The following is a 143,974-nucleotide window of genomic DNA, read 5'->3' as shown; positions in this document are numbered from 1 at the left end:
AGCGCTGAGGAGGAGTTACCAACACGTGTGTGTGTGTGTGTGTCAGGCACTCGTCTGATAAGGTGTCGAAGCTGGAGGCGCAGGTGGAGGTGTATAAGAAGAAGCTGGAGGATCTGGGCGATCTGAGGCGGCAGGTGAAGCTGCTGGAGGAGAAGAACACCAGCTACATGCAGAACACGGTGACGCTGGAGGAGGACCTGCGCAAGGCCAACGCCGCTCGAGGACAGCTGGAGACCTACAAGAGACAGGTCTGATCACCAATCACTCAGACAGAGACCTCGTTAGCCACCGACTGAGACTATATCAGCAGCGCTGACCATAAAAGACTAAAATCTAGTTTACGTAATAGAAACTCTCTATATCTAGAAGCTCTCTGAATCAACAAAAAGAGGAGAAAAGGTCTAGACCTGCACAAGTGTTGCTGCGGTTGCCAGATGTCAAGCGTTCAATCCCCCGGTCAGAGCTTGCCTCTTAAAGGGACGCATTTTCTGCCGTGTTTAATTATATATTACTTATAATTTTGAGCAAAATAATTGTGATTATTAGTTTAACCATTAAGCAGCTTGACCTAAATGTTAAGAGAAGTTTTAATGGACGAAAACTAGACTAAAATTCACAGCTAAAACAATGACAGGACAGGCTGACTAAATATGAAACTAAAAAGGGCATTGGATGCAGGACTAAGACTAAATGAACACCAGCTCGGGATCGACTCCTCAGGTAGCACACAGATATTAATCTCATAACACGGTGATCGGTCATGTGATCAGTCTGACCCGGCGTCTGTGTGTTCAGGTGGTGGAGCTTCAGAACAAGCTCTCGGAGGAGTCCAAGAAAGCAGACAAGATGGAGTTCGAGTATAAACGGGTCAAGGAGAAAGTGGACTCTCTTCAGAAGGAGAAAGATGTAAGAAAGCGTCTGGTGTAATCCTGGATGTCTGTAGTGCTTTTACAATAACACATGCTTCTCAGATAAACAGTGAAATAACGGTGGCAATGTTATACAGTTCAGTTATGAGGTCAGAGAATATTAATGCTGAATATTAATTGTCTTTTAAATGAAGCATGTGAATGTTAAAGACAAGCTGCCAAATTAGATGTTGAGTCGACAAACTAATTAAGTCTGAGTCTTTTACACACAATTAACACTTTAGCCTAATTTGACATCAACACTGTTTCTGTGTGATTTGTGTGAAGTGAAGCACACACACACACACACACACACACACACAACAGCCTTTTTATCAGTAAATGACGGAACAGAAGCAGGTGTTGATTACTCAAGTTTTGAATTTACTTCATTAGCAGAGTGTATAATTGACTCGTGAAGCCAAAGCATGTACATCTGAGCTGCATGCAGAGAATACCGTATGTGAGGATGAAACTGATGACGTGTGTGTGTGTGTGTGTGTGTGTGTGTGTGTGTGTGTGTGTAGCGCTTGAGGACGGAGCGAGACTCTCTGAAGGAGACGATTGAGGAGCTGAGGTGTGTGAAAGCTCAGGAGTCTCAGCTGACGTCAGGTGACTGCTTTAAACTCCACACAGTGACTCATTTTTATGCAGGATATGTTTGTTTTTAACTAATTGTTTATGTATATTATGGGGTGGTTTGTGCTGATCATCAGGTTTGGTGCCGCTTGGCAGTAACGAGCCGTCTGATTCGCTGGCTGCAGAGATCGTCACACCAGAGATTCGGTAGGAGATATACAGTGACACACACACACACACTAGGGATGCGCAGTATACCGGTACTGGAAAAATACTGGTATGCATTATATTTCAAACAGTACGATATCATAATTTTGCTGGATTTGGTACTTCATACGCTGCTGTTGCGAGGTGCACCTGTAGGTGGCAGTGCTTCCCAAATAGCTGCGCAGCCGGTAAATGTGACAACAGAACAACGCAATCGATCAAACACATGAAACTCCATCAACGAACCCGAAATGAGTAAATAAAGAGAACAGTAGAAGTGAAATATGGCAGTACTCTGCATACAAGTGAAGGAACTGAGCTCACGGCACCTGTACGCAAGCGCTGCTGTAAATCATGTTGCTCATGCTGATCTTCTCAGAGAATTAAGAGATCGACAGGTGAGCGCATCATTCATTAATTCAGATTTAATTTGAGCTTTTATTAAGAACTGATCAGTGCACGTGTGATACAGTGAGCGCAAACGTGTGTGACACGCTAGAACCAGTGAAGTTTTGATCACGTAATGTACGCACTTGCACTTGCATACAAGCATATTAATTGAATTTGAATCCAGCAAGAGTTTTGCTATATTAATTTCAGTATCAATAATATGAAGGGAATGTTTCTGCCGCTGATATGAAGCAGGCGAGAGAGAAATAATAACTTACTTTGACTGTCAGAATAACACTTTACAATGAAGCAACAGTTGTTGCATTAATTGCGTTACTTCAGTTGTATTTGTTGTTTCTTCAAACTCAGTCACAATGTAACTAACGTATGTTCCCGGTAGGATTTTTGTTACAGTTTGATACAAAGGTATTAAGATATGAATCTGTTTTTATTATTATTATTATTTTAATACAATTGTTTTCAATTCACTTATCTTTTGAGGCTGGCTTTTTGTCACCTATGGTATCGATTTAGTATCAACACCTCGGTATTACATTCTGGTATCGTACCGAAGCCAAAATGATGGTATCGAGCCATCCCTAACTGTGCGTTCACACCGCCGCCGGCGAGAGCGTCAAGATTCACTCTGGCCACGCTGCCAGCGACGCTGTAGAAAGATCCGTTGACGCGCTGACGATCGAACGCTTGGTCTTGTATTTAAAGGAGCCGAAAGGAAACAAGCATGTTGATCTTGTGCAGACTGACCACACGTAGGGTTTAAATTAACCTCATGAATATTTTAATTGTGAAAGTAAGAAATTGATCGATGGAAATAACTTATAGTTACATGTTTGCTAAAGAAATAAACCAACGCGTCATTGCTCATTACCATAAAGTTGACCTGACTTCAACTCTCTTCGACGCCCTGAACGCACGCGCACACACACACACACACACACACACACACACACACACTCTCTCTCGCACACACACTCTCACACACACACACACACACACACACACACACACACACACACATACATAAATACATGCTCACTCGCTCACACACACACACACACACACACACACACACACACACACACGCACACACACACACACACATAAATACATGCTCACTCGCTCATACACTCACACACACACACACACACACACACACACACACACACATACATGCTCACTCGCTCACACACACACACACACACACACACACACACACACACATCTATGTCCTGACTTTTCACACACACACACACACACACACACGTTCATTTTTGTGAAAAGTGGGGACTCTCCATAGGCGTAATGGTTTTTATAGTGTACTTACTGTATGTGCTACACCAACCCTACACCTAAACCTACCCCTTACAGGAGACTGTGCATTTCAACTTTCCCCAAAAAAACCTCATTCTGAGTGATTTATAAGCGTTTTGAAAAGTGGGGACATGGGTCAGTGTCCTGAGATGCCACCTTCAGCTTGTAATACCTGACATACCCTCGTCATTATACACATCTATGTCCTGACTTTTCACAAAAACACACACACTCTCTCTCGCACACACACACACACACACACACACACACACACACACACTCTCTCTCGCACACACACACTCTCGGATCTCTGAGACTCCAGCGGCTCTGATCGGATCTGTACTCTGTTTTGTAACTCTGGTTCACGCTGCCTAACAAACAGCAGCATTATAAATCAGTTCAGGGATCCAGAACCCGTTTGAGTTTCTTCTGATGATGGAACTAACTTCTGTTGATGTCTGACTGCAGAGGTTATCGTGGTCTGGTGAGCTCCTGGTCTTGTCCTGAGTGTGGTCTGATCATGTTGTCTTCTCAGGGAGCGTCTGATTCGCCTGCAGCACGAGAACAAGATGCTGAAGCTGGCTCAGGAGGGATCTGATAACGAACAGATCGCTCTGCTGCAGAGTTTACTGGAGGACGCCAACAGCAGGAAGAACGAGCTGGAGACGGAGAACAGGTCTCACACACACACACACACACACACACACAGAAACTTACAGAAGCTTTTGTAGATGTCTCCGTGTCTCTGACAGTCATGCGGCACATCATTGTGTGAGTTCAGTGATCTGATACAGTCTAGAGCGTGGAGGTACACATGTGAATGACCTGAACTCTGTGTGTGTGTGTGTGTGTGTGTGTGTTAGGCTGGTCAATCAGAGGCTGCTGGAGGGTCAGTCTCAGGTGGAGGAGCTGCAGAAGTCTCTTCAGGAACACGGATCCAAAGCAGATGATGTGAGTCCAGCGTTTCATCACACTGTTGATCTGAATGTGATCGAGATCACAGCTCATCACCGCAGTTCAGACACACACACACACACACACACACACACACACCATCTGACCAGAGGTAGACAGATATTCACAAACCTGAGCTGCTCATATCAGGGGTGCGTCTCTGAATGACTTCATGATGTGGAAGGAATGTAGACACAGTCAGTTATGTCTCAAAGACAGGACAAAACTTCACAAACAGTCGTTTTATTTATTTGTAATTGTTTTAAAAAGTACATACAATTATTTAGGCAATTCAACAAAAATACATTAATAAAAAACATTCAAAGTCAGTAAACTCATGAATTATTACGACTTTGTAGATCAAGAATAGTTTTGGAATTGGGTTGTGATTCCAGAGTTGGATCGGATCGTAAGATGCCAGTAGATTCGCCCTCCAGTCCAAATACAGACGTGCGATTAAACTCTTGGCGAATCATTTAGATTGAAACGTTAACGAGCCATCAAATATAGCTGTGCATCCTGTACAGAAGCATCCAGCAGCGGCTCAGAGAGAGCAGAAAGACCATCAGCAGATCCTCTGAACATCCGCTTGTTTGTCCACGTGATCTTCAGGATTCACGCAGCGCTTGAGCGTGATCATAGCATCAGCCCCGGGTCTCTGACACACACACATTGGTCTTTAATGTCCCGTCTGATGGGCAGAAGCGCAGTCGCTGGTAGTTCCTTCTCTCTGCATGTCTTGCTCCAGCATGATGGACGGTGTTTATCATGATGTTTGCTCTCCGGTGACACGGCACATTTAAAGGGGACATGACATGGATTTTTTATTATTTTAACATGTTCCTTGAGGTTTACTTATAATGTTAATAAAGTTTTTTGCACACAAAAAAAACCTAAAATAAATATATGGAAAAATGATTATTTTCAACCCTCATTCTGAACCTCTCTCTAAAACAGCCTGTTTTAAGGGGCGTGTCCTTTAAGGCTCGTCAGTAATCGGCCAGTGTTATGATTGGTAGGAAACAGTATCAACGCCCCTCACTATTGTGTGTGTTTTGACGCCAGTAAAAATAAACTATCTACTGATTCCTTACGCTGGGATCCTTCTGATATCTGTACCTTACAAAAACCAGCTGCTTTACCCTAAAACATAATCAACAAGAAGTCATTTCATGTCACTTTTTATATCATCTGGACTTGAGTAAAACATTCAAAGGAATTTTTGTGATATTTGATATATTTTGGATTTTATGAGTAGTACCTCCCAGGATACGATGCCTTATTTAGGGTGTAAAAAACAGCCGACGTCATTAATAATTCTATGATTTGTTTGATGCAAACAGATATAATAATAAAAACATGCTGCATGTACAACATCTCTAAGTGTCCTAAATTTGAGACACAGACATTTCTTGTGTTTTTACATTTTCTGAACAGTCTCATCTTCATCCTCAGAGGTCCACCGTCCCTAAACAATCATATAATGTCATTTATGGAACAACATGTCACTTTTTATGTAATCCTGAAGACTTTTAATTTATTAATTACTCATTAATTTATGAAAGAGAACCGCATCTGTAGACTGTATCCAGTGTCATTTCTATTTGCATTCAGCGTGAGTGAACGCTGGTGGGCGGGGCCTATGATGAGAAGAAGACTATTCGTCGATGTCTTGCTCTGGAGGCGTGTTTATGCAAATGTGTGTGCCCCCGTGACGTCACCTTGTGCCTCGGATCCAAGCGAGCCGTTTTCTGAGCTCGGTTAAATGAATGCTGTGTGTATAATGAGGAGGGCGTTTAAGCTAGGACACGTGCAGGATGTTTTAATGCTACAAAGACCTCAAAAGATCAAAGCCTGTTTGATTTCTCATGTCATGACCCCTTTAGATCTGACTAACCCTGACGCTCGTCCCTGTGGCGTGACCGTGTCTTTACTAACCTGTTTCTGTGATGTCGCTCATGATGTAGCATGATCCAGGCCGGCTGCGTGCGGAGGGTGATGCCTTCATCATCATCATCATCATCAGAAGTGTGTGTCCGTTACTTTAGTCTGACCGTCATCCGTCTGTGTGTCGTTGGTAACAGGCTCTGCTCTCTTCTGTCTGTGCATCAAATCTCTCTCGGTCTGCTGTAAGTACAGTCAGGCATCATGCAGCTCTGTGATTGGATCGCATGCAGCACACACACACACACACAGTTCCTCCTGCAGCTGATGATCATGATCCGTCTGCTGATTACTGGACTGTTTCTGCTGGGTTTATTGTTGAGTGAGATGGGAGTTTGGTGAATGCTGATTGAAGATGATGTTGATCTGATGTGCTGCTCGCTCCATCACGCTGCAGTTTGATTGACAATCAATGAATATCTTGTTTGAATGGGCGTGTTTTTTATATTCACATTTAGTTTTGCTCATTAGAAGCAGAACATTAATGCATAAAAATAAATGATAGAGTCAGATTTGACTATATTTCTGCCTAATTTTTGCATTCTGTCTAAAACTCTCAGATAACATTTTCAAAAATACCAATATAATCCAATATACATTTTAAAGAGTAAAGTTATATTGACCATGTTGTCCTCTAAGAGGCATGCGTGTTTATTGCTGAAAACAGTCCTCATAAAGTTACACATAACTGGAACAGTTCACACAAAAACTGCATAAATTCACTGTTCAGTCGCTGGGTTACTACAGTTAACTAAAACTGAAACCATTTAAAAATATTTTGTTACTTGAAATAAAAGAAATGTTATCTGAAATCTTTTTATTTTTTTATTTTATTATTTTCAATAGTTTCCAAGCAATATTTGTTTTAATTTAGTTTAACTTGTGCTACTAAAATAAATAAAACTAAAACTGAAATAAAAATGAACAAACTATATCGACTATTAAAAATGACAGAAACACACCTCAAAATTACTAAAATTGTAACAAAAATCAAAATGAAAATAAAAAATAAAAACTGATTCAAAATATTAATAAAACTATTAGTATCTCAGTTATACTAATATAAGACCGGTCAGTTGTTGCTAGCGGACTCATCTGCAGCAGTGTTTTATCAGGCTGATATCTATATTCCTGTAGTGTTCATGTGAATCTGTAGGCGGTGGTGATTGTTGATTTGCTGATGGTGTTTTGTGGTGGTGTGTGATTGTGGACGAGCTCCTTGGCGTCCTCTGCTGGACACTGACACACTAACGCATCGTGAGCAGTGCCCCAAACACCTCTCCAGCACCCTCAGAAGTGCACGCTGTGTAGGGCGGTGTGTGGTTGTGTTCCGCTGGTGTCCAGCAGGAGGTGCTGCAGTGCTTCACAAGAGCATTAATGCATCGTGTGTGTGTGTGTGTGTGTGTGTGTGTGTGTGTGTGTGTGTGTGTGTGTGTGTGTGTGTGTGTGTGTGTGTGTGTGTGTGTGTGTGTGTGTGTGTGTGTGTGTGTGTGTGTGTGTGTGTGTGTGTGTGTGTGTGCGCTGGATGAACTCTAACATCTCTGCTTCTTCTCCTGCTCCAGACGGTCCTGATGAAGAGGAAGTGTCAGGAACATCTGTGAGTATCAGCAGAAAATCACTGAGACTCACGAATGACATGAATGACAGAGAATATGTGACCCTGGACCACAAAACTGACTGGACCGTCATAAGGGTCAATTTTTTTTAAAATTGAGATTCATACAATATCTGAAAGCTGAATAAATAATCTTTCCATTGATGTATGGTTTGTTGGACAATATTGGTCTGAGATACAACTATTTGAAAATCTGGAATCTGAGGGAGCAAAAAAATCTAAATATTGAGAAAATCACCTTTAAAGTTGTTCAAATGAAGTTCTTAGCAATGCATATTACTAATCAAAAATTTAGTTCTGATATATTTACAGTAGGAAATGTACAAAATATATTCATGGAACATGATCTTTACTTAATATCCTAACAAATTTTTGGCATAACAGAAAAATTGATAATTTTGAGCTATACAATGTATTGTTGGTTATTGCTACAAAAATACTTGTGCTATTATGACTACTTTTGTGCTGCAGGATCACATATAACTGTTCTCGTCTGCAGGGACAAATTAAGGGACGCCACTAACGAGCTTCAGAAGAAGAGCGCAGCAATTGAAGAGCTGGAGAACAATCACACTACCAGCGGTGAGACTCACTGAGCCTCATACATGGAAACGTGTGTGTGTGTGCGTGTGTGTGCGTGTGTGTGCGTATTTTTGTGACATATGAGGACACAAATGTGTATAATGACATGGGTATGACAGGTATTACAAGGAGAAGGTGATTTATGAAGACATTTCCCCATGTCCCCATATTTCAAAACGCTTGTAAATCATACAGAATGAGTTTTTTTGAGAAAGTAAAAATGCCTGTAGTCTCCTGTAAGGGGTAGGTTTAGGTGTAGGGTTGGTGTAGGGTGATAGAAAATACAGTAAGTACAGTATAAAAACCATTACGCCTATGGGATGTCCCCACTTTTCACAAAAACAAAGTGTGTGTTTTGTGCGCGCGTGTGTGTGCGTGTGTGCAGATTGTGGTTAAACGAGAGCTTGTTGATTGGTTTCAGTTCAGAGGATTGAAGAGCTGGAGGACGCACTGAAGAGGAAGGATGAAGATATGAAACAGATGGAGGAGAGATACAAGAAATACCTGGAGAAAGCCAAGAGCGTACGTCTGACACACTCCTCTGCGTGTGTGTGTGTGTGTGTGTGTGATGTTTCTGTTGATGTTGATTATGTCTGTGTTTCTGCTTGCAGGTCATTCGTACGCTGGACCCCAAACAGAATCAGGGTTCTGCTCCTGAAGTTCAGGCTCTGAAGAACCAGCTGCATGAGCGAGAGAGGATGATTCACTCACTCGAGGTCACACACACACACACATCTGAACACCAGAAGCACACACACACACACACACCTCTGTACAGCTATCTTTGTGAGGACATTCATTGACACAATACAATCTCTAGCTCCTTACCCTAAACTTACCCATCACAACTAAGTGTCTCACCCAAACCCTGACCCTAAACCTACCCTTTACCCGATTATAACCTGATCCCTAAAACCATGTCTTTAAAGGGCTCTTAAAAAGTGAGGACCGGCCAAAATGTCTCCACTTTACAAATTTGTCCTCGCTTCAATGGTCTAAAACTCAAACCGGCCCTCACAGAGATAGCTGTACAAGTGCAGATACACACACAGTCACACTCATAGACACACACACACTCGGTCATGTGACTGTACTGTGTTCTGTGTGCAGAGGGAGTACGACAAGACGAAGTCTCAGAGAGACCAGGAAGAGAAACTCATCGTATCTGCCTGGTACAACATGGTGCGTATCAGCAGTGTCACGAGAACATGACCTTACACTGCGCTTGAGCCCTGCCTCTCCTCTAGCTGTCCGGATAAACCCTTCTGATGTTAGCTTATAGTTAGGGTTAGTGCTGTCACCATATGATAATCTCAGGCTTTTACTTTGGTAAAAACTGCAGGAAGATCTTTACGTTTTTGTCACAGCAGGTTTACAGACGCATCTCAAGCACGTTAAACTCGCAGCACATGCAGAGGTCGAGTTCACAGAGTCACGTGCTGCTTGTGTAGTAATGATCAAGCAGTGCGACAGACTGCATGCTGATTTATTCCTGTGTGCGGGTGTGACTATGGCAAAAGCTCGATCACCCCTGGATTTTAATTTGGACTTTGGAACAGTTAACAAACTCTGGTTGGCAGACCTAATTGTTCTCACCAGATGATATTCATGCAACAAGTCAGAAAGGTAAGAGGGAGCAAGGCTATTTAAACAAGCAGAAGCACTTTAAAATCAATTCTAAAGCGGGCCCGGGAGCCAATGTAAAGACATTAAAAAGACATTAAAAAGACATTCGTGCAGCCACATTTTGGACCATTTGTAATGTGGATAATGAAGAATTGTTTATTCCCAGATACACAGGGTATTACAATAATCAATTCTAGAAGAAATAAAAGCATGCATTGCAGTTTTAAAGTACTCTAAAGAAAAGAAAGTCTTCACTTTAGCCAGTGCTCTTAGTTGGTAAAAACTTGATATGACAACTACAGTATCTCACAAAAATGAGTACACCCCTCACATTTCAGCAACCATTTACTGCATTTTGTTGTCGAAATAGAACAAAAACAAGTCAAGCCAAGTCACCATTATTTATACATTTTTTTTTTGCTTTTTACAATGCAGATTGTGTCAAAGCAGCTTTACAGTATTAAACAGGAAAATAGTGTGTCGAAATACTGTGTCATTCTCCTCTGGCCAGACGAGATCAGCAGTTTAATTCTAGGCTGCAGCAGAGTCAGTTTGTGCAGAGGACTCATCTGGTTCCTGTGGTCTTATCCTGATGGCCGTCTGGGTGACGAGGTCTTCACTGGGGTCTGTCTCTGGGGCTCATCTAGTTGACATGGTTGACATTCAGGGCTATAGAGGTCATCTCTAGGTGCTGATCCACCATCTGATCTGGATACGGACTGGATCGGGAGGCTACGGTGATCTCGGAATAAGAAAGAAACAAACTAATATTAGCGTAGATGCCATTATTCTTGCGATGTAACGAGTACATCGTGTGTTATGGGAAGTGTTCCCGGTTCTGGTTGACCTAATTAATGCAGCCTAACAATCTTTAACGGATTTGAATTATAGAGATGTTTTAGTGTGTTATGTGTAAGCCAGGCTAAAGAGATGGGTCTTTAATCTAGATTTAAACTGACAGAGTGTGTCTGCCTCCCGAACAGTGTTAGGTAGATTGTTCCAGAGTTTGGGTGCTAAATAGGAAAACGATCTGAGCTTGTTTAAATACTGAGATGCTAAACCATTCGAGGCTTTATAGGTAATAAGCTAGATTTTAAAATGTATACAATGTTTAGGGAGCCAGTGCAGTGTTGACAGAACCGGGCTAATGTGGTCATATTCTTGGTTCTAGTAAGGACTCTAGCTGCTGCATTTTGGACCAACTGTAGTTTGTTGATCAAGCGTGCAGAACAACCACCCAATAAAGCATTGCAATAATCTAACCTTGAGGTCATAAACGCATGAATTATCATTTCTACATTTGCCATTGAGAGCATTGGTCGTAATTTAGATGTTTTTGAGATGGAAAAATGCATTTTTACAAATTCTAGAAAAGATTGCTATCAAACAGCACACCTGGGTTCCTAACTGATGACGCAGAATTAACAGAGCAGCCATCAAGTGTTAGACAGTGTTCTAGCTTATTACATGGAGGTTTTTGGTCCTATAATTAACAATTAATTTTTTCAGAATTTAACAGCAAGAAATTACTAGTCATCCAGTTTTTTTATATTAACTATGCATTCTGTTAGTTTTGTAAATTGGTATGTTTCGTCGGGCCACGAATATAGAGCTGAGTATCATCAGCATAACAGTGAAAGCTAACACCATGTTTCCTGATAATATCTCCCAAGGGTAACATGTAAAGCGTGAAAAGTAACGGCCCTAGTACTGAGCCTTGAGGTACTCCATACTGCACTTGTGATCGATATGATACCTCTTCGTTCACTGCTACAAATTGATGGCAGTCAGATAAGTATGATTTCAACCATGCAAGTGCACTTCCACTAATGCCAACATAACCCTAAAACATAATCAGCAAAAAGTCATTTCATGTCACTTTTTATATCATCTGGACTTAAGTAAAACATTCAAAGGAATTTTTGTAATATTTGATATATTTTGGATTTTATGAGTAGTACCTCCCAGGATACGATGCCTTATTTAGGGTGTAAAAAACAGCCGACGTCATTAATAATTCTATGATTTGTTTGATGCAAACAGATATATAATAATCAAAATATACTGCATATACAACATCCTACAAAGTGTCCTAAATTTGAGACACAGACATTTCTTGTGTTTTTACATTTTCTGAATGTGCAGCCCTATGGGGCGGACGTGTTGGCTTTAGGTCAAACTGACTTAACAAGCACACTCAATTTGAACCAAGTCATGTGACCCCCATGCTCCAAACAACCTCAACTATGATAATCAACAGTATATACATTTTCTACCCCCATATGTGATCATTCTTGATGCATTTTAACAGACTGAATCATGTAGTGAAAGAACTAGTCTAACCTACTAGACTTCATCATGTAATGTAAGCATGCACTGTGTAGGTGTGTTTTGTATGGTTTTTGCGATATACTCGATAATGTCAAATTGCACATCGTTAAAACAACAATTACGATATTATCGCAGACGATATATATCGCACACCCCTATAGACAACTCTAGTACAGGTGTAGTGTGCACTAGGTGGTGTAGTTTCACTAAGCACAGTAATAGAGAGCGCTGCAGTTCTGTTCTAGTGTGTCTGTGATGGATACGAAGGGTTAAATCATGATCTCTGTGTGTGTGTGTGTGTGTGTTCAGGGGATGGCGCTGCAGAAGAAGGCAGCCGAGGACCGGCTGGCCAACACGGGTTCGGGTCAGTCTTTCTTGGCACGGCAGAGACAGGCCACCAGCACCCGCCGGGCGTTTCCGGGCCATGTGCAGCCCACCACAGCCAGGTAGAGCGTCGCCACGGCAACCCTCACCACAGCCAATCAGGACGCCCGACTCCACCCACCCGCCCACCAACCCACCCCATCCTCGCTGTCTTAATATGCTTGTCCTCTCCACTGATCTGACCAATCGGGGTATCCGGACTCGCCCACTTTAACCTTTCAGCATTAATGAATGAACACACTCCAGACGCCCGTTCCTGTCGGACGCTTTTTAAAGGAGGTTTTGCAGTATTTTAAGGGTTGTTACTGACGCACAGCGTTTTATTTGCTCTTAGACTGGTCTAAGCTGCTGTTCCCTCTTCATTCTTGAATCTGTCCTCTTTATTCTCCATTAATATCTATGCATTGAAAGAGAGAACATTGCACCAAACACAATGTTTATTTAAACGCGCGCCGCTCCGTCGATTCTTCCAGCGATTGGGTGCTTCTTGTTGCTTGTTTTGTTGATTCCTTCCCAATGCCTTAATACAGACTCACCGCTGCTGTCAATCACTGACTGACACCTGTCAATCTCTCTCTTTCACAGTGACGTTAAAGCATGAGTGGCAGGGGGCGGGGCTGCATGCCATCGGGGGCGGGACTGCTGACGTCAAGGGGCGGGGCTGCATGGCTGAGTGTGATTTGAGCTCATGCTGCTGAGTTTAACCCATCGCTGCACACTAACTAACCCAGATTGCTAACCGCTGTCCTCCCGATCAGAAGTGGGCGGGGCCGGCGCCTGTCAATCATGCTGTCGGCGAGAGCTCAGTCGCTGGACGCGCGGCTGTGACTGTTACGCTTTAAAGACGGATGAACTCCGATATGTTTTCATTTTAGTCGCATCATTGTGGAGTGATTCAGTATTTTCTGTAGTCTATGAACAAACGAGCCTCATCATACCTGCTTCATCAGCCGTTGTATCGATTGTTTCTTCAGCGTCTGGATGCTGGACGTGTTTCAGTAGAATCAGTGTGAGAATGACAGTGTTGCTTCCGCTCCTTCTGTTTGTTTTATACTAAATCAGTAAGTGCTTTGATGATTCTGACACAATGTTACAAACCACAGCAGCACATATTCTGACATTTAAACCTGCTCTGCTGCTTTTCTTCATCAGCTGTTACTAAATATTCATGTAATAACGCACAGCGATTGCCGGACGAGACGTGTCTGCGTGACGATTGGTATATATTTTATTACTCCAGCAGTGTTCTTGTGTGGTTTTTAACAGGCGATTGAATGCGTTTCTCATGAGTTCAGAGGTTAAACACAACCGTCCATGAGCAGAGAAACGCCGGATCAGTACTTCAGTCGCGATCTGTGCGATTGAACATTCGTCTGAAGTAGCAAATATTCGTTCCATTTGCCAAGTTTTATATTGCTTGTATACAATATGTACATACTGTATGTGTGTGCGGCTGGAGGAACCGGTTAGATGCGTTTCATAATGTGTCTCCATTCACACTCTGTTGATGAATCTGTGCTTCCAACGCTGCAAAACTGTACAGTTGTTATTCAAGTTGTAAATAAAGCTTGTATAAAACATTCATGTTTCAGAATCACAGCTGATCTTTGTTTGATTTGCCGTTGCCGATGATCTGTAAAAGCAGCCGCGGACACCTGCGGTCACACATGCAAATGAACGAGATGGACGTAACGAGACAGCGCTGCTCTTTGCTTCTAATTCCCTCTCCGCTAATCTGCGTTAGAAGTGATTTCCAGATGACGGTGCTCTGTAGTTGATTTCTACAGCTTTTTTGCTCTTGATGTTCGTCATCTCTTCACTGTAACACCATGTTAAGCCCAAACGAATCGTGACCTCTGACCCCTGTGAGAGCGGCTTGACCTTTGACCTTTCGACTGAAGGCTCTGACCGAACACTGTTGACTTAGAAAGTCAGAATTTCCAACTTTCTGCTCAAAAGTGCAGCAGAACAGACTCTCCAAACTCAGATTTCATCACAAATGTGGATAAGGATTGATATTCACATCTAACATTTGCAGAGAAAATCAGTGTAAAACACGTAAATACACAATCGTTCTTCCTGTTATCATCATCCGGAGGCTTATTTTCAACAACTGAGGCCTGTTTCATAAAGAGCACTAAGAAAAGAAGGGATTAAAGTCCAATACCTGACTTGAAACAACCTAACCAATCAATCGGGGCTAAAGCGGTACCGTAAAGGACGATTTAAGTTCACACAACTAACACAACTAATTTGATCGAGGTTTAGTGAGTCAAAATCATTTGATGTGCATGTTTATTCTTAAGCAGCCCTTAATGTCGATCATGGATCAAATCGATCCACCATGACAAACGAATGTATTTGTGCTGTTTGCACTTGAGACGTTGTTTTCTTCGGTGCGTAACTGACATGTCACGGGTATATTCTACATCTGTAAATGTCAGAAAGTCACACAAATATATCCATTTTGCTGTCAGGAGTGAGTGAACAGACGGAGCTGTTTTATCAAACAGGCCACATGAATCACATGCATTATATTCCAAACCTTCTGAAATCATGTAATTCTGTGTGTGAGGAGCAGAAACAGGTACATAATAGCGCATAAGGCATATGCACTCTTAATAAATATTTAAATAATTAAAAAAATATTTTTAACTAATGAAGTAAATCCATATGTTAATTACCACATTGGGTCGAAGCCATGCCTTTAAACTTCCAGTTGTGTGCTTTAATTAATCATTAGCTAATGATTTGCATGGGTATCATTATGTTATGACTTTACTTGTTGAGGCACAGGTCTATTAACTAACTGTTAAGTAAAATGTCATTGTGGTTATAGATTTTGAATTAGTTAGTCGAGTGCCTCAAAAAAGACAAGTTGCTGTCTAATATAACACCCAGATTTTTGACTGTAGAGGAAGTAACAGTACATCTGTCTAGATACAAATTGTAATCCAAGAAATTCTGTGTACTGTTTTTTTTTTTTTTTTTTTGGTCCAATAAGTAATATCTCTGTCTTATTTAATAGGGGAATATGATTGGTCATCCAATCTTTTACATTTTTAACACACTCTGTTAGCATAGATAATTCTTGTTGAGATATATAGTTGAGTATCATCAGCATAACAATGGAAACTAATCCCGTATTTTCTAATAATATTACCAAGAGGCAACATGTATACTGAAAATAGCAGTGGACCTAGGACAGATCCTTGTGGTACTCCATACTTTACTGGTGATAATTGAGATGACTCCACATTTAAATAAAGTTTAACCTCTAAGATCTGAAGAAACTTTGTTTCACAAAAGGTTTTTTGTAGCGAAAGAAGGAGAAAGAGATGGTTCTTTGTGTAACCAAAAATGGTTCTTCTATGGCATTGCCGTGAAGAACCTTTTAAGCACCTGTATTTTTAAGTGTGTGGACTGTTTTCATCATTCATTTATTGTGTCTATTGTTGTCTTTTGGATCTTGACAGACTTGATAATGAATGCATTTCCTTTGGTGTTCCACATAACAAACAACAGCATTCGGGTTCGGAGCGATATGAGCACGAGTGCATGACTTCAGCTCTGGTTTTATTCCTTTAACAGGACAGGACAGGAGCGATGGTGTAGAAGCTCTGGGATTGGATTAAAGATGCTGTGGCGTCTCACGTTACCCATTTCTGTTTCTGGAGTCGCATCTCGTCGAGGCTCTGGGTCTCAGAGACTGATGAGCTTGATCTCATGCGGTCAGAACAGAAACATTAGCCAAAGCTTTTGACAGGCGTCTTTAACGCTCCTTGCTCTGATCCGGCCCAGAACTGATGTCATTTCAAAAACACTCCGAACTAATTAGCGCCGTCATTCAACGCGCGGTCTGATAATTATTCTGATCGGTCGAGCCTCAGGAAAACTGACCTCACAATGTGTGCATTTATACAAAACTTGGATTTTAATTGTAAATGACCTGTAGCCGCCGACAGCACAAAGTGCTTATTGAGGATCTCTAGCGCGGGATCGACTGGTGCTTTAATGAAAAACACAGGTGAGAGACGCCGGACCCATGTCCTGAGCACCAGACTGTATTTGTGCAGCACAGCTTCACTCTTAAAAATAAAGGTGCTTCACGATGCCATAGAAGAACCTTTTTTGTCTAAATGGTCTGATCTGAAGAGATCAGGTTCTTCAGATTGTAAAAAGGTAAGAAAGAGATGGTTCTTCAAAAAAATGGTTCTTCTATGGCATCGCTGTGAGGAACCTTTTAAGCACCTTTATGTTTAAGAGTGTTCCCTGTATTCAGCCGAGTCTGAGTCTGATTTCAGAGTCTGAAAGGGTTAAATGATGTTTTACTGCACAGATCTGATGGTGATGATGGTGTCACTCTCTCTTCATCTGAATGTCTTCAGGAGATTTTTGTCTTTGTCTCTCACTGGAGTCTTTTAAGACATTTTCTATAAAACTGCTTTCAAAAAACATGGATTATAAAAATCTCTGTACAAATCATCCTGACTTTAAGAGTCCTGTAACATCCATAACAGGCTTTATTCCCAGGAAACAAGCATAAAGATGAAAAAGTATATACCGTATGCACCGAACGACAAAGGGATGAATGTCAAATGAAAGGCAGGAGTTTCTCTCACTGGAGTTTGAGACGCTAATGATGGAAGAATACAGCATTCCAGAGACACACGAGCGGCCGGTCACAGCACAACAGTGTGCAAAACCTGCACTGATTACAGTGGTAGGGAAAGTTACAAGTTATGCATTACAATATTGTGTTACTCCATAAAAAAGTAACTAATTGCTTTACTTAGTTACTTTTTATGGAAAGTAATGCATTACAAAGACCTGAGATGAGCGAACACCTGAGAGGAGATGATGCCAACCCCTCGGACCACATACAAAACTAACAAATTTTGCAATAAGTTTGTTCGCAACATATAATCATTGCTGTTAATAGTGTTCACCGACTGTTTGATTACATGACATTAACTGCTTGATTTTTACCGTACTTTTCTGCCACATGGACATCAGCTTGTGATAGTCACCACTGATAAGCTACTACTAAATATAATGTAGAAACTTTCATTTTCTGTAAAGCTGCTTTGTAATGATTTGCATTGTGAAAAGTGCTTTACAAATAAACTTGAATTGAATTGAATTGTTACTTGTGCGTTACTTTTTGTCACCTGAGCTGGGATTGCTTATTTATTTTTACTAACAAAAACTCAAAAGTTATATTTAACTCACTCAATACATGGAGAACAGAGGAACTGGTGTTACTCATTTGAAAAAGTAACTGATATAAATTGAAAAGTAATGTGTTTCTTTGCTCGTTAGTTTTGATTGCTGGATTCTGGGAAGTGAGTTCTTGTCTTCATCTGCACTCTGAAGCTCCAGTCTTTGTCTGTTGACCTTAAAACAGATTCTGCGTTCACGGGTTCATTCAGGTTGGGTTCTCCGAGGAGCTGGTGGATGAATGTGGGAACGATTGGCTCTGAGGCCCGGTTCTGTCCGGTAGAGGCGAGGGAGTTTAACGCATGGCTGAGGACGACGGATGCATGGTTTGATGTACTGCTGTAGGACAGGCCAGCGCTGATCGTTCAGATGAAGATGTGTCCTCTCTTCACACGCGTCTGCAGCCAGACTCTGTAATGAAACCAATGGACTGACTAACAGCACAAACATCTGCTCGTCCTCTGAGTATAAAGCACACCAGCGCCGCAGCCGCAGGAGCTCCACCGTGTCACGTGTTAGTTCAGGAAACTCGCCGGTGTATTCGACAGTTAATGCAACAGAGCAGCAGGAGCGAGCTACAGGCATAAAAACTATTGTTTTCTGTTATTATGGAGCATTTTGGTCATTTGTAGGCTTTGCAGGACATGCCTTGCATATATTCCCATTCATATTAATCACTGTAGTTTAGAAGCTGGGTTATTATAGTTAAAACTAAAACCATAACACGTTTCCGTTACTATAGTGTAAAAACTGGAATTATACGTAAATATATGTGTGTGTGTGTAAAAACATTTGTGATTTTTATTTAATGTTATTAATAACTAAAACTGAAAATGAATAAAAACTATATGGATATTTAAAAAAAAAAAATATATATATATATATATATATCTGAAAACACAAAATGACTAAAGCTCTAAAATAAAAAATGAAAACACAAAATATACAAATAAAAAATGAAATATGAATAAAAACCAGTTTCTTACTGATGCTAAAATAGCACCGATTAGAAGTGCATCGCATCGCTGTAATCAGACGTTTATGGTCTGCATCCCACTCGTGAGTTAATGATGTGGGTTTGGTTAATTATATTTATTAAAGCTTATTATCAGTTTTAATGAATTAACTGTAGCTGGAACATTTCTGTGGTAAATGAGGGCAGCTTTTGAAGTCCTGCGCCTTTTATGAAGAGTTATAGTCTGTAAAGCTGAATGATTTTTGACAGTAGGTTTGTAAACGAGGTGCGATCGTCATTTATGATCGTTACAGATTTGACTGTTCTGTTGTCTTTTGTCACATTAGTGTGTTTTTTGTACTTTCTTTGGCATTTACACGAGTGTTTTGATCCGTCTGGTTTAGTGGTTGTGATTCACTGAAGCTGTTTTTCATTGAGGGTCATTGGGTTGTTTGTCCAGCCGTGTGATGTGGTCACATGACTGTTTGGTCCGGCTCGTCTGATTCAGGCCGATTACTGGAAGTCCACGCTTCATGTGGTCGACTCGGACGGCTCTTCACGCTCAGCGCTTCATCTGTCTCTGTGAGCAATACTTCAGAGCTGTTTTTCTATGTTTTACAAGCATGAGCTGATGTTCTGAACTGCAGCAGAAGAGCGTGACAAACATGTTCATCGAGGCCGTTTCTGACCAACACCAAGACTTTGATGACCGTCACATTCCTCAGAGTTTCCATCTGAGGGTCAGCGGCCGTCTGCTGGAGTGTGTTCATGTTGATCTGTGAAGATTCCCTGAGTCTCACGCTGAGCGTTTCCGTACTGCAGAAACCATCCCATCATCCCGGAGTCTCTTCAGAAGATCCATGTCCTCATCATCTATACGTGAACTTTGATCAAATTCTTTTCAAATTTACACATTTAAAATGTTTTCTCTAATAGGAGAAGAGAACAAAAACATCCATGACTCATCTTGAATTCATGTGGATTTATTCCAAAACAGTTGTATTTCTGGTAAATTCAATTAGTCAGTTGCCAAACCCCATCCTGCAAATATATATACTTTCAGATATTTGTGTAAAAATATATTTCTAAATATAAAAAAAGGCCAAAAATGCTAAAGTATGTTTCAAAACATATTTACATAGAAAATCAATTTTATACCAATCTATGTTTTGACTATTTCCTGTGTTGAAGGAAAAAAAAAAAAGCATTTAAAAATATTTCAGTCGTAGAACATGTGTACATATACCACGTGAATAAAAATCAGCAAGGAATATACTTTACAAAACAAGAAATATATCAAATAAATATATATATAAATAAATACATCTGCATTTATCTAAAATGTGGCACACCTGGAAATGTATTTTCACATCCATGAAATACTTTTTGAAATATATTTCCAATTTCAAAAGTAGATTTCATTGAGCTTCACGGTTTACAGCATGCATATATTTTGGCTGGAATAGATTTGTATTTTTGCCATATGGGACCAAACAACAAATGTCTCTCTCATCTTTATGACTTCCTTTCTTCGATGAAACACAAAAACACGAATGGATGTTGGTAACCAAACCATTTTGACTTCCATTGTACAGACAAAAAACAAAAAAATCTGCTCTAGAGTAATGATGGAGATTGATTATTAATATTTCTGCTTTGATCTGGTGCACCTGTGTGGTTTCTCCTCGCACACGTGTGTGTTTGAACATACAGATGTTTCCGTCCGTCAGATGAATGAACCCAAGCTTTGTTCTGTTTCCCAAAGATCTGTTTGATGTGAATCACAATAATCCAACTAACAGAGCCAGCATCAAATGAATTTCACAAATGCAAAACATAAAGAAATTATAATTAGCCTACATTAATTTGAAAGAATGGTTTCATAAATGAATTAAATATAAGTCAATTCAGGTTTGTTTTTTGCCGAGTCACAAAATGTAGTTGTCAGGTTTAAACCGAACTGCAGCGCTGCATTAATGAAGTGAGAACGGTGTGAAGCGTGGATGATTGAGAGCGGATCGGCTTTGATGTGCCGCTGCTGACCGTCCGTCTGTCCAGATCAATGAGTCTCGAGTGTTTGGAGAGAAACTCCACACCATTCATCAGCATTTCAGTCCATCATTAGCCGGTGTCTTCGTGTAACATCTTTGTACTTTAAGATCCAAAGCAAATCTTAGAAATGCACTTAATGAAATAATCATGTTGTTGTAGAACAGCACAATAAAGGGGTTTTCAGCCGAGAAACACGTTCCATATGTCGAGTTATTGATGTTCGGTCTCTCAGCACAGATTCATCCAGACACATGTTCAGATCATCTGCTGGTGTTTATGTATTTAGTGTCAGTTTTCATGTTCAGTATGTGTCATGTTGATGCAGTTCATAGTAATATTTACACATTTCACTGTTTGGGTTTTGTTTTTTTGTGTTAAACAGTGTTAGTATGGTGTTTGGTCACAGCGTTTCAGTTTTTATTCCCACTCCCGCTGAATCTCTTACCGTAACCACCTGCTCCAGCTAACATTCTAATATTGTTTATCATTTTCACACTATCAATATGCGGGGTGTTGGAATCACTTTTGAATGAGCACTCGCTGTTCACTTTCGATCGGGTGCACTCTGTGTAAAGAAGCACATCTTATAAGATCAGCTACACTATATTGCCAAAAGTATTGGCACCCCCTTCTAATGAACAGGTTTGACTAATTTAGTCATTTCCATGAGTACAGATCTTAATGTTTAAGCATATAATGATATTCTAGAGAATTGTGTGCTAATTTTATAGCAAGAGTTTGAACAGGAGCTTTTTGGCTCTGTGTGTAATGCAAGGATCAAAAAGAAATGCTTGATTGAGTCAGTGTGCAGAAAACACCTCTGCTGTGATTTTAACAGCCAAAAACTCATCACCAAACACTAATGACTTGTACATACACTATATGGACAAAAGTATTGGGACACCCCCTTCTTTAGAACAGAAAAAGGCACTTCCAAAACTGTGGCAACAAAGATGGAAACATAATTCATGTATTTAAATGTATTTAGATGTATTTCCATCTGCAAGAGTTTTGGAAGTGTCTAAAACGACTGAACCCATATGTACAGGTCACTTTTGACCATATAGTATATTTGTCAATGAGCTCAGGATCTGTTGAGCAGCAAATCGTCCAGCTTGAATCCTCAATCTCACTCCTGCAGAGCAGACGCTTTCAGTTCAGAATCGCAGCGTACGGTTTTGCAGCTGAACTAAATGATTTTTATTTCTTTAAGAAGCCAAACAACAGTGGAGCGGTGCCGCGGTGGGCAGTAATATAATCACTGCAGCGAGGGTTTATGGAAATCCAGCATGCTCGTTATGCGCCAAATCTTGCAGGAAAAATGTTAATTAACATATACATATACAGTACATAAATAAAAAATATAAACATGTATATACATATATAAATAAACATATATAATTATAAGAAATGCAGTAGGCAGTAGTAGGCTAAGCATGCGTGACCGCTCGCTCCTCATGTTTGCAGCAGCAATATCCATGAAAAGACATCAGCAATCCGGCGCCGAGAACAGAAAAAGACAAAAAGCTCAAGATGAATATTCTCTCTGAGTTTCCATGTTCACTTACATCAGTTAGCCATGGATTTACTGTGAATAAAACCAAAAGCCACAACTTAACCATGTTTTTTTGTTTAGTTTTTTTAACTTCCATAATATTTGAGAGAGTGGGCACAATAATACAGTTCTGCTTCGGGCAAACTCAGAGCTCTGGACCGTGAATTCATGAGACTCATGAAGAAATCAGGGAGGAAACTGATTTAATGTTATATGGATTTGTAGTTTATATATGTATGTTCATGCTGTATGCCCAAGATATCTGTGGGTCTTGCCCTGCCACATATTAAGGCCTTTCAAAGGAGCAAAAACAAACTAAACAAGAAAAAATAAAAAGAATCCTCTTCTGTATTTTTGTCTTGTTTATCAGTATAAATATATGCAAGTTAAACGTATGCATTCTTGATGAACAAAAGTGAGTTCATGATTAAAAGAGGAACAAATATTTGTCAGTGAGGAATGAAAACTTTTTTCTGATTCCATCGGCAGATATTTGTTCTCATTTTAATCAGTAACTCAGTTTCTCATAAATCAAGACTTAATGTGTCCTTTTGCTTCTGCAGTAAACGTATCTTCATTTTCGAATCTTTAGACATTTGCTCTGGAAAACAAAATACTGAGGAGGGCATCAGGTTCATTCAGTCTGATCAGAAGCTGCAGTAGAAGTTATTTCTGTACTCTAGTATTCGAGATCAGAGCTAACCTTCAGCTTTTTTTTTTTTTAAACGAATTAAAAAGTGATGGACAAACTTTGAAGTGTTGTTAATTGAACTCATTTTCTGCTTCCTAGACATTAACTTCAGTTTATTTGTTCTTAAAAAGGTCTTTAAAATGACCTGCAGAAGCCCTGATAACACGAGACTGTTGTAATGAATTTAGACACTGAAACGCTCATGTGATGTCAGCAGTGACTCACATTATATTGTGATATATTATATAATAATGATGTCGTGTCATGACCTGATGAGAAGGAACAAGTTAAATGTAAGTCTGCATCTTGTATTTTAGTGTCCAGTGATGTCAGTTCTCCTGCAGACGTGTCTCTGATGAAGCGTTTGTCGCTCCGGACCTCCATGATTCTCCAGCTTTGCTCTCAAAGAGCTTTCTGTGTGTTTTCTTTCCCCGTAGAGCTGGAAAATGTGTTTCAGAGCCGCTCTGGAGCGATTTGGCCTGCAGTCCTCTAAACTCTGGCCAGCTCGTGAAGGTTTATGAAGTGGACGGTAATAACAACACATCAACACCGTCGGGAAACTCAAACTAAACTCACAGTTCTGTGTTTATTTGAGGTGTGATGATGATTTGTGTTTGATGTGACGCCTCTGGACAGCTGGTGCATTCTGGGACGGCGCTGGACAAATAAACACCAGCACAGAAATTCAACAGGTCGACGTGTAACATGACGTGACTCCTGTGAGCCGATAACACACATGCAATAAAAGCATCAGCAGACGCCTGTCACGTTAATGATGAGGTTTGCAGCAGCACAGCCTGGGCTCTTTCTGTTTCTGTTTCTGTTCGTTCACAGCGCTTTACTCTCAGAAAGCACACGATGAGCGCAGATTGAGCTCAGACGAGAGGAGCAATCAAATCAGCAAATGCACAGACTGATGACAGTTTTTCTGGATTGCCAACACGCTGTAACTGATTCATTTGCCACAGTTTTCCAACACGTTTCTCAAAACTTTTAACACATTTCACCTGCTTTCACCTGTTTTCTGCTAAACTCTACACAAGATCGGCATCATTTTGCACTGGTTTAACCATGTTCACATTATTGATTAACAACAATAAAACATTATTCACTTTAGTTCATTCTCCCATTCATCAGGAAGCAGGATTTGATTTAGTTGTAAACTAAACCTCACAAAGGTAAAAATAAAGTATAATTGAATGCACCAAAAAAAAAAAAACCTTAAATACAAGCAAGTACATTTGCTGTACATTCTTATTTTTTGTGCCAAATAAAATTGTAAAAGTTATACACTATAATTTCAAAATATGTGGGCAATACATTATAAATGGATTTTGTATGTATTTATATTATTCTTATATTTTAAATAAGAAGTGTATTTTCTATGTATGATGAGTATATTTAAAAAGTGTATGAAAGATGGTTTCAATTGTACTGCAAGAGGTAACTAAATACTGTATTTAAAAAAAAAAAGGATTTAGTTACCACTTGTAGTACAATTGAAACCATCTTTCGTACACTTTTAAAGAAAAGCACTTAAAGTGCTGTATTTTCACGCATTTGTACTTAATATACTAAAAATTATATTAAGTACAAATGCGTGAAAATAGAGCACTTCAAGTACATTATGGTGTGTGTAATAAGTGCACTGAAATAAAGTGTATTTTACTTTTTTTTTTTTGTGCCATGGCAAGCATAGAGTCAGTTGATCACATCAGATGATCCAAATACTAATCGAGATGAATTTCGAGTGGGTTTGTCGTCGCTGGATTTGAGTTGCTTGGGCTGGTCTAATCTAGCCACATGCTTGCTGCTTTAGGCTTGTTTGTTATATTTGCTTGTCTAATTCAGGTACTGCTATCAGTTGTAAACTTGAGCTAAGCTGGTCATCTGAAGGCTGAATGTTCTTCAGTAGGTAATTAGTGATCTAGTTTTGGGATTTGATCATTTCTGGCACTTTGATTCACTTTCTCTCAGTTGTGTTGGGTATTTTGGACATGGTTTGTTTTATTGGGTTTTCAAAGGTTGTTTGTTGAGTTCTATCCAGAATCAGTGTTGGGGGTAACACGTGTTGCCATGCTGAGAGGAATCAGGAGTAAGTGCAGAGCATTGTGTGTCAACATGATCTTACTGTAGTTCTAGACTAAATATGAACATGTATTTACTCATCTCACCTGCACAAAACACATTCAATGTTCCTCAAAAGCAATCAAATCAGCAAATGCACAGACTGATGACAGTTTTTCTGGATTGCCAACACGCTGTAACTGATTCATTTGCCACAGTTTTCCAACACGTTTCTCAAAACTTTTAACACATTTCACCTGCTTTCACCTGTTTTCTGCTAAACTCTACACAAGATCGGCATCATTTTGCACTGGTTTAACCATGTTCACATTATTGATTAACAACAATAAAACATTATTCACTTTAGTTCATTTTCCCATTCATCAGGAAGCAGGATTTGATTTAGTTGTAAACTAAACCTCACAAAGGTAAAAATAAAGTATAATTGAATGCACCAAAAAAAAACCTTAAATACAAGCAAGTACATTTGCTGTACATTCTTATTTTTGTGCCAAATAAAATTGTAAAAGTTATACACTATAATTTCAAAATATGTGGGCAATACATTATAAATGGATTTTGTATGTATTTATATTATTCTTATATTTTAAATAAGAAGTGTATTTTCTATGTATGATGAGTATATTTAAAAAGTGTATGAAAGATGGTTTCAATTGTACTGCAAGAGGTAACTAAATGCTGTATTAAAAAGTATTTAGTTACCACTTGTAGTACAATTGAAACCATCTTTCGTACACTTTTAAAGAAAAGCACTTAAAGTGCTGTATTTTCACGCATTTGTACTTAATATACTAAAAATTATATTAAGTACAAATGCGTGAAAATAGAGCACTTCAAGTACATTATGGTGTGTGTAATAAGTGCACTGAAATAAAGTGTATTTTACTTTTTTTTTTTTGTGCCATGGCAAGCATAGAGTCAGTTGATCACATCAGATGATCCAAATACTAATCGAGATGAATTTCGAGTGGGTTTGTCGTCGCTGGATTTGAGTTGCTTGGGCTGGTCTAATCTAGCCACATGCTTGCTGCTTTAGGCTTGTTTGTTATATTTGCTTGTCTAATTCAGGTACTGCTATCAGTTGTAAACTTGAGCTAAGCTGGTCATCTGAAGGCTGAATGTTCTTCAGTAGGTAATTAGTGATCTAGTTTTGGGATTTGATCATTTCTGGCACTTTGATTCACTTTCTCTCAGTTGTGTTGGGTATTTTGGACATGGTTTGTTTTATTGGGTTTTCAAAGGTTGTTTGTTGAGTTCTATCCAGAATCAGTGTTGGGGGTAACACGTGTTGCCATGCTGAGAGGAATCAGGAGTAAGTGCAGAGCATTGTGTGTCAACATGATCTTACTGTAGTTCTAGACTAAATATGAACATGTATTTACTCATCTCACCTGCACAAAAACACATTCAATGTTCCTCAAAATCAATAAAAACAGTCAAATGCAAACTCAGAATATTATACAAACCTGCAATAATTAAACATATTTAATCCCATTTTATTAACCAATGTCTTTGCTACTGACCTTCGATGACACATTTGTGTTTGATTTTTGTTATTTCTGAATAGTGTTGAACTTTCTTTTCCTGCGTCATATTCTTCATGTGATTAGTTTGAGCGGCGCCCTCTTCTGTACAGACGTGAATCTACATTTTCTTCAGCCTGAGGCGGATTCACTTCACTTTTGGTCTGAAAGGGCTTTACATTTGTAAAAGTAGAACTTTTTTATATTATAAACAAACAAGCAAGCCCTGCTCAGATTTAAAAAGTAACTCAAAAGTAACGTAACGCATTACTGTCTTTCCATAAAAAGTAACTAATGCAATTAGTTATTTTTTAGGGAGTAACACAATATTGTAATGCCTTACTTTTAAAAGTAACTTTCCCCAACACTGTCCAGAATCATACACCATTCTAAACTGTGTGCTAATTATAAATGATCTCTGACAGCAGAGATTTGGACTGAACTAAAGGTTTACTATAGCCAAACACACATTTACAGAAAACGATCATTCCGATGTTCTCATAACTGTATTCAGTTTGTATTTGACATCCATCAGAAATATCTGATCTCAGACCAGCTCTCACAACCCAACTATGGTAATAACCACAATATTTTTGTTAGTGAAGAATGATTTACAAAGAGAAATCCTTTCACACATTCATTGGCAACCAGAAATAAACCATCCCATTCAAAATCATAAATTGGTCTTATGATTTATTTTAAAGAGCATAATAAAAGATCTCTTCCAAAGAGTCGCGGCGCCAGTCGTTGGTTCAAGAAAAACCTGATGAGTTCAAACATCTCAGTGCTGGATCTGGAGACCTGGAGCTGAGGAAACCCTCCTCTGAACACACGCTACTGAAATCTGCTGTCAGGAGGAGGATGAGGACGATGAAGATGAGATGCAGGTATCAGTGTTCATTCGCTGTGAGGACAGTGATCTTAAGAAACATCTGTAGAGAAGGACCAGTGGCACAGGAGATCAGATCCCTCATAAAACACGCTGCTTCTGTTCCAGTGTCAACCACAGAACAAGAAGTCATGTTCAGAAGCTGCAAATAACATCCAGACGTTCTGCAGGAGCAGATGTGCAGCTTCTCAACATCTATATTCATCTTTCGTTTGGAGACCCTTGAACTAGATAAATACTTTATTTCTTGTAACATCATAGACAAACATAATTACTGTAACGTCACAAACACCAGATATGATTTACATTGTGTCATTCTGCCATAAACAATCACATGAACACATTTAGATCAACTAAAACTATCTATTCAATAAATTAAATGACTCATTTCTATGTCATAAACACAACATTTTAAACAATCATCAAATGCATGAAGTTGACAGATAGAAAAGACGAAGAGGAAGAAACTCAACGGGCCCCTGACGTGAAACTCGTCTTTGCACAAATCGCTTGGAAATCTGCTTTTATGTAAAAAGTGTCGCTGAACTGAAGGAAGTGATTTGATTTCTAAGGTGTTACAAACAGAAATTCACTGCTGCTGTTTCATGATTGAGGCCAGTTAAGCTGGTTAGTAGTTGGTTTAGTCACAAAAATATAATGACTCTTATTTATATATTTATATAATAAGTGAAAAAACAAATGCTTTATTCAAAACTCTAAAAACATCTATAATACATCTGATATTTACAAGGAAGTGATTCTTCAAGAGCTGAAGTGAAGCGGTTGATTAGTCCAGCATGAAGCGGTTCAGAGTCTGTCCGTGAGGTTCAGGGTTAAACTCGAACCTGCAGCTCATCAGACGTTATGAAAGCAGCAGCAGGAGGATCTGAACACACAGAGCCGTCGAAGTGAGGGCGGGGCTCCAGGAGGAGGAGCCTGAGAACGTTCTGTGCTGATTGGCTCTGCTGTGCTCCTGTGGGTGTGTCTGGACTGTGATGTAACCGTTGATGATGCGGACGACAGGAGGCGGAGCCTCGGCCGTCACACTGCAAGAAACGAGAGAGAAATCGTGAGAAACACACACCTTCATCATCATCATCATCATCTAATGGTTATCCAAATCCAAATGTGCAACATCTGACATACAATGCAAATTTTTAAGGATATAATTCTATTTCTACTCCAGTTTGTTGTGTAGTGCATATATTGATCAAAAATGCACTTTCTAGAGTTCTTTTTCTTGCTGATTATCGAGGTTATGGTCGTTGAGTGTCTTTTCTGAGATAAATGTGATGTTACGAGACATTATTGATCACAAGCTGTTTTATTGTTCTTTCTGCAGCCGAAACACTGATTTAACGATTACATAATTCATGATTGGCTGAACAGACGTTCTTCTGTTTCTACTGATGTTCATTCATGTTTATTTGGTGCTGTGACTAGTAGTAAAGAGGAAGAGATGATTAGCAAAACCCCATTAATTGACTGAATTTAGTGACAAAAGTGACAGAATTTGAAAGCTGAGACTTTGTTTCATATCCGAAGTAATAAAGCTTATGAATGTTTCATTAAGGTTTGTCCACACATCAACTCAAAACAGCACAGATCGATTCTTGGGATCTGAGAATTGATATTGGTCAAAATGAGAACTGATTAAATCAAGAAATCAATATTTTTCAACCCATCCCTAATCATCATCATCATCTAATGGTTATCCAAATCCAATGTACAGCATCTGACAGACAGTGAAAATTTTGAATTATATAATTATATTTCTACTCCAGTTTGTTGTGTAGTGCATATATTGATCAAAAATGCTCTCTCTAGAGTTATTTTTCTAGCTGACCATTGAGTTTATGGTCATTGAATGTTTTTTTCTGAGTTAAATGTGACGTTAGATGACATTATTGATCTGAAGCTGTTTTATTGATGTCTTTCTGTGGTTGAAACACTGATTGATGGATTTCATGATTAATTTCAGTGCGTTTTTCTATTTCTTCTGAAGTTCATTCAGGTTTATTTGGTGCTGTAACTAGTAGTAAAGAGGAAGCGATGATCAGTGATCTTTCAGCACACATTAAAGAGCAGCAAAACCACATTTAGTGAGTGAATTTAGTGACAAAAGTGACAGAATTTGAAAGCTGAGACTTTGTTTCATATCAAAAGTAACAAAGCTTGTGAATGTTTCATTAAGTTTTGGTCACACATCAGCTCAAATCAGCACAGATCGATTCTTGGGATTTAAGAATTGATATTGGTTCATCAAAATGAGAATCGATTAAAATCGATAAATCAATATTTTTCAACCCAGTCCTATTCATAATCATCTAATGAATATCCAAATCCAATTTTAAACATTTGACAGATTTCAATCTGAGCAGTATAATGTGGAGGAGTCAGATGAATCTGATGACGGTTCACAGTGACTCTACAGCTGAAACATCAGCCGCTTCAGTGTTTTCAGAAGAACTCCACCTGCAGATCCTCAGGGTTTCTGATGGAGTCACATGTGGTTTCGCTCAGACTGTTTACAGCAGCACCGTCGCCGCGTCTTCAGTCATGTGAGCGTCTGAAATCTGCTCGTTTATGAAATATGAAGAAGTAGGCAGGGAAAATAAATGTAGGTTTGGAGTCTGTAAGAGCTCCTGTGACGGGGAACACAAATAAAGAGTTTGGGGATTTCATTCCCGTCCTCCATCTGTGTCAACACGCGTGTGTGAGCGTCTGTGGGCGCGTGCGGTGCTCCGTCTCGATGAAATCCAGAGACGCGTGATTCTTTCTGCTCTGGATCTCATACTGCGGCCCGTTTCCCTCCACGGTTTCAAACAAATGAAGTCTATATTCAGGACCATGTGTTTGTTTTGACCGTCTGGGACCCGCTTGGCTTTCATAAACAGTTTATTAAAGAAATATTTTTTTACTCAGAATTACGTGGGCGACTGTAAAAGTAAGCGCAAGCAAGTTTCCAGAACACGGTTCAGGCTAGGCAGAGAACATGTCGTGTGGGATTTGACACGGGAACAAGAATCAGTCTGATCTGTGAAACATTGGTGTAAATTAAATATAGCTCATACAGATGGAGGTTTTAGAACCAGATGCTTCATTTCCAGCACAGAGGACAGTCAGCCTGAGATTCTCAGTCAGGATCTGTGTTTGGAAATAATGTCACTCGTGTTCATTAATGAACTGCACTGAATGATATTCAGCAGGTTGTGACGCGTCTCGAGAATCAGACAAGTATTTTCAGCGTTTCTCTGCAGCAGGTGAGGACTCGTGTTGGGACAGATGCGGCTGAAGCGCTCCGGGCGTCTCGCAGGAGTCTCACCTCTGACTCGCAGCCGCTTCGGACGACACTCGAGACGCAGCCGCAGCCGCAGGCCAAATCCAGCGTCCGTAATCCCAGCCGTTATTCAGCTATCGTTCCCACAGAACATGAGAACCGCTGAGGAAGCGCCATCCGCTCCCTTGCAGACGTGTTTTAACTGGTTACTGACCCGTGACCAACTCTACCAACAGGTTATTATTTAAAAAATATTTACTTGAAATAAAATAAACATAAACTGAAATAAAAATAAAATAAATAAAATGTAAAAATAGGCATATTTTAAAAAACAACAAACTAATAAAAATTACAAAAAAAAAACAAAAAACAAAACCAACTAAACATTTAAATGAAAATAGTAAATATAAAAATAAAATTTAAAATATTAACAAAAATATTAAACTATTTTATTTTAGGCTAAATATACTAAAAATAAAAAACTATAGGCATGTTAATAAAATTGACAAAATTAACTAAAATTTGAAATACTAAGTACTAAAATAAACTAAAAAGTTACAAATTCATAATTAAAACTATATATGCGTATTAAAAATAAAAAAACCCACAATAATGGCAAACACAAAACAAAACAAATTAACATTTAAATGAAAACAGAAAATCTAAAAAATAAAATTTAATTTAAAATGACAAAAACTAGGTTCCATTTTAGAGATTTTACTAACTATAAGTAACTTGTCAACTCCATGTCAACTACCAATAATTAGAGTATTAGTGACTGTCTGCTTAATATCTGCTAACATTTGATTCTGATGGACATTCAACTAGTCACTTTGCAAGTACAAGTCAACTTATTCTACTAACACTAACCTAACAGTCTAATACTCTCATGAGAGTTAGTTGACATGTAGCTGCAAAGTTACTCATAGTTAATTGTCTAAAGTGGACTCTCAGAATGCAGAGTAAGCAGAAGCTCTGGTAGTTTGTGAATGGTGTGTGGTGTTGGTGAGCAGGTTTGTGCTGGTCTCACCTCTCCTCCATCCGCACCCAGAGGTCGTTGAACTGCCGATGGCGCTGCTTCTTCTGCTTGTTGCGGCGCTTCTTCTTCAGCTTGTGCTCCACCTTCTCCAGGAGCTCCAGGAGATGCGAGTCCTCGTCCTCCTGAAGATCTCGGCTCTCGTGGAGGAACGGCTCCAGCGGGGTGTCTGCGTCCGTCAGCTCTCCAGACCTTCTGCCGCTGTGAAGACAGAAGAAACGCTTTCATACGGACACAGACCCGCTCCGAGACGCTAAAGCAGAAGATCACACCCGAGACTAGATTTGTTGACGCTCATATATTAAAAAACACTTTAGTTCAGAGATGGTGGCGTCTTTCACTGGCTTTTGGTTCTAAATAAAACCACTGAAATATGATTGACTGGTTATGTAAGCAATAAAATATAGACTTTAAAGAGACAGTTCACCCAAAAATGAAAACTTTCATCATTTTCTCTCCCTCAAGTTGTTCCAAACCTGTATGAGTTTATCTCTTCTGTTGAACACAAACGAAGATATTCTGAAGCATAGGCGTGTCCCCGACACATTAAATCCTTAATTTTCATTGTCGAATCAGAATTGTTGAATCTTGCCGATAGTCGACTGATAGTCGAATCATATGTTTGGTGGGTGGGGGGTGGGGTACATTACCAAGAATTAAGTAGTCAGACATTCGACAGTCATAAATACTGACAATAACACACAGGGGAAATGTGTAATAGAAGCCTTGCAGATACAAACAGGGTAAGTCATTTTTTATGTTTTGATTAAAAGATTATTAACATTAGCAGGCCGGATATGTTGCTTATTACTGATCAGAGCTGATGAAACTGAAGGTTTGCACTAAATAAAACCAAATAATCCACACATAAGATGAAATCAACAGATGCAAGGAGTATTCGATGAAGCCTGTGTGCATGTATTTCATGAGATTTTCACGGAGGAAATTAATGAATATCCTGCTAATTTTTCCAACTTGGAAGCATAGCCTACTGCCACATAAAACTCCATGCGATCGCCTAAATATGAGCTGCTGTGAAACCTTTGAGTGTGTTCACAGCATGCAAAAATCAAATTATGATTGATATGAAATGTTTTGAAATGACTTGTACCCTACCTGATCTTTCACTCTGCCTGTGTCAATTTGAGTCTTGATAAAGATTTAAATCCCGACCACCAAGATGCTCTGTCGGTCACAGATTATAGAAAGTGAAACTTTGGATTTATTCACGCATGTCAAAAATATTTCTATAATAGGCTGTATATTGGGAAAAAACCGGCAGTTTCTTTTTTTTATATACTGTGTAAGTCATTGGGGACCAGAAACTGTTTGGTTACCAACATTATTCAAAATATCTTCTTTTGAAGAAAGACCCTAGTAAAGAAGTAATATATTTATTTCATGAAGTATAGTTCAAATCTATTAACATATTTATTGACATATTGCTTGAAACATTGATATTAAATAATAATAATTCAACTTTATTTGAAGTACTACTTGTGCACAATGCACATTTCTTAATATTAAGCCTAAAATGTGTTCTAATTCTAAATGCTCTCTGGACAGTCGCTGGACTGGTTTGCAGTGAACGCTCCATCTGCTCCTGATCAAACCTCTCTGACTGCTAAAGCATCGCAGGAATTTATGACAAACGCTCCGATGCAAATAAGCGGCTGCACGTTTTTATAATGGAACTTTCCGGACCTCGGGTTTCCAGTGTCTCCTTCAATCTGCCAGTCCATTCATTTCTGGAAGCCACCGTGCGCCTGAGATGGAAACACTGAATGTCCTGACGAGCTGTGATAGAGGCAGGGATTGTTTCTGCTGGGTGTGTGAGATGGTGATGGACGGGTTAATCGGAGCACAGCGCAGGAACACGAGCGCTGATGACGACTGATAACCACCCGTGAGATGAAGAGAGGAATGATCCTGTGATTCCATCTGTGCAGCCAGACGTCACACTCGCACTGAAACTACTGTAGCTTTTGTTCATACTTAACATTTTTATATTTTCATATATATATACAGTATAAAATATTTGTATATGTGCATTATACAAATATTTGTGTTTGTGTTTTTGTCTTTTTTTTTTTTTTAAATGCCTATATAATTTTTATTTCAGTTTTAGTTATTTTACATCAAGTTAAACTAAATGAAAATGAGGAATGTTGCCTTGGCAACTAGCTGAAATAATATGTTTAAGTTTTTTAAATATTTTTATTTCAGTTAATATACATTTTGTTTAAACAAACTAAAAATAATTTTTAAAAGAACTACAATAGCTATATGCTGTAAGTATATTAAAAAATAATGAAAAAATAAAAATAAAAATACACACCAAAATAAAAATTCAACTAATTGAAAAAGGAAATATAGAAATTAAATGGCATTTTAAAATATGAACAAAAATATATAAAAAACAAACTAAATGACGATTAGAAATGTTATTTTTTAGTATATTTTAGTACTTCTAACTTGTATACTTCTACTGTCACACTTGTATGTTCTTTCACGAGTTCCTCAGTATAAATGTGTGTGAGTTCTAACAGCAGACACACGTCATGTATTAGATCCAGATGATTCTGTTCAAGCCAACAGAAGACCGCACTGCTCTGTGTGAATGAGTCCTGATGTGTTTGCTGTGCTGAGACCAACACAAAACCTGCTGTAAACCTGAGTCAAAGCAGAACTACTGACTGCCTGAAACTCACGTCTCCTTCACCGCTCAGATCAGACTCAGAGCTCCTTCATATTTCTGCATATGTTATGATGAAACCCATGAGCCCTTCATACAATGGCCCCATTCTGACCGCGCCGGGACCCTCATTATGATCCCTGTGTGTGTGTGCGCGCGCGCGTGTGTGTGTCAGTGTGTGTGTGTGTGTGTACTTATTCGCTTATTCTAACATTCAGCAAGACTCAGTAGTTGTTCCTGATATTCACACAGAATGCATTTGTGCTGAAAAACATGTGAGACGCCAGCCGAGCTTCTTTAACTCCAGCGCAGCGTTTCATGAGCGAGACGCAGCAGTCAAACATGTCTGTCAAGAGTATGTTTACATAGAAAGCAATGGAAAAGCAGATCTGCTACCGTATGTCTGATATTTGATGTTTGATGATGCTGACAGACTGAAAGCTGCTGCTGTTTTCATTCACTGTTAATAATCGCTGCTGCTGCTGTTATACTGACGTCAGGAAGAGTCTGAATCAACTCAACCTCTAAAACTGAATGCTTTGGCTAAGAAATATTTAGCATTTTTCTTATTTGATATTATTTCTGAACATATATGATATGTTATTTGACCCTCTAAGTCTAGCACTCGCTATTCATTTTCTAAATGCCTGTTTTCTTAAAAAAAGGCCTAACACACACTAGCTTTCTCTCTCTCTCTCTATACATATAAAAACCTTGCTACGTGTACCACGTTAGGCTAACCGAGACTCGTCATAGCACTTGCATAATGCTCTTTTGTTGGCTTTGATTGCTTCTGTTGTCCTCATTTGTAAGTCACTTTGGATAAAAGCGTCTGCTAAATGACTAAATATAAATGTTTAAGTGCAACATCTGCCGTCATATGTTATGCATCTTTTCTGCAAAGATATTTAACAAGTGAATCTGTTTTACATTTACAGCATGCTGAACTTCAGGAGCGCTGTGCTTATAGAGCTTTCTTCAAGCAGAAGGTTTATAAAGAGAATGTTACTCGAGTCAAAGTGTTTGTAAGCTGACTAGTTAAAAATCAAAATGGTTCTCTTCAATCACATAATGCAGAGAAAAGGCACGCAGTGTGTCTGTGTACACAGCGATATCAGTCTTCTGTGCTTCACATCTCTTCTAAAACATCTCTTAGCTGCAAAAACGGCTTCTGCTGCTTGAAATGTTGCAATTATGTGATTAGCAGATTATAGTCCATCACCGGCAGTGAATGCATGTTTGTCTCTGACTGACGTCTGATAATGAACTGGAGATTTTCTTTGTTTCTGAGGGACAAACATGCGGACAGACACAAACACAATTCAGACTAATTATTCTGCAGATGAGTTGCTTCGGTTCTGAACAATGAAATCACACAAACCAGAGACTGGCCTTGCTCGGAAAATCATTTCCCGTTAGTATGAGTAGAAAATAATAATAAATAAACAGACCGTAACCTTTTTAGAGAAACCCAGCCAGTTATACCAGCGTAAGTGATGAAATACACACATCTGCTGACGCACATTAATGCAGTGCAACAGAACACAACATCAGTCTGAGAGCGTTTCACCAAAATAAACCTTAAACACAGAAAACAGAGACTTCAACACAGCAGATCCGTCGCTCAACACCACATGCAGTAAAAACACCAAAACCAAAACAAGATTATTTTACTTGTTTCAAGCAAAAACTCACTCAATTTTGACTTGTTTTTTCTGAAAACAAGACAATCATTTTTACGTGTCTAGAAAATCCTTCTTGATTTAAGAATTTTTCGATATTTTGGCTAGAAACAAGAAAAAAATTCTAAGTAAGAAAAGCATTTTTTGCAGTGTCTTTATTAATTATCAGAGTGATTGTTAGTTCTTCAGGCAGCTGAAGGACAGATTTTGGTCCCCATGAGGAAACAAGCTTGTACATCACACAGAATGCAGTGTTTTGAGAATCTAAAACGCCTGTAGTTTAGTGTTAGGGTTGGGTTTAGGGTTAGAGGAGAGAAAATACAATTTGTACAGTATAAAAACCATTATGCCTATGGAATGGAACTATAAAACATGGAAACCAGTGATTGTGTGAGTGTGTGTGTGACTGTGTGCGAGTGTGTTACCTGTGCAGCGTCTGTCCGGCAGGCATGTGCTCCACCTCATAACCTTCACGCTGCAGGACATCAATCACAGAGTTGTTTCCCAGAAAGTGACCTGAAACACAAACACTCCACCTTCAGTCTCTGAACTCAAGTTAGTCAGTCTGACACACACACACACACACACACACAAACTATAACTCACACACACAGCCTGTGGTGCGGAAGCGGTCTGTAATGTTAGATTACTGTACTGATATTTCATGTCTGTCTCGTTACAGGAAGAGCGGGTCACATGACAGTCCTGTTTGCCTCTGGGAATAATGAACTTCCTGTCAGAGACTCTCTGATGGATCAGGATCACTAGTGTGTGTGTGTGTGTGTGTGTGTGTGCGTGTGCGTTTTTGTGAAAAATGAGGACATAAATTTGTATAATGACAAGGGTATGACAGGTATTACAAGGTGAAGGTGACTTTTCAGGACATTACTCCATGTCCCCACTTTTCAAAACGCTTATAAATCACACAGAATGAGTTTTTTTGAGAAAGTAAAAATGCCTGTAGTCTCCTGTAAGGGGTAGGTTTAGGTGTAGGGTTGGTGTAGGACAATAGCACATACAGTAAGTACAGTATAAAAACCATTACACCTATGGAATGTCCCCACAATTCCCCCCAAAAAAACATGTGCGTGTGTGTGTGTTTGTGTTATTGTGTGTGTGTGAGTTATAGTGAGTGTGTGTTTGTGTTATTTACATATTATTATTAATATGTAAATAACACAATTATTATTATTTTAACACAATTATTATTATTATTTTTTTTTTTTACAGTTTTTTCAGCTGCTTACACACAAAATCTTTCCTTGTCACACAGTTTCTGAAAGCTGTCACTCAAACAGCAGAACACACACCAAATCTGCAAAACCAGACACTGATTCTCAGCCTTTGACTCAGTTTTCAATTTCATGAAACACTTTTTGCAAAACACAACACATAATTCTCTATGTAACACACACAAATCTAACGGGAATTAATATTATGGCAAAGGTGTTTGCAAATGTTTGTTTTTGAGATGTGTTTGTGATATTTTGAAAGCAGCGTGTCATTTTGCAAGAAATGTGAGGCATTTTGCATTTTGTGTGCATTGTGGGCTTATTAGCATGGCATCGCTGCGATCTCGCCTCTCTTTTGTAAAAAGAGTGGCAGCCTCTGCCACCACTGTCCCGGTCTCTCTGGCTCGAGCAGAGGACCGCCGGCTGGCGCTCTGGGAGATCTGAGGGTCACAATAAGAGCTTCTCCGCCGGGCACGTCCCCGCGGACCTCTTATTCCTCACGCAGCGATCGTCCCGTTCGGTTCCCGGATGATTTCACTGGTCCACCTCACGAGGCTGCCAGGATTTCATTCGGCGTGCCCTCGGATGTTCAGATGTCAATCGCAGCATTGGGGGATGGGCTATTGTCCTCCAAGGATGAAGATTCGGCGGGGCTGCCACCCTCAGGTGTTGTCGCCACCGCCGAATCACACCCGGAGTTGACGGTCAAGCTTGCCTGGGCAGCTGTGAGCATCGGGCTGGAGGTCAACAGACCGCTCAGTCCAGAGTCCTCACGGCTGGATGATTGGTTTCTCGGAGCAGGACGCGGATCACGACCGCAGTCTACTCCGGTGCCTTTCTTTCCGGTGGTGCATGAGGAGCTAACAAAGTCGTGGACGGCCCCTTTTATGGCCAGAAGCCGCTCGTCTTCCTCCTCCATCCTCACCAGGGTGTGCGCGGTGTGACGGGAGGAGCTAACGACAGACACAGTGGGTGTGGCGTCAGGCCTCGGAGAGGCTTTTATTAAACAAAAATCAATAAAATAAAGTGTCTAGGGGGAAGAAGTATCCAAACGAAACGGGGGATCTGGTGGTCCACAGGCGCGGCTTCTTCCAGACTACGGGTTCGGCAGCTCACATCTTGGTGGCGCGGAAGTCCCTCTACGCTCCCTTCCTGGACCCACGAGGACACCAGCGTGCATGCACGGGGGAAGAGACCAGTCTCTCGAGGAGAGGCACGCTCGGCACGGCGGCGGTGATGAGGCTTCATTCAGTCCAGCTGTGCCTCATCACACGCCGCCAGCCCATGTTGATCCCACGCCCCTCCTCTCATCCACCCACTCCCGTCGGGAGCCTGGTGAAGGGCGGCGAATAAGGGACGGGGTGGTGATGATAATGAGGGGGAGGGCCACCGATCCATCACAGCGGACATTCCCCCGGTAGAGAGAGCGGTTGCGGTGCACCTCTGCCCGCAAAATGCCGCCACTTGGAGGAATCGTCCTCGTCTCCCGTCCAAAGCCTGTAAGCTGATGGCCGCTCTCGCGTCCGAGGCTTACAGTGCTGCGGGTCAGGCCGCCTCTGCCCTGCATGCCATGGCTATCCTGTCGGTACACCAAGCCAAGCAGTGCTACTAGCCTTGCGGCGGTCCGGCTGCTGCTGCTTGGCTAGCACTTGTTGATCCACATGGTCAACACTGCGACCATTTCGTTCTCAACTGGCAGTGTTGTCTACGATCACGTCGCATGTCACAACTCGCCCGCCATCTCCTCTGGAGTCACGTTGTCCTGGCTGGACTGCAGAGGGGACCCGCACGGCACCTCTCTGGCAGACATCTGTAGAGCTACGGGCTGGGCGACACAGAACACCTTCACGAGTTTTTACAGTCTCTGCGTTGAGCCAGTTTCTTCCCGTGTGTTGGGTAACAGGCAATCAGCGGGAAGAGCTGGCCGGTGTCACGCTTGCTGCGCCATTCCCCATCACCCGGGGGTGCAAGCGCCTTTTTCCTCCTCCAGTAAAGTTCCCCGGACGGTGAACCCCGGGGATGGTGAACCCCTTTACTGAGCTAGGTGTCCATATGACTTGATTACCTTCGGGCAATCCCATATGTGTATTCTTCCACGGTAAGTTTTATACCTTCTACCTACTTTCTACACCTTTCTAACAGTCTCTGCTGGCAGTTGTTCCATCCCTACTCTCAGGTAGGACCTGCCTCAGAGACCCATTCCGTATGTAGTACTGCCCCAGGCCTGGGTCAGTCCATATCAGTGTCTCCACATGCTACCTCACTGCGGGTAGGATGTGGCCTTCTCCGGAATGCTCGCTTCCCCATCGTTACTGCTAAGCTGTAAAGAACAAATAGGAAAGACTTGAAGCAATCTTTCACTGAAGGTTGAAATCCTTTCTGTTAAGAAATTTCTGTGGGGAAAGGAACAGTAGCTTGGCTATCTCCAGCAGCGATGTACTCACCTGTGGTCCCTGTGGGTACCAAGGTCAGCGAATTTGCGATGGGAAGGTTACAACCTTTGCATGGCATTAGTCTGTCACGCTTGCTTGTCAACATTTGCAATGCCATAAGGTTGTGACGGGGTTCAGTTTGTAGCACTTTCCATGGACCCCATTTGTCGACATGACATAACTCGTAGTGACCGACAGATAGGGAACGTCTCGGTTATGTACGTAACCCTCATTCCCCTGATGGAGGGAACGGAGACGTTATGTCCCCATGCCACAACCTTGAATGATCGCTGGCGGCCAGGGACAAGTACTTAGCTCCTCAGCGTAAAACCTGAAGAGTGGATGCACCTGTCACCTATTTATACCCGTATGCATGGGGCGTGGCTCAGCTATTCAAAATCCACTAGCCAATATTCATTGCCGTTTTCTCTTAAAGTCAGAGATGATTGGGGATCCCAAGAGAATCCCCATTTGTCATCATAACATAACGTCTCCATTCCCTCAATCAGGGAAGGAGGGTTACGTATGTAACCGAGACGATTTGTGTGTAGTTTTTTAAAAAAAGAGGCAAAGTTTTTAAAATGTGTGTAAGCAGTTGAAAAAAACTGTAATACGGTTTCAGGAATCAGTCACAACTATCTAGTTAATTTCTGCAACAATGCATCGTACTACGTGCTGCGTACTCTGTGCTGCGTACTACATGCTGCGTACTACGTGCTCTGTGCTGCATATGTGCTGCGTGCTGCGTGCTCTGTGCCGCGACTACATGCCGCGACCACGTGCTGCGCATCACGTGCCGCGCATCACGTGCTCTGTGCTGCGACTCTGTGCCGCGACACGTGCTGCGTGCTGCGTACTACGTGCTCTGTGCTGCGTACTATGTGCTGCGTACTACGTGCTGCGTACTACGTGCTGCGACTCTGTGCTGCGTATTACGTGCTGCGTACTACATGCCGCGACCACGTGCTGCGTACTCTGTGCTGTGTACTTTGTGCTGTGTACTAGTTCAGCAGTGCTGAATGGCCGTATTGATCGATGAGTGAGCGGTTGAGAACACGCCAAAGTCAATGAGCAGAGAGCGAAGAGCCGATGGATGGCTGAGATAAGAGCCGCTAACCACCTAAAAGCTTTTATTCAAAACTTCCTGAGCTCAGGCTTTTAGCGCGCTTGTTTTCTTAAGGGCCCGTCGCATACTGAGCGCATTCATGCCATCAGGTGGAAACGCTCCGCAGACATCCAGACCCCAGAAAGCAGCCTGTGTCCTTCAGCGGCGCTCCGATTATTAGAGCAAATGGCACATCTTTAACGGAGTTTCTTTTCCACATGCCGTAATATTTATATTAGAGATGTCAAGCTGGAGCTGAAAGGCGCATGCTGGATAAATAAATGCAGCGGAGGCGCAGATGTTTGCACAGACATTACTCTGCGTAGGAGATCCTGCCACGCTAAAGACATCATTAACTAGTCCATTAGTGAGCATTAACTACCCTGAAGTCGATAAAAACTGATCCTATATTGTCTCATCAAAGCATCTTTTTGTTTATAACCATTACAGACACACAGATTTATCAATAATAATCTCTTCCAGTCTGTTCCAACCATAAAACAACACTTTTTTTTGACAAATTTTTGTCTAATTTTCCAGGACAATATCTAAACATTCTTAAATCAAGATACATTTACTTGAGATGCAAAATTCCGTCAAATATTTAGTCTTGTTTTCTGAAAAATTAATTGAGTTTATGCTTTAAACAAGAACAAATATCTGCTGATGGAGCCTTGTTTTCCCTTTGAATTTTTCTGACCCAATTGGCAGATATTGTTCTTGTTTTATGCATAAATTCTGATACATTTTCAGAAAACAATTTTTTTTCCCTAATTAATATTTATCTTTATCAAGGAATGTTTCGATTTTTAATCCTCCTTTTATTTTTGCATTTTTTATTATAATTTCCTTTTATGTCCCTCATATTTAAAGTAGAACTTTATATTTCTTATGAAAACTTTTTTTAAATATATTTTTTTTTCTTTCTGTTAAGCACTTTGAATTACCACTATGTATGAAATGTGCTATATAAATAAACTTGCCTTGCGTTGCTATTTGTGCTGGAAAACATGACAAAATTACAGAAGAAGACAATCATTTTTTTCAGTGAAAGAACATGTGATTGGAAACCCACTGCTGTCTCAGCTAGTATTTCTTTCACCATTATTAATCAGATGCTGCTGTTTGCAATAAAAGAAATAAAGCAGCACTCCGTTTCATTAACCCACAGAAACCTCAGCGTCACTAACCGGAGCAGACGTTTCCAGCTAATACACATATCACGTCTCATTTGTCTTATATTTAGCCTCTGCTTATGGGCAGATTATGGACTTACTAAACCACGGCTATCATTTGTCTTCGTCCACAGACGCAGATCATCTGGAATTAAACTCCGATTAATGCTGATACACGAAGAATGAGCGTTTGATTACATGTGCGGTTTGTGCATCAATAAAACGCTGCACTACGACTATCATTATCCTGATGCCACCAGTCGAGAAACCCCTAAACCCGGTAAACCTGGTAATTATGTTGAAAATGTACAGACTCGCCGAGGCTGAGCTTTGATATTTAACAGCCGGACAGAGCGGCTCCTGCGCTGACCTCTGACTGACCCAAGGACAAAACCAGAGCTGATGGTGATAATTAACCACTGGGTCAAATCCACAGCCCTGCTGTCCAGTGTAATCCTACAGGACCAGAGAAACACAGTCTAGTGCCGAGATAGGGAAATTATCACTGTCTGCCACATCACAGCAAATCAGACTAAAGCGGAGCATTTGACACAATGAGTTCTTCATGGAGTTTAAGAAGTAGTTCACCCCAAAATGAAAATGTGTTCACCCTCAGGCCGTACAAAGTTAGGATGAGTTGTGTCATGTGTCATTACATCACTGTCTCAGCAGTGGATGCTCTGCAGTGAATGGGTGCCGTCAGAATGAGAGTCCAAACAGCTGATAAAAACATCACAATAATCCACAAATTATCTTCATGGCTTTTGTGTTTTTGTTAGTAAAAATAAATAAGCAATCCCAGCTCAGGTGACAAAAAGTAATGCAAAAGTAACATAATGCATTACTTTCCAAATAAGTAACTAAGTAATTACTTATTTACTTTTTATAGAGTAACACAATATTGTAATGTGCTACTTTTATAAATAACTTTCCCCAACACTGCTTCAGTTCATCAATTAATGTCTTGTGAAGCCAAAAGCTGTGTGTTTGTAAGAATCAAATCCATCATTACGATGTTTTTATCTTTAAACCATTTCTTCTGGCAAAAATCCGAGTCCATAATCCATAATAACGCTTCCTCCAGTGAAAAAGTGTTCTGGTCTGAATCAGGAGAGAAATCTGCACAGATCAAGCAGTGTTTACAAGACAAAACAGCTCTAAACTTTAAAGCTTTTGTCTTCTCCAGATGTTAACTGATGGACTGGAGTGCTGTGGATTATTGTGATGTTTTTATCAGACTCTCATTCTGACGGCACCCATTCACTGCAGAGCATCCATTGCTGAGACACTGATGCAGAGACACATTTCTACAAACCTGATGAAGAAACACTCATCCTGATCTCAGATGAACTGAGAGTGAGCACATTTACAGCACATGTTCATTTTTAGGTCAACTATTCCTAGACTAGACAGAATATTCTTGTTCGGGGGTTTCCTGCATCTATAAACTCAACATATAAGCTCTTCTCATAAACTCATGTGAACACTATGGAAATGTTGCTGGAATTACCAGCATTGGAAAAAGGTTGTATGTCCAACATTATTCCCATTAAAATGCGCCAGAAAATGCATGAATTCAAAAGTCGGAAATGTATTCGATTCAAAGCCACACCCTGCTGATTTTAACAAGGTGCAATGAATAGTTAGTTGTTGTTGGAAGCTCGAGTCTTGGCATAAACGCGTTTTTCTTCAGTTTGGATTATTAGACGTGGTGCTGGAGGTAAATGCTGCATAAAGTCCAACAAAGAAGCAAAGCCAAATAAAATCTCCCAGTGTTATTTCAGCACTCTCATTAATACTCTGCTCCTCCGTCCAAATCTGAAGTCATGATTCCTTCAGTCAAGGAAATGTCATAAGTCACAGGGAATTCTAAATGTTGTTATTGCTGAACTTAAAAGGAGCTTCATCTCGTCTCGAGTCTCCTCGGTCGCTCTAAAGTCTCTGATAAGTGGGCGACGAGCTAAAGGCATGAATAAAACAACTGCAGCACATGTTTTTACAATACTGAGGTATTTTTGTTGGAAGTGGTGTCCGTGGAGGAATGTTTAATGGCAGTTAACATGCTTTAATACTGAGAGCTTGAAAGCAGAGAACCAGTCCTGTGTGAGCGGCTCTCGACAGCGCTTCGGTGAAAAACGACGAGCTGTCAGTCGCTAACGAAACACTGAAGGGACGGAGACACAGACTCCAAAAAAACAAGACTGAACACAACAGCACATATACAAAACTGACAGCTGTGTTGTTCACATCAGTTGTGCTTCATTTAATTTTCCAAATTTCTTTTTGAAAGAGGTGAAACTTTTTTTCAGGATTCTTTGAGTCGAAAGTTCAAAAGAACAGCATTTTTAAAAAATAGAAATCTTTTGTAACATTATAAATCTTTAATGACACAGTTAATGCATCGATGAATGAAAATCATTTCTTGTTTATCCCCGTCTTTTGAATGTATAACAATTTCCACAAAAATATTGAGCAGCACAACTGTTTTCAACATTGATAATAATCAGAAATGTTTCTTGAGCAGTAAATCAGCATATTAGAATGATTTCTGAAGATCATGTGACACTGAAGACTGCAGTAATGATGCTGAAAATACAGCTGCGCATCACAGAAATACATTACAGTTTAACACATATTCACACAGAAAACAGCTGTTTTAAATTGTAAACATATTTAGCTATTTATTTACAATATTTTTAATCAAATAAATGCAGCCTTGGTGAGCAGAAGAGACTTCTTTCAGAAACATAAAAAAATGTGTAATTATTCCAAACTTCTGATTTTTAAAAATGTGCAAATAAAGTGTTAAAAAGCATGATTAAAACAAAGGTTATTAATACAATTTAAAAAATGAAATAAAAAAGAACTGCTTATGTAATAATAGCACCAAATCTATTGATAAACATTAGCAACTATCGTGCTCAAACAGCGCAAACAAGAACCTTGTTTAACTCAAAACATGCTTTGTTCGATCGCATGGATATCATCAAATGAACAATGCATCAGTACAGTACAGTAAAACAACAGTAAAATCACTGCTCCACAGGTAAACGGAACGAAATGTGAAATCTGGAATACAAGCTATGAGAGACTAAAGACGGTGATTGTGAAATCTCCTGTCTGAACACACCAGATGTTTTTCCTCACACATGTGGGCAGATACACTGATAACATCCGCTCCTCAAACGCCCCAATTATAATGAAAGACAGAATTCCAGCGTTCATTCAGCAGAATCTGCTGATGTTGAGGGTGAACGAGTGAAGTCTGTACAGACAGGGAATGACCGCAGTGCACAAAAGCGGGAATGTGACGCCCTGCGATGCCAGAGTGAGATACGCTTCTACAGACACGGGTCGCTTTACCAGGAAACGCTCCACAAAGAGCTCAGACTTTACACAGGCAACCAGTCAAAGTACAGCAGCATGAGCTGAAAAGACCAGAGACTCGGACCGGAGACCAGATACAGCAGCGGCTTCACACGAGACAAAACAAGCCTCACAAAAACAGCCTTTAAAGTGCTTACAAATCAACCAAAACAGCTAAAAATCAAGATGTAAGATGACACCATATTTTGTCACCTCTACATCTGTTGATTTTACCGGAAATTTTTACTTCAGAACCAGAGTTCTCAAGTTTATGGAAAACCTGGATTTGTGAGTGAAAAAATAAAAAAATAAATACAAAATAAAATACAACATGAAAAAGTGAAAGGTAAAAATTAATTTTATATAATTACACTTTTTAAAAAAAATGAATGACTAGAAAAGTCATTAAAATTCACTGGGAATAAAAGTGTAAACCCTAAAAAAATATTCAGTTATCGAGTAAGTTTTTATATATATTTTTATATTATTTTTACTTTAATTATTGCCAATCCTAATTTCTGTAAATAAAAAGGTTAATTGCTCTGTCATTACAGCAGACATTGCATATACTGTATATCTTGGGGACTTTGAGCCAAACAGTTGTGTCAAATATAACACGAGGAACTGAGGAGGATCTGCGCTGAATCTCATTCTCTTCCAGCAGCAGCTCATACTGAACATGAAGATCACAAACAAACACATGAAGCAGCTTCATTCACGAGTCTGCTTTCACTGTCTGGAAAAGAGCAGCTGGAACATTTGGAAAGTCCCACGGCTTCAGATCGACATGAAGGTGAATTTATAACTATTCATTAATGCACTGGATTTACAGCAAGACGTGAAGATGTGCCTCATACCGAGTGTGACTGAAAGTCTGTATGTGTGTGTGTGGAGCTGAAATAATCCCGAGGCTGTGAGTGTTTGGTGTTTTAGGCTGGTTTCTCGTTCTCGTGGGATTGCGTATCGCTGGCACGATCTCTCTGTGTCTCTTGCTGCCAAACAAAGCAGAGCTGAACGCGGAGGCCGACACTCACAGGATGGTTTCAGCTCGACGGAGGGATGAAAGAGGGAACGGCTTCAGTGTGAAAACAAACAGCAGCGCTGATGTTCGCATGTACGGCACGTTGCGTGTCAAGACTTTGTTTAAATCTCATCTAATCCTGGAGCGAGATCTGCGCCGTCAGTCTAATCATGCGAGCCGTGCTGATCGACAGCATTCACTGCACCGCAGTATTTTACACCATCACAAAACATGGACGAAGAAATGGAAAGTCAGTAGCAGACATGTCATGCGATGTGAAGCAGAAGATCATGGCACTTGCAACACCAAGGTCATGGGTTCGATTCCCAGTGAAAGCAAGATCTGATAAAATACTGTACATACCTTGATTGCAATGCAAGTAGCTTTAGATGAATAAGTCTGTCAAATGCATCAGTGAGAATGTAAATGTCAGCAGCTGAGCAGAGTTTCGTGACAAGAGCTTTTGTACATTTTCTACCAGTTACACAGGAGTTGTATGAATACAATAAAATAAAACAGAAAAACACAATAGGTTTCGATTACAAAAATATTTTAAATTCTAAAATGTTTTCTGGAAAAAATCTTTTTAAACAAGCCCTTAAGAGATCATATCTAAACCATCGTCCAACTGCATTAAAAGCAGCGCAGCCAATAATATATTGAAATAATAATAAAAATAAATAAATCTGCACTCATTTCTAAATCTGCTTAAATATAAAGACATTTTTTGAAAAGCATCTGTGCTCGTTTCTAAATAAATCTGCTTAAAAAAACATCTTCTTAAATTCTTATTTCTAAATAAAGCTGCTTACATTTTTTAAAATCTGCCTAAATTTACTAAACATTTTTTGAAAAGCACATGCTGGGATTACAGAACGCCGTCTCATTCATCCGCTAATAAATGGACAAGCAGCGCTTTCCTCTTCAGTTTGTCTGCAGGCAAAAACATAAAACCCTGTTCCAGGTGCTGCAGCTCGGGGTCACGAGGGGTCAGAGGTCAAAGGTCACATGATCTCAGTGCATCGCTGGAGCTGCGAGCGGTCTCCAGTTACGTGGGATGAAGGGATCGAATGGATTTAGGAGTTATTCTGAAACAGTTTTCACTCGGAAATTACCAGTATTCAAAAAGAATCGGTTCATCCGGCTCAACCGAGTAATGCTATATCATTTATGGAATCTAGTGAAGTAAAAGTTCTTGAAACTTACTTTAAAACTCTACTTTTAAATGCTATATTTTTCAATCATTTGTGTTTCACAGTCGTTCATGCAGCAGTAATCACAGACGCAGCGATCGGCTCTTCAGCGTTCAGAAAGTCTTCATGTTGACCTGATGCTGCGGTCAGCAATCAGACAAACACAGCAGTTTCTGAGCCTCGGGTCAAACTGCTCAAACACACCAGATCTGAGTCTGGCGAAGCGCTGATGCTGATCTCCATCTCTCCGTCACCTGAAGCGCAGGATAAACGCACTGGTTTACTAGGAATCCGATGGACGTATCTCTGATCCTTTCCAGATGTTACACATCATATTTCCCGACACCACAGATCATTCCAGCAGGAGTAAACAACAGCTCATTTTCCCTAATCCAATCTTCTCTTTCAGTGATGAGAATTACAGTCAGACAGATCCTGCCAATTCTGTTTTATTTTTTCTCAAATTCCATGTATCCTGTGGTTTTAAAGTGTTCTGGATTCCATTTTAATGGTTTAATTAAGTTAATAATAATCAATCAAAAAAGATGTCTAATACATTTAATTCATAAAACTTTAACATTTTGAGAATTTATTAAACTTTTAACAATAATAAGGCCTAATAAAATATTGTTGTTTTTTCTTCACAAGAAATTCTGTGTTGTAAGTTTTATTTTTATTTTTTTATAAATGATCTGTGGTAATAAAATGAATGCATACAACTTTTAATTTAATTTAATTATTTAAATCAAATCAAAAATAAAACATAAAACAAAATAAAGTTTTAAACATTGCTTTTTTTTTTTTTTTTGGCAAATAAAATGCCGTTTAAATTAAAACTTGTATGAATATTTGTTACTGTCTGAATTGCTCTAGTTCAGCTTGAGGTTCCCCTGTGTGTTACGATGGATCCAGACACACCCCTGTATCCTAGTATCCCTGATACTAATGAAGTATTTTTACTTTAAAGGGGTCACATGATGCTATTTTAAAGATCATTATTTGGTGTATTTGGTGTAACAGAATATGTTGACATGCTTTAATTTTCAAAAAAATAAATTTTTCAAATACTGTACATTATTGTAGTTCCTCTATGCCCCGCCTCTCTCAACGCATCATTTTCTTCAAAGCCCCTCCTTCCGACAAGCACAGTCTGCTCTGATTGGCCAGCTGACACAGTGCATTGTGATTGGCCAAACACCACACGCGCGATCAGAAATGTACCATAATCGTGAGCTTCAGCTTTCAAAGTAAATATCAAGACAGTTAATAAGGTCGTTAGTTTTACCATCAGTTCAAGCCTGAGAGCTGAACAGAGTCATGTGACATACAGTGATGAAGCTCGTTATGTATTTGCACACAAGCCCCGGTTAAAACAGCTGACGTGCTATGATTTCTGACAGGCTGTTCACTCTGCTGTGATGTGACCCTGTTCCCCTCACACACACACACACACACACACACACACACACACACACACACACACACACAGTAAAAAATGAAAAGTTGACTTAACTTCAAACAAGTTCACTCAACCCAAGCCACATCTCTTTTTTGTTCAGCTAACACAGTTTTGTTAGTTAAAAATACTTGTAATTCTTTTCCAATGCATCTCAAATTATGTTCTGTGAACTTTTTTACTTGTTTACAATTTATTCATGCTGCAATGCATGCTGGGAACTCACAAAGCCTTAACATTTCAACAATATGAAATTCTTTATTCAGACAACGGTGTTTGACTAGTTGGGACAACATTTGGGGTAATTTTGTTGGTCTGACAAGGGTTTTTATGTAGTTTCAAGAAAATAGCATTTTGCACAAACAGCTACATAACACACTAAAGAAAAGGAAAACAAGAAATCGCATAATATGACCCCTTTAACTATTGTCAGTTAGCTTGTTGGTGTTGTTATGTCTCCTCTGTCTTCTTCCTGACTGTGAAACGACGGCTCGGTTCAGTGTTGCCACATTCTGGACAAACTAATTAGTGTGAAAGCATTGCACGGTGCAGGTGTGAGTGGCACATACGCTGCAGTGTGTGTTCAGGGAGTGTGTGCTGTGCTGCTGATGAAGCTGGAGTCACACACTCTGCATACTCCAGCGTACATGTGAAAACTGAAGTTTCAGACTCTGACTGTTTCTGGATTCGTGAAGCTTCGGCCCCCAGAACAGCGTGAATGCAGAGCGAGGAACAGGATCGCTTACACTCTTCTCTGGACGAGTGTGTTGTGAAGAAAAGCCCTCAGGAGCGGCGCATGAAACAAACCCTTGTTAGTGTGCAGCGCTCTCTGCTTTCACTCACACACTTCCTGTAGCAGCAAACACACACACACACTCACTCACTCACTCACTATAACACACACACACACACACACACACACACACACACACACACACACACACACACACACACACACACTCACTCACTATAACACACACACACACACACACACACACACACGTTTGTTTCTGTGAATTGTGGGTGTCACGTTTATGGTCTGTTTTGGTTTTGTTTTACCCCTGTCTTAGTTCCTGTTTCCTTATTTGGTCATTTTCCTGTCCTTGTTTAGTTTGATTATGATTCCGTTCAACTCTGTGTGATTAATTATCCCTTGTATTTAAGTTCCTGTCTGTTCAGTTAGTTTTCATCTGGTCTACTCGTTACGTTCCTTGTGTTCCTGTATGTCTCAGCTCTGCCTTGTCTTGCCCTGTTGGATTTTATTAAAGACTGTATATTTGAGTTTATCCTCGTCTCCGTGGTCCTCGTTCCTCCCCGCTGTGTGCGCCGTGACAGTGGACACTTTCCACAGACTTCTATTACTTTTCATGCTCTTTCGGAACATGCTTCACAACTCCTTGTTCAAGCTCTTGTTCTGTCCAGGCTGGACTATTGCAATGCTCTCTTGGCAGGTCTTCCAGCCAGTTCTATCAGACCTTTACAATTAATCCAGAATGTGGTAGCAAGATTAATTTTTAATGAGCCGAAAAGAACGCACACCACAACTCTGTTTATCAATTTGCACTGGCTACCAATAGCTGCTCGCATTAAATTCAAGGCATTGATATTTGCCTACAAAACTAGAAGCTTGCGTTCTGCATGTGAACGTTGCTTTATTGTTCATCCCAAAGAGGCACAAAATCACTTTCACGGACTTTTGCATTAACTGTTCCCTCCTGGCTAAAAACACATCTCTTCCATCTTTATCTGACCCTCTAACTCTAGCACTCTCTATTATAATTCTATTATTAAAAAAAAAAAAAAAAAAAAAAAAACTTGCCTTTTAGACTTGCACTTGCAAAAAAAAAATAACACTAGCTCTAATCTTTTTGAATTCTATCTATTTGTTTTCTTTTTATTTACTATATAATAATAATAAAAAAATTAAAAAACAAACCTTGCTACGTGTACTGTGTTAAGCTGACTGAGACTGTTATAGCACTTGCATATCATTGCTCTTTTGTTGGTTTTGATTGCTTCCATTGTCCTCATTTGTAAGTCACTTTGGATAAAAGCGTCTGCTAAATGACTAAATGTAATGTTTTATTAACAAAGTTCGGGAGGAGCAGGTTCAGATAATTAACCTAATTAACAAGAGGTGTATATATACACAGCAGATCTACCTCTTTTCCTTGAGTTTTCCAGCATCTCTCCACCACTCCTTCTCCACACTTACATCTATTCCTGTCCTAACCGCCAAATACGCATAACCTTCATTATATGCAAGTGTGAACTGATAATTAAAACCGCACTGACCAATAACTGATTAAACCACCGACAGTTTTTAAAATAGATACTTGAACGAAAATAAATATAACAGTGCATAATGCTGAACTTTATAAAGAAATATAAAAAGTGTTGAAGCAAAAACATTTTTCACTATCCAGCAGTAAAATCAATCAAGAGTACTGATTTTGTTATTATATCTGTATTACCAATATGCAAAAAGACAATAAAAATACTTTCCTTAAAAATAAAGTACTGAACCATAAGAATGTACTGTACTTTGTTAAATTAAATACATTTCTGAAATGATGCTATGCCCCTGTGTGTCCAGAACAGAAAACAGAGCACAAGTCTTCTTTTGCTTGAATAGTTTAAAGTCATATTAAAATGCGCACAAAGGAATTGAAATTTTAATTTTATAACAAGTAGGCGTTTCCTGACCTTAAGCATCCTATTCCAGAATTAGAATAGATTTTGGATTCCCAAGCCTAGGTATGGGTTAACATGTTAAATAAAATGCTGTTTTTTCGTCCATCTTTGTTATTATAACAAACTACACTTTCAATGTGATTTTAAAGCATTCAAGTCAATAAGAGTCATGTGCTGTTTCCTCTGCTGCACACACATCCTTGTGTAAGTGTTCTTTAGCCTGTTGATTTTCATTCATAGTATTCAGCTAACTATGAAATATTTTGCAATAAGATGATATCTAAGAATTTTTATTTATTTATTTATTTTTTACCTTATTGGAATTTAAATTAGGAATTGACAAGAATCAGAATCATTAAAATTCAAATGATGCTCAACCTTACCCATACCCCACATTATTTTTTACTGGCACCTTTCTATTCACACTGTTTTGGACCCTTTCTTTTCTTTTAAACCTTCACTTACCCTTCTTTACTTTTGCCCTTCTTAAAAACAACCACATAATCTTATACGTGAATGTACTTTTCAAAATTAGTTACAAAACAGTTGCTCCTGGCAACAGGAATGGGTATGTTTGCTTAACATAGCGTCAAACATGACAATTTATGAGACTAATTTCATGTTTTGCTCCAAAATCACTATATAACATCAGTCGTGTTTGAAACAGTTAGCTTCTGTGGTTCCATGTTGCTTCTTATCACAGAGAGACAGAAAATATATTTTATAAAATTCTATACTGTGAAACAAGCTATGTCAATTAGCATTGCATTGCAGCTGTGTGTTTATTGTCTTCCATGTTTCATCAGTCACAGCGTCTCTATCTGCATGTTATTATAGTGATATCTGATGCTTTTGTCCATATAAGGGATTTCCCGGCTCTCACTTGTGAAACAGACACTACAGTACATGGGTGTTAGGGTTGACCCTGCTCCATAATGCTCACATCGTCTCATTTTGGGTAAAAATAGAAAAATAATACTAAAGTACTTTGTAACGCAAAACTACTTTTTTACTCTTACTTGAGTCATATTATTTTTCAGTACTTTTACTTGTCCTCAAGTAAATTATTCCTTAAGTAGCAATACTTTTACTTAAGTACAATTTCTTAGTACTCTTTCCACCACTGCTGACAATCAAAGTCCAGTATTGTGGTGATCATGATCTCGTTCTGATGTCCTTTGATTGGTTCAGCTGTGGATCTGACAGGATTACAGCGTTTGTCTGAGAACACAAACATTCCTGCCGTTCCTCGCTGACCTGAGATCAGTGCTAATGAGGTGCGCCGGCACACAATGGAATGCTAATTGCGAGTATTGTCTCGCGGCGCTGCTGTTATTTTAACCCTGATCAACATGCTCTCTTTATCTTATCAGCTCCAGTCAAACAAACAAACCTCAGAACCCACAGACTAAACAAACTGCTGCACCAAACACGCGACTCACTGCTGACTTACAACACAACAGCTAGATTAACTAGCCAGCCACTAACTACCCGTTCAACCCCACAAACTTCAGTTCTTCAGTTCTTCAGTTCTTTATTGATATGCAGCTGCTAAGATGTTTTAGGTGTTTGCTTACTGTCGCAAGAACACACTGACGTTTAATGGTTTATTCACATCATTAACATATACATTACACTAGGGCTGAACGATTTTGGAAAATAATCTAATTGTGATTTAATATGCAATTATTTTTTAAAGCTCTTTATGTTCTGTATTATTCAACAAAGACAAGCAATAAATCATTGTATAGTATGACCAACACACTATTAGATAGATTAAACATAAATGTTCTTTTCTGTAGGCCAGGCCTATATGTTACGATGAAATTAGGTGATGCATGAATTGATATGAATGACATTTTTATTTAACAACTACAATCACAGTAGTATATTGACTGATTTGTTGAACTTCCAGCCTTGTAAGCATGTAATAATTATGACAACATAAAGCACCGACAAATAAGCCTGGTGTAAATATTAATATGAAAGTCAGTAACAAATCACACAAACTAAAGTAGATTACAGAAATATAAAACAAAGCTGTTGCTTTACCACACGCAGTATTTAGGTAATTCAAAGTCACTGTAATAAACATATATGTAAACATGTGGATTGCACTTTTTAAACATTGTCTGTCAACTTTGGACAGACAAACACTGTAGCATGCCAACTTGATGCTTCCTCTGAAGACTGCTTAGATGTGTTTGACTTGAAGCAGCGCTGCTAGACCGACCGTTGTGTGTGTCATCAAAGTACCGTGAGAGCAATAAGAGAGCGGACGTCTCCTTACGCTTTCTCTTGCTGTACTTTGATGCCATACACGGTTGACAAAATCGTGTTTTTTTCATATCACAACATTTTCACAATTATCGTTTAGCCCTACATTACACTCACATAAAGCTCTTTTTTAAAATTTTTTTTTTTATTTGCTCTTTTGTTGATTTTGATTGCTTCCATTGTCTTCATTTGAAAGTCTCTTTGGATAAAAGCGTCTGCTAAATGACTAAATGTAAAGCAATATATGCCACACATCTCAACTGCTCAATTGTTTAAATCACTGAAAAATTTAAATATTAGTTAAAAGTGTATCCAACTTTATCTGCATATATACATTCCACTCATGTACAGTGATATATACTATATAGCAAATCTCAACTGCTTGATTGTTGTATTGTTACAAAATGTAAACAATATGATCTGATAAATGCAAGCAACTATAAAGCATGAAGATATACAATGCTATTCAAAAGTTTGGGATCAGTAAGATTTCTATTTTGAGTAAATGCTGTTCTTTTTAACTTTTTCTTATACATTAAAGAATTTTGAAAAAAGTATAAATAGTTTAAATCAGCATATTAGAATGATTCCTGAAGGATCATGTGACACTGAAGACTGGCGTAATGATGCTGAAAATTCAGCTTTGATCACAGAAATAAATTACAGATATTCACATAGAAAACAGCTTTTTTACATTCTAATAATATTTCACAATATTACTGTTTTGTTTTCTGTATTTTGATAAAATAAATGCAGTCTTGATGAGCATAATATACTTCTATAAAAACATTTAAAATCTTACTGATCCCAGGCTTTTGAACAGCAGTGTATTTATATATAAGATATTATAAACTATTATAAAAAAATTGTAGAAAATTATAAAAGACAGAAGCAAACAGCACAAATAATAATGTGTTTAGCACTCTATTCAGCATAATTAACCACTGGAGTAACGCAGTAACACCTCAGCAGGCTCAAATTTCACAGTCGAGGGCCATCGACAGTAAAAGCACTGCAGCGTTTTACACACACACACACACACGAGAGAGAGAGAGACATAGAGAGAGTTTGAGAGGTCAATCAGAGCAGAGTTTCCTCCTGTTTATAATCTCCCTGTTTTCAATCTGGAGTTAAATGAAGCAGAATATGTGGCATGTGTTTATGGCCGTTAGTCCAGTTTCTCTGCTCTAAATAAACAGAACTGCGATTACTGCACGAGTGCTGCGGCCGCTACTAAAATAACTTGCGTCGTTTGTTCTGAGTAGCATTAATCAGATTTCAACATCGTTTGCTTTAACGCTGATCTAACACATGACCTCACGGTGAACCGCGAGAGAGCCGGTTATTGTAACGCTTCATCAAAGGACTACGGCCACAAACTTTCTCAGGGCTTTTGAAGTCAAGATTTGTTCCTAGAAAGAGCATAATCTGGTTTAATCTCTGCGACATGAGCTCACCATTATTTTTAGCAGCAGTGTTTCAAAAACCATCCGCTGGCGGATATTTGCATATTGAGTTTAAAAACGAGCCACATCAAAGACCGCGAGTCACATGCTCAAACCGGAAGAAAACATGCCTCTGGCCGTTCACACTCAACTAACCCCACAGAAATACAAACCCACACAGAAAATGCAGATGGAAAGAGACTTCAAAAGATGTGTAAGGAGGAGACTGACCTGCTCCAAAGGCGAAGAAGAAGGTTTTGTGGGGGTGCTCCTCCAGCAGCGCTCGGACGCGCCGGCCCATGCGCTCGTTACGCTTGTAGATCAGCTCCTGTCGGAAGTAGCGCTCAATCTCCTGCGCCGTCACCTGCTCACTTGGCGGCAGTGTTGCGTTCTTGAAATTCGGCACCTGGACGCAAATCACACAGATATCGTTGCAAGGGATGGGTGTATCCATCCTGAAATATTGATCATCGATTAAATACAACCCAGCGCTGGGTAAAATAATGACAAACCCAGCAGTTGGGTTGTTTTCAACCAACAGTTGGGTTAAAAAAAAAAACAGCGGTCGTTATGCGCTCATGAACCCGCAGAGAGAGCGCCTCACCTCGACCAGATCTTCTGGAATTTACCACTGGCTCTGATGTCTATATAGTGGTTAAACATGAATTATATTTCATATTGGGTAAATCTAACGAATCTAACAATCTTTGGTCTCATTAATCTATTATTTATTCCAGAGAAGATAGTTTTGCCAAAATATCACGTTTATGTAATGTGTATGTTTATGTAAATTCAATGTGTGGTATTGCTTATATATATATATATAAACTATCTGTTCATAAGAATCAAATCTGAATAATCTTTTCATAAGAATAAACTGAAAAGAAAAGTGTCCAGGAGGACTTCATGCACTGTGACTCTATTGAGCCGGACGGTCAGACTGCGGTCAGTGGCGTGACAGGACCTCAGTACCTGTGAGGTGTCATGGTTGAATATGATGGAGTTGAGGTCTCCACAGTTGTAGTGCTTGATCAGGTGCTCTGTGGTGTATGGCACCTGTAGACCCCCGGCACGGAGGCTCTCCTGCTGCAGGAGCGTCTGATTCAGAGCAAAGATCACCTGAAACACAAACCAGAGCTTTAGTGTTCATCTTGCACACCTGCAAGAGAGAACCATCATGCTATCCAAACCTGCATGACTGACTGTTTTCTGTGAAGCACAAAAGAAGATATTCTGAAGACTGTTCCCTAGTGAAAAATGTATATACTTATTTCATGCTAAGTATACTACAAATACATTTTCATACTTATGCACTTAATAAAATGTACTGCAATTGTACTTTTAGTATACTAAACTGATATACTTAAAGCCTGCTAAATTGGAACAACTAATTTTGTACTTAATGCACTTTAATTGTGCAGACGTAGGGCTGAAGTCCAACTAAATATATACTTAGTATATTTTTATTGCGCTAAAGTGGAACTATTGCAAGTATACTTCAGATACACTTTAAATATTTTGCTTTTAAGTCTGATATTATTCAAAGATCATACAATCCTCATCAAAAGTGACATTAAAATACATTTTAGACTAAATATTAAGAAACATGCATCGTGCACAAGTAGTATGCCAAGTAAAGTTTAATTATAATTTTTTATATCAGTAAGTCTCAAGTTGTCTGTCAGTAAATAGGTTAATAGATTTGAACTATACTTAGCATGAAATAAATGTATTTTAAATATATTTAATTTTCTAAAAGGGTTGGTAACTCAACTGTTTTGGTTCCCACTGCCTTTTTAATTGTACTTTTTGTCAATTACAGTGGAAGTCAATGGGAACAGAAACTGGTACCAACATTCTTGAATTTCATCAAAATATCTGGTCCCACTTTATATTAGGTGGCCTTAACTACTATGTACTTACATTTAAATTAAACATTTGGTACAATGCACTTATTGTGTACATACATGTTCTTACATTGTACTTATATTGTCAATAATACTTTTCTGTAATTACATCTGTAATTAATTTCTGAAATTACATTTATAATTACACCTGTTCCTTATACCTAAACCCACCCTTAAACCTACCCATACCACTTAACCTGTCCCTAACCTTACCCATATCCCACCTTAATAGCAGCAAAAGTGTTTTGCAATACAATATGAATACAATAAGTAAATTGTACTTATTTTTTGATGTAAGTACATAGTAGTTAAGGCCACCTAATATAAAGTGTGACCAAATATCTTATTTTGTGCTCCACAGAAGAATGTTAGTAATACTGAGGGTGAGTAAATGATAACAGAATGATGATTTTTGGGTGAACTATCCCTTTAAGAGCTAGTCTAACCAAAGACTGGTCTTACTGTTCAGATTCAGATTAGAACAGTAAAATAAAGTTATGGTTAGTCTTACAGTAAAGAAAAAAAAACAAAAACAAAAAACAGATGATTAACTTGTAAGACTAGTCAAAGAAGTTTATGCGTCTGGCCCCTGCAAGCCCCAGTGCATTGTGGGCCAAAGTCCATCTTAACCCAGCATGAATGTAGATGATAACGTTTGTCTCAAATCATTCCTTATAAACTGAACTCTCCTTTAACATCCAAACAGCTTCTCTTAAAGCTGCTTAAATACACTGACAAAAATGTTCTAGGATTTACTATTTTCACTCAGAAATCGCAAGTGCATTTCACAAATAGTGATAAAGAAATAAAAAGAGATAAGAGTAGAAAGTCTTAACATATTCTAATAATCTTTTATTTAAACTTAATTTTAGTGTACTTTACTGGTATCACTATGTGTTTCAAGTTTCAAGTTTGTTTTATTTATATAGCACATTTAAAAACAGCAATCACGGCCGACCAAAATGCTGAACAAACAAAGACATAACACAGGGCAACCCTCAGATTCATACCATAAACTCACAATGAATTAAAAGCCAAATAAAAAAGAAATAGGTTTTAAGAGATGATTTAAAAACAGTTAAAGACTGTGCCGATCTGATATAGGCTGGAAGGCTGTTCCACAGCCTAGGGCCAGCAACCACAAAGGCTCTATCCCCTCAATGCTTTAACCGTGATCTGGGGACAGAGAGAAGTCTTTGATCACCAGACCTCAGATTTCGTGTAGGATTGTAAGGATAAAGTTGATCAGATAAATAGCTCGGTGCCAGATTATTTATAGATTTAAAAACATAGAGAAGAATTTTGAACTCAATTCTAATATGCACAGGTAACCAATGCAACGATTTCAAAATTGGAGTAACATGATCAAATTTACGTTGTCCTTTGAGGAATTTAGCAGCGGCATTTTGTACTAATTGGAGACGAGCGATAGAAGATTTAGAAATCCCAAAATAAAGAGAGTTGCAGTAGTCCAAGCGAGATGTAATGAGCGCATGGATAGCAATCTCTAAAGTTTTCACAGAGAGAAAAGATTTAATTTTGGAGAGAAGGCGAAGCTGCAAAAACAGGAACTGATAACCGCATTTATCTGTTTATCAAATTTAAGATTCTGATCCCAGAAAACACCTAGGCTCTTAATACAGGAAGAAGTAAAAGGAGCAAGGTAGTCCAGATTGATACTTCTGCTCCCTGAATTTTTACTAGGGCCAAAGACTATAACCTCGGTTTTTGATTCATTCAGAAATAAAAAAAAATTCAGAGAACCACATTTTCACTTCATCCATGCATGCAAAAAGAGATTCCAGAGCAGCATGTTTATTTAGCTTCAGAGGTAGATAAATATCATAGCAGTGAAATGATACACCATGCTTTCTGAAAATAAAGCCCAAAGGAAGTAAATACAAAGAAAAAAAGAATGGGTGTGAGAATAGAACCCTGTGGCACTCCACAGGAAAGTTTAGCAGGCAATGAAGAAAAAATACGCAATCTGACGGAGAAACTTCTATTTGTTAAATATGATTTGAACCTGCTAAGAACAGTTCCCTTGATGCCCACAGAATATTCTAGTCGAGATAAGATAATTTTGTGATCAACTGTTTCAAAAGCCGAGGTTAAGTCTAACAGAATTAGGAGTGACCAGAGTCAGTCGCCAACAAAGTATCATTAAGGACCCATAATAAAGCAGACTCTGTGCTATGCAGAGGCTTAAAACCAGACTGGGAAGTTTCAAAAATATGATTTGCACAAAGGAAAGACTGAAGCTGAATAAACACAGTTTTCTCCAGTGCTTTAGTGAAAAACGGAAGATTTGAGATGGGTCGAAAATTATTAAAATTACTAGCATCAAGAGAAGGTTTCTTGAGAGATGAGATGTCACAGAAGCTTCTTTGAGGCTATCAGGTATAGTCCCTGAAACTAAACATTTATTCAGAAAAGACACCAAACAAGGTCCAAACGAGTCAAAAAAATTGTTTTAAAATACGTGGAGGGAGAACATCATGAGAGCAGAAGGAAGGTTTCAAATGGTCGATAATTTCTTTGAGATACTGGAGAGAAACTGGATCAAAAACACTCCATATGGCTGAAGAGCAGCAAAATTTAGGTGAAACATTAACAAGAGGATGCAACTGAGATCTCAAGAGTATTAATCTTATCACAGAAAAACCTTGAGAAGGCTTCACATAATGACACTGAGGGATTTGAAATCACATTTACAGGAGGATGTAAAACAGAATTTATCACAGAAAATTAGGCTTTAGAACAATGATGATACTTTGCAATTAAATTAGAAAAATACTTAGACTTCGCGGATTTCACTGCTTTCTGAAAACTAGCAAAACTTACAATATTACCAAAGTGTTAAAAACAAAACTGTAATGTAACGACAAGAAAAAGAAATATGCATAATTACAATAACAAAAAATACAACACCTGAAAATGGAAAAATCAACACAAAATTTGCTGAGAAAATTCAAAATAACTGATTTCCTGTTTGGTTTTGGATTTTGCTCCAAGATACTTTTTTGTAGGTATCGTTGCGTTGCATGTGTGTACCGATTTTTGTACATGTACGTGAAACATAGCTTGAGGGGCACTTCGTTGAACATGTACAGGTGGCGCTATCGAGCCATTTTGCCACATTCACTTCTGAAACCCATAATAGACATAAATATTCACCACTTCTGGCATGTGTGCAAAGTTATATGAGTTTTCCAGCATGTTTAGGCCCTCAAAAAGGCAATTCATTTTGGAGAAGAAGAAGTAAAATAAAAATTATAATAAAAATAATAAATGGAGCAATTCCAATAGGTGCTAAATAATTAATAAAACACATGTGTGTAATTTCTGTAATATATAGACATTTTAAGACATTATGAAGAAAAAATCTGCTGTGATATGTGTACAGGGATGGTTTTTGGTTTCTAAGGAGTTTTGGAGTGCAGCTGAAAAATTAACTTTGAAAAATCACTTTATAATGTATATTTTTACTTTATCAGAAAATGTAAATGGTGTTGCAGGTGTTTGATAGCTGGATTTGTACTGTCTAAAGTGAGTCTGATCACGTAGTAAAGTACAAGCACAACAACATACACAAACACATATGGATCACAAACACTGCACTTACACACTCAGCTTTTACACTCAGAGGCTTGATCAGTATATGAGGACTAGTACTAGTGAAGACTGACTAGAAGCAGAAGTGTTTGTGTCTGACGCTCGTGAAGGAGGTTCTGCTGAAGCGTGAGTGAATCTCTCACAGATCAAAGGCTCCGCGGAGGAGAGTTTCTCTCAATTAGTTCTAGCTGCCGCTTTTTGTTGCTTCTGCTGCTGCTGCAGCTCACCATTGTGTCACCATGAAATTCCCCAGTGTTTACACACACACACACACACTCACGTTTGTTTCTGTGAATTGTGGGGACTTTGCATAGATGTCTATTACTTATATTCTGACCAAACTATATTTTCTATCCCCTAACCCTAAACCTACCCCTTACAGAAAACCTGTTTGCATTGTTACACTTTCAGATCATTTACTATTTTTAATACTTTTTTCCCCTAGTGGGGAGCGGCCTGCGGTGTCAATGACAATGTCAAAAATTTCAGGTTTTACTATCCTTGTGGGGACATCACTCTCACACTCACACACACTCGAGCTCTTTTCATCAGCGCCGGTGACACTCTCTGGCCCCGTCCGTCATAGTTGGAGGGGCTCGTCCCAGAGAGGAGGGCAAAGCCCAGCAGATGCCTTCTTGTATGGGACAAAGGGCCCCCGTCGTCCGCTGGGCTCCCTGCTCTTTCATCCCGCGCTCATCAAAGCCTCCTGCTCTGCATTTGAAAGCGCGCCGGCTTTGTGCTGCCCAAATTAGCCTATCGCCACCCCGCTAGCCTCCCAAACTCCCTCCATCTGCCACAGCCAAAGCATCTTCAGCGGCGCAAAAGAGCCTTTCAGCCCCTTAAATTACGGCACGGAGGAGGAGGAGGCGCTGAATGAAAGAGCCAGGCCTGAACGAATGCGTTGTGTCCGTTCTGCGGGTCACTGGCCACATTCACACGCGCGGGAACCAGAGAGCGTCCATATCAAAGCACTGCGGCCCTATGAAAGTCAATAATTTAGCTTTGTGATGGAAATCGCCCATTGCGTTACGATGCATACGCTGAAAACACTCCACAGAGCTGAAGAGTGTGTGATTTCTGCACCGAACACAATCACAGAAATAATACAGATGATTGAGTCCAAACAGGTTTCCCAAACACTCAAATCAGCTGAAAGTCTGTGACAGGGCTGAAATAATATTAGTCTTAAGGCCCGTTCACACCAAAAACAATAGCGATAACCATATTAGCGTCCACACCAATGCATGATATCATTCTGTTTGTTGTAAGCGTGTGCTGCTGTCGTCTGTCGCTTTACAGTTTTTTACGATCGCTAGGACACATTTCTCAATACTTAGGTCACTTTTTCAGACCTCTTCAGACAGCGAGCACAACATCAGTCTCTGTGGGCTAAACTGCTTTGCTTTGGCACAAAATGCATTCATTGACTACATCTGTCAGATTACATGAATTCTTTTATCACTTCAGCACAAACGCCACCAAAACTTTATGTACTACACAAGCCAATTTGCATGTGTACATACTGTTTTCAAAACCTAGCACAGTACAAAAATGAATAAGACAGAAATTTGCAACATTTCTTCAGTAATTTCATATAGAAAAATATCCTGAATTTAAAAAATCAAATATTATCATGTAGCTGAACATCTTCACAAGTGTTAGTCTTAGGAATAAAATAAAAACTTTTGAATAATTTTGTCCTGCAATGTAAACATGGAGCATGTAACATTTACTGCAGTGAATTATAAACAGTAGAGAGTGTCATTCTTGTTTTGTAAAGCCATTTTACAAAAGCAAACATTGTATAATGTTGTTAGTGTGTTTTAGGTGGTTGTGTTATAAGTGTTTAGTGTGTTTGTTTGCTAGTGTTATGGAGGAATGAGTTGATTTGAGACACATATAAAATGTTTTGGTAATTTTAGTGCATTTTGATAGTGAGATGAACTGCTGTGTTGAGGTGAAAGATGGTTAGGAGAACTGTGTGAAGAGTTTTGAAAAGTGACTATAGTATTAAGAAGTGTGTCCTAGCGATTGTAAAAAAAAAAAAAACTGTAAATGCTTGAGCTCTTAAAGTCTAAGGATTCAATGTTTTTATTGTTAATTCATTGTTGAAAGTGATTCTGATGATATTGTTCCTGTGTGTCGTTATTGATATAGTTGTGGTGTGGATCTAGTAATTGTTCTTGGTGTGAACAGGCATTTAGTCCTGAAAAATGATCAAACTTCCAAGATTGTCAGCACATATTCAGAATCAGAGTCATGAACAATTTGCTATTGAACAGGTCAGATCAATGTTGTAAAAGCGTCAATAAACAAAACGTCAACGTGTGTTGGTGAGAATGATAAGAGTTATCGTTATAGCTATATAAACTCTATGGTTATATAGACTCTGAACATGAATCTGAACATCTGAATGCCACACACATCTGCGTTTACAGTCTGTTCAGTCTTCAGATATCTGTATATTCTGGCTTTAAAGGGGTCATTGGATGCAAAATTCACTTTTACATGTTGTTTGAACATAAATGTGTGTTGGCAGTGTGTGTACACAACCCCTATAATGATAAAAATCCACCCAGTGTTTTTTTTTAATCCCTATAAATAATATCCCCTTTCTCAAATCAAGCTGTTTTCAGCTTCTTGGCTGTGTGACATCACACAGACCCAGGCCCCGCCCACGATTGTTGATTGACACTAGTGTTTTACCTTAGACCCACCCTGAGTGAGCTGTCTTCAGACCACCATTGTTTCACCGCTGGAGCAGGTGTAGACAAGAATGTCTCCTAAGCGATTAAGCTGTTTTGTTATTGGATGTAATAATGAACATACCTGAGCCGCTGAAGACACAGTGGATTACTTTTGTTTTTGAAGGGAATGTGCCCCCGATCTACCTAAATGCGTCTATGTTCGCGCAAATCATTCGTGATCCAGAAGAAGTGAGTATAAGTTTACCAATCTTTGCCAATCGCCTTTCCTAATAATGTGCTAGTTAGCAAGTTTCGCGGCTAAATGCGGCTATAGTTTACAGTCTCATGAGAACGGCTCGTCACCCCACAGAAGAGAGGGGCGGGGTCAGCAGAGCTCATTAGCATTTAAAGGCACATGCAACAGAACAGGTTACTGTGAACAGAGCTGTTTTTGACAGGGTAAAAGGGTGTTGTTTTACACTAACATTGATAAATCTTAACCAAAGCATGTTATAGACTTTTCATTAAGACCCTAAAGAATCATATCAACTTGTGGGAAATGGGCATCTGATGACCCCTTTAATCGTACATGTGAAGAGGATGTCAGCTGCTGTAATTGTGGAGCGTCTGGCTGTGAGTGATGGACGTCGTCTCAGTCCCGCGCTAATGGACGCCGTTAACGACACAAACCTCTTTCTCATGACATCATCCGCACTATGTTTCCCACCAGTTAAGCACACAAACAAAGCCAGAGCTTGCGGCGCACCGCCGGCGATAGCACTCAGTGTGGCCGCAGGATTTGTGAATGGACTCTGATAAACTGGGAAACTTTCCCACGATGCCCTGCCTGTGCATTACTCCAGCAGACGAGTAACATGGCGCGTAATGGCGAGCTTCAGACGCACATGCTTAACTCAGACTCACGCTAATTCAGAACAGAGCCGCCATGTGTGTGTGTGTGTGTGTGCACGCATTTCTTCTGTGACTGGAGTTTGGCTTTGATTCGTCTCAGTGTTAGACAGTCATAACACACACAAAAGCTCTCTCTCAAACCTCATCATCAGGGTTTCATCCAAACTTCTGTCATGTCTACAAGCTAACGTGTTGATGGACTTCTGAGGAAGGACTAGTCACTTGATTAACCAAGTAAACTAGTTTAGTGATTTATCATTTGCCTTTAGAGGAACTCGTGACTGGAATAGACTTCCACCAGAATAATATCCCACAAAAAAGTCATTGTGGTTTCTTTAAAATTAAAGGTTAAAACATGACAATGGTGTACAAAGCTAACACTTTATTTTAAGGTGCCATTGTTAAACATGTTGCATGTATTTACTATTGTAATAACACTTAATTATGCGTAATTACAAGCAAGTAACCCTGAACTAAACCCTAATCCTAACCCTAACCTTATAGTAAGTACATGCAGTTAATTAATATTACTCTGTACTTAAATGTATAATTACACTGTAACAAGGACACCTTAAAATAAAGTGTAACCGTGTTTCCTTTATATTTTCAAAAAAAAATAAATAAATTACAGGCATACAGGCAACAACACTGTCAAAACAATCCCCGTTCACAGGGATCCATGAAAATGACTAAAACGCTGTTTATACAGAAACTCCTGCATGCCTATAGACTGAATATTTATGTTTATATAGCTTAGATGGAGATGATAAACGTTTTCAAAAGTTTGAGTTTTCAGATCCTTAAAAATGAATTTTTAATTTGTTTTATTTTATTTTATTTTATTTTTAATTTTTGTTTGTTTTGTTTTGTTTTTAGTTGAAAGTGTTGTTCATTTTGTTTTAAGAAAAGCATTAAGTAAAACCTTAGAGTGTACAACTTTTGTCTGCGAAATGATTCACTTCTGGAGAAACTGAAATTACACACAAGCTGACACAACATCACCAGACACTGTTTTCTGTGTTTCATCTCCTGCAGATTTCACTAAGCGTCACAGTTTGCTGTCTGCTTTCTTTTCATTCCCTGTGGAGGGTCTTTATCTCACCGTGACGTCTCCAGACCGGCTCAACAGCATCACTAAAAGCAGCTCGTACCGCCGTAAACATTCCCGCACCGCATTAGTGAGTTAAACATCAACACGCTAAAGGTCCTCCTGACAGCTGCGGCTCCAGCGCTTCAGACGGCTGTCGCTCTCGTCTCAAGAGTTACGGGACGTTTTTATCATTCCTTCTTCCGAAAATGTCACACACAGAGAGAGATGAGCCAGCTTCAATATGTGTGGACTGTATATGTAAACACTAATTGAATAATATTTAAAATATAATTTAAGCGTGAGGCACAGGTGCTGAATGATTCAGGTGACTTACTCATAAAGAGTAATTTCATTTCTGAACAAATCAACCGAATGAATGATTCAAACACTCACTAAATCAGCTAAATGATTCAGACGACTCACTCATAAACAGTCATTTAATTTCCGAATGGATCAACTGAATAAATCATTTAAATTATTAAATTATTACAGGCTCAGCACCCGCCTACATGCACTCACTATTACGAATCTACATCCCCTCCATAAGTCTGAGATCTGCTAGTGAGCGACGCCTCGTGGTACCATCACAAAGAGGCTCAAAATCACTCTCCAGAACATTCTCGGTCACCATTCCTGGCTGGTGGAATGATCTTCCCACCCCTATCCGGAGTGCTGGATCCCTGTCAATCTTCAAGCAACAACTGAAAAATCATCTCTTTCGACACTACTTGACTTCATCCTACACTTAAAAAAAAAAAAAAACCTCTTTCTCCTTATTTATTCCTTCCCTTGCTAGCTTGTACTTATTTAAACAATGCCTGAGACTTGGTGTTACAAGCACTTCCTTTGTCGGATTGCTTCTTCAAGATGAATCGCTTCATGTATTCCCCAATTGTAAGTCGCTTTGGATAAAAGCGTCTGCAAAATGACTAAATGTAAATGTAAAATATGATTTAAGCAAAAGGCACAGTGAATCACTGAATCATCTGAGTGCTGAATGATTCAAGTGACTCACTCATAAAGAGTCACTTTTAAGAATAGAATAAATGATGCAAAGACTCATTCTCAAAAACTGAGCCAATAATGCACTGATATATGTATATGTATATATGGAGATGTCTGTGTCTATGGAAATGCATAAGCTCTAAGCCGTCATAAACTATGAGAATACACACAGAAATGGCAGATGATGTGCCAAATCTGATGTGAGTTTATGTCTAATGTGATTGTCTGATGTGATTCTGAATGGGTGCCATCAGAATGAGAGTCCAAACAGCTGATAAAAACATCACAATCATCTTTTTTAACTAAAATACATGGAGTCCATAATCCTTAATAACACTTCCTTCAGTGAAAAAGTGTTCTGGTCTGAATCAGGAGAGAAAAATGTTCCTTAGTAAATCAGAAATAAAAAAATAATAATAATAGTTTGAATGAACGATTCAATGACTCATTCTTAAAAACACTAATGCACTGATATATGTTTATGTATTTATGGAAATGTCTGTGTCTATGGAAATGCAGAAGCTGTAGGTCTTCAGTCTTGAGCTCTAATGTGATTTTATGTCTAATGTTATTCTAAGTAGGTGGTTCTTGTCTGGAACTAATTGCAGTGCGGTTATGCGACGAACAGACAAATGCAGGTCGGCGTAGATGCGGTGCATAAGCGCTTTGATCAGTCTAGAGAAACGCAGGTCATTTAGTCTGTGTTCTGCATTTACTCCGCAGGCCCTGTGTTTACCTTACAGCTCAATCGCAGCCAAATATTTGCGCTGTCTGACAGAATCAGTGTCACACGCTTAAGTAAAGTGACTGCGCTTTGATTGACAGCTTCATCCGGCCCACACACGCAGCCTCAGCCAATCACCTCGCAAGAACAGCGCACCTCATACTCCAGACGTCTTGATGACAGATTTTAAACATAAACGTGTCCAAAGGTCTAAAGGTTCACAGAAGTACCTTAATGGTACATTCTAATACTCTGCGGTACTAATATACACCTTTTAGAGGTAAAACATCCCAAGATTCCACAAATTCCAAAAGTGAACTCACATACACAATCAAACCACAGCGATATGTGAAGTTGCACGCGTCTGCTTGGCTTCAGCTCAAGCGTCTCACACTGAAAATCTTCATGTCTCACCATGTAAAATCGTCCCTGTAGTGGAAAATATGTGCGGATAACCTCTCAACCCCAAAGAAATGGATATGCATGTGGCCGCGAGCCATCGGCCGTTTGTGGCTTTCCAACCAGCTTCAAAATTGATGTAGACACTGAAACAGAGTCCATCCGTCAGACCGCAAACACACACACACACACACGTGATGGGAGCAGATTCTAAACATGTTTGAAACAGAGTTGCTTCTGAATGCATCCGCATCCGTGTGATTGTGATTGTGAGGGAGGGAAACCATCCTGTGCATGAGGATTTTCTCAGAGGAATTCTGATAAACGCTGGGAAAAGAGAAGAGTTTGAGAAACAGAACGTGCACAGCGGTAAAGAGCTGGTCAGTTGGTTGGTGTTTTAATGCCACGCCAGCTTTGTTGGCTATTTTCAAGGCGAGAAACGAGTTGAAATACTATAAAAGTGCTACTATAAAAGGTTTTAGATAAAAAAGAAACAAAAGACGAAGGTTGTGGAAGAGCAGATAATGAAATCAGGAGTTTGATTCAGGAGTTCGCTGCTTTACAGTAGAAATTAAACTTGTACTTCTAATTCTAAAGTGACACTGACACAATTTATTTACATGCTCAACACTGTAAAGATGCTTGTATTAAAGGAATAGTTCACCAAGACATGAAAATCTGCTGTAAATGTGCTCATCCTCAAGCCGTCCAGGATTACGATGAGTTTGTTTCTTCATCAGATTTGGAGAAATGTAGCATTCCATCACTTGCTCACCAATAGATCCCGAATTAAGCGTTACTATAGATTATGAATTTGTATTTTAGTTGGAAGCAATGGTTTGAAGTTAAAAATGTCTTAATGTTGGGGAAAGTTACTTTTAAAAGTAATGCATTACAATATTGCGTATCTCCATAAAAAAGTAACTTATTGCGTTACTTCATTACTTTTTATGGAAGTAATGCATTCCATTACTTTTGTGTTACTTTTTGTCACCTGAGCTGGGCTTGCTTATTTATTTGTTACTTATAGCAAGAAAAAGAAACTCAGTAACATATTTTCTTGTAAATTTAAAAGTAACACGTCTAGTTACTTGACAAAGTAATCTGATTACGTAACTCGTGTTGCTTGTAATGCAGAATGTTTTTCTTAAAAAACACAGCTTTTGTCTTCTCCAGATGTTAACTGATGGACTGGAGTGCTGTGGATTATTGTGATGTTTTTATCAGACTCTCATTCTGACGGCACCCATTCACTGCAGAGCATCCATTGCTGAGACACTGATGCAGAGACACATTTCTACAAACCTGATGAAGAAACACTCATCCTGATCTTGGACTGTGAGCATATCGGGGCTTTAAACAACGGATAGAGCGACAGCATGTTCACTGTGAGAGAGTGTGTGTGTCGTTTTTATGAGGTCAGTGAGCACACACACTCTCACACACACAAAGAGCTCCATCCCCAAAGACAAACACTCTTTGGGTGTAAATGACCCTGAAAATGCGTGGAATTCACTCTCGGCCGGGACAAAAAGTAAACAATGCAGGGGTGCAGGCCGCGAGCAAACGCTTTCACACACGAGACCCTCCAAGAACAACAGCTCAACAATACAGCGCTCACGAGATTCGCTCTGTGGATCGGTCAGAGAGCCGCGAGAGACTTCAAAGAGCGAGTGACCGCCGGCGTGAAAGAGAGTTTGACAGCAGCGTCTTTCATCTGCTGCAGGAGGGGATTACATCAGCCGTCCTAATGTTGAGCACTCTACATATAATCACAGGACACACACGAGTGTGTGCAGCTCTGGTGCTGACGGAGACGTCTGCGTGTCGCTGGTGTTAAAGTGCTTCAGTCAGCAGTCAGCAGTGTGAATCCACCAGCGTCTGCTCTGAGATTAAACCACTCAGCCACCGAGAAACAGTACAAAACACTGAGACGCTCAGCGGAAGAAATAAGAAGATGAGGCTGATGTTACAGTTTTTTTTCAGCTGCTTATACACATTTTCAAAACTTTCTTTTTTTTTTTTCTTCAAAACTTTACACACAAATCCAAGAATTTCACACAAAATGTAAAATGCCTTGCATATCTTGCAAAATGAAGCACTGCATTCAAAATATCTCATCACATCACTGTCCATCACAGCCCGTATGCAGTCTAAAACCTTTGGATCAGTTAAGATTTCTTGATGTTTTTAATGAAGTCTCTTCTGCTCAGCAAGGTTGGATTGAACTGCTTACACATATCTTCAAAACTTTGCCTCTTTTTTCAAAACTTTACACACAAATCCAAGAATTGCACACAAAATGTAAAATGCCTCACATCTCTTGCAAAATGAAGCACTGCATTCAAAATATCTCAAACATCTCAAAAGCAAACATTTGCAAACACCTTTGCCATAATATTAATTCCTGTTAGATTTGTGTGTGTTACATAGAGAACTGTGTGCTGTGTTTTGCAAAAAGTGTTTTCTGAACTAGAAAACTGAGTCAAAGGCTGAGAATCAGTGTCTGGTTTTGCAGATTTGGTGTGTGTTCTGCTGTTTGAGTGACAGCTTTCAGAAACTGTGTGACAAGTAAAGATTCTGTGTGAAAGCAGCTGAAAAAACAACAACAACTGTAATCTGCGGAAAATCTGAAAAAAAAAAAAAAAAAATCCATAAGCAGAGCTTCACATTCGTATGGAAGTCTGTTTCTGACACAGAATAAAAAATAAGATTTTTTTATCTTTTAATTTCAAATTTATATCTCATAATTCTGACTTTTTTTCACAAAAGTGCAAGAAAAAGTCATAATTCAGAGATATCAAATCACAATTCGGACTTCTCAGGATTTCAAGAAATATTGTTTTATTCCATTGTGGAAATGGGCTTTCATACATTCTGCTGATGAACATGCACTGACAAAATATAAGCAATTATCAAATTCATTGCTAGTAAATTTCACACATAATTACAAAGAAACAGAAAGAAAATTAATAAAAAATAAAGAATAATTTATTTAAAAACATGTAAAACATACTCCAATAATCTTTGTTTAGAAGTTCTGTTTACTATGAACTTCAAAACTTCAGCCTGTACAGCATCATAACCGATCGCTCTCTTGTTTATCACACACTAACACCAGATTAACACGCCGTTTGATTCAGTTAACACCTCTCTGATACTCACGTATTAGCACGTCAAGAGGAACAATAGCGGCTGTAATTACTCACACACACATGCTAATGGAGGGCGACGCACAAACGAATCCCCGAGTGACTGTCAATGACCGCAGGACAGAACAATAGCAGGGAATGATGGCCATTAAAGAGCTTAAGCTGCAGCAAAGATATGCTTTCACACACACACTGTACTTGGCATCTGGATCATTTAATAAATAACCGAGAACAGCACTTACACAGACTGTGCAGTATGAAGGGCGTTCATTCAAAACAAACAAATAAATAAAAATAAAAATAATAATAATAAATATTGAAAATCTGAATGAAAAACAGAATACAAATTAAAAATGAATAAAACAATAAGATCAAATTAAAAAGACAAAAAAGAAAATAAATATAGACAAAGAGGGGCTTACATTTGAAATCTGCTCTTTTGTAATAATATACAGGCCTGTATTGTTAGCTCTAAACTTTAAAGATTCTAGCTAATCCTAAATAAAATACTGTAACTTTTTCAAAAGTACTCTGACGTACATGTGTGTTTACCGCAGGTAATTAGAGTAGCTAGTAAAGTAGGACAGGAGCTTGTCTCTTTTCTCTCGGTCTCTGAGGCTCATCAATGACTTCGCCCGAGGGTCGGATCTGTGAAGCCTGTTCCCGAGTTAAAACCAGAAACCAGTTTCTGAGGAGAAACGCCTCGGGCTGATCGACAACACGAGGTCTGCTCTGATCTAACGCAGACAGACAGACAGACAGAGCTCATGTCACACCACTCGCGAGAAGATCAGCAGAACTAATGAGCTTTGTGAGGTCTGTTACTGATCCGGATACAGACTCCAGTGTGTTTGGTCAACAGCGGCGATCTTTATGAGGATGAAACGCAGCAGAAACCATCCTCTGACTGATGATGTTCAGTCTGATCCACCTCCTACACCGTGATATCACACACAAAACACCACAATCACTTCCCACTTTCGTCGAGACCATAAATCTGAGGAGGTAGAGTTTCCCAGCTGAACGAAGGTAAAACGATCCGCAGACGGCGTCTAACTCCCAGTAAACTCTCAAACATGAGTATGTGAGTATTTGCTGAGTGGAAACAAATGAGAAACACCTGCTGCTGAAGAACTACAGTGAAATACAGCTGCTGACACAAACTGTAAAAGTCCTCCGACTCTCATTAGGAAAATCCTGCTACTTCACACCAGAGTAAATCAGAGAGACTCGTGCAATGACTCTTATTACCACAGTAAAAACACCTTCATCTGGAAATAAACCCGACACACAAATGAGAAACACAGAGATGTTTTTACTGCGGAAACTTCAGGACTAAAACACACTGAGCCATGCAGCAAAATACAAGAGTGTGAACGTGTTTCTGAAACACACAGAAACAAAGAGACAGATATTACAGACAGTTTGATTACGTACCATTCATGTGACAATTAATATGATCATATTATCAATTTAACTGCACTGACACTATCAGATGAGAACAAAACTAGAACTTAAATGATCTGAATGAGTTTGTTTCATAATTGATTCATTTTACAACAATAATGGAATAGTTATTATCTCAGCAATGGATGCTCTGCAGTGAATGGGTGCCGTCAGAATGAGAGTCCAAACAGCTGATAAAAACATCACAATAATCCACAGCACTCCAGTCCATCAGTTAACATCTGGAGAAGACAAAAGCTTTAAAGTTTAGAGCTGTTTTGTCTTGTAGACGCTGCTTGATCTGCAGATTTCTCTCCTGATTCAGACCAGAACACTTTTTCACTGAAGGAAGTGTTATTATGGATTATGGACTCATATTTTAGTTAAAAAGATCTTAATGCTGGATGTGTTTCAGCTTTTGTCTTCTCCAGATGTTAACTGATGGACTGGAGTGGTGTGGATTATTGTGATGTTTTTATCAGACTCTCATTCTGACGGCACCCATTCACTGCAGAGCATCCATTGCTGAGACACTGATGCAGAGACACATTTCTACAAACCTGATGAAGAAACACTCATCCTGATCTCAGATGAACTGAGAGTGAACATATTTACTTCAGATTTTCATTTTTGGCTGAACATTTCCTTTAACACTTTTATTTCCTTGCCGTGTACAGCACTGTTTACTGTACAATTACTAAAATAAATCACGTCTGACATTAACATCTGAGCTCCAGCAGCATGCAAATGAATCTTAAACACAGTATCTACATAAATGTGATTGTGTTGTGCGTTGGCATCCTAACTGCATAGAGCTGAATTTATTTAAGTAAGAGTTTTTCTGAAGAAAGCACACTGTAATCACGTGTCACACAAAATCTGATTTAAAAAAGTGTGGATGAGCAACAGAAACAGCCAGCTATTTCATTTTGGCTTCTCTCTAAAAAGTGAGCAGAAGTAGTTTTCAGCACTGAAAGCCTCATCTGTGTGAGCTCCAGCGCTGGTTCTGCGTGAGACTCGTGTCCGATCACTCCGAGACTCATCTGTGATCGCAGCGCTGCGAGGCGGCAGATTTAAATGTGCCATTTAAGGGGCCCCATCTGTACAAACATCATTTATCATTACTGGCCGGGTTTTTGAAATCCAGTGCGATTTGGCAGCGAGATTATTTTCTCAAAGCTTTAAAGTTATGTTTAACGCCACAAAGTGGTAAGCATTAAAAACACCAGTGGAATTCGAGGTTGAGGCGCGTTAAAGGCGCCAGAAGTTATTAAAGGATTTGGCCGCTTCTTACAGTTCCTGATTTTGTCCGAGCAGGACAGTCCTGAGATCCAGCAAGGTCTAGAAAATTCAATCATCTGTCTGAACTGAGTCAACACTGAACTGACTGGAGCTGAAAAATGACACTACTGTCTTTTAGCGCTGCTTTACAGAACATAGTTGAGTTTCCATCATTGATTTTGCTTAGGGATGGTAGATATGGCCTATATATATATATATATATATATATTAGGGGTGTCAACGTTAACGCGTTAAAGCATGCGATTAATTTAAAAATGTTAACGCGTTAATATTTATTTAACGCAAATTAATCGTTTGATAAGGTTTGACCCCAACTTCTTCCCATCATCGCAGCGCGGAAGGTTATCTATCATTGTGTGATGAGGGTACAGCAGTGTTGCCAGGGTAACGGCACAAGTGGGCTATTTTGAAAATACAGTCACGGGAAAAATTACAGAGGTTGCGTTTTTTTAAAGGCTTTTACACAGCAGAAATAAACATGTCAACAGACACTATAGATTATATAAAATAATAAACACATGATTACGATGGGATATTTGTATGTGATTTTCTTGATATATATATATATATATATATATAAATATATATAAATTAGTGCTGTCAAACGATTAATCACGATTAATCACATCCAAAATAAGTGTTTGTTTACATAATATGTGTGTACTGTGTATATTTATTATGTATATATAAATACACACACATGCATGCATATATTTAAGAAAATTATGTTACGTTTATACATTAAATATATTTATATATGATATAAATTATATGACTATAAATATATACATGTAAATATTTTCAAAATATATGCTGTATGTGTGTGTATTTATATATACAAAATAAACATACACAATACACACGCATATATTCTGTAAACAAATTTTTTTATTTTGGATGCGATTAATTGTTTGACAGCACTAATATATATATATATATATATATACTGTATATTTATTTCTATAGATATTTTCCCCATATTATATGATATTGATATTTATTACGATATTCGTTTACCATCAGTGGGAAAGGAAATGCTTTTCACATGTCTGTCAGACCTTGATAATGAATGTAAACAGAACTTGTTTGTTTAACAATTAAACTCCACAGAGTAGCTGTTTTTTAATTTAGGCTCCCATGAAATCCATTTTATTTTTCTTTACAATTTTGTGCTTTTTATGATTTAACACAAATTTATAATCAAAATGTATGTCTAATGAAATGAATTAATAACATTTAAGCAATTTAATCTTTTAAAATGTGATCAAATGATAATATGACAATTTACAGCAAAATACTTTTTTGGAAATAAATAAATGCACAACAGAAGTGTATCGATTAAAACATGGATGAAAATATATCCTGATTGTATGATACTCCTTAAAAATAATATCCTTATTATTACTATTGATAAGTACATTTTAGTGTTCAGTAGAAGTATATTTCCGTCATAATTTCTTCAAGTTAAGCCAGACTTTGATGCTGGTGAAGATCTGTGAGTGTCAGTGTGTGTTCGACGGTGGTTTTCTCAAAGTAAACGCTGCTGAAGTGACTCTCAGAGATGAAGAAATGGAGATGAAGTTCGTGTCTCATTTATTGAGACGCAGACGAGCGTCACGTGTGTTTGAGTTTGTGCAGTAGATGAAATTACGCCATTCATTCACATGCAAACTATTAGTGTTTATTTCTGCTCTTAGATTAAAAACAAACTCCAGAGTTTATCATCATTATCAGAGATGGCAAAAGTACACACATCCTTCACTCAAGTAGAAGTACAGATACTCATATTTAAAAATACTTTGGTAAAAGTAGAAGTACTGGCTACACTTTTTTATTCAAGTTAAAGTAAAGAAGTATTGCTATGACATTTACTTAAGTAAAAAGTACCCATTACTACTACCTGATTTAGTGTCACGCTGGTTACTGGACCTCATGTTATATTGACACATTAATACAAAATAACTTACATTTAATATTTTGTTAGCTAATGAATGTATCATGGCTGAACAACCATCATTTTTTTTTTTTTTTTTTTTGTATGGCCATAACATTTTAAAAAAGATTTAAAACCTTAAGTTGGGCCTGTGCAAAATAATTAAAGATGCTCCATTGAACTGCACCTTCACTTCCATTTTCCTTTTCAGTCTCTTCATTTTCCATGATATCTCTCTATATCTTACTTTGTATGTGTTTACTTTTTTCCACTAATTTTCTTGTACCTTTCACTTTTCCCATCAGCCATCTGCTGTTATGAACAGAACTGTCTCCACCTTGTTGCAAAACAAGCACCTTATTTTATTCTGTTTGCAATAACATAACTTTATTTTAGTTCAATTTAAAGTATCACATTATGACCATGTGTTGTTGTTCTATCTTATAATGACTTAAATACTATAGATTTAGCGAAACTATACTTTTAAATTGCCTAAATATCAAAATTAGTATAATAATAATTACATCATGACGATCTATTTAAAGAAAAATTCTAATACTGTACATGTTATTGCTTTATCATGAGTCATATTTTTCTCTTACCAAAGTTAACCATGGTTTATTACAGTAGACGTATATTTTTATATATTTTTATTTATTTATTTATTTTTTGGCAGATTGATTACAATCACTATTACTACACATTTCATGGTTAGACTATAGTTAGTGTAGCAAAACCATGGTTAATTTGTGGTTACCATAGTTTAACTATAATTTTCGTAAGGTTTGTGTTGTTATCTGCCCTAGCTCCCACTCCTCTAAACGTTTTATAAAACGATGTTTTATAACATTTGTTTGTTAAATTACTACTACTGTAACTTTACAGTAGATAATAATGATGTTCTTTATCATACAGTATTTTGAGTGATGATAGTAATTTAGTTTAGTTTACAGTAGGCTATTATTTAATCATCTGGCTGCTACTTTTTAAGAGTTGCTAGCAGTTTAATTCTTAACGAAGTAAACAAACACAAAACTACAGCCTGTTTACAGATGAAACTGACCTGCACTTGAAGTCACAAACAGGGGTGCGTTTCCCAAAAACAACTATGGTCGCAAGTTCCGTCGTTACCAATAGAGTTCAATGGAACTAACGACCATAGTTAGCTAACGATGCTTTTGGGAAACGCACTCCAGGTCAGTAGTTTTGCCTCTCTGATCCACTCCATCCTCGAGTCTCTTGCATTGATTACTCTGATAGAAACCGATAAAAATCTTTTGGAGGATATGCGGAGCGCGAGTCGAATCACGTTACAGTCAAGAACCGATTCATGATTTATTATAGATTTGTTATCGAATGGTAAATCACCAAAACTAAAGTAACGAGCCTGGTTTGAAAATGTAAGAAGTAGAAAGTAGCCTACAGATATTTGTGTAAAAATGTAAGGAGTAAAAGTAAAAAGTAGTCAGAGAAATAAATAGTGAAGTAAAGTACTGATACCAGAAAAATCTACTTCAGTACAGTAACAAAGTATTTATACTCCGTTACTTCCCATCTCTGATCATTACTATACACATACATTTTATTACGATCTCAATATGATATTATTATTTATCATCCAGCCCTAATTCTGTTGTTTTCCTGTTCATCTCTGTGAATCTTTGAAAAGGTCTGTACTGTGTAAAGCAAACTAATGGAAGCGTCAGATTCCCATCAGAGACTGCGGCGTTCAGGCGTTTAACACTGAGCTGCTATCAGAGACTCGTGCGTAAGCCAGTCAAAGCCGCGGCTCACCGTGAGGTCTGCTCATGAAAGCCCAGCCTCGTCACAGCTCTGATGGGATTTCTGCAGAACGTCTGAAGACGCCATGAGCTCCTGCACATGCAGGGATTGAAGAGCTTAGCAAAGACAGAGAAACAGGATGATCTTCAAGCTTCATTCATGTGGATTCATTCAGTTTAAAGAGCGATTCGTTTGCTAGACGCTTCATACGGAAGACCGAAGCCGCAGCGTTACTCACGTGATATAACCATCATAACACACAGCAGTGGCCAGAAGTGACGCCTGGCCTAGCAAAATGGACATCTTTATGCAACGGTTTTACTCTAAGCATGGAGTGTAAAACTAATGTATGTTACAGTTTTTTCTGATGGCTTAAGCACATTTTTTGTAACTATTGGCTATTTTTGCAAAACTCTACACACAAATAAGAAAACCCTTCACCAAATCAGCAAAACATTGTAGTTTTCTTGCAAAAGCTAATAAACCATGCTTAACTCTTCAAACCTTCGTAAAAATTGTATTTTCGTATCAAACAGTTAACACAAGCCATCACATTAATAAGCACACAATGCACCAACTACACACTGATGGTATGAATAAAAAACACATCTGGCTTTTGCTTTCTCTGTGCACAAGGTAGGCTATGTCAGTTTGAGGTCATACTTTTGTCATAGTTCTGTAAACATAGAGGGATCCAAACTTCAAGTACTGGTGTTTATTTACACACATCAAAACAAACACAAGTGTTTTTTTCCAAGTCAAAACAAAATAATAATTTCACTGTGAAAAAAAAAGAAATCAGTCTACATCGTGTCGTCTCTCTGGGTCTGGCCACAAAATTTTGTCTACATCACATGCAATGTCCTCTAGTCCAAGGCACCGGGGAAAATATCTTCTGGAATGGCGTATCCAGGCCTGACATGATGCCTGGTCAATATCCCCACATGCCTCCTCCATTGCCTGTAAAAGGGCTATGCGTTGATGGGGATGACGGTCATAGACCTTCCAGCGCCAGGCAGAGAAGAACTCTTCAGTTGGATTCAAGAATGGAGAGTATGGGGGGAGGTTGAGTACAGTGAAGAGTGGGTGATCTGTAAACCAGTTGCGGACCAAAGCAGCCCTATGGAAACTAACATTGTCCCATATGATGACGTATCTGGTCTGCTCTGGTCTCTGAACATTAGTGAGCATGTCATGTAAGGTGTCCAGGAATGTAATAATGCGTGCAGTGTTATATGGGCCCAGGGTTGCATGATGGTGAACAACAGCATTTTGACTTATAGCTGCACACATAGTTATGTTACCACCACGTTGTCCTGGGACATTGATTATGGCACGGTGTCCAATAATGTTCCTGCCACGTCTCCTTGTCTTAGTGAGGTTAAAACCAGCCTCATCCACAAAAAACTGCTCATGACCCATGACATCTGCCTCTAGCTCCATCACTCTCTAGACAAGACAAAACAAATTCAGCACAGCAGGCCCATGCACAGCACTACAGTATGCACTTCCAGATTCAGTACCAATGATACTATAGCTTACCCGCACATAGTCATATCGCACGTTCACTGTTTCTTTCAAAAGGTACTCTGTAGATTTGTTTCATTCGGATTCTGTTGTGGGCAAGTACACGACCTAATACAGAAATGCTCACATTGTGTATGTTTTGGAAGGTGGTGTCATCCTCAATTATGCACTGCTGAATTTCTCGTAGCCTTATGGAATTATTTGCAATCACCGTATTGACTATATGTGTTTCTTGTTCTGCAGTGAACATTCTTCCTCTGCCCCCAGCATCTGGTCGTCTAGCAATTCTGTAAAGTAACAATTTCAGTATTTTTACATCTATGGTATTGTTGTGTTTCTCATTAGAATATGGCAGTGCTACAAATCTTAGTGCAAAGTGACTGTACTAACCGATTCTCATTTCGAAATGTCCTTATGATGCTTGCTACAGTGTAGCGGCTCAAGTTAGGCTGAACCCGCTGGCCAGCTTCCCTCAGGGTCATTCCATGGTTGATTACATGGTCCACTATTGTAGCTCTGATGTCATCAGTAATTCTATTTCTTACTCTTCTTACTCTTCCTCTTCCCCCTCCTCATCCTCCTCTTGCTCCTCCTTGTCCTCCTCCTCTTCCTCCTACTTCTTCACCTCCACGTCCTCTTCCTCGGCCTCCTCTAATTCTCACTCTTCTCACTCTTCCTGCTCCCTCCATTGTACTCCACAAGGACAGCTTACCTGTAGTTTATTTATAGTGCTTAGGCTGATTGCAAAGTGAACTAATTATCTAAAACAGTTTTCACATGTGACAGTGTGCCAGACAGTTGGCAAAATAGTGTAAATAATAGCCATAAATGTGTATAGTTTTGCTAGGAGTGTGTTGATCATTTGGAAATTGAGTGTAAAGCAGTGAGTTGTGTTTACAGTTCCACAAAAAGAGTGCTGTGCAGTGGATTGTACCTACAGTTTTGCAAAGTGTGTGTTACAAAATTGCAAAGTGAGTGCAAAGCAGTGTTTGTGCTTTTAGTTTTGCAAACTCAGTGAGTGGTTTTGCTATAAGTATTAATAGTTTTAGAAATTGTGCTATAAGAATCACAGTTAGGGTTTAAGCATTCAGAAAAAACTAATAACGCAATGAAACATGACAAACTGTGTCATACAAAGAAATTATGTGCAAAGTAATCTGCTGTAATCAGAAACAAGAGAGAATCAATCCAATATTACAGTTTTTTTTCAGCTGCCACAGTTTCTGAAAGCTGTCACTCAAACAGCAGAAGCACACACCAAATCTGCAAAACCAGACACTGATTATCAGCCTTTGACTCTGTTTTCAATTTCATAAAACACTTTTTGCAAAACACAACATATAATTCTCTATGTAACACACAAATCTTACAGGAATTAATATTATGGCAAATGTTTGCTTTTGAGACATGTTTGTGATGTTTTGAATGCAGTGCTTCACTTTGCAAGAGATGTGAGGCATTTTGCATTTTGTGTGCAGTTCTTGGATTTGTGTGTAGAATTTTGAAAAAAAGAGGCAAAGTTTTGAAAATGTGTGCAAGCAGCTGATAAACTGCAATAATTGATTACATTTAATGTGTTTTTTAGTTTTTGTTTTTCTATGCATTTTTTGCATAGTAAAACAAAATGCATATTCTATGATAAGCTTTCGTTTGCTATTCTAATATTTTTTTTTTTCTCGGTTAAATACTTTAACCAAGTCAGTGTTTTCTTCTTGTCACATTTCAATCTTAAAAGGTCATTAAAAGCAAATATAGAGAAATGTCCTCTCCAGATGTCACTTTTGGCCACTACTGTATGACAAAAACACAAAAATCACAAACAATATTACACTGTGACTGAATTGACTGGAGCTCAATAATGACACTGCTGTCTTTACAGCAGAATTTGGATTTGTCTCATATTTGATGAACAATTGTTGATTCTGTTATTTTACTGTTTATTAATTTAAGCTGCTTTGAAACAATCACTTTTCTAAAGCGCTAGAGAAATATACTGTATGACTTCTTGACAAAACTACAATTAAATCTTATGTTAAGTTTGCATGACATTGTATATCATTGTAAGCAGGGCCGTAGCTGGGGTTTGCGGGGCCCCAGTGCAGGTTGTACCGGTGGGCCCTGTTTGAAATTGTTTCATTTGTATGTTCGTTCTATTTATTTATTTGTGCTATTTACACAATGTTTAAGTTTTTTCAAGTTTGTAGGTTGCACTGCATAGTCTTCACTGTAAAAATTAAATATACAGTCAAACCAAAATTAATTCACACACCTTCAACATTTCTTACATTATCAGAGTTTATTTGCTATAGTTTAGAAAATGGTAATAAAATATGACAAGAACTCGGAGTTAAACTGTGTCAGAACAAATTCAGCTTGATAATGTCAGATAGCTTTGATAGAAAGGTATGTAATGGATTACAGTCAACCAAAAATTCAGACAACTGTTAGTATGACAATATTTACACAACTATCAATACTTTGTATAGTAAATTAGGCGCGATCACTTTAAGAGACAATGCGTCCATTATAATGATACACATCCGATTTCTTTCTCCACTGTTTACTTTCACTTTTCACATGACCGACAGTTTTTTTTTGAGGATACTCTCCAAGACGGGTATTTTGACATAATTTTGTATGTATTTGTTGGTACAAGAAGAGGCAAATTCGGCATTCAAGTGCTTTGAGACGCGTCTCTCTGCGTGCGCCCTGTGCGCACAGAACACAGTGCGCAGGTGCTGAATTGGGCTCTTGCACATCTTTTTCTGTTTGCATGTTTAAACTGCAATTTGTATTTGTTCGTTCAGGTGCAGGAGGATGCAAAGGAGAGCTCGGTTCGGTGTTGCTGTCCGTGAGACACGTCTCTCTGCGTGCGCACCGAACATGGCGCGCGAGTACTTTTCCGCGTATTGTGTTTGAATGCTTTAAACTCTTTTGAATGTTTAAATTGGCAAGGCTTAAAAACATGTGCAAATGATAAGCTTTTGTGACAATGCGCAGCGGTGGCCCGTCAACTGTCCTGAGCATCTTTTTAGGCTGGCCTCAGCCAGTCGGTTGAGATCGCCGGGGGGTCCCCCCTCAGCCGTGGGCCCCTATAATCGTCACCACCTTTCACCCCACTAGCGACGGCCCTGATTGTATGCCATGACAGTTATTTTCCTGCCATAATGACACTGTAGAGCTTTTCTGTAGAGCTGCTTTAACTGAATCAAATTCATTTTGCAATTAAGGAACTTTGCAACACTGAGAATGTTATTGAACTGAACCGAATCAACACTGAACTAAACCGATCTGCATAATAACTCTATTGTCTTCTGTAGAGCTGCTGTACTACTGGTATTGAAAATATCGTTTATTACAGTGAAGCTGCTTTGAATCCGTCTGTATTGTATAAGGTGTTATATATGGAAGCAGAATAATGACAATAGTTCTTGAAACATAAAGCATGCTGAATTCCACAAATCGAAAAAAGATGCAGTTCTTGGATTTGTGTGTAGAATTTTGAAAAAAGAGGCAAAGTTTTGAAAATGTGTGCAAGCAGCTGATAAACTGCAATAATTGATTACATTTAATGTGTTTTTTAGTTTTTGTTTTTCTATGCATTTTTTGCATAGTAAAACAAAATGCATATTCTATGATAAGCTTTCGTTTGCTATTCTAATATTTTTTTTTTTCTCGGTTAAATACTTTAACCAAGTCAGTGTTTTCTTCTTGTCACATTTCAATCTTAAAGGGTCATTAAAAGCAAATATAGAGAAATGTCCTCTCCAGATGTCACTTTTGGCCACTACTGTATGACAAAAACACAAAAATCACAAACAATATTACACTGTGACTGAATTGACTGGAGCTCAATAATGACACTGCTGTCTTTACAGCAGAATTTGGATTTGTCTCATATTTGATGAACAATTGTTGATTCTGTTATTTTACTGTTCTGTTTGCATGTTTAAACTGCAATTTGTATTTGTTCGTTCAGGTGCAGGAGGATGCAAAGGAGAGCTCGGTTCGGTGTTGCTGTCCGTGAGACACGTCTCTCTGCGTGCGCCCTGTGCGCACAGAACACAATCTTGCAGGTGCTGAATTGGGCTCTTGCACATCTTTTTCTGTTTGCATGTTTAAACTGCAATTTGTATTTGTTCGTTCAGGTGCAGGAGGATGCAAAGGAGAGCTCGGTTCGGTGTTGCTGTCCGTGAGACACGTCTCTCTGCGTGCGCCCTGTGCGCACAGAACACAGTGCGCAGGTGCTGAATTGGGCTCTTGCACATCTTTTTCTGTTTGCATGTTTAAACTGCAATTTGTATTTGTTCGTTCAGGTGCAGGAGGATGCAAAGGAGAGCTCGGTTCGGTGTTGCTGTCCGTGAGACACGTCTCTCTGCGTGCGCCCTGTGCGCACAGAACACAGTGCGCAGGTGCTGAATTGGGCTCTTGCACATCTTTTTCTGTTTGCATGTTTAAACTGCAATTTGTATTTGTTCGTTCAGGTGCAGGAGGATGCAAAGGAGAGCTCGGTTCGGTGTTGCTGTCCGTGAGACACGTCTCTCTGCGTGCGCCCTGTGCGCACAGAACACAGTGCGCAGGTGCTGAATTGGGCTCTTGCACATCTTTTTCTGTTTGCATGTTTAAACTGCAATTTGTATTTGTTCGTTCAGGTGCAGGAGGATGCAAAGGAGAGCTCGGTTCGGTGTTGCTGTCCGTGAGACACGTCTCTCTGCGTGCGCCCTGTGCGCACAGAACACAATCTTGCAGGTGCTGAATTGGGCTCTTGCACATCTTTTTCTGTTTGCATGTTTAAACTGCAATTTGTATTTGTTCGTTCAGGTGCAGGAGGATGCAAAGGAGAGCTCGGTTCGGTGTTGCTGTCCGTGAGACACGTCTCTCTGCGTGCGCCCTGTGCGCACAGAACACAGTGCAGGTGCTGAATTGGGCTCTTGCACATCTTTTTCTGTTTGCATGTTTAAACTGCAATTTGTATTTGTTCGTTCAGGTGCAGGAGGATGCAAAGGAGAGCTCGGTTCGGTGTTGCTGTCCGTGAGACACGTCTCTCTGCGTGCGCACGAACATGGCGCGAGTACTTTTCAGCGTATTGTGTTTGAATGCTTTAAACTCTTTTGAATGTTTAAATTGGCAAGGCTTAAAAACATGTGCAAATGATAAGCTTTTGTGACAATGCGCAGCGGTGGCCCGTCAACTGTCCTGAGCATCTTTTTAGGCTGGCCTCAGCCAGTCGGTTGAGATCGCCGGGGTGTCCCCCCTCAGCCGTGGGCCCCTATAATCGTCACCACCTTTCACCCCACTAGCGACGGCCCTGATTGTATGCCATGACAGTTATTTTCCTGCCATAATGACACTGTAGAGCTTTTCTGTAGAGCTGCTTTAACTGAATCAAATTCATTTTGCAATTAAGGAACTTTGCAACACTGAGAATGTTATTGAACTGAACCGAATCAACACTGAACTAAACCGATCTGCATAATAACTCTATTGTCTTCTGTAGAGCTGCTGTACTACTGGTATTGAAAATATCGTTTATTACAGTGAAGCTGCTTTGAATCCGTCTGTATTGTATAAGGTGTTATATATGGAAGCAGAATAATGACAATAGTTCTTGAAACATAAAGCATGCTGAATTCCACAAATCGAAAAAAAGATGCAGTGCTTGCGTTTTAATGCCTTGTATTTCCAGGGCTTGCAATTTTAGGTCCTGAAATTTAACATAGTTGTTTATTTAAGCTGTGAATATTTCAATTCAAAATATTTTATTCATAATTAAAAATTCAATTATTCATATTCACTTTCCATAATTCACTTCCAAAATATTAAATCTGTTTAAAAATACGATATATAATATTCGACAGGCAAATTTCGGTAATTTTATTTCACTTTCCAAATTCGCTGCCACAAATTCAGTGGTTAAAATTCGGCAGAAAATTCAGCGTTGCACATCCGGCAAATTAATAATTTGCTAAATATATATTGCCAATAACTCGCCTCAGACAATAATTTCCCTAAGTATGTACACTACACAAATATTTTTAAGAAAAAAAAATTACAGTAATTCACCAAAATGGGATTTTTTGTGTTCTAAATATTGTATGTTACTAGTGACCAGACAAACTTACTACAGTTGAAATTTTTGCCAACATCTTCCTCACTGTACATTCAGAATATAATTATTCTTAAGAAGAAATTACTGTAATTCACAAAGTTTTTTTTTCTTTTCTTTTTTTTAAATATGCTCCAAAAGTTGTAGTACATTCCTAGTGACTAGACTGACTTACCATAGGTGAAATTTTGCTAATACCTCCCTTAATGTACATAAAGTACATCAATATTTTATACTACAACCTTTGGAACATGAACAATTCCTTTTGAGGTCTTACATATTTTTTGTTGTTTTTGTTTTACAGTTTTTTTTCAATTGCTAAAATCCATTTGTCTAATCTGTAGTCACATTTTCAAAACTCTAAACACAATTAGCAAAACATAGAAAATAGCTGATTCTCAGTTGGAGGAATAGTGAGGTGTTGAAGCTCTTTCCATTACATCAACAACAAAATACCTCTTTGAATTGGTTTTGTGGATGCAGAACAACAGAAAGAATCAGAAAGAGAAAAAAAAATGCAGGAATGGGGGGTGGAGGTTGCAAGCAAATTGGAGTGTGTAACCAAACTGGATCGTACGAAGAATCCAGGGCGACAGTCCCGGCAGGTGCCTTCAGGTATGGAGGAAGGCCGACAGAGGAAGCAGAGGGGGATATCAACACGGGTCCCTGCTCTGAACGTCCCCCCGAAGGGAGGGACATGTATCTGGCTGAAACAGAGGAGAGCTCATAGCGTCCTCGTGCATGGAGGCATGACCTAACGAGGCCGTAAAGGCAAGGGCAGGAGATACTGACGCGGGGGGAAAGCGCTGGGAGTCCCTTACCACGTGTACAATGTCTGCAACCTGTAACAACTCTAAGGGGAGAAAACTTGAAGCGTCTCTTACTTTCAACAGTCGCCGAAAAGGGGAAGTGGCCTGCGCTCCTCGAGATGTCCCTGGCGGCAAGGATGGCGCAGTTGGCAGAGGAGAGCATCTCAGAGATGGACAGATACATTTTAGCAGTCCGTTGCGATCCAACGAGGCGAAGCTCTCCTCTTCCTGGTACGCATATCAGGAGCGACCCGAAGAAGCAGCCGCAGGGGGCTTGTTCGGGCATTTTAAATCTACCCGCTTGCGGGAGTGCTGGCGAGTAGCGGAACGACCACGAGCTCCCCAGACCGTGTATGATGGGGGACGCGTCGGATCGCACACTCTACCGACTGGCTCTTTTCTGGGGGCCGGGCGCTCCCTAGAGGACGAAGTAGAGGTAGAGGCAGAGGCCGGTTCGCATGCACAACGTGGCATGAACTGCTTAAACGCAGCTGACTGCGTTTTAGCAGCCCTGAACTTATCGACGATGGTGTTAACCGCATCGCCGAATAAGCAAGAGCTGGAGATCAGGGCCACCAAACCTGCCATACTGCGTCCAACCGCCCGCGCTGTATGCTTAGTAGCATTAAGGGCCAAGTCGGTAGCCCTGCGAAGCTCCTCCTTAACAGCTTTGGGGGTCACACCATCCCCCTCATCCATCTCCTTCAGTACCTCCGCTTGGTAGGCCTGAAGGATGGCCATAGTGTGGAGGGCCGCACCTGCCTGTCCCGCCGCCATGTAGGACTTACCGACCAAAGCAGAGGTGGTTCTACACGGCTTGGACGGAAGGAGAGGGCGGGACTTCCACGAGGGGCGGAAGTCGGCGAGAGGTGCGCAGCGAGCGGGACTGCGGCGTACCCCTGCTCCACAGAACCAACGAGGTTGGTGAAGTCAGCGGCCGCCGCATTAGTGAGGCGGGAGGAGAAAGGCTGCTTCCAAGACCTGGAAATCTCATGATGCAGGTCAGGGAAGAAAGGCAGCTTCCTCCTCGCCGGGCGTGAGCCAGAGCCACTGAGGAAACGCTCGTCGAGCTTAGATGACTGGGACTTGCGAGGCTCTTCCAGCCAATCTAAGCTCAACTTCTCAGAGGCGCGTGCCAAAACGTCCACGAGTTCTGTATAGGCCAGAGAAAGCCGCACCTCCCGGATGCTAGGTGGGAGAGCATCGAGTGACGCGGTTCCGAAGTCCTCGGAATCGGAGGCCGCAGTGTATAAAATATCCTCCAACCCGAAGGAAACGGCATCCCGTGCCTCCGGGCTGGGTGCAAGACAGCCGCGAGAAAACTGGACCAGAGAATTCATGCGGTGACGCCCAGGCGATGGAGGAAGAGAAAGTGAAGACTGCTCACTCTCCATAGCCTCGAGCTCCACATCCGAACTCCAAGCCGTGGCTTCGCGGAGGGAGGAGGCCTCCGGAGCAGCATGGTGGGGGAGAACGGCAGATTCCTGATAAAAAAACACGAGTCTAGCGCGCAAGGTTTTAAGAGTAAAATTCTCGCAGTACTTGCAGTTAGAAATGCCAAAGATAGTGTCTTGTGCATGGGCCAGGTCGACACATCTGACGCACGTACCATGCTGGTCGTCACTCGCGATGAGGCAAGAGCACGGGGGTTGGCATCGGCTAAAGTCCATTCCACTCACCACTAGGAGAATAACAATTCCACAGATGCGGTCGCTGAAGTGGAAAGAATCCCAGACTAAAACGTTGTGAAGAAATGGGCCAGAAAAACCGCGAGAAGCGAACGCTTCTGAAGAGAGGAAAATCTGAAGATAAGATGGTGCGAGCGTGGGTCTATGTCAATATAACGTAGGGGCGGTATCTTGCGCCATCAGTCAATGAATTGGTGTGATTCTATAAGGGCTTCAGACAATTGTCACACCTGGGGTGTTCCCATTGCGTAAAGCTGCGCAGCATTGAGTGAACCTATGAAAGAGAACGTTCATTTTCTGGTTGACATACACTCATTAAGTTACAATTTTAATCTGCTCAAGCAGAATGTTAATGTTATCTTGTGCTTTAGCAAGGTTTTTCTGGCTAAAACTAGCTAATGTTAAAGTTAGTGAATCCATGCTAATGTACAAACTTAAATAGCAGACTGTTCTCGCGTCTTGTACAGTGTAGGTCAAAAACACATTTAACGAAGGTCTACATTTCTGTGCCTCTCCATATTAAACTGGTTAAATGTACATTAATTTAATCGCACCCTGCGATACATGAACAGTGTTGATCCTGCATGTTGTCATCCGCGATCGTGATGACCGACCGTAATATGAGACTTCTCCCGCTTGCATCGTGATCTGTAAACCCTCCTTCGAGTTACCCACCGTATTTATTTTTAAATATTTTATAAATCCCTCCATGGAATATTTAATTCCCATTTGGTGGCCTTCTGTGTCCAAAATTGTGCAAAAACATCATGGGACAAGGTTTGACACAGCAGCTGTCATTGTAAGACTCCCTTTGTTTGTCAGATTGAGCAACAGTAACCATGGGGGGCGGGGCTTACCGATAGGTCAATTGTGAATTGTACATACAGTAAGGGAGATATTGGCAAAATTTTACAACGTACTACAATCTGTGGAACATGAAAAACACTTTTGGTGAATTACTGTAGTTTAAAAAAAAAAGATATTTGTGTACTGTACATAGATATTGGCAAAATCTAACCTGTAGTAAGTCAGTTTTGTATCTATCAACGTACTACAGCCGTTGGAACATGAAAAAAAAAAGAAGAAGAAAAAAAAAAAACTTTCCAGGGAACTTTTATATGTAAATAATTGTGTACTACAAAATCTCATCTGTAGTAAATCACTATGAGCAATACAAGCTTTACAATTTGACAGTGTGTTATTTTAAATGTTAAAAGTAATTTTAATTTAAATACTCTGGATGTTTTAACCCAGTCGGTGTAATTGTCAGACGTCCACTTGGGTGCGATAGCGCATCAATGCTTTCTCAGGTTTACATTTGTTGCACAAATACACCTAGGCGGTTTTGAACTCCTTTTTTTATAAAGTGGTTGCTTACTGTTAAAACTAATCGTGGTATTGATATCTTTGTAGGACTGCCGACTCGATAGATCAGTGGTAAGGGAAAGCAACGAAAATGCAGCGCGTTGTGTTCTTCTGACCTCATTTGCTTGCCTGTATATAGTTCGCATAATCATCAATAAAGTGTATTCTGAGATCTGAGGTCTTATATCACTGTATTAGTTCACTGAGGAGCGTTAAGGCTGATTTATACTCTAATATACTGTATTAGTTCACTTAGGTGCGCGCGCCAAATATGACGTCATCTCGGTGTTGGCAGAAGTTCGCTCTGAGTGTGCGCGACGTCGTTTTAATTGCAATGCATCTTTTTTTCGAATTGTGGAATTCAGCATGCTTTACGTTTCAAAAACTATTGTCATTATTCTGCTTCCATAGTTATAGAAGTAAATGTGACGTGACAGTAACTCTGCTTCTTTGAATAATCCAGCTCTTCCAGACTATCAGAGCGCTGCTGTCTGGCTCCGAGTGTAATCCCGTTAGTTCCATACGGCATTAGCTCAAACTCCAGCCGCTGCGACACGACTCCCTGCGTCCGCCGCTCTGAAGGACTCTGGTGATTGCAGGGCTCTAATAGAGCGACACCTGTCTGACTTCAACAAGGGGGTTTTGAGTCAGATTCAGACGAGAACCATTACGCTCAAATCACTTTTAATAACACAAGACACTCCGAGAGCAGAACGTTTGTACAGCTAACACAGAATCAGGCATAAATGTTAGAGATTTTCCTCCACACTCATCCTCTGACGACAGAAAAGCAACTAATGCAATAATGCAAGAGCGCCGAGACGGCAGAGGAGACGTTAACAAATCTTACAAACCCTTGAAAGCTATCGTACTTTATTGATCTTATTTGCTGTAATTAATGTTTCAGCATGATGTCATCCTCGAGATTTCAGCAACAGCCATTAAAATCCCAAAACACTAGTTTCCTGATAAACAACAATCATCTCAAACACTGCTGGAATGCTTTAGACATGCGATCTATGCAAAGAGCCTAAATACTGCTGCTCGTTTGAGTCCGCTCTGGTACGGATGCTCAGCTCATGTTTTTGCATTCAAATGCACTGCTTTTTAAGTGTTTTTCTACGTGAAAAGGCACTAGATGGACATCCTTGACTCTTGTGCTGCATCTCACTGCTTTTTAAGTGCATCACGTTTTTAAATGCATGCATTTTCCTCAAACATGACACAATAAAGCCACAAGTGATAAACGTGTGCTCTTCTTTGTAAATAAGCAAGTACAAGAAATGGCAGCACAGTTTGTATATCAAACAACACGGTTTGTGTAGCTGCTACACTACCAGTCAAATGTTTCGAATAATTACAGTTTTTTCAAGTTTTGAGAAGACTCACCAAGGCTGCATTTATTTGATCAAAATTTTTAAAATTGTTTAATAAAACATTCCATATAAAATAGCTGTTTTCTATGTGAATATATTGTAAAATGTCATTTATTGTGTCCCGTGATCCTTAAGAAATAATTTTTTGCTGCTCAGTTATTATTGGTGCTCAGTTGTTAATAATATTATTTATTCATAACACTATTGTGCAGCACAACTGTTTTCAACATTGATAATAATCAGAAATGTTTGTTGAGCAGTAAATCAGCATATTAGAATGATTTCTGAAGATCATGTGACACTGAAGACTGCAGTAATGATGCTGAAAATACAGCTGTGCATCACAGAAATACATTACAGTTTAACACATATTCACATAGAAAACAGCTGTTGTACATTATAATAATATTTCACAATTTTTTTTAGGTAACACTTTATTTTAAGGTGTCCTTGTTACACGTTACATGTACTTACTATTATAATAACAATAAATTATGCATAATTACATGCAAATAACCCTAACTATACAATAAGTACATGTAGTTAATTACAGTTTTTCTCAGTTGATTTGACACTTTTCTCCAATGCAATGTACTTGTTCTCAAAACAATTAGCACAGCACCCAAACACAAAATTATCTTAACCAAACAGTTCAACTTTACTGCAAAATGAAGCACTGCAATTTTTTCTAGTAATGCGTTTATTAAAATTAAATATCATCAAATCTATAGGTTTGTTCTCTAATGATTATAAAACATAGTCAACTGTAGATGCACAAATACACTAATGAAAATACATGTTTATTGCAATTCTTCAACAGGGAGTTTTGTTATATAGGCTATATATGTATATTGTGTACAGTGGGGGAAAACATTTTTTTGCTCCACTGCTGATTTTGTAAGTTTGCCCACTGACAAAGAAATGAACAGTCTATAATTTTAAATGATAGGTTTATTTGAACAGTGAGAGACAGAATAACAACAAAAAAAATCCGGAAAAACGCATTTCAAAAAAGTTATAAATTGATTTGCATTTTAATGAGTGAAATAAGTATTTGACCCCCTATCAATCAGCAAGATTTCTGGCTCCCAGGTGTCTGTTATACAGCTGAGATTAGGAGCACTCTCTTAAAGGGAGTCTCAGTTTGTTACCTGTATAAAAGACACCTGTCCACAGAAGCAATCAATCAATCAGATTCCAGACTCTCCAGCATGACCGAGACCAAAGAGCTGTCCAAGGATGTCAGGGACAAGATTGTAGACCTACACAAGGCTGGAATGGGCTACAAGACCATCGGCAAGCAGCTCGATGAGAAGGTGACAACAGTTGGTGCGATTATTCGCAAGAAACACAAAATAACTGTCAATCTCCCTCAGACTGCGACTCCATGCAAGCTCTCACCTCGTGGAGCTTCAGTGATCAGGAGAACGCTGAGGAATCAGCCCAGAACTACTCGGAGGATCTTGTCAATCACCTCAAGTCAGCTGGGACCATAGTCACCAAGAAAACAATTAGTAACACACTACGCCGTGAAGGACTGAAATCCTGCAGCGTCCGCAAGGTGCCCCTGCTCAAGAAAGCACATGTACAGCCGTCTGAAGTCTGCCAATGATTCAGAGGAGAACTGGGTGAAAGTGTTGTGGTCAGATGAGACCAAAATCAAGCTCTTTGGCATCAACTCAACTCGCCGTGTTTGGAGGAGGAGGAATGCTGCCTGTGACCCCAAGAACACCATCCCCACCGTCAAACATGGAGGTGGAAACATGATGCTTTGGGGGTGTTTTTCTGCTAAGGGTTCAGGACAACTGCACCGCATCAAAGGGACGATGGACGGGGTCGTGTACCGTCAGGGCCAGGGCATTGAAAATGGGTCGTGGATGGGTCTTCCAGCATGACAATGACCCAAAACACACGGCCAAGGCAACAAAGGAGCGGCTCAAGAAGAAGCACATTAAGGTCCTGGAGTGGTCAAGCCAGTGTCCAGACATTCATCCCATAGAACATCTGTGGAGGGAGCTGACGGTTCGAGTTGCCAAACATTAGCCTCGAAACCTTAATGACTCGGAGAGGATCTGCAGAGAGGAGTGGGACAGAATCCCTCCTGAGATGTGTGCAAACCTGGTGACCAGCTACAAGAAACATCTGACCTCTGTGATTGCCAACAAGGGTTTTGCCACCAAGTACTAAGTCATGTTTTGCGAAGGGGTCAAATACTTATTTGACTCATTAAAATGGAAATCAATTTATAACTTTTTTTAAACGTGTTTTTCTGGATTTTTTGTTGTTGTTGTTATTCTGTCTCTCATTGTTCAAATAAACCTACCATTAGAATTATAGACTGATCATTTCTTTGTCAGTGGCTAAACGTACAAAATCAGCAGGGGATCAAATGCCCCCACTGTATATCTAAACAAACAAACAAAAAAGTTGTAAAAATGTAAAAAAATTGTTCTCCAACTTTTCCGAACCATTCATACAGTTCTTGAAACAAAGACACGTTTCTCAAAACTTTTAACACATTTCACCTGTTTTCACACATGCTCCAATTTGCTCAGTGTTTTCTGCAAAACTCTACACAAGAACAGCATCATTCTGCACAGATTTAACACAAACACACAATATAACTACCTCTGTATTTGTGCAGAACTGAGAGTCTGTCGAGGGACGCAGAGACAGTCTTTTCTCAGAAGACTAAGAAAATGTTATAGTATAACAAATAAGGATATTATCCTGTAATACAACTTGGCAGAGGATGCTGTATTTATTTATGTACAGTAACTGACAGTACGTTCCAATGTGTGTTTACTGCATATTCAGTTGTTTGGTTTTTGTACTTTTCTCTTCTAGTGCTTTTCATCTACTGTAGGATCACTTTACAGTAGTGTAATGAAAGTAAACTTTTAGTTTTAGTTTAGTTTATTGGTGAATTTTACTGTATCTTCACAACTCTATTTATGCTGCATACTGTAACAGACACTGACTTGCAAGATGTCTCCTGTTTCCCAAAAGCAGTGTTTTGAACTGATCTCACTAGTGTTCTCTAGTCAGGAAAATAGTCTGTGTTTGACAGCTTTGTGTGTCGTCTGAGGCCAAAGTTTGAGCCTGACAAAAGAGAACATGTTTTTGACTAAAATGTTTGACTTTGACCTGAAAGTCTGAAGTTTGCACAAATCGGTGTGTAGTTTTGAGATTGTGTTTATAGTTGTGAGAAAATGGTGAATTGTTTCATGAATTGTGTGTTAGCAATCGAGAAAAACTGTAAAATCTGTTTGTGCCAACTTCAGCAGCAAGGACTGCAAACAAACTTTTCTGATAACTACAGATCAGTCTTTTACAGCACAGTGGTGGATATATATATATATATATATATATGAAGGTTGAATTCATGCTTGACAAGCTCCTGTCTCAACATCTCCACATGCTTCCTCCTTTGTGTCTGGTGATGTTGTTCTGGACCACCTTTATAAGTCCCCCAGCTTCTCTAAAGGACAGTCCATGATTTTTTACATGCTCAATTAGGGTAATTCTGACTTCATCTTCTCCATCCACTTCCTCTCTGTCTGTGTCTTCTTACAGTTTCTCCTCAAGCTCTCTCCACTAATGCCCTCCTCTCTACTCATCTCTTACTCTTCTCCCTTTTCTTCTCTTCCTCACATCTTCCTCTCTGCTCATCTCTTTCTACATGTTACACTTTTCATCTTCTCTCTCATTACACCCCTTTCTCCACCCACTCCACCACCTTATAGACTTACACCTCTTTCTTTAACACCCCCCCCCCATTTATTTATTTATTTTGAATATTCATTCTTGCTCTTTGTATACTTTCCCTTTTATTATTACTCTAAAGCGATTGTGATAGATGTGTAAACGATTAGGAAAACTGCGTTTCCTGTGTTGCGTGTATGATTCACCGAGTAGTTTTCAGTTTAGGGCCAATCGAAAATACACCATTCATTTGATAGAATGACAAATCAATTACAAAGTGTTCAGATCACTGTCTTAACGGTTTTGAGAACAATGACCTGAGTTTGGAGAAATGCGTCACACCAAACACACACCAAATCTGCAAAACCAGACACTGATTCTCAGCCTTTGACTCAGTTTTCTAGTTCAGAAAACACTTTTTGCGAAACACAGCACACAGTTCTCTATGTAACACACACAAATCTAACAGGAATTAATATTATGGCAAAGGTGTTTGCAAATGTTTGCTTTTGAGACGTGTTTGTGATATTTTGAATGTAGTTCTTAATTTTGCAAGAGATGTGAGGCATTTTACATTTTGTGTGCAATTCTTGGATTTGTGTGTAAAGTTTTGAAAAAAGAGGCAAAGTTTTGAAGATATGTGTAAGCAGTTCAATCCAACCTTGCTGAGCAGAAGAGACTTCATTAAAAACATCAAGAAATCTTAACTGATCCAAAGGCTTTAGACTGCATACGGGCTGTGATGGACAGTGATGGACCGTCGCTCACCTGAGAGAAGTTGAGTCCGTTCAGAGGATGGCACTGCTCCTCCACCTTCTCCACGGCTCCTGTTCTCTTCCTCATCCTCTGGGCCTCCTGCGCCAGGTACAGGTCCAGCACGGGAACGCCGCGCGTCTTGATGTCGGCCTCGGTCAGAGAGTTGACCATCAGCATCACCCAGACGGGCCGCTTGCGCTCCCAGTTCCCGGCGATGGCGTTGAACAGGTAGTCTGCGTACAGGCCCTTGCCCCGCTGGTCCGGCGTCATCCAGGAGGGCAGCATGAGCTTGACGTAGTCCAGGTGAGTCTTGAGCCGGCGGTAGATGTCTTTGGGCAGCAGGTCCTGCAGGTTCTCTCCCTGCGGCAGCAGCTGGCAGCTGGTCAGCGCGGAGATGGTGTACGGGTCGGTCAGGTCCAGCTCGAAGTACACGATGCTGCTCTCCTGGAAGGCCTGCTTGGAGTTCTCGGGGATGAAGTCCCAGACGCGCGTGTACGGGACGTGAATGGTGCCGTAGAAGTACGAGGGCGGGTCTCGCTTTATCGTCCACAGGAAGGAGTTGAGCTCGCTTTGCTGGAGACAGAAAGAAAGAGGAAGATTCATCAGGCAGCTAGAGGCTTGAAACACCAGCGACAGCACACTAGCATTCAAACATCTGATTTTTCTTCAAGGTTTTTAAATGAAGTCTCTTCTGCTCACCAAGGCTGCATTAATTTGATCAAAAATATTATTAGAATGTAAAACAGCTGTTTTCTATGTGAATATGTGTTAACCTGTAATTTATTTCTGTGATGTGCAGCTGTATTTTCAGCATCATTACTGCAGTCTTCAGTGTCACATGATCTTCAGAAATCATTCTAATATGCTGATTTGCTGCTTGAGAAACATTTCTGATTATTATCACTGTTGAAAACAGTCGTGCTGCCAATATTTTTCTGCAAACCGTGATACATTTATATATCAACAAATATAAATCTTTTGTAACATTTTAAATGTCTTTTACTGGCACTTTTGAGCAATTTAATGTGTCCTCAATTAATAAAATAATTAATTTCTTTAAAAAAAAATCTTACTGACCCCAACCTTTATATTTACAGGTTTTTTTTCAGCTGCTTACACAAATTTTCAAAACTTTGTCTCTTTTTTCAAAACTTTACACACAAATCCAAGAATTGCACACAAAATGCCTCACATCTCTTGCAAAATGAAGCGAACATTTGCAAACATCTTTGCCATAATATTAATTCCTGTTAGATTTTTGAGTGTTACATAGAGAATTAAAAACAGTAAAACATATAGTGAAATAATATTACCGTTACTATTTCTATACTAATATATAGTAAAATGTAATTGATTTCTGTGATCAAAGCTGCATTTTCAGCATCATTACTCCGGTCTTCAGTGTCTGAAAGGATTTGAAAAGGAAATAGCTTCACACACTTGTTATTGACCGATAACCTCAAAACGTCCAAATATTGGCCAGTAAATGTCACTCTGTCACAACATCAGTGTTTTTTCATCCTCCCAGATTAATGAGATGAAGATGTGCAGCTGTGAAACACTTAACGGACTCTTGAAGCTCATGAAGTTTCACTCAAAGCAAGGCAGGCTGTTTGTTTCTGAGCGCTGAAGAGCTGATGTTTATTCACAAGCTGGTAATGTCTTCAATACACAGTTAATATATCTAATTAGTGCCTGGCCTGAGCGTCCAGGGCAATACACGTCCAGACCGACGGCCATTCAGGACCAACTTTGACAGTCTGACTCTCCAGAAACAAGTTTCAACAAATGCATATTGAATAAAGTGACAAAAACATAGTTTATATGTCAGCTAATGCAGAAGCATTGTGTTTTATGTTCAACAAAGTGAGCCTTTAAAACTCTATCAATGTGCAAATATTGCTTTCTAAGAGCTCTTATCTTCCATTCAAACACTGTGATTTAAACCTTTTTAGTGCAAATGACAGTAAAAAAAAAAAAAAAAAATCACCCAAAAATTCGTTTACATGTCAGTGTTTATATTCCATTATCACACATGCATGTTCCATATCAAAGAACTTAATAACTTTCCATCGCTGACATTAGGAGTCATTATTGGTCCTACATTATTTAACATTAAACCAGTTCATGTCATGCAACTTTAACTTTTAAGTACATAAATATTCGTATTTGCACCGTAAATGTTGATGCGCTGCTGATTTGATTGGTGATATCTACTATAAGGACGTGATTTGTGAGTTTTTAATAATGAAAAGCTCTTACTTTGGCTTTGAGGTCGCAGCTGGTCTCTCTGGGGTTGTGCTGGTTTGCTCTCACCATCATTATCAAGCAGGTTTGGAGAAAAGCGCCCCAACTAACCACCACCATCACCATCATCTCAGTCTTCTGCAGGATCTCCACCAAACTCGACTCTTCTTCACTGACGATCAGAACATTCCACAAGAGTGAAGAAAATCCGAGAGAAGTCCTCAGAGCTCGTGAAGTCACCCATCCTGGAGAAGAGCTGGACTGAGCCAGAGGCGCTCGAGGAGGAACTTCTGCGACATGATGGCTGTTAGAGAAACTCCAGCTCCATACGAGCAGATGCAGTCTGTCATGAAGCTCATGCTGCAGTGTTCACTTCACACACATCCTGATCGCACGAACACACACTCAAACCGCTGAGGAACTCTTCAGTTTGTACTTTAGCGGATCTGCTTTTAGAGTTTCTCCTCAAACTCTGCAAATGAGTCGCTTCTGTTCCTCCGCGGCTTCCGACTCTCACTGCAGCGCAACAAGTTCTGAGCGTGTGTGTGTGTGTGTGTGTGTGTTTCGGAGGGGGCTTCACCTTCCCCAGCAGCCCCCTCTCCGGGTAAATACTGAGACCTGAGCATCTCGGAGCCCCGCGGAACTCCTGCAGAAGCAGCGACACACACACACACACACACACACACACACATGCTAAGATCTTCATTTGGACAACTTTAAAGGTGATTTTCTCAATATTTAGATTTTTTTTTTTTTGCACCCTCAGATTCCAGATTTTCAAACAGTTGTATCTCAAATATTGTCCTATCCTAACAAACCATACATCAATGGAAAGATTATTCAGCTTTCAGGTGTTGTATAAATCTGGCCCACAATTGCACTTGTGTGTGTGTGTGTGTGTGTGTGTGTCTACGTGTTGTACTTTAAAGAGCTCTGGTGAATCGATCCTAATGACATTCTGTGCTCGTCTGTTGGATTCTGGGCTCGTTCAGATTTCACACAAACCTGGACTTCATCCTGAATCCATAAGAGTTGTTGGGAAGGTCACAGATTACAAGTTACCCTATTTAAAATGTAACAAGTTGTGTAACTATTTCAATTACTTTATTAAAGTAATGCAACTGATTACACGATTACTTTTTGAAATCTTTCAGAATCCTTCATCACTTGAATTAAGATTATAATAATTTGATTTTTAAGTACAGCCACCACAAAATCAGACTTTAGCACTTTGAGATCATTCTGAGGTTAAATACAGATTTAAAATCATAACAAAATATAGTTTAATAGCTATGATACTGTTTCTGAAATCAAATCTTTGCATAGTTATGACAGGAAACACTGATATCTAAAAATGCTTTGGAAAAAAAAAACAGTTAATCTTAAAAAAGAAAAGCATATACATAAATGTGAAATTGTAGCTGAAATAAAGTTTTTCTTATATATTTTATTTAAGTTACTGTTTATTTTATTTCAAGTATTTATTACTGTTATTATTATGGTTTTATTTGACTATTAAAATAAACTTTGAGATGAATGTTTGTCTCTTATAAAGATTCACGTCACATTAAGAACCATAAAAACAATTTCTTGATTTTCTTGTAAATGTATTTGACTGTCATCATCATCTGCATTAAATCAGGGAGAGCAGAGCCAGGTCTGAAGTAAGACTTTACTAAATTCTGTTTATAAACGTCAAGTTGTCACATTTTATATTCCTGTAACATTTAACTTTTAAGTTTCTGTTTCTGTTTTATGCTGGAATAAACTAGTGATAAATGATTGCAGCATCTCAGTGTAACTATTGAAATCATTCTAATTGTCTGTGATGTTGCAAAGCATCATGGGTAGATGCTGTTTAGTTCTCACACTCTTGCAGAAGAGCAGAGCCCTTCATGGACTGGTTTTGTGATCATCCTCATCCTCACAGAGCCCCTCATCCTCGCGCACTGAGAGGGCAGGTCACAGCGCCCCCGTGTGGAGCTGCTCTGATATAACATGTTTGGAGCATCTCCGACTGCTTCTTATTTATTTATTTATTTATTTACAGTGCACAACATATAAATACATGCATGGTCAGAGGAACAAACATGAAAGTATCTCTAATAATAATAATACTAATAAAACATTTACAGCAACAAAAACGAAAAGGCATAAACATGGATTTACATACACATTGAAAAGCTCAATATTGTGGTTAAATTATATCTTCCTCTAAATTCTCAAAGCATCAAAACATTGAAAGTGTTTTGGAATGAGGGATGAAATTAGAGCATTAAATTCAGAAAGAAAAGTGGAAGACACAAATTACATACAAGATTTAAGAGATACATGTTTTGGGTTTTCTTAATAAAAATAACATCTTTGAGAATGAAACTGTGAATCACATTTGCAGAGCTAAAAATATATAACAATCAATAAATGGGCCACTGTTTCTTCCATAACACCACAAAACGAGCAAGTCTCATCGATATCAGAATATGTGGAGATGAAGGAGTTAACAGGATGATTTGATGATCTTTCTCATGGCATGAACAGAAAACTTGCTCAGCAAAAGAAGGGTCTGGCTGCAGACATGCACATGCACTCTCAGGCACCTGCACGTCCGCACGTGACGTCACTTGCAGACTTTTTTATTTTTTTATTTGATTTAATTAATTATTATTATTTTTTTTTTAATTGAATCTCTCAACATTTTACACAAGTAGCCAGGTTTTCAGGTTTGACAAGCGACCATGTATGACACAGAGATAGCTAACTACACTATAGATCAAGACAATAATTTCAGAAGCAAAAGTGATGTGATTCTGCAACCGAGCCTGGTCCAAACACAGGATTTAGGTAAGGAAACGGTTATTAAGTATTTGTATTGGCTGCCATGCCAAATCATGCACCTGCTTTTCTGTTTAATTTAAGTGTTTTTGTGAATGTATATGCTTTAATAACAATAATTGTAACATTTTACAATAAGGTCCCATTAGTTAATGTTAAGAGTCAGTGAATTATTGTAAAGTGTTACCCAAATAATGGATTTTGAGCATTTACTTTGCGGGTCTTGTCTTTTTCTCCTACAGATGACTTGCAGGACTCTGTACTTTATATTACTATTAGTTTTAATCGTTTAACCACCACAGTGTCTTCATCGGCAACACACACGGTTTGGGTGCGAAAAGTGCAAGCGACATTGTAATTTAGTTTATTTTTTCTTGTCTTCACCACATGGCTACTTGTGTAAAATGTTGAGAGATTCAATTTAAAAATGATTAATAAATACAATAAAATAAGAAATAAAACAGGCTGCAAGTGCATGTCTGCAGCCAGACACTATTGGGCCTTTTTCTGATCTATATCTGTTTAAAAGAACCCCAGCAGAATTTAACCTTGGAGAAATCTTTCTTTTCATTTGAAAAACTTTGCAGATATGTCTGTACATCTTAGTCAGCTTGATTCATGGGTCTGAGGATAATGACATTGTCTGAAACTAATGAACGATCATCTGAGGTTTACATTCTCAGCAGATCATTGGATTCCCAGGCAATGCAGAACTGATGACGTGTGTCTGATAAATGTGTCAAATCATCCGAGGCACTGTGTGAGCACAATGACATGAATAATGATAAATACATGACAAAAATCTGAATAAAGAAGACTTGATCATCACGAACAACACAAAAGGAAAGTCCCTTGTATTTAAGCTTCTTTGTAAAGAAATTCTTACTTGGGCTCAATTTTTATTTGTTAAACTAATTTGAATCATTTTGAGTTATTATATGAAATATGTGCTGTGAGGAACATCAGCGCTGACACCGATATCTCTCTCGCTTTATGTAAAACACATAAAGATGAAGCTCATCATCGCAGCGAGAGTCTCAGACGCTCATGCCAGACAAACCCAGCACAGAAACACAGAGCGAGTGATGAAACCACGCAAACATGACAGAAGCGCAGTGTTGAGGCTCAGATCTACAGTCCATGCGCTCTCGTCTCATCACACAAACATCAGGACGTTTCACACGCTTTGCACTTTCTGACATTTATAGTGCAGAACACAGTTTGATGTGTTTGACATTCATCATGCAAATTACCGTATCATTTCATGCTGACATATCACCAAACAAAAATGAAAAATAACTGAATGCTTAAGTAATTGCTTCGATGAATTCAAACTACCTCCAGAACAGACTCTGTCTCATATTCACCTGACTGTGGTTTATCTGTGAGCAGTTGAGATCTTACACGTGATTTCAGATCAATTCACTTGTTTGGACGCTTGTATAGTTATAAAAATACAGCGTTTGCCTTTTTTAAGGCTGGACATGAGGTCATCACAATCATCCCCTGGAGCTGCAGGACTTTCTTCTAGTTTCCAAGAACATGTACACGTGCTTATTTCCAAGAAAAAAGATGCTCTAAAAGCAGATTATTAATAGTCACCAGAGAAATGAAACACCTATGAACATATCCAGGCTTGTCCATCAGTGAAATGTGAGCAATACTGACCATAAACCCACTCAGAAACATTTCTCTGACTGAACAATCACAATGTGGCAGTGAGTTTCTGGAAGAGCATCGCTCAGACGTCCAGCGGTCCAGAGCCATCTGGAGTCTGCTGAGAGAGAATTTGTGTCCTAAACTGAGACCCAGAGACCACATGAAAGAGAGCCGCGGAGGGACTGTAAAACACAGGACATTCTCACAGAGATGATAAATACTGTGAGGAACGAGTGACGAGAGAGAGATGATTCACCAGCAGGACGGTGATTCACTGCAGGATATATTATATATTATAAATACACACACACACACACACACACACACATACAGTATATACTAAAATAACACTAACATAATTTAATTAAAAAAATCTTAAGGAAATGTTGTCATTTTAATGAGTGTTCACACACAGTAACTGTATTTACTGGATATTTTGATGATTTTATTACATCTGTTTTTCTCTCTGTAGAATAGTCACGCATGAAAGTTTTGGGTAAGGTATGGTTAATTATGGTTAAATCTGTCGATACAGAGTGAGTTTACTCTGCATAGAAGTCAAATATAAGCATTTTTATTCGACTCATTAAAGAACAGAATCAATGATGCAGACTTCATCAAATATGAGACAGATTCAGTTTCAGCTCTAAAGACAAACGTTTTGTTCTCATCCGATGGTGTCAGTGATATTAGTGAAAGGGAATTGTCTTTTAGATTCTGGCCTGTCCGCTGCTGTGCTCGACTGCTGTGCATCAGTATTTGTTGTTGTTGTGAAGCTGCAGGTGTCGTCGTGCTTCTGTTGTTCTGGCCGGTGACTCCACAGAGTCTTAATGAGCCTGATGAACGTCACAGTTCACGCGTGTCAGTTTAACGAGCTGATGAATCAGTTTCTAATGAATGTCACAGACAGCAGGAGCAGATGTTAATCATGTTAATGACTGAACTTTCACTTCAAAGACAGTGACAGCATTTTTACTGATGATTCTGAACGAACAGCACGTTTGTTTTCATGTGTTTATTAGTTAAGTTGATGAGGGTCTAACGAGGTGCTGATTCTCAGATCCTCCTGCTCTATGCACATTCATCTGTCTGGATATGAAGGTGTTTCAGGAGCTCTTGAACTCAAATGAAGTTTCTTTCTGAAACTCTGAATCTGACTGAATCCACCTGTAGTTTTCACATAGTCTCATATTGTCTCATACACTCTCACACTCTCTCACACTCTCACACGCACACATAAACTCTCACACACTCTCATACACTCTCACACACTATCATACACTCTCACACACTCTCACACTCTCACACACACTCATACACTCTCATACACTCTCACACACACTCATACACTCTCACACACTCTCACACACTCTCACACACTCTCATACACTCTCACACTCTCACACTCTCACACTCATACACTCTCATACACTCACACACACTCATACACTCATACACTCTCACACTCTCACACACACTCATACACTCTCACTCTCACACACACTCTCACACTCATACACTCTCACACACTCACACTCACACACCTCACACTCTCACACCTCTCACACTCTCACACTCTCACACGCACACATAAACTCTCACACACTCTCACACTCTCACACACACACTCTCACACTCTCACACACTCTCATACACTCACACACTCTCACACACTCTCACACACCTCACACACTCTCACACACTCTCACACACTCTCACACACTCATACACTCTCACACACTCTCACACTCTCACACACACTCTCACACACTCACACTCACACTCTCACACTCTCTCACACTCTCACACACTCTCACACTCTCACACTCTCACACACACTCACACACTCTCATACACTCTCACACACTCTCATACACTCACACACACTCATACACTCTCACACACACTCATACACTCTCATACACTCTCACACACTCTCATACACTCTCACACACTCTCACACACACTCATACACTCTCATACACTCTCACACACTCTCACACTCTCACACACTCTCACACTCTCACACACTCTCACACACACTCACACACTCTCATACACTCTCACACACTCTCATACACTCTCACACACTCACACACTCTCACACTCTCACACACACTCATACACTCTCATACACTCTCACACTCTCTCACACTCTCACACGCACACATAAACTCTCACACACTCTCATACACTCTCACACACTATCATACACTCTCACACACTCTCACACTCTCACACACACTCATACACTCTCATACACTCTCACACTCACACACTCTCACACACTCTCACACACTCTCACACACTCACACACTCTCACACTCTCACACACTCACACCTCACACTCTCACACACACTCACACACCTCATACACTCTCACACACACTCATACACTCTCACACTCTCACACACTCACACACACTCATACACACTCATACACCTCACACACACTCATACACTCTCACACACTCTCACACACTCTCACACACTCTCACACACTCTCATACACTCTCACACACTCTCACACTCTCACACACACTCATACACTCTCATACACTCTCACACACACTCATACACTCTCACTCTCACACACTCTCACACTCACACTCTCACACTCTCACACACTCACACTCACACTCTCACACCTCTCACACACTCATACACTCTCATACACTCTCACAGACACTCATACACTCTCATACACTCACACACTCACACACTCACACTCACACTCTCACACCTCACACACTCTCACACACACTCACACTCACACACTCATACACTCTCACACACTCACACACTCTCATACACTCTCACACACTCTCACACACACTCACACACTCTCATACACTCTCACACACTCTCACACTCACACACTCTCACACTCTCACACACTCTCACACTCTCACACACTCACACACACTCACACTCACACACTCACACACACACTCACACACACTCACACTCTCACTCTCACACACTCTCACACTCACACACACTCACACACTCATACACTCTCACACACTCTCATACACTCTCACACTCTCACACACTCTCACACACTCTCACACTCACACACTCTCACACACACTCACACACTCTCACACACTCTCACACACTCTCATACACTCTCACACACACTCACACACTCTCATACACTCTCACACACTCTCATACACTCTCACACTCTCTCACACTCTCACACACTCTCACACTCTCACACACTCTCACACACACTCACACACTCTCATACACTCTCACACACTCTCATACACTCTCACACACTCACACACTCTCACACTCTCACACACTCTCACACTCTCACTCTCACACTCTCACACTCACACTCACACTCTCACTCTCACACACTCTCATACACTCTCACACACACTCATACACTCTCACACACTCTCATACACTCTCACACACTCATACACACTCATACACTCTCACACACTCTCACACACTCTCTCACACAAACTCATACACTCTCACACACTCTCACACACTCTCACACACTCTCACACTCTCACACACTCACACACTCTCATACACTCTCACACACACTCATACACTCTCATACACTCTCACACACTCTCACACACTCTCACACACTCTCACACACTCATACACACTCATACACTCTCACACACTCTCTCACACAAACTCATACACTCTCACACATCTTATTCAATTAAATTCAAGTTTATATGTATAGCGCTTTTCACGATACAAATCGTTGCAAAGCAGCATTACAGAAAATTAAACATTCTACAATATATTAGTAGTAGCTTATCAGTGGTAATTATGTCAAGTTGATGTACATATGGCAGAAATGTACGGTAAAAATCAGTTACAGTTTTTGCCCGTTGCTTGAACACTATAGACCCATGCTTAGACTAAAGTAACACAACTTGAAGCTTTTGTTACCATACCTCAAACACATGTACCCATACCTTAAACAAAAGCACTGCTTTGCACTCTAGTTGCAATTCTGCAACACATTTACTCCTTTATGCAACACACTTGGTCCTGCATACTACACTCTATTTCATACATAAGACACTTTGTTCAAAAATGAAATCTCAGGGTGCCATTTAGAAAACACATGTATCCAAAATACAAAACACATCGGGCAATTGCAACCACTCAAATACACACCTGAAGGCACTTACTTGCAAAACTGAACACCAATCAGCCAGCTACAAAAAGCCCTCAGTTTAGCCATTTCAAGAACTTTGCAAGCATGGATGGAGGGAGAGCAAGAGCAAGAGCAAGAGCAAGAGCAAGAGCAAGAGCAAGAGCAAGAGCAAGAGCAAGAGCAAGAGCAAGAGCAAGAGCAAGAGGACAAGGTCAAGGTCGAAGAGCCCATGCACGGACCCCTATTTCTGATGATATAAGAGCAACTTTGGTGGACCATGTCATCAACCATGGCCTGACTATGAGGGAAGCTGGGCAGAGAGTCCACCCACATCTAAGCCGCTTCACAGTGGCATCTGTAATAAGAACATTCCGACTAGAAAACCGGTATGTCTTCACCTCTCTACCTTCTACTCTACTCAGATGGTATTTACAGCACTGTACTACAGTATATCACATTACCACATCACGTGTACGGGGTATTGCAGGGTGCTAATGCTCCTTTTGCAGCCAAAGTGGTAGTTTTTGTGAAACATACCATGATTACTTACAGTATATTGAGATGTTTCAGTACAGTGGATGATACAGTATATACAGTAAAGTACTGTAAGAAAAAGACAATTTGTGGTTGCATTTCTCTAGCATGACTAGAAGACCTTCTGGGGGAGGACGCCAACGCCTGTTCACACAACAGCAGGAACTTGCCGTTGAGGACCTAGTGAGGGCAGACAATGCCATCCGTCTCCACCAGCTATGACAGAAAATACTTGCAGACAGCCAAGTGTTCAACAACATAAACCATGTGAGCATCAGCACCATCAGACACATCTTGGGAAAACACAACATCACCATGAAGCAGCTCTACAGGGTCCCATTTGAGAGGAACAGCGTCAGGGTCAAAGGACTTCGAGCTGAATATGTACGGGTAAGTGTAACTGTCCTTTACATTTACAATACAGTATTGGTGAAATCCAGTAGCAGCTGAATATGTACCATATCAGTACCACATGGATCCATTCGGAGAGCTACACAGGTACCTATGTGATGGGGTGAGGGTTCTGTATGTGTAGCACTGGAGTACAGTAATATGTTTTTTTTTGTTACAGAGAATCTTGGCCATGGATGGAGCTGCACAGCCTCATGAATTATTTTCATTGATGAAGCTGGATTTGACCTGAGCAAAACAAGACGACGGGGTCGTAATGTAATTGGCCAAAGGGCAATTGTGCACGTCCCGGGGCAGCGCGGGGGAAATATCACATTGTGTGCCGCCATAAGCCTTCGGGGGCTTCTGCATCATCATGCAAAACTAGGTCCATACAATAGCCAACATATACTCACATTTCTAGATGCTCTCCATAATATAGTTGTACAGAACAGACCAGATCAGCCCAGGTTTGTGGTGGTATGGGATAATGTCAGTTTCCATCGGGCTGCTCTGGTCCAGACCTGGTTCACCAACCACAATCAGTTTGAAGTGGTATACTTGCCCCCTTACTCACCATTTTTAAACCCTATAGAGGAATTATTTTCGGCTTGGAGATGGCGTGTATATGACCGCCAACCACATGCCCGCATGCCTCTTCTGCAGGCAATGGATCAGGCCTGCGGCGACATTCAGGTGACAGCAATCCATGGATGGTTTCGACATGCTAGGGATATTTTCCCGGTGCCTAGCGGAGAAGACATTGCTTGCGATGTCGATGAGGTCCTGTGGCCAGACCCCAACAGACGGCGGGATCCATGAGCCCACGTATGCAATTGCCATGATTTTCTGTGTTTACAGTATAGTGTTTTTTCTATTATTATTATTTTTGCTTTATCTGAATTCATGTTACTGCAATGTACAATATTGAGTATTTTGCTTTTTGGTTGTTTGGAAATGTGCCTCCTGAAAATATGCCTTCTGAATAAACAGTGAAAATCAAAGACTGCAGTGTTTTATATAAAGTAAACTAGTGTGTTCCCCCTGATCTGAAAGTGTATGCATATGATGCAAGTATGTGTCAATTTGTCATCAGAGTTACATTTTGAGAAAGGAATGTTAGGTTTTGATAGCAGAGTTTAGGTTTTGATAGTAGAGTTTCAATTTGACACAGATGTGAATGGTATATTTCCCAGTGTTGTGTCATGTTTACTTGTGTGTAGAGTTTTGGCACAATGAGCGAAGTTTTTCAAAATGTGTTCAAGCAACGGGCAAAAACTGTAATGACGATCAGTCAGAAGATGAACACTATTAACAGCAATGACTTTATGTTGCAATCAAACTTATAGCAAAATGTGGTAGTTCTGTATGTTGTTTCAGGGTTAGCATCATCTGAGGTCCTCTGAGGGTTAGCATCATCTCTTCTCAGGTGTTCGCTCATCTCAGATCTTATAAGGGTTGAATCCAGACTGAAGCTTGTGTAATTCCTAGTTACAGAAACAAATAGACAAAATTAGCGTAGCTGCTGTTCCAACCAAGCAAAAATGATTTGTTCAACCCAAGCTAAAGAATAATAATGATGTGCATTTGATCAGATATAACTGCAGTACAAGATTATGAGATGCATTATGTGAATGCTTCACTAAAGAGATGTGTCTTTAATCTAGATTTAAACAGAGAGAGTGTGTCTGAACCCCGAAAGTTATCAGGAAGGCTATTCCAGAGTTTGGAAGCCATATGTGAAAAAGCTCTGCCTCCTTTAGTGGACTCCTTTAGCTATCCTAGGTACTACCAAAAGTCCAGAGTTTTGCGACCTTAGGCAAGGCAAAGCAAGTTTATTTATATAGCACATTTCATACACAGTGGTAATTCAAATTGCTTTACATAAAAGGAAGTGAAATAGTCATTAAAAAAATAATCACAACAATAAAAACAAAGAATTAAAAAAACAGTAAAAATAAGGAAATGATATAAAAATGTATTTAAAATGAATTTAAAACAGTTAAGAATAGAAAATGATTATACATAAAGTGCAATTAGTTCGGATGTAGCACAGTGTTCATTCAACAAATGCACAGCTAAACAGATGAGTTTTGAGTCTGGATTTAAATGTGGCTAATGTTTTAGCACATCTGATCCCTTCTGGAAGCTGGTTCCAACTGCGGGAGGCATAATAGCTCAAAGCGGACTCCCCTTGTTTTGTGTGAACCCTTGGTATTTCTAACTGACTCGATCCTAATGATCTGAGTGGTCTGTTAGGTTTATATTCAGTGAGCATATCTCCAATGTACTTTAAAATCAATCCTAAATGTAACTGGAAGCCAATGTAAGGACCTGAGGACTGGTGTGATATGCTCAGATTTTCTGGTTCTAGTCAGAATCCTGGCAGCAGCGTTCTGGATGATGGTCTTCTTTGGAAGGCCGGTGAGGAGACCATTACAATAATCCTGCTCGCTTGATTACTCACACAAGAAAGAACGATCACATTACCCCTGTCCTTTATCATCTTCATTGGCTCCCGGTTTCCTTGCATATTAACTTCAACTAATTCTCACTAATAAAGCCCACCATAACATTGCTCCTCCTTATTTATCTGATTTACTCCTACCATATGTACCTGCCCGCTCATTAAGATCTTCCAGTGAGGGATTGTTAGTCACCCCTAAGTTTCGTCTGGTGACTATGGGAGCTAGGGCCTTCAGTGTTGTTGCTCCCAGATTGTCGAATGCTCTTCCCCAAACCATCCGTCAGGCATCCTCCCTTCTCTCCTTTAAAAACCTCTTAAAAAACCTTTTTTCCCCCTGACCATTACTCTTCAGGTCATAGACTGTGAACTGTGCCCTGTTATGGATGTTTATCTTCATTCTTTCTGTATCTCTAATCTAATCTTGTAAGTGGTTTCTGTATATTACTCTTAGCTTTTGGTTTATGTTTTTTGGTATTGATGTCTATTCTCTCTTTTCCTTAAGCCTGATTTGTAAAGTGACCTTGAGTGCTAGAAAGGCGCTATATAAATAAAAATTATTATTATTATTATTAATCCACCCTGCTGGTGATAAAGGCATGAACAAGTTTCTCCAAGTCTTGACTGGACACAAAACATCTAATTCTTGCAATGCTTTTGAGATGATAGTATGCTGATTTAGTTACTGCTTTGACATGACTACTAAAACTAAGGTCTGTCTTCAGAATCACCCCAAGATTTTTGACTTGATTTTTAGTTGTTTGACCCCTAGACTCAAGGTATGCATTCACCTTGAGAACTTTATCTTTGTTTCCAAATGCAATGACTTCAGTTTTCTCCTTGTTTAACTGAAGAAAGTTCTGGCACATCCAACAGTTTATTTCATCAATGCATTGGCAGAGGGAGTCAATGGGGCTGTAGTCATTTGGAGATGAGGCTAGGTAAATCTGGGTATCATCAGCATAGCTGTGATAGGCAATTTGGTTCTTTCTCATTATTTGACTTAGTGGGAGCATATACAGGCTAAACAAGAGCGGTGCAAGAATTGAGCCTTGTGGGACTCCGCATGTCATGGACGTCCACTTAGACTTATGCTCTCCTATACTCACATAATAACCTCTCCCTTCTAAGTATGACCTGAACCATTCAAGTACCATCCCAGAAAGCCCAACCCAGTTTTCCAGTCTCTCTAGAAGTATGTTATGATCAACAGTGTCAAACGCAGCACTAAGATCTAGTAGTATCAGCACTGATATTTTGCCAGAATCAGAATTAAAGCGAATATCATTTATTATCTTAATGAGTGCTGTCTCTGTGCTGTGATGCACTCGGAAACCAGATTGAAAATTGTTCAGGTGTCCATTTGAGTTTAAGTAGTTGTTCAGCTGATTAAAAACTACCTTTTCAATAATCTTACCTATGAAAGGAAGATTTGATATTGGTCTATAGTTGTTCAACATTGTGTTATCAAGATTGCGCTTTTTCAGAAGGGGCTTAACAACTGCAGTTTTCAGGGAGTTTGGAAAAGTCCCAGAAAGAAGTGAGGCGTTCTGAACAGAAGAGATCTGCTTCTAAACAGTTAAGCACACTTTTGAAAAAAGATTTGGAAAGTGTGTCAATATAGCAGGTTGACGATTTAAGTTGCTGTACTGTTTCTTCCAAAATTTTGCTATCAGTTGCTTCAAAAACAGACATAGTCACTTCTTTTTGAAATTGCGGTTCGAATCTGTGTGACCGCTGCATAACTAGAAGATATCTCCTTTCTGATATTATTGATCTTCTCAGAAAAGAAGGAAGCAAACTCATTGCATTTGCTGCCGGAGAGCATTTCACTGGGAATCTGACTTGGGGGGTTTATCAGTCTCTCAACACTAGCAAAAATAGTGTGAGTGTTGTTTAAGTTACTGTTAATAAGGTTTGAGAAGAAGGTCTGTCTAGCTGTGGCTAGTTCCACATTGAAAGCATGAAGGCTGTCTTTATAGATGATATGGAATTTCGAGTTTCGTCTTCTGCCACATCCGCTCAGCTTTTCTGCATTGTCTTTTCATACTCTGAACTACTGTTGATTTTCTCCAAGATAATTTTTGTCTGCCAGTCTTTTTGCTGACCTTTGCAGGAGCAATATCATCAATAACATTCTTAACTTTTGAGTTAAATTAATCCAGGAGAAGATCAACAGAATCTGCAGAAATGCTTGGTGTTAAAGATATAGCCTTCATAAATAGTGTTCTCGTTAATGCATCTCCTTCTGACAGAGACAGATCTAGATTCAGCTATTTTGGCTCACATTTAACAAAAACCCACCAATTCACTATCTCAACAAATTAGAATATGGTGACATGCCAATCAGCTAATCAACTCAAAACACCTGCAAAGGTTTCCTGAGGCTTCAAAATGGTCTCTCAGTTTGGTTCACTAGGCTACACAATCATGAGGAAGACTGCTGATCTGACAGTTGTCCAGAAGACAATCATCGACACCCTTCACAAGGAGGGTAAGCCACAAACATTCATTGCCAAAGAAGCTGGCTGTTCACAGATTGCTGTATCCAAGCATGTTAAGAGAAAGTTGAGAGGAAGGAAAAAGTGTGGAAGAAAAAGATGCACAACCAACCGAGAGAACCACAGCCTTATGAGGATTGTCAAGCAAAATCCATTCAAGAATTTGGGTGAACTTCACAAGGAATGGACTGAGGCTGGGGTCAAGGCATCAAGAGCCACCACACACAGACGTGTCGAGGAATTTGGCTACAGTTGTCGTTTTCCTCTTGTTAAGCCACTCCTGAACCACAGACAACGTCAGAGGCGTCTTATCTGGGCTAAGGAGAAGAAGAACTGGACTGTTGCCCAGTGCTCCAAAGTCCTCTTTTCAGATGAGAGCAAGTTTTGTATTTCATTTGGAAACCAAGGTCCTAGAGTCTGAAGGAAGGGTGGAGAAGCTCATAGCCCGAGTTGCTTGAAGTCCAGTGTTAAGTTTCCATAGTCTGTGATGATGGGGTGCAATGTCATCTGCTGGTGTTGGTCCATTGTGTTTTTTGAAAACCAAAGTCACTGCACCCGTTTACCAAGAAATTTTGGAGCACTTCATGCTTGCTTCTGCTGACCAGCTTTTTAAAGATGCTGATTTCATTTCCCAGCAGGATTTGGCACCTGCCCACACTGCCAAAAGCACCAAAAGTTGGTTAAATGACCATGGTGTTGGTGTGCTTGACTGGCCAGCAAACTCACCAGACCTGAACCCCATAGAGAATCTATGGGGTATTGTCAAGAGGAAAATGAGAAACAAGAGACCAAAAAATACAGATGAGCTGAAGGCCACTGTCAAAGAAATCTGGGCTTCCATACCACCTCAGCAGTGCCACAAACTGATCACCTCCATGCCACGCCGAATTGAGGCAGTAATTAAAGCAAAAGGAGCCCCTACCAAGTATTGAGTACATATACAGTAAATGAACATACTTTCCAGAAGGCCAACAATTCACAAATTTTTATTTTATTTTATTGGTCTTATGAAGTATTCTAATTTGTTGAGATAGTGAATTGGTGGGTTTTTGTTAAATGTGAGCCAAAATCATCACAATTAAAATAACCAAAGACTAAAACTACTTAAGTCTGTGTGCACTGAATTTATTTAATACACGAGTTTCACAATTTTAGTTGAATTACTGAAATAAATGAACTTTTCCACGACATTCTAATTTATTGAGATGCACCTGTATAAGGCAATTATTTTACAACTTCTGTTATTGTAAAAATACAGAGGTCCGGACCTCGGGGACCTCAATGGTGGGTACGGCCCTGCTCACACACTCTCATACACTCTCACACACTCATACACTTTTACACACTCTCATACACTTTTATACAGTCTCACATACTTTCATACACTCTCATACAATCTCACACACTCTCATACAGTCTCACATGCTCTCATAAACTTTCATACACTCTCACACACTCTCATACACTCTCATACAATCTCACACACTCTCATAAACTTTAATACAGTCTCATACACTCTCACATATTCTCATACACTCTCACACTCTCACACAGTTTTATAGTCTCAAACACTCTCATACAGTTGTATACAGTCTCACACACTCTCATATATTCTCACATAGTTTCATACAGTGTCATGTTCTCATACACTTCCACACATTCTCATTCACTTCCATACAGTCTCATACAATCTCATACCATCTTTTACACTTTCATACAGTCTCATACAGTCTTTTACAGTCTCATTCAGTCTCTTCCACCAGTCAGAAGCTCAAAGCACAAATGCTTTCTTTGTGATGAGGAGAGCGAATCTTTCCGATTATGAAAGCTTGCTGTGCAGCTCTGGGGCTTTTATTGATTTCTCTGTCAACATGCTTTTCAGAGCGTTCATGACCTACATCTGTCTCTCGCCACCAGCCTTCCTGCTATTAATCACACTTCAGTCCGTCAGACTGTAACCATGGAGATTCTGCTCCGCTTTCTGTCCCTCGGCAGGTGAAGTGTTTGAGCAAACAGGTTTAACAGCTCCATCCGCCGACGTTCGCCTCTTTGAGCTCTAGAACCGACTTCAGCAAATCACGGGACAGAGCATGTGTGTAAGGACCTGTCTCTCTGACACAAATGCCTCTGATGGATCCAAAGTGTTTGCTGAACAATAAACCAATCACTGCATGTGCAGCTTCTCAGACACACCTGCTCATTATTCCATTTATAGAAAAATCCCACAAAATCAAATACTGAAGTCATACATTTGTTATTTCACTTTCATTTTGTAGTGAAGTTAGTTTTGTTATCATCTTGTGTGTGGTTTGGTTAAAGCAGGAGAGTCAGTGCTGAGTGTCATTGCATTTCTGCACTCAACAGGGGGCACTGTTGATTTACCACACACACACACACACACACACACACACACACACGCACACACTCCATCTGACAGATCAACACAGTGAACTAAAGGACATCCACCTTACCAGCAACATACCAGCAAATATATATATATATATATATATATATATATATAATCAATATAATGTGCATATCAAATTATTTTTATATGCAGCAGAGTCCAAATGAATCATCAAGCCCAAAACTCTTCAGAATCTTCGCTGCATGTTTGTGTTTAGATTGAAAGGGCAATTAATATATTTATATTTATTAATTTAACAGATGCTTTTATCCAAAACATCTTACAAATGAGAAATAAAAATGTAAGCCATTATACCAAGTAGGGATGTAACGATTCACTCAACTCACGATTCGATTCGATTCATGATTTTGATTTCATGATTCGATTAACTTTTTTTTTTAACAAAATGAGATTTAAGACAAATTATAAATTAAATGTGTCCTTTTATTATTGCTTAGACAAAATGCTGCATGTTTCTTTGTGAAATTGAAATACAACACTATAATAATATATTAATATAGCACTTGCATATTATTGCTCTTTTGTTGGTTTTGATTGCTTCTATTCTCCTCATTTGTAAGTCGCTTTGGATAAAAACGTCTGCTAAATAACAAAATGCAAATATAATGTAAATGTAAATAACAAAACTAAACTGAAATTTTAAAACAAACCCCAAATCAAATAAATAAGTAACACAAATAAAATAAATCTCTTCATATAAACAAAATAAGGCTTTGTCTGTGCTCTTTCCATTTAAAATTAGAGGCAACCACTGCATTTTAATCATGATCCAAACAAAGATGCAGCATACATGCACCATGAGCAGCTTTTAATCTAAATTCGATTGTATAATTTCGAAATTTGAAGCAAAAACAGAATGAAGCAGAAACGGCAGACGAGCTGAATGAGACACAGATTCACTCTCTGCCAGCAGGTGGCGCTTTAAGCGTTTCCATGGTTTCCGCTGTAAAAGCAGCACTGCACTTATTAACTTTAATATGCATTATACAGAGGCAAGATGAAAAGAAAAAAATACCTTCTAAACTTGTCTAAAGACAGTAAGTTCCCCTCCGACATACATTCATATAAACTCCTACCCCTAATTGAATCGCGATTTGTTTAGCATCTCAACCGATTTGAATCGTCACATATTTGAATTGATTTTCAACTGGCTCGCGGTTAATCGTTACATCCCTAATACCAAGTGGAAAAAATGCTTTAAATACTGCTACCAAAGCAGGTTTGAGTGGAGTATTAGAGCAGTGCAGCACTGGAACAGGCCATGAATGATTGAAATGCTTTTGCCCTATTAATGCTGCAGCAGGAGTTAACTGGACCGTGATAACACACTACACGTCTGATATGATGCTGTCTAGGTAGGCAGCTCACTAGTGTTTGGATCAGAGCTCTGCTTAGTGTGTTTGTTGATGTGTGTTTTGCTCATCTTGCATCTCCTGCTAATTATTATTATGTGTGTATGTGTGTATGTGTGTGTGAGGGTGGGGGTGGGGGTCACACTGGACTGAGCGCTTAATATTCACTCCAGCGTATTCATGAAGTCAACATTAATCATCCATCCATAATGGAGTGTGCTGCAAACGGCGCTCGGTGACACGAGAGGATTAAGACGGGCCCCAATTAAACCCTGTACAGCAAAATGTGCGTGACGTCTTAGAGGGAAACGCCATCTCATCCGCTACATATAAAACATTAATTACCTCAAAGGACATCGACTAGACATGAAATTCAAACAGTTTCAAAGTCATATGAGTTTATATGATATCTCACACAGCCACATAGCAATGCCCTAGCAACCACCCAGAAAATCCTAGCAACCACATAGCGCAGAATTTTGCCATGGTGAGCCCCTTTCCTGTTTTCTTCAAATATTCATATTCATATATCAAACTCAAGAGTTGTAGTGGTGTCTAGGTTTGTGCGATATTGAGAAAAAAAATATGTATCTCGATATTTTGGGGATTAGGTAACGATAATTAAAAAATATGTTTAGTGTGTTTTTCTGCTGATCTAAGCACAAATTCTTTGGACAGAGTCCGAAATTACAGTATAACAGTTATATACAATATTACTGTTATATACAGTAAACAGTAAAACCAGAGATTGTCTTAATATAGGGAGATGAGAGGGTCTGTATTGCTTACTATTGGAGAAAGCGTAACGGTCAACTTGGATCACGTGTCCCTTAATAACCAATCAGATTACAGCCTTGACGTCATAGAATTTCAGTCAGAGATGTGCGACACTCATTGGCCGTTCACGGAGACCATAGGAATGAATGGGAAGTGCCGTAAGCTGAATCACACCTGTCGCAAAAAGTCTGTGACTTCTCTTCTAAAACACCACTTTTTCCGTGGTAAACTCTAAAAATAGTTAAATCCATAAGTATTGTTTAGTGTAAAACATGTTGAAGATTAGCAGATAGGCTTTTGGTTCATTAAATGATAAGCCGTTTGCTCTAAAAAGCTGTTTATGCAGCGTAGTGAAGCCTCTCCTCCACTGATATCCATTCAAAACAAACGGCCTCTGGTCTCCTTTCCCATGTACTGCCAGACCGAAAGCGTTAGCTTTAGCCGTTACGCTTTTTTGGCTAATGGTTACAGGCTTGCCTTCTAGTGGCTTTGGTAAAACTGCCAGTAGGTGGCGGTAAGTCCTTATTCTAATGAGTGATGCATGGAATCATTCATTCGTTCAAAACCTCTGATTCATTTAGAAACTGAGATTGAGGTCTCTGCAGAGCAAAAGTGGGTGTTTCTGAATTGCTGGGCGTTTTCAAGCTGCTGGGTGTTTCTAAATCATGCAATCAAAATGATCCCCCTGACCTAACCCCACCCCTAAACCTACCGTCACTATGACGTCAGCCAATCAAGTAACATCGTCAAAAAACGCCCCGATCTGGTAACTCCCATTACTTTGCTGCAGAGACCTATACTTGTAGAACCTAAGCAAACAAGACAGCTCTTTATGAATGGATCATTGAATCATTGACTCAAATGATTTGTTCAAAAACAGATTCGCTCAGGAAGGACATGGCAATGTTGCTCTGAGATGCACAAATGTTCTGTTTTGACTTTGTTTGGAACTATTTGTTTGGGACTATGTAGACAATATGTGTCTAAAATGTAATTAACTCACTATTAACATTTTGTCGTCTTCTTATTAACTGTTGTATAATATCATATTTGTGATTGAGCTCAAGCACTAATATTCAGGAAAACAGCACTGTTACTTTTGTGATATAGCTTAACTACATAATATCTTATAAATATAACAAACAAAAATCCCAACAGGATTCCAATTTGAATTATAGATTAATTCACTAACTAGGACCACGCCACAAACGAGCTATGAAATAGTCAGTTGTACAGAGTGTTGGGGAAGAGTAGACAGAGGATGAAGGGGTAGAGGGAATGGGATGATGCTCTGGTTGATCAGGGCAACTGATGGCTCAGAGAGACTCAGGGTGGGGGTACCGTCTCGATCATATATTTAGGCCAGACAATTAGGACCCCCTGATACAACCTGAAAGAAAAAGAGTGTTGGATAAGGTTGGCTGAATGGATGAGAAAGGGAGGGAAGGGTGGGAAGGGTGGGTTCGAGAGAAAGAGACAAACAGTACGGAATGAGGTGATCGTTTGGGGCGTGGCCCTGTTCCCGAACATCAGCTAACCAATTAACTCCCTTTATAACTGCATTCTAATAGGTTTTATCACATAGTCAATGCTTTTGGACTCTCGAGACATATTTTTCTTTGTTTTTTTGGATATACACCTACATAGACTACAGTCTCAGAATAAATCATTAAAGCATTAAAGCAACAATTACGATATTTTCACAGAAATAAATACTGGTGTGACGTAAACTAAGGTTAACAGGTGCTGTGCAGTGAAGTGCTGCTATATCAGCACTGGATCACTGCATTGACCAACCAACTGCAGCACAACTAGTTGCTTTAAAGCTCTTTGTCTGCTGGAGGGTTTGATACTATTGTCTATTCCAAGGTTTTCCTGTTTTTTTTTTCTCTCTGGTTATATCAAAAACGCTCACACGGGTCCAGCTGCCTGTGTGTGTTCAGACTGTGATTGCCAGTGGATTAGAGCAGGAAATTAATCAGAGCCCCTGATACAGAAGTATCTGCGCCATGGCAGCGCTCCAGAGATGATGGATCGGCGAGAGGATGAGAATGGCACACACTGCACCTGTCTGGAGGAAACTGGGAGCCAAACGCTCTGAGACTAACGAGCTTCAGAGATTAGACACAGTGTGAGCGCTGTGTGTCTGTCTGCATAAACTACTGTATGAGTGCCTCATGCTGACTGACTTTTGACTGCATCTAATTGGCACCTTATTTTGCTCAAGAATATATAAACAATTCTGACATCAAATGTCTGTTTGTATCCTTTATTCTGGACCATGTGACTGAGATGTTAATCGCTCAGTTTTGTTTTTATTTACATTTATGGAAACACACTCTTAAGCCTCTCAGCTGCAGTAGAGGATTTTGATTCACTCCAGTGACTTGAGTCTCATATGTTGATCAAAAAGATTAATTCACTGACCATTTCTTCATATGATTGCAGCTTGAGACATTGAATTGATTCGTTAAATGCACCAATGTTTTATTAAAAGGTTGGATGTCAAATCATATCAAGATGGCGGCACAGGCACAGGTGTTTCATGTCTCATGTTGTTCTTGTTGTTTGTGATGGTTTATTTTATGTTTTAGAGAAGATTTTAAAGATTTATTTGGAAGATCGATAATCGGCTAACTGAAGTTCTGATACATTAACAAGAAAACTGATAACTATGTGGCCAGTTGGGCTGCTCTACCTGTGGGGTAGCATCATGTTGTCATCGTAAATAGTATACAAATTGGAGGATAGCGATGGACTGGGTGCTTTGATATGGATTACTGCACCTAGTATGGTAGCCTTTTCCCAGTCAGATATGGCTCCGTTTGGATTAAACCACTGGATTACAGCAACGCGTCCTGCGAGTTTGTTTCAATGTGATGAACGGCGGATGCTGCACATGCAGCAGCGGTGTAGAGGGACAACGAATGCAGGGCAGTTTGTCTCGCCAGCTGCTTGCAGACAAAGACGGAGAGCTGCTCAAGTTAAGAAATACTTGCTGATTTTTCTGCTTCTTCTATCAGGTAACATTCATCTGAATCCAGGCCCTGAACTGGCACAACTTGAAAACCCAGATGATCTAAAAGCCAGCGGTGGACTGCGTCTTATTCATCTAAATGTACGCAGTTTAATTAATAAAATTGATGCAGTTCGCATCTGGGCAAATTCGACTGATTGTGCCATTAAGCCGGCAGCCATGTCACCCTGTAGCCCAAGACTGGTTACTCACTGAAGCTAAGCAGGGTTGAGCCTGGTCAGTACCTGGATGGGAGACCTCCTGAGAAAACTAGGTTGCTGCTGGAAGAGGTGCTAGTGAGACCAGCAGGGGGTGCTCACCCTGTGGTCCGTGTGGGTCCTAGTGCCCCAGTATAGTGACGGGGACACTATACTGTAAAAAGCACCGTCCTTCGGATGAGACGTTAAACCGAGGTCCTGACTGGTGGTCATTAAAAATCCCAGGATGTCTTTCAAAAAGAGTAGAGGTGTGACCTTGGCATCCTGGCCAAATTCGCCCATTGGCCTCTGACCATCATGGCCTCCTAACAATCCCCATATCTGCTGATTGGCTTCATCACTCTGTCTCCTCTCCACCAGTAAGCTGGTGTGTGGTGGGCGTTCTGGCGCACTATGGCTGCCGTCGCATCCAGGTGGATGCTGCACACTGGTTGTGGATGAGGAGACCCCCCACACTGTAAAGCGCTTTGAGTGCCTAGAAAAGCGCTATATAAATGTAAGGAATTATTATTATTATTAATGAATTAATTAATTATTATTATTATGGTCCTGTCAGAAACGTGGCTGAAATCATCAGTTACGAACAATATGATTCATATTGACGGATATAATGTTTTTCGGACAGATCGTGCTAAAAAAGGAGGGGGAGTTGCGATCTATATCAAAACGGCACTCAATTGTACTTAGACAGAGTCCATCAGCAAGCCAAAATGTTTTGAGCTGTCCGTGATTAAGTTACATTTCTCCAGCGGTGCTGATTTTATGCTATCGTCCACCATCGGCATCTCATGAAGCTTTAACACTGTTGTCGGACTATATGAAAATGTTTTCAGACAATGACTTTGTATTGCTGGGAGACTTGAACTGGGACTGGTTAACTAAATCTTCAAAATCATTTAATGATATTTGCGATGCTTTTAATTTGTCACAATTAATTAATTGCCCAACTAGGTTGAATTCAAAACACATGGATAAGTCTACATTACTTGACGTTATACTTACAAATTCTCCATATAAGTATTCTTCTATTGGAATATTTAGTAATGATGTTAGTCATCATTGTACAGTTGCCTGTGTCAGAAATTGTAAACTACCTAAATATAAGTCTAAGTTTATTTTTAGGAGAAATTATAAACATTTTAGTGAGCAAGCATTTTTACATGATCTGTATAATAGTGAAGTTTATCATGTGTGTGATATGGCTGATGTTGATTTGGCATGGAATTATTTTAAGACAATTTTTTTTTAGCTCTAATTAATAAACATGCACCTCTAAGAAGATTTAGAGTTCGTGGTAAAGACAATCCATGGTTCAATACTGTTTCTTCTTCTATCAAAGAAAAAAATATTGCTTGATCCAAGGCTAAAAGAACTAATAGTACTAGTGATTGGGAACAATTTAGGGTACTAAGGAGTAAATGTACTAAAATGATTAAAAATGCAAAAAGTGAGTATTATCTTAGTATGATAAATACAAATTTGAAAGATCCTAGTAAATTTTGGAAGCTGATAAAATCATCAACTGGGTCTATGTTGGCCCCAGCAACTCCCGATTTAATAAGGGTAAATAATGAAGAAATTAAGGATAAATATAATATAGCAGAAGCTTTTAATACACATTTTACTAATATAAGTTCTATTATTTCATCTGGCTTCTCTGTAGATGCAGATGGTAAGGATGATATGACCATCTCTTCAAGTTGTATAAGAAATGTTTTTAATTTTCTACCTATTTCCCCGTCTCAGGTTCATAAAGCCTTGATAAGTGTTGATTGTAAAAAGTCTGCTGGCCCTGATCAAATAGAGCCTTACTTTTTAAAATTACCTGCAGACTCAATAGCGAGACCTATTGCTTCTATTTTTAATTTAAGTTTAAGTAGTGGTTTGATACCAAATTCTTGGAAGTCAGCAATTATTCGGCCATTATTGAAGGCTGGAGATTCTACTGTATTGGATAATTATCGGCCTATTTCAAGATTGTCTGTTACAGCTAAAGTGTTTGAATCTATGGTAAATGAACAGTTAAAGTACTATTTGTCAGCTAATAATATTTTATGTCAAACTCAATCAGGTTTTAGACAAGGACATAGTACTGTAACTGCTACAATGTCAGTCACAAATGATATAATAATTGCATTGGATGGAAAAAAATCATGTGCTGCACTTTTTATTGATTTATCAAAAGCATTTGATTCTGTGAATCATGCTCTTTTGTTGCAAAGGCTTAAATGTGTAGGTTTTAATGATATAGTGTTGAAGTGGTTCTCTAATTATTTGACTGGAAGGCCTCAATGTGTGTCCATAGATAATTATGTTTCTGCTCCTATTATAGTGAAGACAGGTGTTCCTCAAGGATCAATTTTGGGGCTGATTTTATTCTCTATTTATATAAATGAACTTGGTAAAGGAATTGAGCCAGCAAATGAACATTTTTATGCAGATGACTATTCTCTACACTACTACCATCTTTAAAAGTGGCAATGGACTCTTTACAGAATGTTTTTAATTCATTTCAGACTTCTCTTGGTAACTTAAAATTAGTGTTAAATGCAAAAAAAAAAAAAAAAACGAAATACATGATTTTTACACGGTCCAGATTACCATTAAATGATTTTATCATTCAAACTTTAAATGGTACACAGATTGAAAGGGTTGAATCTTACAAATATCTTGGTATCTGGCTCGATGACAAGCTGACTTTCAGTTCTCATGTCGATAGTCTTTTAAAGAAATTGAGACCAACGCTAGGTTTTTATTTTCGTTTAAAAAAATGTTTCTCCTTTGTTGCTCGAAAATGTTTAGTAGAAAGTACTCTTTTATCAGTATTTGACTATGGTGATATACTTTATATACATGCATCTCTGAATGTTTTGAAGAAATTGGATGTAGTTTATCATGCTGCTTTAAGACAGAGATGAGTCGTTCTGCTTTTTCTAATTATGCTCCGTGTGTGTGGAATGAGCTTCAAGGTAAATTACATATGGAATCTGTACCATCTATTGCTACATTTAAAAATATTTTAAAGTCTGTTTATATAGAACAGTGTACATGTTTTAATAACTGACGAGGATTTGCATTGTTCTTTAGAAAATTGAGTTTTATGTTCATTGTGTGGTGATGTCTATCTCTTTGTAAATTTGTTCTTTGCTGCCTATCTTGGCCAGGACTCCCTGGTAGAAGAGATATTGTATCTCAATGGGACTTTCCTGGTTAAATAAAAAAATTAAAAAATTAATTAAATAAAAGGTCTTCGGCTTTGTCCTTTTGCACTGTAGATGATGATGTTTGCAAAGCCTTTGCAATTTGACGTTGAGGAACATTTTTTTTAAGTATTCCACAATCTTTTTACGCACACTTTCACAGATTGGAGAGCTTCTTCCCATCTTCCCACTCTGTCTCTCTAATGCCGAGTTCACACTGCACGATTTTCAAAGTCATCGGATCACCGTTGTTTTCACACGATTATCTGGAGTAGCATTCAGTTGCTGCTGTGTTCACACTGCACGATGGATCGGCGACAGGAGGTTACACACTGCATGACTTTACAATAGGAAGAATCACAGACAACTCTGTCTGCTCTGCAAACTACAGCCAAACGCACACGAGAAGTGATAAGGTAATAACGCAATATCACGCTGATATTATGGTCTATAAGTCCTCCCCAACACACAATAATTAACAAAGATGACTTGTTAACAATCATACTTCTGCTGGGAAATTTTTATATACACAAATCTAAGTAGCCTACTTGAAAGTGAAACCAACCTGTTGTGCATTTTATAATGAGTTTATTTCTTATAGCCTATAAAAGCCCTCAAAGTGATGAAAAAGAAAAAAAATGCAATAAATCTCGTCCTTTATAGAAGAATATTATTTACAGGAAAAACCCCTTCTTCATCTTCATGTAGCCTACCTGTTCTGTATATTCTAATGCAAAAATGTAGGCACGTTGTTTGTAAATGGCTGGCTTTGTTAAAAAAATAAAAATAAAAATCCTCCCCGAACTTCCTGCTGCCCTGTATCTTGCTCTCTCATTGGCTGTCATCGCCGATGTATTTTTCAGTCCAACATGATCTCACAGAATTCCGTGTAATGTTCACGGACTTAATTAACCCTGAATCTGTGGAGGCATCACGGAATCGCCGAAAATTCCGTGATGGGCTCACAGAAGGCACCAGCCGTGGTCCACGCACGGATTCACTGGTTCAACACCAGCGCTGCATCGGACCACGTAAAAAGAGTGACTCCGATGCAGTTATACTTTCACTGGAGTACCTGACCCACCCCTACCCTAAACCTACCCAGTTCTGAACAATAATGATGACGATAAATGTCCCAGTATCGCGTCGGCATATTGATGCTAAGGGTCTCCGTGCGTGGAGCACGGCTGATGCCTGTCACTGACTTACATTGGTATCACTTCTGTGAGCCAATCACGGAATTTTTTCTGTGAGCCCATCACGGAATTTTCGGCGATTCCGTGATGCCACCACAGATTCGGAGGTTAATTAAGTCCGTGAACATTACACGGAACACAGCAGGAGTGTGAATCGCCGACAGCTCCAGATATTTAGCATGCCAAATATTCCACGGGCGTCGGCGACGCATCGGCGATTCCCTCAGATCGCGTCTTTGATAATTTACACTGCGGGATTGTCACTCTCGTGAACGAGCACCGATTTGTCTCCGATTTCGGGCATTGGTCGGCAAGTGAAAAATCGGGTTAAAATCGTGCAGTGTGAAGTTCGCATAAGACATCCCTTTTATAGTTAATCATGTTACAGACCTGATGTCAATTAACTTAGGTGCTAGATGTTCTCCCAGCTGAATATTTTCAAAATTTCTTGCTTTTTCAGCCTTTTGTTGCCCCCGGTGCCAACTTTTTTGAGACCTGTGGCAGGCATCATATTTTAAATGAACTCAGTTAGTGGATAAAAGTGTAAAATTTCTCCGTTTAAACATTTGTTATTTTCTCTATGTTCTATTGTGAATAAAATATTGACTCATGTGATTTGAAAGTCTTTTAGTTTTCATTTTTAAATTTTACATTTTTTTAAATATAAAAATGCTATTTAAAAATAGCAGCTACACTAATTTCATCTCTATTTGCTTCTCTGTCAACTAGGAATTACACAAGCTTCAGTCTGGATCCAACCGTTATGAAGATCTGAGATGACTGAACACCTGAGAAGAGATGATGCCAATGACCCAAAATACCTCAGATGGTGATTAAATAACATGGTAAGACACACCAATTTGCAATATTGTAATACTTCCAGACCCATAAAATTTACAAATGGCCGCGGCCGCTCTTACAAGAAAGATAATGTGGATAGCTTTAGCAAAGCAGCATTCACAGCATGGCAGAGCAGAAGCCGCAGAAGCCGCAGTGCCGCGATCTTTGCACGAGTTATGGTTCTATTGATCTAGTATATGGTCATATGATTTATGACTACTGTCATGTTTAGACATTTTCAGTTCATAAATAGATATACATACACAGGGCCAAACCAAGTTGGTGCGGGGCCCAGTGCATTTTTAAAAGTTGAACTTTTAACTCGACACAACGCTCTAAAAATGCAGCGCTCATACACGAGACGTGAGAAAGAGCGGTTTAATGTTTATATTGTGATCCAAAAATACAATTTAACATCAGTCAGATCTACAGAAATGTAAATTAAAAATGAGATGATTCGTGTAGTACATCTGTCCCAGTACGACGGTGTTTTAGTGCCACGTTAAAAAATAAAAAAAATCTAAAAAGACGAGATTAAAGTCGTAATATTCCGAAAATAAAGTCGAAATTACGAGAATAAAGTCAAAATATTACGAGAATAAAGTTGAAATATTACGAGAATAAAGTTGAAATGTTTCGAGAATAAAGTCGAAATGTTTCAACATTAAAGTCGAAATGTTTCGAGAATAAAGATTATAGTTATAATATTTTGAGATAGGCTATTCTAGCCTTTTGCGCATGCACTGGGAGATATTCCAAATCTCAGTTTTCAAAATCTGTCAGTTTTATAGCAAATACAAACAATATGTAGGCTATATTGCAATAATGTGTTTGTCAAGCGGCATGTGAGTCAATCATCTTTCCGATTACAATAATGAACAACAGGACGTTATTTTCATTATAAATTAGGCTAAACTGTTTTTTTTTTTCATGCCTTATGATGTTCCTTCACTTTATATCTTGCTATAAACTTGAAATAAAGAGAAAAAAACACATTTATAATTTGTATTTTGTTATAAAACTGACAGAATTTGAAAGCTGAGCTGTGTGTAAAAGCAACAAAGCACAAAATTGTTGCGATTATGGTTGGCTGGCGTGCTACAAATAATGAATGGAACGTTAAATATTATGTCCTCATTTACAGTATACCATGAACAAAAGAGTTAGTGAATAGTCACTTAACGTTTACAGCAGAAAAGACAACAATATAACGTGTGTTAACAAATTTGAGTCCACTTCAACCTTTAGAACGTGTTATTGCTGTTTAATTAGGTGGTGGAATTTTCACAATAATTTTATGCGACCTGTCACGCCACATTAAAGAGCTTGAAAATCACATTATTGTAAGACACATAATTTGTGTTTCATTATAAAACTGATTTTGAAAGCGGAGATTTTGTTTTATATTAAAAGTACTAAAAGCACTAAAAGCACAAAGCTTAAGCTATTGCTATCGGGTGGCTGGCGCACTACAAATAACGAATGCAATGGAAGACATGAAATATTATTTCCAAGCATACTGTCCCCACGAGTATGACACATGGTATGATTTCTGCTAATAATCCCACATATATTTGTAGTGTAAAAAAGGGTTAACTAAGAGAGCTACAGCGCCCCCAAAGGAATGTCGATTGAGTGTGTGAGCTGATGTTAAGATAAACAGTTCAGTCCTGTTCAGTCTGTTAATAAATATCATATTCTTGATATTAAGATGTTTCCACAAGTCCTTAAAATTGACATCCCAGTAATCAGTAATCAATTCCGGTGGGCTGGCAACTTCTCCCGGTGCTCTTAATGAGGGCCATTTGCATGCGCAATATAGGCTATACTCTCAAAATATTATAACTTTAATTTCTACGATTTAAATTCTCAACTTTATTCTCGTAATTTCGACCTTATTCTCAAAATATTACGACTTTAATCTCGTAATCTTAGATTTTTGTAATTTTTTAACGTGGCACTAAAACACCGTCGTAGTCCCAGTGCAGGTGAAACTCTGAATGTGTTTATTGTGAACATGAAAACACATTTGACTGAAACACTCATTCTAGTCAACATGGCGATTGATGTGCTATTGATGCTTTTAAAAGCACTTCTTTGACATTTGAGTCATTACAAAACACGAATATGGGTCAGATATGAGGACATAAATCATGTTATTGAACTGAACTGAATTGATCTGAATAATGTCACTGTTGTCTTCTGTAGAGCTGCTTTACTGCAGAATTTAGATTTGTGTCATATTTGATGAACATTAATACTGTTATTTTCCTGTTTATTACCATGAAGCTTCTTTGAAACAGTTTGTGTAAAACTTTATAGAAATAAATAAAAGTGGTCTGATGTTCAATCAACATGAGTAACGTCAGATTTGTCTCTTGATTAGAGGTAGTCTTAATGAGCCTCCTAAATGCAGACAGGTTTGTGTGGATGTTTAGGGGTGGAAAATATCATTGGTTCAGAATAGAAACAGAAGAACTCTTACCATGAAAGAAGAACAAACGTGTGTGTGTTTTATTTTCTCCAGGCCTCTTCAGCAGATGTGACCGCAGGAATGAGACACGCTGACCGACAGACCACAGGAGATGTGTGTGAGACCTATCTGAATCTGAACACACACACACACACACACACACACACACACACACACACACACACACACACACACACACACACACAAACAGAAACACATACACACACACACCCACACACACAAACAAACAGAAACACATACACATATCTTCCTCAGAATTTTGTTTTCCAGTACCAATATCTATACATCCTTAAATCAAGATTATTAGAGATGCAAATGTAAAATGAAGACTTGAAAATCTAAACAAAATGTAGTGAGTTTATACTTAAAATAAGAACAAATATCTGATGAATGAGAACTTATTTTCTATTTGAGATGATTTTTATGAGCCCACTGGCAGACATTTTTTCTCTTTTTTTTTTTTTTTTAACAAAAAGCACTTTGTTTTGATGAATTTCACATAAAAAAATCACATTTTTTTTTTTTTTTACAGTATTAGAGACCAACTTTATTTGCCCTTAAAAAGGTCTTTAAAAAGTCTTACATTTACCTTCATCAGGCCTGCAGAAACCCTCTCAGATTTTTTTTACATTGTTTCAAAAATATAAATGCAGTAAGAAGTGTATTTTGTGTATTTTTATGATGAATCCAGGTGAAGTGGCTCACTTCATATTTATACCTGTAATATCTGTTGAAGTCCAGATGTTTAATATGCTGTTGTGTGAGGGACTCAACACTGCATTTTACAACGACACCAATGATAAATTATAAGGCAGTGTCATTCTTCACCTGCATTCACCCTGTTTGTAAGCACTAACTGGTGTTGATGGTTATTATTATTACTAATCACCCGTTTCTCAGCCCATTAGTCAGCAGATCCTCAGGTGTGATGACAGTTGCAGACTCGCAGGTGCAACACTCACATCTGACACAGTCTCATCTGAGTTACTGAGGAGAGAGCCACAGACGCTTTGTGTTGAAGAACCTCTGCTGTACTGACAGAATCACCTGCCGTCGGTGGTTACAGACAGACAGACAAACAGAGACAGTCAGACAGACAGATCCAGAAGAGATGTGTTCAGTTCTGGCACCACCTCCATCAATCTGATCCTGATTCAATCCGATATAAAGCCCTCCTCGCCAATGAAACCTCAGCAGAATCTCATCCTCTAAACACGCTCGCTCTTCAGCTAGTCCATAAAACCCAGCTCCTCACCGACTACAGCTACAACCCCAAAGACATTATTAAAGAAACTGACAAAACTCTGAAAGACACTCATGATGAATCTCTAAAAATACACTTTGACCTTCAAAATAAACTCCAATGCTACTCAACCCTAAACAGAACCACTAAATTTGCCAATTATTTAATGATTAGACCATTTAAAGAAAGACAAATCCTCTCCAAATACAGATTAAGTAACCATGATTTAGAAATAGAGAGAGAAGACACAGACAAACATGGACAGAGCGAGAGCAGAGGATCTGTAGACACTGTGATCTGAATGAATGAATGAATGAATGAATGAGGTATTTATATAGCGCTTTATTGTGTACTGTAATCATCAAAATGAAAAGAAATAAACATTTGAAATATATCAGTCTGTGTGTAATGAATGAATATAATATACAAGTTTCACTTTTTTAATGGAATTAGTGAAATAAATCAACTTTTTGATGATATTCTAATTATATGAGCAGCACATGTATTGCAATACACCCAAAGCGCTTTACAGTCACGTGGAGGGGGGTCTCTCCTCAACCACCACCAGATCTACAGCAAATAGAGAACGAGAAACACTTTCTGCTGATGTGTCCTAAATATCACAATGTGAGGGAAACATTTCTCCCCAGATTTGAAGCATTGATCCCATCATTTACTGAACTTAGTGATACTGAGAAAATGCCCTTCTTACTCGGAGAAGATGATAACAGCTGCACTCGCTGCTAAATATGTGTTAACCATTCACAATGTTAGATGTTAAACATGATTAACTGACTTACTTTATCTTTTCATTTATTTAGATGGATTTTATTTATTATTATTTATGTTGTTTTTTTATGTTGTTGTTATATATATATATATATGTTAATGCTTTGGCAACATTGTGCTACACAGTCATGCTAATAAAGCTGAATTGAATTGAATTGAATTGAATTGAATTGACAGACAGTCAGACAGACAGACAGACGAACGGTCAGACAGACAGACAGACAGTCAGACGGTCAGACAGTCAGACAGACAGACAGACAGACGGTCAGACAGACAGACAGACAGACGAACGGTCAGACAGACAGACAGACAGACAGACAGACAGACAGACGGTCAGACAGACGGTCAGACAGACAGACAGACAGACAGAACGGTCAGACAGACAGAACGGTCAGACAGACAGACAGACAGACAGAACGGTCAGACAGACGGTCAGACAGACAGACAGACGAACAGTCAGACAGACAGACGAACGGTCAGACAGACAGACAGACAGACGGTCAGACAGACAGACAGACAGACAGAACGGTCAGACAGACGGTCAGTCAGACAGACAGACAGTCAGACAGACAGACAGACAGACAGACAGACAGACAGACAGTCAGACAGACAGACAGACAGACAGTCAGACAGACAGACAGACAGACAGACAGACAGTCAGACAGACAGTCAGACAGACAGACAGACAGTCAGACAGACAGACAGACAGACAGACAGACAGTCAGGTGTTCAGTCACTCCTGTTAATTTCTCTGTTTCTAGGATGGTTTGCATGTTTCAGACTGATGGTGTTCCTTCTACATGTTCTTCACTGTTACTGTGAGGAAACGCTTTGAATCATACGGTATATGACTAAGTCACTTTCAATAACAGTTACTGCTTTTATTATTCTTTATTCTCTATAATTCTTTTTTTTCATGCACTGGTCAGTGTTTGGTCTGTTTTGCTTCCATATCATGTCTTCATTCAAGCTAGTGTAAAGAAAACATCAAAATCACACATTTAAATGTTTATTTTATTGCACTTTATCTATTTGCCTCTGTAGATTTCAATTCCAATCTATATCCTTAAAGAGTTTTTTTTCTTTTTTCTCTCTTACAAACACCAACCTTTACAGTTTTATTCCTCTCTATATTCTGAAGGTTTGTTCATATTTCATTCACACTGATTTACACAACATTTTACTCCTAAAAACATGGTGAAAATGTTTGTTTTCTGTCTGTTGAGAGTATTTTCTGATTTATGGAGTGATAAAAAGAGAAATCCAGAATCCTCTGTTAAAAACCTTTAACTCTAATATGACAACAAAATCAAAGCAATTTCATCCTGGCTTTATCCAACATTCAGATTTCTGTTTTTGAAATGTATGCAAATTCATTCACATTTAAATAAATAATGCACTATTGAACCAAAATAGTTCAGAAAACTTGTAATACAAAACAGTTTTGCAGTAATTAATATAAGTATGCTGATGTCTGTTGTGTAACACATGCAAAAAAAAATTATTAAATATATAACTGTGTTCATGTGTTCATTTAGATCCGTGTTTCCTGGACGGACACACGCATGTTCAGCTGCTGATGAATCAGGTGTGTTTGATGAGGGACACTGTGGGGAGCCGCTGATGATGATGATGATGATGGTAGTGAGAGAATGAGTGTTTCAGTGATGAGATGAGGGTCGTGTCCTGCTGTGTTTGTTAATGCAGGGCCTCCAGGGGCCGCTGGAGCACATCATCCAGAGCTCATAAACATGCACAGGCTGCCCTTTACACACACACGCTGACCTGAGCACACATACTCTTAAAGGGCAGGCCGTTAATGCAGTCTGAATATCACACACACACACACCTTCATGTGTGTCCAGAAACACGAGGCTGCTGCAGTTGCAGACCTCTAGTGTTTTCATTTAAAACAGCTGATTTACAGACGCTGCTATTGCACGCGCACACACACACACACACACACCCACACACATGTCTGGTTTGCTATCCTTGTGGGGACTCTCCATAGGCATAATGCTTTTCTACTGTACAGACCCTATATTCTATTGTCTTACACCAACCCTACACCTAAACCTACCCCTTACAGGAAACTTTCTGCTATTTCAGATTTTCAATACACTCCATTCTGTGTGATTTATAAGCGTTTTGAAAAGTGGGGACATGGAGTAATGTCCTGAAAAGTCACCTTCTCCTTGTAATACTTGTCATAGCCTTGTCATTATACAAATTTATGCCCTCATTTGTCACAAGAACGCGTGCACACACACACACACACACACACACAGTCTGGTATTTGAGATGGTATTTGAGTCTGGTGGTTTACGGGGACTCTCCATAGGCGTAATGGTTTTTATACTGTACTTACTGTATGTGCTATTGCCCTACACCAACTCTACCCCTTACAGGAAACTACTGGCAATTTTTGAATTTCATAAAACACTGTTTAGTATGTTTTTTAAGCCTTTTGTTTTATGGGGACCCAGGAAGTATCCTCATAAACCATGTTTACGTTGTAGTACCCATGTTATTATACACATTTGTGTAAACTATAAACTATATATACCAGTACACACACACACACACACACACACACCTCTCATACACACACACACACACACACACACTTGAACACATCGTCGCCTTTACCAGAAGGAATCTATAAACTCTGTCGCGGGTTGGGGATTGCCCGTCGCCGATGCTATGTTCATTGCGGTTTACGTCGCAAATTTTGTACTGCCAGTCGTCCTCGTACCTTTGCTGATGATCAAATACCAGTGGTTTGGTCTTCTGTCCACTTCTCCCGTGCCAGGTTAGATACTGGAGTTAACTCTGGCAACCTTCTCTCTCTGGAATATTCACCAATACACCCTCCAACTAGACTCATCTCAGATCTTTCTCGGAGTCTGGACCGTCCTGTTAAATTTGGGCTAATAAATGTTAGATCTGTGTCCAACAAATCATTCATCTTAAATGACTTTTGCACTACTCATGACTTGGATTTTTTATTAATGACAGAAACATGGCTTAGTCTTGGTGATACTACAGCACTGATGGAACTCTCTCCCTCCTGACTATTCATTTTTTAACTCTCCTAGAACTGCTGGCCGTGGAGGTGAAATTGCAACAATTTTCAGGAACTGTTTTAAGTGCAAACGCTTGCCTGATGAAATTTTCCATAGTTTTGAGGTGCAGTTGTTCAAGGTTGATTTTCCCACGTCCTTGCTCTGTGCCCTGGTTTACAGACCTCTGAAATATAATAAGGACTTCATCCAAGAATTTCCGACTTTTTGGCTTCTCTAGTATCACGTTCTGATAGTCTTGTAATTGTGGGTGATTTTAATATTCATGTCTGTTGTCACTCAAAACCTCTGGTCAAAGAGTTTTCATGTCTTATGGACTCCCTTAATTTTATACAATCTGTCACTGGACCTACACATCAGAAGGGTCACACGTTGGACCTAGTGTTTTCACGTGGTTTTCCTGTGAATAATTTGGATTTATGTGATGCTGTTATCTCTGATCACTGTCCAGTTATTTTTGACTCTGTATTGTCACGTACTCTGCCTAAATCTTATCATCCTCCTCGTTATTTTAGATGTTTTAATTCCTCTACTGCCAAGTCCTTCAATGATGTGTATATATCTACCCTAATTCCAACTGCTGTGAATGTTCTATCCTCTAGTGTCCATCCTGATGAATTAGTTGAACTTCTTAATAGTACCTGCACTTCCACCTTGGACTCTGTTGCTCCCTTAAGGTTACAGAGATCCAAGATGATGAAAAAAGCACAGCCATGGCTTCAGGGGCCCGTTCGTGCCATTAGACAAGAGTGTAGGCGTGCTGAGCGCAGTTGGAAGAAAAATAAACTTCAGATATCATACAAAATTTTCAGAGATTGTCTTAAACGGTATCAGAGTGCCGCTAAGGAAGCTCAGGGGAAATACATGTCAGATATAATTGCACAAAATGCAGATAGGCCGAAGATACTCTTCAATACAATTAATGCATTTTTAAATCCTGTTCCTAGTGCTTCATTAGAATTCTCTACTGATTTGTGCGAACAGTTTTTAAAACATTTTATCCATAAAGTCGAGGGTATCAGGTCTAACATACTATTTCAAAATTCTTTGCCTCTAGAAATGGTTTCTCATCGGAGCTCTCTATCTCTTTTTCAACCCGTGTCACCTTCACAGCTCTATGATATTGTTCTTAGTATGAAGTCCTCATTTTGTCACTCCGATGTTCTGCCTTCGCAGATTTTCAAAGAGGTTTTTCCAGCCTTAAGTCCAGTTGTTACTGCTATTATCAACAACTCCTTAACAAATGGAATTGTACCAGCCTCTTTTAAACATGCTATAGTCCAACCACTGTTAAAAAAGCATCATCTTGATCAGCATAATCTGAATAATTATAGACACATATCTAAATTATCTTTCATCTCAAAAGTTTTGGAAAAAGTTGTTTATTCACAAATTTCATCTTACTTGAGTACTTTTAATATTTTTGATAGATTTCAGTCTGGGTTTAGAGAATTTCATAGTACTGAATCTGCCCTGGTGAAGGTTACTAATGATATTTTACTTTCCCTTGACTCTGGTTCTTGCTGTATCTTAATCATTCTTGATTTAAGTGCAGCATTTGATACAATAGATCATGACATCCTTCTTCAAAGACTTGATCAAATAGTTGGTTTTCAGGGATCTGTACTGAACTGGTTTGCTTCCTACCTTAAGGACAGATCTTTTCAGTGAATCTGGGAAACTATTTCTCATCTCGGCTAAAATGTCCTACGGTGTTCCACAGGGCTCTATTCTGGGTCCTCTTCTTTTCTCCTTATATATGCTTCCACTTGGTTATATTTTTCAGAAACATAAATTATCATATCATCTCTATGCCGATGATACTCAACTTTATTTTCCTATTAAAAACAATAACTGTTCTATGCCTACTCTGTTTGCATGTCTTCAGGACATTAAATACTGGATGGACTTAAATTTTTTACAGTTAAATAATGATAAAACTGAAATAATGGTGTTTGGTCCAACAGCTGTGTCCACTGGCATTGTCAAGCAGCTTGGCCCTCTGTCATCAAATGTACGTGATCATGTTAGAAACCTTGGTGTTGTCTTTGATCCTGTGTTGTCTTTTGATAAGCAGTACTGTTGTGAAAAGCAGTTTCTTTCAGTTAAGATCAATTGCTAGAATCAAGAAAATGCTTTCTATGAAGGACCTTCAAACTGTAATTCATGCGTTTATAACGTCAAGGTTAGATTGTAACTCACTTTATCTGGGTCTGCCTAAATCATCTTTGAACCGACTGCAATTGGTCCAAAATGCGGCAGCCAGATTATTGACTGGCACCAGAAAACGTGAGCACATTACCCCGGTTCTCGCCTCTCTACACTGGCTCCCGTTTCAGTTTTGTGTTGATTTTAAGATTTTGCTTTTTGTTTTAAGGCTTTACATGGTTATGCTCCTCAGTATATCTGTAATCTCCTCACTCCGCATTCCACCTCTAGATCTCTTGATCGTCTAGTCAATTTCTTCTTCGGTTCCTCGTTCACATTTTAAAACGAAAGGTGACCGGGCTTTTGCTGTGGCAGCACCTAGGCTTTGGAACAGTCTTCCTCTCCACATTAGATCTTCTCCTTCTCTTTCTTTGTTTAAATCCGCTTTGAAAACCCATTTTTATTCTGTATGTTTTAATTCTGTTTGAGGGTGTACAATTTTATTTGTCCCTTTGTTTGTCTTGATTGGGTATGTTTTTACCTTGTTTTATATTTGTTGTACAGCACTTTGGTTGCAACTCCTGTTGTTTTAAATGTGCTTTATAAATAAATAAACTAAACTAAACACACACTGTAAAAAAACATTCCGTAAAATTTACAGTAAAAAAACAGCAGCTTTGGTTGGCAGAATTCTACTGTAAAAAATACATTAGCAACATTTTAGGTTTTACGGTTTTAACTTACATTTACAGTTAAATACCATAATTTCATTAACTGATATAATGTTACAGTTTTTTACAATCGCTATGACAATTTTTTCAATACTTCTAACAATTTTCCTAAACTCTTAACGCATCAACACACCTACAACACACAATTGACAAAACAGTTAATTTAATGTTTAAAATCACACACTGCGAACTAAACTCTAACACTAATTTTCAAATTACAATAATATACTAACACAATACACCACATCTACCTAAACACTGCAAACATGTCTCAAAATCAAATTATTATTCCAAAACACTAACGCATGTTCTCTTCCAACAGGAACATTTAGTCAATCATAGCACAATATCATAAAAACACTAATCTCAAATGGAATTACAGAAACTGCATTATTTAGACGGTATATTGCATCGATCATAGACTGTGTTTTACACTACAGTTTGTTTTTCTTTTTGGGTTTAGTAAATGCATGTATTTCGTCTTATTGCTGCAGAAATTCAATACAAAATTTGAATGACCCATCTCAGAGTAGCTTTATAGAATGAACGGTTTATGGGAGAAAAAGAGACTGAGACAGAATCGCTGCAGTAAAGGCTTTATTTGCAACAGAACATTAGAAAAACAAGAAAGAAAACAAGAATGCATGAAAACAAAAGATATGCAATATTCTGTCATTTACTATGTGAAAGTACAAAATATACAAACAGAAAAAGCCACAGAAGAATTATAAATAAATGTAATCGAATCTGCCCGGCCTTCTGCATTTGGCCACATGTTCTCATCCACCTGATATCTTCTCAAGCAATCTTCTCTTTTGGTATGCCTTATCCTTCCTGGTATTGTTCAGCTGTGATGTCTTGGCATTCAGCATCCATTGCATCCTGGAGGGACATTTGACCCTGTGGACGATGGTCAAAAACCTTCCATCTCCAGGCTCAGAAAACTTCTCAATGGGGTTGAGGAAAGGGGAGTAAGGGGCAAGGAAAGGAGACATCATTCTCGAATGGGTATCAGCCCAGGCTCTGACTGCACTGGGAATGGTGGAATGCCACATTGTTCCATGTGATCACATATATTGGCAAGTGGTCTCCCACCTGTCCCCTTTCTCTGGCACCAGTCTTTGGTTTAGATCTTCTAAAATATCCAACCCGATCTCATGAAAGTGCGTATAAATAGTACGCCAAATAAAAATGAAATCTCGTGGTATTGATGGGTAGGATTAGGGTTGTGGGGTAGATCAGTATTATATGCATGTGAAAACTGCGTTTTATATGCACGCCAAACACGTTTGTATCATATATACGCCAAAGTCCATTTTCCGTATCAATACTATGAGTTTTCGTTTTTATTTGGCATACTATTTATACGCACTTTCATGAGACCGGCTCAAAATATCACATTTAAGCAGGAGTGCACTTTTCCACACAAGATCAGCCCAAAGAGGTCTTCTTTTACTGTATATCATATGGTCATGCGACTGAAAGAACCTCAACTCCTGAGTGTGTTTCCTAGATGGGAATCAGCTGTAATTTCTATATTTGCATGACTTCAATCAGCTGTTTCTCATTAGCAATGGAATAAAATACAAGGGACATATTTGTGTTTCAATTCACTATATACAGCTGTTCACTTTGACTTTAGCTTATAAGTTAGTTTTAGAACATGATGTTATCTGTTCTGATATACAGTGTGAAAGCATTTGAAAATTTGGCAGTAAAATTACATTGTTTTGGTCTTGATTGAGCTTGTGTGTAAAAAAAGTTCAAGCATTTTAAATTTGTGTTAACTGTATGCATTTTGTGTCAAAGCAACAAGAAATGTGTTAATTGTATAGCCTACACAGACAGATGTTGTGCTAACTGTGTTAAGAGTTTAGGAAAATTGTTAAAAGTATTGAAAAAACTGTCACAGCGATTGTAAAAAACTGTAATATACCAACCTATTGAAGTACTGAAATCTGTTTTGTACCTTTGAAATACACTGATAACCACCGAATGCAGGTGAGAAATGTCACAGGATGAACCAAAGTCCATCACAAGCAGCTTTTAAATAATATATAGAAGATGCACAGTGTCACTCACACAAACATTAAACACCATCACGGTGAGACTCATTAAACTGAATTATGCAATAAACATTAATTTAACAACATTAGATGTAACATATAACCCTAATAAACATAACTGATAAGAAAAAAAAGTAAGAAGAAACCTAGTTATTTCAAAGAAAAAACATCAAATTCAAACAAAATTTGAAATGCAACGCAGGGAATTCTGGGAACATCAATTTACGTTTTTTCCCTGTAAATTTTACATTATTTTTCACTTTCAAAAACGGTATTTCACCGTAAAATTGTCTGAAATGTCTATTACAGTTTTTGACCGTATATATTAGGGGAACTTACCGTTAACCATTTAACAGGTTTTTACTGTAGCATTTTCACAGTTTTTTACCGTTAACATCACGGCCATTTTTTTACAGTGCACACACACACGCACAAACACACACCTCTCATACACACCTCACACACACACACACAGACACACACACACACACACACACACACACACACAGGAGCAGAGATGGCAGTATTGAAGGACTCTAAGAATAATTGTGCTAAAAGCTGAAAGCAGTGAACGTGCACTCTTTTCCACCATCACACACACACACACACACACACACGGCGGACAGTGCTATTGATCAACATGCCGAGGTAAACACCTGATCGATACACAGCGCCGCGGGTCTCCAGCGTCTGTTTACGCCGGACTGTTACGAGACGCCGATGCAGAGCCTCTTTGAGACCTTATTGAAAACTGGGGCGACTGTAATGTAATTTCCAGTTAGCATGGGTTCCCCTGTGCAGCGCTGCGGTTTCATCAGAGCATCATCAGACCTGCGAGAGAAAACACGCTTCAATCCGCCACACTCTCAGCAGGACGTCTGTCCTACATTACAGCCCATTCAGGACCAGAAAACACCTGAACTACATGGAAAGAGCAAACACAGTCCGTTCTGTTCAGCGTTTCTGCAGGCCTGATGAGACAGGGCTTTTTAAGACCAAGTACAGAAAATTTAAGGAGTAAACTGAATGGAACACAATACGTCAATATGGTCTCTAAATGTAAATGTCTTGTATTAGCAACACTTCAAAGTGTGAAAATAAAGCTTTTACTGCACCTTCTGCTCAGACTGCAAAAAAAGTGAATCTCTTCCTTAGTATTTTTGTCTTGTTTTCCAGTACAAGTATCTAAACATCCTTGAATCAAGATACATTTACTAGAGATGCAAAATGAAAAAATATGAAGTCTTGTTTTCTGAGAAATGTATCAAAATGAAGTGATTTAATGATTACACAAATATTCCCAATTGACAGATATTTGTTCTTGTTTTAATCATAAAGTCCCTTAATTTTGTTCAGTTTCTCATAAAGCAAGATTTCATGTCTTCATTTTGCATCTCCATTAAATGTATCTTGATTTAAGGATGTTTAGATACTTGTACTGGAAAACAAATCTAAAATACTGAGAAAGAGATTCATTTTTTTGCATTAGGGTTAGGGTTAGTGCATGCAACATTTAATGCCACGACTTTATGAATTTAAGACTTTCTGCTCTGATTTAATACCTTTTTAGGCCTTACTTTGTGGAAGAGTGAATTAAGAGCAGCAGCAATCCTTTCTGTGCCATTCTGAGCAGATAAATCTGAGATGAGATCACAGTAATGGAGAAACCTGAGGAGCTTTTGATCGCCAAAGTCAGTTCCAGATACACGTCAAACTCCATCCATGATGTCAAATAAACCACTAAACAGGTTCCTGATCAAAAGTATGGGCCTTTAGATTGATATGGTCAAAAACGCTTACAGCAAACGTCTGTAAATGTGACATGAACAACATGATTCAGCGAGCGTTTCCTACAGCTGTCAGTCGCCATCAAATCTATCCGGGATGCTCAGAAATTCATCTTGACTGCAGAAGCTCTTCTGACCCGTTTACTGCCACAAACGAGCCAAAAATAAAGCATTAAGTTCAACGAGTTACATAAAGTATAAAAAAATAAATAAAAAATGGGTCTAATCTGATGAATCTTTTAGACAATGCACAGACAGAGGAATATAAAGAGAGAAAGTAATGAGTTGAGCTTTTCAGTGTATTTCAGACTCTGAATCGAGGTCGACTGAACTTATAGTCTGTAAATACAGAGCACTTCATGTAATTATGAGTTGAAACGATCACTCGATCATTGCAGTTGCTAATGGTGGATCTAGAACGAATGTCACGCAGGGAAAATACTCGCACATGAATGACTGAACGTGACTCACGTGTGCTGTAGGACGTCAGGAGACCGAAGAGATGATGATGACATCTGACAACAGAAGAGACGCATCTGAACATTACTGATCCAGAGAGACAGTGACCTGCTGGAGACGAGAGCCGCAACACACCGATGCATCTCAAATTCAGGGTTTATTCAGGAATTAATACTGTTATTCAACAAGGATTTGTTACACCGATCAAAAGACATAAACAATGGTTCTGTTTCAAATAAATGCTGTTGTTTTGAACTTTCTATTCATCTGTGAATCCTGAAATTAAAATGTATCACGGTTTCCACAGAAATATTGTGCAGCACAACTGTTTTCAACATTGATAATAATCAGAAATGTTTGTTGAGCAGTAAATCAGCATATTAGAATGATTTCTGAAGATCATGTGACACTGAAGACTGCAGTAATGATGCTGAAAATACAGCTGTGCATCACAGAAATACATTACAGTTTAACACATATTCACATAGAAAACAGCTGTTTTACATTCTAATAATATTTTGCAATTTTTACTGTATTTTTGATCAAATAAATGCAGCCTTGGTGAGCAGAAGAGCCTTTATATCCAAACATTATTTAGTGTTAATATGATCCTCATATTCATGTCTTACTGTAAATGGGATATTTTAAATTACATAGTATAAGAAATTATGATCCGCACTCACGAGAACAGTCTTCTTGTTTTATTTAACATTCATCACTGATGGAAAAGACAGGCTCAAAGCCTTCCTCGGTGTGCAAAGCAATTCAATCCCTCCACACACTTCACGTCATCACTCATTAGCCAGTGTTAAATCACCAAAATCATTAAAACATTTCCTTTGGAGTACATATTGATGATTGTCTATTTAGACTGTAGGTTTGTATAATAGTGATAAATGAGTGATCCTAGATAATCTTTGCTTTAGTCACGGACGTGTTGTGTGGTGTACTAGTGGATGTGATGTTTTGTGTTGTGTTGTGTATATATACATGAAAATTGTCCAGTATTTAACAGGAAATGTTTTAATGATTTTGGTGATTCAACACTGGCTAATGAGTGATGACGTCGACACAAGTGTGTGGAGGGATTGAATTGCTTTGCACACCGAGGAAGGCTTTGAGCCGAAACGTTTGTGTCTTTCCCGTCAGTGATGAATGTTAAATAAAACGAAACAAGAAGACTGTTCTCGTGAGTAAGATTAAGTAACTTAACAGATTGACGCACCAAAATAAAAAGATCAAGTAACGGAATGATGCTGAAAATTCAGCTTTGATCACAGAAATAAATTAGAGTTTAACAGATATTCACATGGAAAACAGCTGTTTTAAACTGTAATAATATTTCATACCTTTTCCTGTATGTTTGATCAAATAAATGCAGCTTTGATTACACACACATGACGGTCTGCAGCGAGTGTTCACCGCATCTGCCTCAATGTTATTCTGCGTGTGTACAGTTCTGGTGGAGAATCCAAAGGGATGAAAGCATGACTAAAACCAGTGAATCTGTGCACTGATCCAGTTTCAGAGAGTTGAGCCGAACGATTCTGCATCCGAAGGGTCCGTTCTGATTCAAACGTGTCCTGATTTCACGTCTGTGAATTATTGAGGCAATGCGTCCTCTACATAATGGATCAGGATGCTCTCTCATATTAAACACATCTGCTGGAGGCTGTTGAATGATTTGTAGCTTTGTGTGGCTGAAGGTCTCTGACAGCAGGAGCTTCTGCGATCAGGGACGAACGGCTCGATTCCTTTCAGATTTCTCAGTTAAGTTGTTCTTCTGATGACCTAGAAGACTGAAAGTCTTACAAAACCAACACACGTCAGATCAACAACCAGTAGCTTTTTTTCCAGCGCACTGGGACTCAGATCTCACTCACTTTATGAGCTCTGGTGTGACGGACGCAGCCGTCTCTGAAGGGAGTGACGGGAAGCTGCTCTCATTACAATCATCTTTATCACTATGCTGGATGTGAATTTACGGTCATTAATATGCATGTGAACGTGTCCTCGCGTCTCGTGTGAATTGCGGCGATGTACTGCTGTAAATGAGATTTACACTCGCTCTGCATCCTGGTAGCACGTCTACGAGCAGTTTACTAAGTCCATCATCACTAGTACTAGTACTCATACACTCAAACAAATCAACTGTGGTGTTGTTAAATACACTGCAAAAATTATCCTCTGAGGATTTTTTTTTTTTCAGTACAATTAAATAATCTTAATTCAAAGGCAAAACAAGATTTTTTAATTTATTTTTTCTCCAGTAAATGCATCTTGATAAAAGGATGTTTAGACATTTGTACTGGAAAACAAGACAAAAATACTAAGTAAGAACTTTTTTCTTTTTTTTTCACTTTATTTGCATGATTTTATTTTATTATATTTTCAAAATGTGTATTTGAATTCCATCAAAAGAGCCTAAATCTGTGAAAATGTGAAAAATGTAATGAGTATAACCAGAGTTATTTTAATTCTTATTAATATTTTGAATTAGTTTTATTTTCATACATTTCTATTATTATTTTAATTTTAGTTAAAGTTTCAGTAATTTACTAAAATAATTAAATAATTATTATTTAAGTTTTAGTTATTTTACTACATCAAGTTAAACCAAAAAATGTTGCCTTGGTTTACAGTGTAAACAAAAATCAAAAAAGTTTCATTTTTTTTTTTCTTTTTGTTAATGTTTACTTTATTTAAAGTAACATTTTTTGTAGTGTTAATTGCTATAATAATACTGGTATGACATAAATATAATTTTTTCATTTCATGTATGACTGATGAACATTTGAGTTTATTAAATGTGATCCAAATGAAAGTAAATTTTATACTGATATTTCTGTATTTTATCATTTAAATACATTTTTGAGCGTAGAAACTACAGAGTATTAAAGTTGAGTTTGTAAGTGGCGTTTTTTGCTCCTCTAATCATGCATGCTGTTAAAGAGAGTGTGCTGCTTTAATGCATTTACACTCATGCATTTGGCAGATGATTTTACTCAAAGCGACTTATATTGCATTCAGTGCTATACATGTTTTCCAATGCATGCATTCCCTGGGAATCGAACCCACCGCCTTTGCGTTGCTAACGCCATGATCTTCAGTTTGAACTACAGGACTTACTAAATGTTCAGACGCACCAATTTTGCCTGATGGACCAGAAAACAGCTGGAAAACCCCACAGACGCACACTGAAGGACCCGCGTCACATCTACAGAGCAGAAGATCAGAGAATAGAATATACACTGCTGACCTGCTTGATTAAATTCACACGAAACGCGACTCTTATTGATTCCTGCCTGCCCTCGCTTACAGCACACACAAAATAATGACTGTTCAGCCTTCGCACAATAGTGGCAGTCAAAGGGGAATCAGATACCAGGTCAGATCTGATTTACAACCACCTGTAGAAGACAATAAATCTAATCTCATGCCTTCTTTTCCATGTGCATGCAACTACAAAATGAGAATTTGTGTTTGTGCATGTGTGAACATGGAGAGTTTTTAGGCCCCTAGCATCAGTTTTGCATTAGTAATCCTCATCAAATCCGTCTCCAGACTCAGGTAGGAGTGAAAACGCCCATCATTTCATCACCCGTCGGTTCCTGCAGGCCGTCACGTCTCTGAAATCAAAGCGTTCGATGGCTGCCGGAGTCAAAGGCGGCGCGGCGTCTCCCGATAATTCATCACCGCTGAAAACATCACGCTGCCATTAATCCAAAAGTAAACTAAACAAACAGTCCATGAAAAATATGATGTCAGGCCCCAAATGAGCACAGACCTGTTTATAAACAGCGTTTCTGTGCTCCGTTCCCTGCAGCATCATCCATATGTCTCCAGGCAGCAGCAGATCTGACGCTGATCTTCTCTGTGGAGCTTCTCCTACATGAGCTGATGTTCTCTATTCAGATCACAACATCAACAATCATGACAGGAGCTCCAGACCCAGACACGTAACCGTCTGAGCTCTAATGAGACAGCAGAGATGAGATACCAGAACACAGTATTGATCCCAGAGAAATCTGGAGAAAAGGAACAACAGAGGAGAGTAAAACAATACAATCCTGCTCCTTTCAGTAACCAAAGATGACATACTGTTAAGAATCTCCCCGATTTATTTTGAAGCGTTCAGTGTGTTGATGTGAAGTCTTTCATCTATCCATCTTTTCC

General features: G+C 39.2%; 2 protein-coding genes across 3 annotated transcripts in view; one reads left to right on the top strand and one right to left on the bottom strand.

The window, feature by feature from the left end:
• hook3 (hook microtubule-tethering protein 3) overlaps nucleotides 1-14,446 on the top strand; it is a 34,515-nt gene extending 20,069 nt beyond the window's left edge. Inside the window, exons 11-23 of one of the 2 annotated variants that reach the window (XM_058774910.1) lie at nucleotides 47-248; nucleotides 796-906; nucleotides 1,436-1,520; nucleotides 1,625-1,694; nucleotides 3,952-4,092; nucleotides 4,280-4,367; nucleotides 7,877-7,911; nucleotides 8,429-8,511; nucleotides 8,933-9,033; nucleotides 9,123-9,227; nucleotides 9,622-9,693; nucleotides 12,778-12,914; nucleotides 13,438-14,446. In XM_058774910.1, coding sequence (XP_058630893.1) covers nucleotides 47-248; nucleotides 796-906; nucleotides 1,436-1,520; nucleotides 1,625-1,694; nucleotides 3,952-4,092; nucleotides 4,280-4,367; nucleotides 7,877-7,911; nucleotides 8,429-8,511; nucleotides 8,933-9,033; nucleotides 9,123-9,227; nucleotides 9,622-9,693; nucleotides 12,778-12,914; nucleotides 13,438-13,453 — 1,246 coding nt within the window. In that variant the 3' untranslated portion in view covers nucleotides 13,454-14,446. Of the gene's footprint in view, nucleotides 1-46; nucleotides 249-795; nucleotides 907-1,435; nucleotides 1,521-1,624; nucleotides 1,695-3,951; nucleotides 4,093-4,279; nucleotides 4,368-7,876; nucleotides 7,912-8,428; nucleotides 8,512-8,932; nucleotides 9,034-9,122; nucleotides 9,228-9,621; nucleotides 9,694-12,777 lie in introns of both variants that reach the window. The other variant, XM_058774911.1, reaches the window with a different exon arrangement.
• Nucleotides 14,447-27,639: 13,193 nt separating this feature from the next.
• On the bottom strand, nucleotides 27,640-97,964 carry trabd2a (TraB domain containing 2A). The gene is made up of 7 exons (XM_058776450.1): nucleotides 97,463-97,964; nucleotides 95,213-95,773; nucleotides 56,887-57,033; nucleotides 56,146-56,320; nucleotides 36,944-37,034; nucleotides 32,136-32,342; nucleotides 27,640-28,871 (listed from the first exon to the last, which is right to left on the bottom strand). Exons 1-7 carry the CDS (start codon nucleotides 97,574-97,576, stop codon nucleotides 28,688-28,690), a joined length of 1,479 nt encoding a protein of 492 aa, XP_058632433.1. The 5' UTR covers nucleotides 97,577-97,964; the 3' UTR covers nucleotides 27,640-28,687.
• Nucleotides 97,965-143,974: the final 46,010 nt, after the last annotated feature.

The sequence above is a fragment of the Onychostoma macrolepis genome, chromosome 05, assembly GCF_012432095.1.
Source record: "Onychostoma macrolepis isolate SWU-2019 chromosome 05, ASM1243209v1, whole genome shotgun sequence".
NCBI lineage: Eukaryota > Metazoa > Chordata > Actinopteri > Cypriniformes > Cyprinidae > Onychostoma > Onychostoma macrolepis.
This window is presented reverse-complemented; position numbering and strand designations above follow the sequence as displayed.

Excerpts from the sequence above, each read along its gene's own strand:
- trabd2a (XM_058776450.1), bottom strand. The coding sequence starts at position 97,576 with ATGATGGTGATGGTGGTGGTTAGTTGGGGCGCTTTTCTCCAAACCTGC. Across the intron at positions 95,774-97,462 it reads GCTGCGACCTCAAAGCCAAA|CAAAGCGAGCTCAACTCCTT; the intron begins GTAAGAGCTTTT and ends TTCTGTCTCCAG. Across the intron at positions 32,343-36,943 it reads GCCGGACAGACGCTGCACAG|CGGCAGAAGGTCTGGAGAGC; the intron begins GTAACACACTCG and ends CTGTCTTCACAG.